Below are 144,179 nucleotides of genomic sequence, written 5' to 3'. Positions count from 1 at the left end.
TGTCCTCAAGTCCATTATCTATGTCTGCATCTTTATTGCTGTCCTGCCCCTAGGTACTTCAAAACCATTTTTTTTTTTTTTTAGATTCCATATATGTGTTAGCATATGGTATTTCTTTTTCTCTTTCTGACTTACTTCACTCTGTATGACTGACTCTAGGTCCATCCACCTCACAACAAATAACTCAATTTCGTTTCTTTTTACGGCTAAGTAATATTCCACTGTATATATGTGCCACATCTTCTTTATCCATTCATTTGTGGATGGACACGTGGGTTGCTTCCATGTCCTGGCTATTGTAAACAGTGCTGCAATGAACACTGTGGTACATGACTCTTTTTGAATTATGGTTTTCTCAGGGTATATGTCCAGTAGTGGGATTGTTGGGTCGTATGGTAGTTCTACTTTTAGTTTTCTAGGGAACCTCTAAACTGTTCTCCATAGTGGCTCTATCAATTTACATTCCCACCAGCAGGGAGAGAGAGTTCCCTTTTCTCCACACCCTCTCCAGCATTCATTGTTTGTAGACTTTTTGATGATGGCCATTCTGACCGGTGTGAGGGGATACCTCATTGTAGTTTTGATTTGCATTTCTCTAATGATTAGTGATGTTGAGCATCCTTTCATGTGTTTGTGGGCAATCTGTATATCTTCTTTGGAGAAATGTCTATTTAGGTCTTCTGCCCATTTCTGAATTGGGTTGTTTGTTTTTTTGATATTGAGCTGCATGAGCTGCTTGTAAATTTTGGAGATTAATCCTTTGTCCGTTGATTCGTTTGTAAATATTTTCTCAATTTTGAGGGTTGCCTTTTTGTCTTGTTTATGGTTTCCTTTGCTGTGCAAAAGCTTTTAAGTTTCATTGGGTCCCATTTGTTTATTTTTGATTTTATTTCCATTCCTCTAGGAGGTGGGTCAAAAAGGATCTAGCTGTGATTTATGTCATAGACTGTTCTGCCTAAGTTTTCCTCTAAGCGTTTTATAGTGTCTGGCCTTACATTTAGGTCTTTAAACCATTTTGGGTTTATTTTTGTGTATGGTGTTAGGAAGTGTTCTAATTTCATTCTTTTACATGTAGCTGTCCAGTTTTCTCAGCACAACTTATTTAAGAGGCTGTCTTTTCTCCATTATCTATTCATGTTTCCTATAGCAAAGATAAGGTGACCATATGTGCCTGGGTTTATCTCTGGGCTATCTATCCTGTTCCATTGATCTATATTTCTGTTTTTGTGCCAGTACCATACTGTCTTGATTACTGTATCTTTGTAGTATAGTCTGAAGTCAGGGAGCCTGATTCCTCCAGCTCCATTTTGCTCTCTCAAGATTGCTTTGGCTATTCAGGGTCTTTTGTGTTTCCATACAAATTGTAAAATGTTTTGTTCTAGTTCTTTGAAAAATGTCATTGCTAGTTTGATAGGGATTGCACTGAATCTGTAGATTGCTTTGGGTAGTACAGTCATTTTCACAATGTTGATTCCAACCCAAGAACATGGTTTAGCTCTCCATCTGTTTGTATCATCTTTAATTTCTTTCATCAGTGTCTTATAGTTTTCTACATACAGGTCTTTTGTCTCCTTAGGTAGGTTTATTCCTAGGTATTTTATTCTTTTTGTTGCAGTGATAAATGGGACTGTTTCCTTAATTTCTTTTAGATTTTTCATCATTAATGTATAGGAATGCAAGAGATTTTTGTGTATTAATTTTGTATTCTGCTACTTTACCAAATTCATTAACACTCGTAGTTTTCTGGTTGCATCTGTAGGATTCTCTCTGTATAGTATCATGTCATCTGCAAACAGTGACAGTTTTACTTCTTCTTTTCCAATTTGGATTCCTTTGTTTCTTTTTCGTTTCTGATTGCTCTGGCTAAAACTTCCAAAACTATGTTGAATTATAGTGGTGAGGGTGGGCAACCTTGTCTTGTTTCTGATCTTAATGGAAATTGTTTCAGCTTTTCAACATTGAGAACAATGTTGGCTGTGGGTTTGTCACATATGGCCTTTATTATGTTGAGGTAGGTTCCCCCATGCCTACTTTGTGGAGGGTTTTTATCATAAATGGGTGTAGAATTTGTCGAAAGCTTTTTCTGCATCCATTGAGATGATCATATGGTTTTTATCCTTCAGTTTGTTAATATGGCTGATCACATTGATTGATTTACATATATTGAAGAATCCTTGCATTCCTGGGATAAACCCCACTTGATCATGGTGTATGATCCTTTTAATGTGCTGTTGGTTTCTGTTTGCTAGTATTTTGTTGAGGATTTTTGCATCTATGTTCATCTGTGATATGGGCCTGTAGTTTTCTTTTTTTGTGACATCCTTGTCTGGTTTTGGTATCAGGGTGAGGGTGGCATCATAGAATGAGTTTGGGAGTGTTCCTTCCTCTGCTACATTTTGGAAGAATTTGAGAAGGATAGGTGTTAGCTCTTCTCTAAATGTTTGATAGAATTAGCCTGTGAAGCCCTTTGGTCTTGGGCTTTTGTTTGTTGGAAGATTTTTAATCACAGTCTCAATTTGAGTGCTTGTGTTTGGTCTGTTTATATTTTCTATTCCTTCCTGGTTCAGTCTCAGAAGGTTGTGCTTTTCTAAGAATTTGTCCATTTCTTTTAGGTTGTCCATTTTATTGGCATAGAGTTGCTTGTAGTAGTCTCTTATGATGCTTTCTATTTATGCAGCATCAGTTGTTACTTCTCCTTTTTCATTTCCAATTCTATTGATTTGAGTCTTCTCCCTGTTTTTCCTGATGAGTCTGGCTAATGGTTTATCAATTTTCTTTATCTTCTCAAAGAACCACCTTTTAGTTTTATTGATCTTTGCTATCATTTCCTTCATTTCTTTTTCATTTATTTCTGATCTGATCTTTATGATTTCTTTCCTTCTACTAAATTTGGGAGTTTTTTTGTTCTTCTTTCTCTAATTGCTTTAAGTGGAAGTTTAGGTTGCCTATTTGAGATTCCTCTTGTTTATTGAGGTAGGAGTGTATTGCTATAAACTTCCCTCTTAGAACTGCTTTTGCTACATCCCATAGGTTTTGGGTTGTCATGTTTTCATTGTCATTTGTTTCTAGGTATTTTTTGATTTCCTCTCTGATTTCTTTGGTGATCTCTTGGTTATTTAGTTGCATACTGTTTAGCCCCTTTGTTTTTGTATTTTTTACAGTTTTTCTCCTGTAATTGACATCTAGTCTCATAGCATTGTGGTTGGAAAAGATACTTGGTTGGATTTCAATTTTAAATTTACCAAGGCTTGATTTGTGACCCAAGATATGATCTATCCTGGAGAATGTTCCTTGAGCACTTAAGAAGAAAGTGTTTTCTGTTGTTTCGGGATGGGATGTCCTATAAACGTCTATTAAGTCCATTTGTTTAATGTGTCATTTAAAGCTTGTGTTTTTTATTCATTTTCATTTTGGTTGATCTGTCCATTGGTGAAAGTGGGGTGTTAAAGTCCCCTACTATTATTGTGTTACTGTTGATTTCCCCCTTTATGGCTGTGAGCATTTGCCTTGTATATTGAGGTGCTCTTATGTTGGGTGCATAAATATTTACAATTGTTATATCTTCTTCTTGGATTGATCCCTTGATCATTATGTAGTGTCCTTCTTTGTCTCTTGTAATTGTCTTTATTTTAACATCTACTTTTTCTGATATGAGAAATGCTACTCTAGCTTTCTTTTGATTTCCATTTGCATGGAATATCTTTTTCCATCCCTTTACTTTCAGTCTGTATGTGTCCCTAGGTCTGACATTGGTCTTTTGTAGACAGCATATATATGGGTCTTGTTTTGGTATTCAGCCATTCTATTTCTTTTGGTTGGAGCATAATCCATTTACATTTAAGATAATTATCAATATGTATGTTTCTATTACCATTTTCTTAATTGTTTTGGGTTTGTTATTGTAGGTCTTTTCCTTCTCTTGTGTTTCCTGCCTAGGGGAGTTCCTAAAGCATTTGTTGTAGAGCTGGTTTGGTGGTGCTGAATTGTCTTAGCTTTTGCTTGTCTGTAAAGGATTTAATTTCTCCGTTGAATCTGAATGAGATCCTTGCTGGCTAGAGTAATCTTGTTTGTAGATTTTTATCTTTCATCACTTTGTATGTCGTGCCACTCCCTCTGGCTTGCAGAGTTTCTGCTGAAAGATCAGCTGTTAACCTTATGGGGATTCCCTTGTATGCTATTTGTTGCTTTTCCCTTGCTGCTTTTAATATTTTTTCTTTGTATTTAATTTTTTATAGTTTGATTAATATGTGTCTTGGTGTGTTTTTCCTTGGATTTATCCTGTATGGGAACTTTTGCACTTCCTGGATTTGATTATTTCCTTTCTCATGTTAAGGAAGTTTTCAACTATAATTTCTTCAAATATTTTCTCAGTCCCTTTCTTTTTCTCTTCTTCTTCTGGGACCCCTATAATTTGAATGTTGGTGTGTTTAATGTCCCAGAGGTCTCTAAGACTGTCCTCAATTCTTCTCATTCTTTTTTCTTTAAGCTGCTCTGCGGTAATTATTTCCCCTATTTTATCTTCCATGTCACTTATCTGTTCTTCTGCTTCAGTTATTCTGTTATTTATTCCTTCTAGAGAATTTAAAATTTCATTTATGTTGTTGTTCGTCATTGTTTCTTTGCTCTTCAGTTCTAGTTCCTTGTTAAATGTTTCTTGTATCTTCTCCATTCTATTTCCAAGATTTTGGATCATCTTTACTATCATTACTCTGAATTCTTTTTCAGGTAGACTGCCTATTTCCTCTTCATTTGTTTGGTCTGGTGGGTTTCTATCTTGCTCCTTCATCTGCTGTGTGTTTCTCTGTCTTCTCATTTTGCTTAATTTACTGTGTTTGGGGTCTCCTTCTCACAGGCTGCAGGTTCGTAGTTCCTGTTGTTTTTGGTGTCTGCCCACAGTGGGTAAGGTTGGTTCAGTGGGTTGTGTAGGCTTCCTGGTGGAGGGGACTGGTGCCTGTGTTCTGGTGGATGAGGCTGGATCTTGTCTTTCTAGTGGGCAGGACCATGTCTGGTGGTGTGTTTTGGGGTGTCTGTGGACTTATGATTTTAGGCAGCCTCTCTGCTAATGGGTGGTATTGTGTTCCTGTCTTGCTAGTTGTTTGGCATGGGATGTCCAGCACTGGAGCTTGCTGGTCATTGAGTGAAGCTGGGTCTTAGTGTTGAGATGGAGATCTCTGGGAGACCTCTCACCGATTGATATTATGTGGGGCCATGAGGTCTCTGGTGGTCCAATGTCCCGAACCTGGCTCTCCCACCTCAGAGGCTCAGGCCTCACACCCGGCTGGAGAACCAAGACTCTGTCAGCCACACAGCTGTGGCTGCGGAGAAAGGAAGAGGTGGAGGAGCAATGGTAAAACTGGAGGCTATCTCAGTTGGTAGCTGAGACCATTGAAACAATGGGTGAAACTCAGCAACTCAGGGCAGGAATGCAATACCTACATGGTCCAGTGAAAGGTTTTAAAGCCCAGTCATAGACTGGAGTTCATTCAGGTTCTGCCTGGAGAGACTTGAGCTGGGAGAATCTGAAGGAGAGCTGGTGGGAGCAGGAGGAGCCACAGTCACAGTTGAGGCTTGACTCCAATGAAGTAAAAACAGTGCGAACCACCTTTCTCCTGAGCCCTGCACCTACTTTTTTTTGTTCCCCAAACCTTTTATCTTTCTGAGCAAAGAACTGTTCCAGGTGTCTGTCACAATCTTCCAGGGAATTGAATTTTTTTCCATTAAGAGAATTTTGTAAAGACCACAATAAATGCAAATCTCAAGGTGCAACGTATGGTGAATACGGCAGATGAATCAGAACTTCCCAGGCAAGCTGTAATGGTTTTTGCCTGGTCATCAAAAAAACATGCGGTCTTGTGTTATCCTGATGGAAGATTATGCGTTTTCTGTTGACTAATTTCAGACACTTTCTGTCAAGTGCTGCTTTCAGTTGGTCTAATTGGCAGCAGTATTTGTTGGAATTAATTGTTTGGTTTTCTGGAAGGAGTTCATGATAGAGGGAGGACTCCCTTCCAATCCCATCATTTACACAACATCACCCTCTTTGGATGAAGACCCACCTTTTGGTGTGGTTGGTGGTGGTTCATTTCCATTTTGCTTGCTCCAAGATCTCTTCCATTCCACATTATTGTACAGTATCCACTTTTCACTGCCCATCACAATTTGTTTTAAAAATGGAACGTTTTCATTACGTTTTAGTAGAGAATCGCATGCAGAGATATGGTCAAGAAGGTTCTCTTCGTTTAACTTATGTGGAACCCAAACATCAAAGGAATTCACATAACCAAGCTGGTGCAAACGATTTTCAACGCTTGATTTGGATATTTTAAGTATGTCAGCTATCTCCCGTGTGACATAACGTTGATTGTTCTCAATTAATATCTCGATTAGATTGCTATCAACATCAACTGGTCTATCTGACCGTGAAGCATTGTCCAGCGAGAAATATCCAGCAGGAAATTTCGCAAAACACTTTTGGGATGTTTGATCAGTCACAGCACCTTCTCCATACAATGCATAAATCTTTTCTGGCGTTTCAGTTGTGTTTTTACCTTTCTCAAAATAATAAAGCGTAATATGCTGAAAATGTTGCTTTTTTCTCCATCTTCAATATTAAAATGGCTACACAAAAATTCACCAATTTTGATGTTTTTTAAAGTGCATGCTGATATGACAGCTGTCACAATACAATCTAACGATATTGTTTCAAATGTAGTTAAAGACAACTAAGCGCTGCTAGAGTGATATTACGGAAAAACCGAATACTTTGGCCAACCCAATACATGAATAAGTGTGAAATAGACTGGAATGTAAATAGTAATTAGACAAATATTTTTCATGATCCTTAAAATTCCTCCTCACATGGAAGATATAAAATGATGATGGGGTTAGAAGAGGATGATAAAGAGATTTATGTAGGGAGAACTACTACTCTGCAGTATCTCACTGAATTTTCTTCTTGTGGGCACAGCAGGATGTTACTTTCTTACCTAATGATTCTCAACTAAAGGGTAATTTTACTCGCCATGGAGACATTTTGGGTTGTCACAACTGAGGGTGTGCTCCTGGAAGCTAGTGGGTAAAAACCAGGGATGCTTCTAAGCATCCTATAATGCACAGGACAGCCTCCAACAACGAAGAGTTATCCAGCCAAAATATCAGTAAGTCTGAGGTTAAGAAACCACAATTCCACTTGGGACCCCTTGGAAAGCTTTGGAATATAATTCATGTAGTTGGGAAATACAAAGGACTGGTGCCAGATCCACGCCTAAGAAAGCTAAAATAGACAGAGGTTAGACATGTGTCTTCAGATTCCCAATGCCTAAGAAAGTTGCTTCAAAACACCATCTATAATAATTATGCCTTTTCTACATAAAGAGAACATCCAAGTGCCTGTGAAAGTTCCCTAGGTGAGCCAGTTAATAGATGGCAAAGACAGAGAGGGAGTCAGAAGGAGGAGGCATCCCCTATGCTCCACCTTTCCTAACACAGGACTATAGGATTCAGTTTAAATAAAGCTTGAACTGGTGCTGAACATTCTAATTACTGAACTAAAACCATGCCCTCTATCACAATATATGAGTAAAGCTGGGTATTTATCATATACTATATCATATATGTAACTAGTTTCCTATTCATTATTGGTGGATATTTAAGTGGCTTCCAATTCTTGCTATTGTAAAAAAATGGTGTTATGAACACCAATATATACCTTCTTTCCTCCCTTTTCTCTTCCTCCCTTCCTTCCTTCCTCCCTTCTTTCCTGCCTCCCTCCCTCCTTCCTTCCTTCCTTTCTCTTTCCCTCCCACCCTCCCTCCTTCACTTCATTCTTGCTTTTAGAAATTAAAAATGAACAAGATTCAGAAAAAAAAGGAAAAGCATTAAAGGTATACCACTATCTTATTTTAAATAAAGAGTCTTTCTTTTTTAACAGTTTTCATTTCATATCAGAAATCATGAAAGTCCACCTTTTCCCTCTTCTGTCTGATTTCTTTCCATGAGATGAGATTGCGGAAAGAGCTATCATTAGATATATCTTTTACCCACTCAATTAACAACAATAATAGTGATAAATAATTAGCATGATCACTTATTAAACAGCAATTTTATACTAGGTCATAGACCATTAACACTATATTTGTGGATTTTAATACTGAAAACATTCCAAGAAGGGTGATATTACTATTCCTATTTTCAATGCAAACAATTAATAACCAATCTATAATAGGAATAGAAAAGAATTTTATTCAACCCTAACAGAACTGTAGTCCAGGAGTGCAGTCTCCACCAAGGAAGAAAGTGCTCTGGGGAAGCATGGTTTTCAGCACAGTTTTATATCTTGTCAAAACAGAACAAAGATCAAACATGACAGAGGTACATTCCTTCAAGGTTTCAAAAGAGACAGATTAGCACACACACAGTGAGTCCGAATGACCTTGGTGTTTGGGAAGGGAACCTTTTCTTCAAAGGAGTACTAGCATCAGCACCATGGGTGGGGGGCATTTATCCCTATCTTCAAATTAGACATTCTAAACAATCTGGTACATGCATTCTTTTCTTTAATGATTAGAGCAGATGTACAATGCATGTTTGACAGGCCATGAAACAGGTTGTTCTAGTTCACATAAAGTACAAGCCAAATTATGTATATAAGCCAGAATGGCTTCCCACATCCTAATATATGAAAATTTCTTCTATCACTATTTTACATAAAAAATAATTGAGGGCCAGAGAAGTGATAGACTTTCTTGTCCAAGGTCTCACTACTAGTATGTTATGGTATCACTATGTGCCTTATTCCATATGACTTCTTATGTTTAGCTATTTTATTTCCTTTAGTGGATTCTGAGATAGACTCATTTCAATACAAGCTCAATTCCTAATAATAGTTATATTTCTATAGTGCATTCTCATAATATCCTCAACAACCCTATATGATAGGTAAAAGTTATTTCGCTGAAGAAGTGAAAGTTAAATACAGTCAGCCCTCCTTATCTTCAGATTTTGCATTCACAGCTTGAACCAACCGTGGATTGAAATGAGATCCGCATTTGGTTAAATCTTGGGATGTGAAACCTATGGGCAGCAGGGCAGACTGTAATTCATCCAAGGTCACAAAGCCAATAAATGGCAAAAACAGATTTGATCCTAGACAGTGTGGCTTGATACTTTAAACTATTGTGCTCTAGTGTCTCTCTATAAAGAGAGGTTTGAAATTTAGACACTGTACCTTGTTTCCTTCAATCTTTCATTGCCCCTCTCATATTTCTAAAGATATTTTCTTAAATAATCTTTTAAGGGGAATCAATCTACTTCAGCTAAATTTAATTCCTTCCCTTATGACTTAAACTCATAATTGCAATGATAAGCCCAACTGTGGTTGAACTCATAGATGGCTCAAACACATGAGGATGAGCTAAGGTTAGAAGGAAGAGAATGAAGTGTGGAAGTGCAGCTCATTGTTCCTTAAAAATCAACAGTTCCATTATTTTCTGCAAACTCAGTTAGTGATACAAGTTTTTAAAAGGGAAAAGTATATAATTAGGAAAAACAGGTGGATGAGCCCGAGCAGAATTGTTTTCAACCAAGTAGTCAACAAAATTAAAATCTTAAAAAGTAAGTAATTTTTTTTAGTTTTACAAGGGACTTTTAAAAAAGAGACTAAAGTAACAGTTTGACTTTGGAGGACATTTAATAATTAATCTGCCAAATAACTCAATGAGATGTTCTAAAAAGATGGCAGTCTAAAACACATGTGTCTGATGCCTTCTATCATTTTAAATCTGATTTCTTTTTCTGAGCACTGGTGGGCAGGTCAGAAGACAAAGTCTAAGTCTTTGTGGATTTTAACAATATGTCCCAGGCAAGAAGGATAGAGCTTGTGTAGTACTTCCTCCAGTTGAGTCTGATGATAACTAGAAGACAGATTCCGATTGAAGGCAAACTGTCCTTCAAGACCCGTGCACAAAGAAAAGGCAGAATGTATTAAATTCATTTTGCTTCAGAGGAACTTTGGTGAAGGTACACGGGTAGAATGAATTTTTCCTATTGCCATGAAGAATCCTGGGAGCAGAGGGCTTCCTCTTGGTGTTTCATAAGAGAGGAGATATACTGGCAATCGTATATTGAGAGCTCAAAGGGCTACAAACCGTTGCCTATACCACAGCCTGTGGAATTGTTTCTCATGAGATCTTAGCAGCCCTGCCTGCAATACAGGCAATACAGAGTCTATGCAATACAGAGTCATAGGTTGGCAAAGGACTCAAAATGCCCTTAGGAGAATCTAGGAACCAGAGAGCGAAAACAAGCAGATTATCTAGAACGGCAAGGTTCTAGAGAAAGAAAACTATCAGAGGAGATGCATCTCAACCTAAATAAGACAAAATGTACAGAAAATATATAAAAGAAAAAAAAAAAAGAAAGAAAGAGAAAAAGAGAGACTTGGGACTTATTCATGAAGTTTTTTGCTGAAATTAAGATTCATGATCAGTGTTTAAAAATTTGAGTCTTCTCAAAAATTTTGGTGGACTAGATGTCCAGAGAAATCTTTCTGAAAAGAACAATTTAAAATGCTATATTAAGTGATTTAAAAAACATTATTTCAGGTCACTGCAGAGATGACAGGAAAGTTAGGAAACTTTCATAAGTCAGAAATATTTTTTTTTTAAAGCACAAATTCAACATATATAAGACATGAAGCTGCCTTTTGCATTACAGACACATTAAAAACAGACAAGGAATATAAAATAATTGTGCAGTTATTTAAAGAAATAAATAATTGCATTGAAATTCTGGGAAAAAATAAAAATCCTTCAAATGAAACTAAAAACCACTTCTGGAAATAAAAAATAAAATAAGTGCAATTATAAACTTAATACAGTAGTCTCCCTTTATCCATGGTTTCAGTTATCTTTGTTTAACCAAGGTCCAAAAAATATTAAATGGAAAATTCCAGAGATAATTCTTAAGTTTTAAATTCCACTCCATTCTGAGTAGTGTGATTAAATCTCAAACTGTTCCTCTCCATCCCACCCGGGACATGAATCCTCCCATTGTCCAGCATATTCATTCTGTATATGCTACCCGCCCATTAGTACAGGAAAAAAGTATATATAGCGTTTAGCACTATCCTTGGTTTCAGGCATCCACTTGGCATCTTGGAAATCAGGGTAATATGTTCCAAGTTTTCCGTCAGAGAACTATCAGTATGACAAGTATGGTTTGGAAGAAAGATTTATAAATATAAATGTCAGAGTGTGATAGTACGATCGACAGATAACAGAAAAAAATAAAAGAACAACAAACAAAATCTTGATAGGCTAAATTCAGATTAAACATCCCTGAAAAGAAAGCACTTGTTTGAAAGATAAAGTTGAAGAAATTATCCTAGAGAAATAAAGAAATGGAAAATAGGAAATTGAAACACAAGGAGGACAGAATAACCTTAAAAACAAAACAAAAAATATAAAACGGTATTCTAGAGAGCCATACAGTAAATGGTGAGAGGCAATATTTTAAGACATTTTTTCTGAGAATTAACCAGAAATGACAAAAGACACAAATCCTCAAAGGCAAGACGTTCAACAAATCCCATCTTTGATGAATAAAAAGAATCTTTTACAAAATCATAATGAAAATGTGGACCATCAAAATAAAACCCATAAAATTTACAATAAAGTAAATGTTATTTAGTAATAAATCTATCAAAAATATTTGGAAGACCTGTATGGCAAAGTATATAAACATTATTGAGAGATAGTTTGAAAAGTTTTAAATAAGTAGAGATACATATAATATTTATTATATTATTAATTTTATTATCTTGAAAGGCCGATATTACACAAATTGATTTATATTTCATGGGATTTCAGTGAAAATCCAAACTGGTCTTTTTTAGTGGAATTGACAAACTAATACTAAAATTTATATGGAAAAAAAATCAAGGTTGGTCCACACTATCATTAAGAAGTGTGGGGACTTGTTCTATTAGATACCACAGTTTACTGAAGCTAAGTTAAAATATTATTACATGATATTGGAATTGGACTAGACAAATAGAACAGAATGATTAAGTCCAAGAATAGATGAATGTGGACATCTGAGATGAGACCAATGTTTCCCTGAATATCAGTGGCATTGGCAGATTTTTAATAAATGCTCCAGGGACTTTTGCTTATTCCTATGGAATGAAAATGAAATTGGATACCTGAATAACATCATGCAAAAAATCAAATACATTGCTATCAAAAACCCACCAGCCACTGCCGGTGGGAATGTGGAGAAAGGGCATTTACATATATTGCTTTGGGAATGTGAAATGTTGTCATTTTTTAATGAAAATATTCTGATAGTATAAGTTTTAAAATGCACATTCCCTATAACACAGCAGTCTCACCCTTAGACACTAGCTTAGTGTGCTTAGACACTAGCACCTAAGAAAATTTGAAAAAGTTGCTTATTGCAACACTTTTATAGTGAAAAAACTGAATGTAAATCAATAGTCAAATTTTGGAATAAATCATATTACCAAAGAATTTTATTAGCGTTTATGAAGATTTAGTTAAAACTATCCCCACTGACCCAGAGGGATGCCTGTTACATTTGTTAAATGAGAAAAGCAAAATAAGTTCAAGTATAAGAATTGTGCTCTCATGTCTGCAAAAACAAATTACAAATTCTAAAAATGTAAAAATATGTTTGAAATTTAAAATAATGAAATTAAAATATAGAAAAATACCAACAGATTCTTTAATATTGGCCACTGAAGATGGGGAATGTGTAAATGTGTAAATGTGTAAATGCCCCAGTCCGGGAAGATCCCACATGCCGTGGATCGGCTAGGCCCGTGAGCCATGGTTGCTGAGCCTGTGCGTCCAGAGCCAGAAACAGACTAAAATTTTGAGATTTAAAATATTTAATTATATGCATTAATGAGATTTTGGCCCCAAATTCCAGTTTTGCCATGCAAATAGTAAATGAGAGAATAAGATTATCACTTGATTAAGGTCCTAATAGGAGGTTGTAAACTGTGTTTCTCTTATCAAAAAGTTCTACATCTTAAGAGGGTAAATTGGTTTTATCTGGACAAGTTTCCAAAAGTAACAGTCACTGCTCTAAAATAATAAGAAAAGAGGGAAGACAGATGAGTTGGAAACAATTTAGTGGAGAAGTCTGGATTATGTTCCTGCAGGTTAAAAGATTTCTATTGCTTATTTATGTATATCACCATAGGTGTACCTAAGAGAATTACATATCTCAGTTAATCATTTTAAAAAATAATAAGCATTCAACTGATGAAATGAGTTGCAATCAATTTATTTTGCTTAATATTCTAAGGGCTTAATTTAATTTCAAGCTTATGATCTTGTGGGAGTAAAGCCTAGGAATTTTATATATTTCAAAGCACTCTTACATCAAGACTTCTTCCCCTTTCAACTGAAAATCCCCACTGCATTATAAATCAGTTTTACTCAAGAAGCTTGATAATCCCATCAGCATATCAGGCAAATATTACGTAAAATTTTAAATTATGTGGTGTTCCTTCTTCATTGGGAGAATTTTTTAGGATTGATTTTTAAATGTATTTTCACTTTATTGTGTTTCATGGGTGACTTAATTTTTGTGATTGCTGCTTTAAATCTGCCAGTTTAATGTTGTGAATATCATAACAGTGTTGTCTTTTGCAAGGAGGTTTGCAAGGAGTTTAGTTAGTTTCTTTTGGGAATCATCTATTCTGTCGCACTTTGGCTTAATGTAAAAAATATATTTTTGCTATATATGTCTGGAATATGCCTAAAGAAGGATAATATACTTACTGATAGTGCTGTATGGTAACTATGGTTCTTGTCGCTAAGAGCTTCTCCTTTTTGATAACACAGTTCCTTGCATCATTCTTGAACATGAGTTGTTAATGTAGGTGCTTGACATAGGGTTCTTCTTATAAGAATGAAAAAAAATCACTCACATTTGTGTCTGTAACAACCTTTGAATACTAGCCTATACATTTTTTTCTCTTCCTATTACTCTATAATGATGGGAGAAAAAACATGTTCTTTTGGCTTTGGAGAGAAATTAGCCTTTATTTTGAAAAGTTATAGTGTTCTAGATTTTTTGCTCCAAAGATGGGCAAAGAGGTGTTCTAGCAGCTGTGGCAATTTAGCTCAAATGGATCATTTATATAGCAAACATATGTACCATAAGCTATAAAGAAGGCAGCTTATGAACCCATTAAATGGTGAAATTCTACTTCATTGTTTGCTAAAACTTTAGAGACAGTAATTCTTTGAATTAAGCTTTGAAGGATAAATCGATATTTCCAGGTTAAGGGAGGGGGCCCAGTATAATTTATTATAGCCATAATGGTAATGCCACATCATCAAGACAACAATTACTAGGTTTGATACCTTATTCAAGACAAAACTTATGTTTTGCCAATCATTTCTATGATAGAATGTAAGGAAAATTTCGTCTTGGACAGATTTTCATTTTTTAATTTTCTATGCTAATCTATGGCCTCAGTTATGTTAGGAAATAGATATCTAGTGCCCTTCTTAAAGACATAACTCCTTAGTATAAAAAGCTAGGTATAAGAAAAGAATATCAGTAGATTTACATATTATCCTAGGAACTTTCTGAAAAGAAATGGATTAAAGCCCCAATCCTTTCAAAGTGACTCAAACCTCACTGATAGCTTGAGATGTTCCCAGCTGTATTTTAAAGCAGAAAGAGTCACTATTGATCCCAAACGGAAAATTATTATAAAGGAAGGGGTCTAGGCTACTGACTCTGGCTCAACACCGAATTTGAATATTAGAAGAATGCTAGTACTGGCACAGTTGTGTCCCAGGCGAGAAGCTCCCTCTAACCTCAAACACACTGGCCTAGTGATCTTATCTTGGTCACAGTAGCTGGAAATGAAGTGTATATCAAAAGAATTCTAAAACTTGGGAACCCAGGCATGATGCACCAATGAAAACTATGCAGGCATGTGCACACCACAGAAGTGACCTGGAACACATCCTGCTATGTGTGAATAACACAAGAAGGAGTTACAATAAGAAATCAAGGGTCCTTTTGGTAAAAAAGACCTCCTGATATTCTTTCTTTCCCTCGCTCTCTCTCAACATTTATAATTATGACTAGCCCCTGAGGTCTGAGTAAGGAAGCCCTGAGGATTCATGTACTATGCTAAGATGAAAGGGAGTAATAGTTGAGTCACAAAAAAGGAAATCTTGGAACACCTATTAATAAGTTCATGAAGTGTCTGAGTAAATAGGTTTTAAAATAAGAAATAAAATAGTCTGTGTACTAAAGACTGATTAAGAATACTCTAAATTTAAGGGTTTTTTAAAAGCAAACAAAAAAGATATTTTTGGAAAAATATTAACACCCCAAAATAATACATATGTTAAAGCTACTTAAAAGATTAAGTTGTAAATATTTAAGAAACGGGTTTATATATATACGCCTTTTCCCCACAGAGTCATATAAATATAGTTTTACTGTATTCCACTGTAATAAAAATTCTGAAGTGCTATAAGATTGAAACTTTCTTTAGCAAGGCCCATGTGTCATTTTCAGAGGGAAAGAAATTGATCCAACTTCCTGATAGAGTAGTAGTTAGTCTAGGTGCAAGCCACAATCTCTTCATTTTATACATTTATTTTCATAATGTACTTCATATTATAGTCTTCCTATTAATGTCTTATCAAAAATCAGACGTTACTCTATATGTGTGACTGGTGTTTCAACCAAATGAGTTGTAGTATTATTAGGGAAAGTTGAAAATATGGACCATGTGTTCTAAAATGTAAATAAAATAACTCATCTGTTTTTTAAAATGTAAAGGGAAAAGCAAATGTCTTTCAGAAAGGATGACAAATATGGGGCTCCATGCTCCCACTTGCTCTTCTTGAACAATGGCAGCCACTGTCAATTGACCACATTATCTTTCCTGATTAGCCTCAGATTTATTTTGAAGTCAGTGTACCAGGCAGCCATTACGCATAAATCAGAGTTGGAATTCTAGATAAAAATAACCACCTACACCTAGATTAGGGAGATGACAGAGACTGTGCATGGGTTATTTAACAATGTTTTTCTGATTATAAACATATTACATGTTGCAGTAGCATTAAAAAACACAAGCTTAAAAACTGATGTTAAAAATAACAGGTAAGTGAAACATCCAGATTTAAGAGCTATTAATACTTTAGCATTAGCTAAGCATTCACATTTTAAAAATATTCTGTGTGTGTAAGATATGTACATGTTCTATAAAATTGAGACAATCCTGTTTGACCCATCCTCATTTTCCTTTTTCCAGTTTACACTAAAAGCAGTTTTCCAAATATTTCTCACCAAATATTCTTCAAAATCATCAACTTTTATGGTGAAATACTTTTCCATTGCATAGATACAATATTCTTGAATTCCACCACTCTCTTTCTCTTGGACATTCATGATGTTTTCAACTTTTCCCTTAAGAAAAATGACAAGCTCCTTACAAATAAATATGTTTTTCTTTAGCAAAATTTGGCGGCGATGATTAAGACAGAGCATTATTACACTTTGGTAAATTTGCTCTGGCAAAGGTTCTGATAGACGTTTCATAATGTGGTGAGGTAATGATGCAGACCCAGGGAGTTTTAAAAAAAAGTATGACTAATCTAAGCTAGCGAACAGCACAGTGTGAACAGATTACATCTGTGACAACTAGGACTGGAAACCTCAGATCTGGCTTTCCTTCACCAGAAAAGCCAGTATGCAAACAGGGCTCTACATCTTTTCAAACTCAGATTTGTCAGGGTGGAGTCCCAAGCACACAGCGTAAAATCTATGTTAGGGCATGAATCTACGGCACCAATTATACCTTAGAAATATTTATTCCTGGGACTTCCCTGGTGGCACAGTGGTTAAGAATCTGCCTGCCAATGCAAGGGACATGGGTTCGAGCCCTGATCTGGGAAAATCCCACATGCCGTGGAGTAACTAAGCCCATGCACCACAACTACTGAGCCTGCGCTCTAGAGCCCATGAGCCACAACTACTGAGCTCGCGTGCCACAACTACTGAAGCCTACGTGCCTAGAGCCTGTGCTCCACAAGAGAAGCCACTGCAATGAGAAGCCCGCGCACCGCAACGAAGAGTAGCCCCTGCTCACTGCAACTAGAGAAACCTGTGCAAAGCAACGAAGACCCAACACAGCCAAAAATAAATAAATAATTAAATTCATTAAAAAGAAATTTATTCCTTTCATTATGAAAAAAGTATAAGTTCTCTGTAATGTTTGTAAATTCTGCATTTTTTTCTTGTCCTCTCTCTCCCCTCTGTTCCATTCTCTAGAATCATTTATATACAAGAAGAAAGAAAGAAGAGTAGAAGAAAGTATTGATTTGCTTTGGGCTAGAGACTAGAGAAAATACAATGTGATTTAAAAAAACAGATTATAAAGATCAAAACAGAACACAGTACAATTTCTGAGTGTAAGAATGGGAACAGTTTTAGAAATGATTTTATGAGAACTGAAAAGACCTCATAAAATTGTTGGCCAAAATATGATGTTAATTCTTGAAATAACATTTCAAATAGATTATCTAATCATGGATACCCTAAATATTTGGGAAGTTAAATTTATTCATATATTTCTGATAATTTGGTAGAGCAGAAGTCTTCCCCATGAATTGTCTGGTGTCCTTCCATATACACAAAAATGTAAGTTGGAAGAGTTTATAACTGGGAGACTCTAGGGATATGCATTTCCTCTAGTAAAGAATTTTGTGTTTTCATCTTCCTTTGATCAGGACAATGTTTCATGATTTGGAAGTAGATGTTATTGAATGCCTTATGGAGTTATGGGAACGAAGTTTAACCAGTAAGAGTGAAAACCTATGATTAGTAGGTTAACAAAATGATGCTCTTTTGTATCATGCCATACCTCATGAGTGCTGACTTAACAATGTTTTGATTTTAAGCCACTGAAGCATATTCATCAACATATAGAAAATTCTGAATATCTCCATTAATCACTTGGTTGCATAATTAAAGTATAGCACACTAAACACATCTTCTAATGTGTTTAAATTCAATATTATTCCCAAAATAGGATTTTCAAACCAAAATTATAAACTGTAATTGTATAAAAATATTATCACATGTTTAAGATTTAATTATAGTCTCAAAATGATTTTCAAATGGAGAGCAAGAACCCAGGGTGACACACACAGCAATCCATTAATACACAGGAAGAAAATGGTAGAGATTCTTTTTATAATTATTTTCTAAGTCATCTGTATTAGTTTGCTCAGGCTGCCATAATAAAATACCATAAATGAGTGGCTTACACAACAGAAATGTATTTATCATAATTCTGGAAGCTGGGGAAGTCCAAGATCAAAGTGTCAGCCAATTTAGTTCCTGGTGAGAGCTCGCTTCCTGGCTTGTAGACAGCTGCCTACTTGCTATGTCCACACATACCAACACATGGCAGAGAGAAAGAGAGAGAGAGAGAGAGAGAGAGAAAAGGCTCTCTGGTTTCTATTCTTATAAGGACACTAATCCATTCTTACGACCTGACTTACCCTTAATTACTTCCTTAGAGGCCCATCTCCAAATGCAGCCACATTGGGAGTTAGGGCTTCAATATACGGAATTGGGGAAACACAAACTTTCAGTCCATAACAGTATTTCTTTTGTATTGTATTTTATGGCATGTTCTATGACGTTTATAATATACTAACACGATAGTATACACACAAACATATATACACACATAAATTTACAAACACACACACACATGTATGCATAGATATACGGTATGTCTCATTAAACAAGAAAGTAATAGAGGCCTGCACACAAGCAGCAAAGTTTGGAGACTGCTAATCTAGGGCATATTTTAATTCTAGTGGTGAGAAACTTACTGTTTCTCTAGATAGCATAGTCCATTTTTAGATAACTATGTTGGAAGTTTTCTAGTATTTTCAGTTAAAATATATTCCCCACTAATTCTTATTCATTGGTTTCACTTCTACTACTTTACATCAAATAAAACAAACCTATCCCTCCTTTCATGTCAGAGCCAGTTATTTGTATGCAGTTATTAAATTTAATTCAATGCATTTAAATATCAATTGAGTATCTCTTATAACACTGAATGCTGGGTATAAAATCCCCACCCCTAGGGATTTTCTAGTGTACTTCTGGAGATAGTCAATAACAAGGATTATTTTATTGTAGTAGGGTCAGATCAAGGAAAAGGATGTAACTCTGTGAGGTGATGGATATTAACTAAATTTATTGTGGTAATCATTTTGCAATATATACATATATCAAATTCTTCTGTTGCACACCTTAAAGTAATACAATGTTATATGAAAATAAAAGTTTTTGTAAAATAAGCCCTCTAAATGCTTCAGGGCAAGAAGGAGAACCTTCCAGAGAGAGAGCAAAGCTGAGGTCTTGAAGGTCCAAAGTGAAAGAGAACAAGGCATGTGTTGGGAAGTGTTCAGCAATTCAATAAACCTCAAGCAGATCAGGTGGTTAATGTGGAAATCTAACATGGAATTAGAACAAGAAAGTCCCTGTCGGTAATGGTAAAAGTTGGGATTTTATATGCAGGATAATAAATAAGTTAAAGGAATTTAAGTCAGAGAGTGATATACCTAGTGCTTTAAGAAGTTCTTTCCAGTTGTACAGTGGGAAAAATGATTGGATATTCATAGGCCAAAAGAGAGGTAAGAATCTATGGTACTCAAAATGTCTACCTAGGCTAGAATAGAATTGATAGTGGCATGGCATTGCAAGAACTGTCAATTCCATCTCTAGACCTTTGTGTGTGTGTGTTGGGGAGGGTGGAATATCGGCACAGTTATTTACTTTTAAGATCTTAAGACGAAGTAGTGAAAGTTCATTGATAAGGTTGAAGATGTGGAAATATTCACTTGTTCGTATTCCAAAAGACACAATGAATGCCTTGGAGAAATAAAATCAAGAAACAGGAGTCCAGAAGAGTATAAGGATAAAGAATGAGTGAATCTATGGAGGAAACTGATAATTAGAAGGACTAACATTTTGCAAGGTAACCAAGTTATAGAGGGATACATAAGCCACGTTGGTAAAACTTGGCCTCAAAATCTCCATCCCCTGGTGGGTGCAGCAATGCAGAACTTTCTAGAAGGAGTCAGTGATGGCCCAAACTGATTATTCTTCTGTCCTGTCCCAGTTGACCAATCTAGCTGTATGTTACAAACAGCAGCAATGTCAAGCAATTTCACTGTGTCAGGCTCCTCTAGGCTAAAAAGCTCCAATTCCTAACTCTTCTTTGTAGTATCTGACTTTATATCCCTTCACTAACTTGATTAATCTTCAGAAAAGAGATTGTAGTTTGCCTATGACCACAGAGCAGCTTATTAAATTTAATTTTTAATTTGTACCATCTCTGTTCCAAAAAATGGCTGAAATAGGTGATATTAAAATATGTTGGTGGGAAAAATGAGACAACAGGACAAAAAGAGTAGATAAAATATAGGTCAATAGAGAGGTTAAAAATGTAAAATATATGCTGTAAGGTCCTGCATAAGTGCAAGACAAATTTGGCTCTACTATTTTCTACAATATATGGTGTGTGTGTGTGTGTACATGTGCGTGTGTGTGTATCTGGTCTTGATTTATATTGGGTTGGCCAAAAAGTTCATTCGGGTTTTTCCGTAACATCTTACAATAAAAAGAGAATACTCATAGAGCCATAACAGCAGTATTTTTTTGTGACCCTATTAGAGAGTTATATGAGAATGTTTAAAGGCTTTAATACCATGGCCTTTTGTGATGAATCTATCATCTGTGATTTCTGTTCACAGAAAGTTTGCTGAAAGGCAGCCCAAGAGAATGATATATTATGGTTGTCAAAGATCACAGTAATCACTCCAAAATCCATCTCTGAGCACCTAAACTTGTGAAGTTTATGGAGATTCAAGGGCCCCCTAGCTCTTGAATGTTCTTCTCATACTAAGTTACATTTGTTAAATGACACTACTGACCCCGCACCCTCACCAAGTCAATTACTCTAGATTAAAAGAGTTCTGACATTGCATATGGAATAGATAATCTCACAGGTGCTGTGATCTGAAGTCAGCAGTCCTGGCTGACTTCAGCCAGGGCACCTGAACTGCTAAAGTAAGAAGCGATCTCAGGCAGCTCAGATCTTTTAATGCACCTAGATTAGAGCCATAATGAGCCAAACTTATATGCTTATCCTACATACTACAAAGATACATATGGGAACTATATTCAATATACTGTGATAAACCACAATGGAAAAGAATGTGAAAAAGAACTTATATGTATGTATAACTGAATCACTTTGCTGCTCAGCAGAAATAACACAACATTGTAAATCAACTATACTTGAATAAAAAAAGATACATAAAACATTGTAGGTGACTCACCAAGACACATAGAAGACATTTAATTGATGCCTCCTTACTCACCTTGGTATGTACTTTCTTAAGGAATGTACTTCTACAGGAATGTACTTGGTTTGTACTTCCTAAAAGAATCTCCAATTTATAGGATAAAGGCAAAAAAAAAGTTTCTGAAAAACAGTGTTTGTGGAAAAAAACTCTGAAAAGGAAGTATTTTGCATTTAGACTTTGGGAACAAGCATCATTGTCAGTCATCAGAAAAATAATTTCATTATTTAGTTGTTTTAAAAATTTGCCACCTCTACCTCTCTTTCTTTGGACTCTTCCTGGCTTAATTCTCCAGTTTCCCCACTTTCTACTTATCCCCATCAGTTCAGCCCTTTATCATTCTTTCCTGACCTATACAAGAAAGGTATGTTTAGTCATTAATACTGAGTATAAATTAGTTATTATGGAATGCCTCTCAGGATAATGGTAACTTCAGATGATGATAATTTAAATTATATGGTTGATAGAGATATTTTACAACTGAGAGATATTATAGAAGAAAAAAATATAAAATTTTACTACTGATAGTAAGATTTATTAAGAGTTACTCTGTGAGGTTCTTAAATATTTTCCAAATATTAACTCATTTAAAATTCACAGCAGCCCTATGAAGTCAGTCCTATTACTGTCATCATAATATACATGAGGAAATTATCATATACAGAAATTAAATAATTTTTCCCATCTAGGTTTTAAATAATTTTCTTCTATGTAGGCCCAAGTTCTTCCTCTAGCATTTAAACTTAGTATACCTTAAAAAATGGCACGTTTAAAAAACGTATGCTATACTGTCTGTATGAAAAAGCACAAAGGGAAAAAAAATATAGTAATACTAGAAAGTAATTATTTTCAAATTATAAATATTTATCAGCAAATTTAAATCATCTTTGTAACAAGGTAATCCTTAAGCAAATATATATGTACATAAAGTAAATTTATGTATACAGACATGTTCATTGTAGATGATTTAGAGAATGTACAAATGTTTAAAACAAAAAATTTTTCAAATTACTAGCAATTTCAACAACCATAGAAATCCAACATTTTGGTGAATTCCTTTCCAATCATTTATACATGCACATATAAGTATTTTCTTTTACTTATTATGTCAAATATGACATTCTGATAATATCAATTCCATTTACCATTCATATTTTGCCATTATACATTACACATGGCCCAAACTTTCCAAAAGCTATTTCTCCATAAGATCTGTTCAAGTAAGTAAGAATGCTTTCTCCACAGTGTATTATAATTAACGCATATAGATATAATGACCCATAGATACTTCTGTTTTCTTTACCACTGCCTTAAAGGAGATCTTTGCTGATTCCTCTCCCCAACAAATAGCCAAGTTTAAGAAACGGATATTGTCTCTTATCTTTGAATTCCGCTTAGCACCAAAGAACAATGCCTTCTATGCTGTAGGCCCTCAGACAATGCAGGTTGAATTAAACTCAGAATACAGTGAAGACTGAAGAGCAGATCGTAAGTCCTTCAAATTTTAACATTTAACCAATCCACAATTTTAAGAGTTTGAAACAGCTATGATGGCAAAATGAATTTAGAACCAACTACGACAGTACATTTTTTTTATATTGCCAGGTTTAGTCAGTGGAGTCTCGCTGGGAATATTAACATCATCTGCCAGTCTTCTGCATTTGTTATTATGTATGTCCATTGATATTTATGGAGTATTCTTGGGTGAACTACTTAAGCTTATGAGAATAAAATCCATTTTTATTGCTTTTATGCCTCACTGAAAGAAATATACTTGTATTATTTTTAAGTATATAATAACAATGGGTTTATGGGATATTGGAGCACATCATTATCTATTTTCTACGTCTCTAGGTTCTAAAAGGGTATCCCCCTTGTATCCTCTGAATTTGCAGAACAAGTTAGTTGATTTAATTTGTGAACATTTTAAAAATCAAGAATGCCCTGCCTTCTACCTCTGTTACCTGAGGGAGCATTTCACGCTATTGTTTCTCCACATATCCATTAAAAAAATAAATTCTTTAAGTGGTGTATATTAAACATTACTAATGGTGGCAGGGCACTCCTGGGACCTAGTATATAGGAGTGTAAGGTAATAACCTGAACCAGTTCATCACTGGTATGTAACATACTTCTCCCTCCAGTAAAATCAGCCTGAGGAAATGAGCAGTGAGATTTATGTATAATTTTTTTTTTCTATTTCCAGGTAGTTTATCTCATAGATTACTTTTAAGCTGTTAGAAAGGAAACAGTAGCAAAGCTCTTCAATATAGACCCAGAAAACACATTTATGCTTTTATAAAGTGTTTTTTAAAGTAATTCTTAGAAACTATTTTCAATGTAAATTTAGGTTAAACATTAAAAATTGTAAGAACTATAATTTTAATCATTTATTATTGTTAACCACAGTTTTAAGTTTTATTTTTGTGAGAAAATGTTTGATATTTAATATAAAATTTAGTTTAATTTAATAATTTAATATAGAAGATATTTTTATTAGAGTTCTGTTACTCTATGAAATAAGTATTAAAGTATATTTTGGTATAAACCTCTCCTACATGTTTGCAAGTGTCATTTGAAATATTTTTTAAACTGTAAGAAATTTCACCTTTATCAAATAAAGAATAGGAACAATTATTTGGATGCCATAGGTTTGTCTATTAGGTAATCTTAAAACTAGTCTTTCTAAAGGTTACATATTTAACTGGAGAAAGATACTAGAGAATTTTATTTTTTTTTTGGCTGTGTCGGGTCTTAGTTGCGGAACACGGGATCTTCATTGTGGCATGCAGGATCTTTCATTGAGGGGCGGGGTCTTCGTTGCGGCACGCAGGCTTCCCTCTAGTTGTGGTGTGCAGGTTTTCTCTTTCTAGTTGTGGTGTGCAGGCTCCAGAGCACGTGGGCTCTGAAGTTGTGGCCCGTGGGCTCCAGAGTGCATGGGCTCTGAAGTTGTGGAGCACAGGCTGCACAGTGCATGGGCTCTGTAGTTTGCGGCACGTGGACTCTCCAGCTGAGGTGCATGGGCTCAGTAGCTGTGGTGCACGGGCTTAGTTGCCCCGCAGCATGTGGGATCTTTGTTCACTGACCAGGGATGGAACCTGCATCCCTTGCACTGGAAGATGGATTCTTTACTGCTGGACTACTGGGGAAGTCCTGAGAATTTTACCTTTTGACTTTGAGAAAAAATTTTGGCCTCTCTATAACAAAGGAATAATAGTAAATCAATAAAAGAGTGGGCTAGATTTCGTTATCTCTCTCCTAGGCCTAAAACGTATGATTATAAATCTGTGAATCAGAGAAACACTGTAGAAATTTCAATACATTTATTTTTAATATTCTGTCCATTTCTAAAGATTAAACTTTAAATGATTGTTGGCCATTTCTAAAAGATTGTCAAATGTTTTTTCTCTAACTAGTGTAGCTAATGCAAAAGCAATAAAATACTACCAGTATACAGCCTGCATTTATAAATCACACATTTGCCCATCTAACTAAAAGATACCCCTGGTCTCCTTCAGCCACAGGGTTCCTGAATAGCTGAATGTAATTTACAAAGAAAAAGACAAAAGCCTTTTAAATTTTACCTCATGATCTAGAGCTGGTGATGAGAGAAATAAAGAGGTTCCACAACTCTTAAGAAGCTATAAACCATTGTGCCCACTTTAACATTTATCAATTTTTAACCACTGCTACAAGGCTTCCAGCAATCAATTACTCCCTCACTCAATGAGGGACTCAAAGCTATACCAGATAAACCAGAAATCAATTTTACTGCCTTATGGCTTATTTCTAAATGTGTTTCTTTTCACCACATCCAAAATAAACAAGGTTAGAATTTTACTCGTTCTGTGACAATTATTTTTAAAACACACACAAAAAGGAAACACTTTTAAATGAGAGGAAAGGATACTTTTAGATTCATACAGCCTCATTCCATTTTTCTTTTCTCAAATTAATAGAGAAAGTTGAGGAGGGAAAGAATTTTTCTTTTCTGCTTTGCATGAAACTGGTTTGTAATTGATGGAAACCTTATTTATTTCAGTTAAGCCACTATGTGTAAATACTGCCTTAAGCATTTTGAAAATACAGCTATTATACATGTGGTCTCTGGGTTAACCAAAGTAAGAGTATAAAATGTTATTTCTATACATATTATATTTACCTAAGGGTAATTAATTTGCTTTTCAAGAGAATGTTTCTTTCAAAAAGTTATAAGTTGAACTTCAATGTATGAACATTTTAAAGTATATAATTAGGAAGTTGAATGATTCCAGGAAAAATTTAGACCCTGAAAAAGAGAATCTATGGAGGTAGGTGGAAAAAGTGTTAACCTAACTAACTTTGGAAATGAGTGAAAAATTCGTAAGAGTAAAGACAAAATAAACTGAATATAAGCACTGTACTCTAGTTAATAAAATTGCTTCCCACTTGGGTTAACAATTCTGATACCACTATAAATGTATACTGAATTGAACGATTTCTTAAATAAATAGTGGATGCTAGAAGCCAGGTTTCTCACTGTTAGAGCTGGAGGTGACAGAAAGCAAGGCAGAAGGCTAGAATGATCTTTTGGTAATGGATAACCAAAAGTAACTTTGGAGACATCAGTGTAAGTTCATGTTTACCCTAATATGGATACAAATGGTTACATAGAGAATGTATATGTATGTGTGTATTTATGCATGTGTATTTATAAGGGTTATTATATATACATATATTTCTTTGTTAACTGAGAGGGCCTAAAGAAACAATACTTCAGTAGATATGGACATATATAGCACCCATTGTTTGATTTCTAATATCATTCTACAATGCAAAGATCTAAGGCTCCTTGGAAAAATGTCTGGTTCTAGTGCTAGGGCAGGAAATACACAAGATGAACACTAAGCATCTTGTAGTGTCAAGAAAGTAAGAAACTACTCAAAAAGAATAAAACTCACACTGATGGTATATGTCAAAGGAGCACAGAGGTCAATGAGAGAGCTCCCAATGGCAGAAGCTGGAACAATTTGAGCAACAAAATAGAGTAGTATTGGATTTATCCATGAGTTTACACTGACATAAATAAATGACTGCATAAAATAAATGTTGGAGAATAGACAAGTTTCCCACACAGAGTTCCAAATGATTTATGTATATACTTTGCTCTCTAGAAGGGGGAGCATAACTCCCCATTCCTGAGGTGTGGGCTGTGCATAGCGGTGACTTCCTTCTATAGAGTTTGGTATTGGAAGGGGAAAGTTAAAGGATGACTTTACAGGGCACAGCAGTAAACTATGTGATACTAGCAATTACCTCTGTGAAGATCATTTGGCTCTGACATTTGAAAAGCTTATCCAAAGAGGAATCTTTCTGGGAATTCCTTTCTTTTCTACTTTCTGGTTTCACAGCTTCTGCTCATGTTATAACCTCCTTAATAAAAGGGTATGAAGGATTTATTTTCCAGTTAATGTGTAATGGGAAAAGCAATGAATCAGAGTCAGTCAAGGCTCTGTCTTGTCCTAGATAGGTGATTTAGAATAAAGTCTTGCCTTCCTCCACAAATGAAAAAAAATGTTCCAAGTTTTATTCTTTTAACCTGACTGCTTTATCTATTTGGTGTAAAAAATTTTTGATACATGTTAGTGACAAAATATGAATTATGATTATATAATATCTCATTATTATTGTTATATGATAGAGTGACTTCACTATTTATGGGTTTGATAGGACAGTACTTAGTGTCATAAATTAATGTATAGAATGTCTTTAATTTACTAGAATTAAAATTGATATAATTATTGATGCTCATTTGCAATAATTTTGACACCATACTTGTTGAATAAATCGAAACTTTCTTCCAGGTCATAAATGATTTATCCATCCCTAATGTTCATAAACAGATGCTTATTTTTACAAATATAATAAGGCTTAATAAGAAAAAGAATACACGTAAGTACAATTTCACACATAAAATTGAGGAGACATTGACATTAATGTCATTGCTTAGTAAGATTATTTAACACAATATTTATTAAATAACAATAAAAAATGTAACATACTGGAGATTTTATAAATTAAGTAAAAGATTAGCAGATAGATTTAAGTTATACTATGGAAAACTTATTTTATTTCTTGAAAGGAAATAAGAAAAAATTTTATATTACAGATGAAAAAAACTATCCAAAGCAGCACTAGTAATCCAAAGCTATATCAAAAGCCTTTAATATCCAATTATTACTTTAATTTATTGTATAACTTTTTATATTAATATTTTGAGTGACACAGCTGTCAATATAGTCTAAGCATTGAAGAATTGTAATGATAAAAACGTATCCACCCTTCAAAGTATTTTTTTCATTAAAACGAGTCTAAAGTATATATGACAGTATTATAAAAGGAATAAAAAACGGGCAATTGGCAATAGGCAATTGCTGCAAACAGTAATATGATGTGTCTGAACAGAACTTGTACATAAAGCACGCCAATCTTCATAATCCTCATTTGTCACTGAAAGACATATCCATTGGTTACAATTATGTTGTCACTCAGTAGTTACAAATGAGAGCTCTTTGGATATTTTGGAATATACATATATATTTATGAATCAACAAGTTTATTTAGTGTCCTGAGGCTGGTGTTTGTTCACTTACACTTCTAATTAAAAATGCCCCCCTGAGATATGCATAAGCAATGCATATAAACTATAATAAGACACTGGCACTTAGTTTTAGTAAATTTACCTAAATTGAATAAGTAAATGAGGTGCTACTGGTTTCGTAAGCATTAAACTATTATTATGTCTTGACTAGATCATAAGAGTCATATAGACTTTCATTTAAGAAGTGGCTTAAATATTAAGTGTTCTACAGGGTTCCAATATCCACCTTTTCTTTGCTTACTCTGAACACACTCTCCAGGACTATTCTATCTCCATGGCATTTAGTACTCCCAAATATTTATGTTTAGTATTTATATCTATCAAATATTTAGACGTTTCTGACTTTCTGGATAAATCACCTTGTTTCTTCACTCAAAGCACATTAAAATCAATTTGGACAAAATAAATTGTTCACTTCCTTACACCAACAGAACCTCACTTATTCTTTAATTATTATTGAAACTTAGGTGTCTTGGAGAAGTGAATCATTCCAGGTTTGGGCTGGGGAAAATATAATTTGAGCATCTGGAACATACGGCTGTGCCAGAAAACTAAAAAGTGTTCAAATGCTGATGGGAACTTTTCACAAGAAGACTGGAGGGTTCTGCTTTTAGTTACCAACAGGCAGCTTGGTGCTTATAGTGTTTTTGCAGAAAAATACTTTAAAAAATTATTCACATAGAAAAACATTAGTTTAAAACTTGTGGCCAGCTGAGGAAACAATAAGATCCAAAGAAGCTAAGGAGGAGAGGGCCTCAAAACTTGAGATGATTTCTGCATTTACTTTTACCTTGGGGGTGTTTGCTGATTCTGGGCAGAAGCAATCATCTGAAAATTCTTACTTAATTCCAGTGAGAGAGGTCCATAACTAGAGGAACCAAAATAACATTTGTCATAGACTTGGAGATTATCAAGAATTGACCCACCTCCTAGAGAAATGGAAATAAAAACAAAAATAAACAAATAGGACCTAATGAAACTTAAAAGCTTTTGCACAGCAAAGGAAACCATAAATAAGATGAAAAGACAACCCTCAGAATGGGAGAAAATATTTGCAAATGAAGCAACTGACAAAGGATTAATCTCCAAAACATACAAGCAACTCATAGAGCTCAATATCAATAAAACAAACAACCCAATCCAAAAATGGGCAGAAGACCTAAACAGACATTTCTCCAAAGAAGATATACAGACTGCCAACAAACACATGAAAGAATGCTCAACATCATTAATCATTAGAGAAATGCAAATCAAAACTACAATGAGATATCATCTCACACCAGTCAGAATGGCCATCATCAAAAAATCTAGAAACAATAAATGCTGGAGAGGGTGTGGAGAAAAGGGAACCCTCCTGCACTGTTGGTGGGAATATAAATTGATACAGCCACTATGGAGAACAGTATGGAGGTTCCTTAAAAAACTAAAAATAGAACTACCATACAACCCAGCAATCCCACTACTGGGCATATACCCTGAGAAAATAATTCAAAAAGAGTCATGTACTAAAATGTTCACTGCAGCTCTATTTACAATAGCCAGGACATGGAGACAACCTAAGTGTCCATCAACAGATGAATGGATAAAGAGATGTGGCACATATATACAATGGAATATTACTCAGCCATAAAAAGGAACAAAACTGAGTTATTTGTAGTGAGGTGGATGGACCTAGAGACTGTCATACAGAGTGAAGTAAGTCAGAAAAAGAAAAACAGATACCGTATGCTAACACATATATGTGGAATCTAAAAAAAAAAAAAAGAAAGAAAATGGTCAGAAGAACCTAGGGGCAAGACGGGAATAAAGATGCAGACCTACTAGAGAATGGACTTGAGGATATGGGGAGGGGGAAGGGTAAGCTGGGACAAAGTGAGAGAATGTCATGGACATATATACACTACCAAACGTAAAACAGATAGCTAGTGGGAAGCAGCCGCATAGCACAGGGAGATCAGCTCCATGCTTTGTGCCCACCTAGAGGGGTGGGATAGGGAGGGTGGGAGGGAGGGAGATGCAAGAGGGAAGAGATATGGGGACATATGAATATGTATAACTGATTCACTTTGTTATAAAGCAGAAACTGACACACCATTGTAAAGCAATTTACTCTAAAAAAGATATTAAAAAATAAAAGAATTTAGCTGGAAGTTCTTATAGGACAATAGCCAAATTCTGAGTTGGTGCAGAAAAGGAGATGAAAAACATAAGTGAGAAGCCTCTAATGCACAGAGACTGTTTTAAACAATGTCCTGAGTAAAATATTTTAATTGGAATCTGCCAAGAAAATATCATAAAAGATACTAGTTGAAAACCCTGGGGGAGGGGAGAATGAAACAGAGATAGCCCTATCAAGATGGCAATCAACTTCAAACTAGCAACATCCTTGATTAAAGTAGTAGGATCAGACACTGTTCTATCTGACAAGTACAGGAAATGAAGAACTTCAGGAGGAATATAACATCATCAGCAGTCCCTAAAATTTATATGCACAGCATCCACTATTCAATAAAAATCTGAGAGGTCTACCCAAGAAATAAAAATACATTCACAAAAATGATAATTAAGAAAGAAAAGAGAAACTGATCTATAGGCAATTTAGAGATCGGAATTAGTTGACAAGTGGTGTAAAATAATATAATTAATATATCCAGAAAAATACAAAAAGTTGGACAGAATAGAATGATAATAAATGAACAAATTAATCTGGCAAAATCAAATGGACATTCAATAACTGATAAACATATGAAATTTAAAACTCACTATAAAGGGATAAAAAGCATATTATAAACAAGAGAAGACAGGATTATAGGCCAGCATTACTCTGATTCCAAAACTCAGGCAAAGAAATTACAACAAGTAAAGATAATAAAGGACAGAAAATATCCTTTAGGAATATTAAATCCAATCATCTGTAACAGGATAATATATCAAGAAGAAGTAGAATTTCTCTCAAGAATAAAGGTTGGGATAACATTCAAAAATCAATATAACTTTCAATATTAATTGAATGAAAAAAGAAAAAAATCATGTGATACTATCAAGAGATGCACAAAACGTGACAACAAATTTAATATCCATTCCTGTTAAAACTCTCAGCAAATTCGAAATAGAAGGATGCTTCCTAAAATAAAAAACGCATCTAAGAAAAACCTATAGCTTACATCATACTAATAGTGAATGATTAAATGCTTCTTCCCTAAAGTCAGGGAGATAGTTAGGACAACTCACCACTTCCATTCAACACTGTAGTTCTAGCTAGTGTGATAAGGCAAGACAACTAGACAAAGAACCTCAAGATTGAAAACAAAACTATCTCTATTTACAATTGTCAATTGTTCCTATAGAAAATCCTATAAAATATACAAAAAAGCTACTAGAACTAATAAGTGGACTTAGTTAGGTATTAGGGTATAACATTAATATACACAAATCAACTCTGTTTCTAGCAACAAGAAACATTTAAAAAATTAAATTTAAAAACTACTACATGCAGTAGCATTCTTAGATATTAACTATGTAGGGACAAAGCTGTAAAAAGATGGACATGGAAAAGTACAAAATATTGCCATGAGAAATTAAAGAAGACTTAAATACTGAGCTATACCTGCACATGGATCAGAAGACAACAGTATTGTTAAGATGTCAAGAATACTCAAATTGACCAACACAATCTAACCTAAATTTAAACTAAAATTCTCAATATAAATGTAAACTAAAAGCAAAAAACATCCCCATCAGGATGGCTGGGGAAAAAATAAAATAAAATGCAACTGTTGGTGACAATGTACCTTAATTAGAATTCTTAAATTCTGTTGGAAGCACTCTGAAAAATGTTTGTTAGTATCCACTAAAGCAGAAAACACGTATAACATATGGCCCATCATTTCCATTTATAGTTTGTTTTTTTTTTTTTTGCGGTACGCGGGCCTCTCACTGTTGTGGCCTCTCCCGTTGCAGAGCACAGGCTCTGGACGCGCAGGCTCAGCGCCCATGGCTCACGGGCCCAGCCGCTCCGTGGCATGTGGGATCTTCCCGGACCGGGGCACGAACCCGTGTCTCCTGCATCAGCAGGCAGACTCTCAACCACTGCACCACCAGGGAAGCCCCATTTATAGGTTTTTACCGAACAGAAATGCACATATGTCTTTTAATAAAATTTAATAAAATGTTCTTAACAATGCTATTTCTAATACCCCAATGAAAAAATTCACTTGTTCATCAAATAATATAATGGGTAAATAAATTGTTTTCATTTTTATAGATTATAGCAATAAAAATGACTGAACTATACTACTGCATGCAGCATCTCACAAATACAGTGTTGTGATTTAAGCCATACATAAGAGTATATTTTGTATAACTGCATCTATGTAAACTTTAAAAAGAGGTGAAAGCAAATCTACGACATTCAAAGTTAGGAAAATACAAAGATAATTGTAGAGTTTTCCTCCAAATCTATATGGTATTAAACAAAATAAGCATTGTTGAAAAGTAATACAATGTAATATTTTTCCTTAAGTACACTTTGTCTTATTCTCTCAGGACCTCTGTTCTTAGGTCCACTTTACTTAAAAACAGTGTAGGAACAAGGAGTCTAACCAAAGTTAATATCCATAGCAATATATAGGAAAAGAACATGTCAAGAAATTGGAACTTTTTTCATAAATTAAAAGAAACAATCACTACCTTACTTGTATTAATGATGCAAATTTGGGGTAAAGAGTAAAAATTGCAGCTAAAAAGTTTTTATTTGAGATTCATAATTTAATTGAGTAGATTTTTATAATTCATAAGACCTTTCCAGTTGGATATGACAAACAAAAATTTAAAGACTTTCATTCTTTAACAGTGATATTTTCCCTTCCATTTGAATGATCTGGGGAAAAGAGACTGTTTCAAGTGGTAAATAGGCCACCTCTCTATACTACTCCTAGGAAAGTATAAGACACTACTACACATTTCCTATTTGCTTCATGACCATATTTTCAAATAAACATTTGGTTCTTAAAGAAGACCTGCTGTCACAAGAGCTTTGAACAAACATTTACTATAGTTGTGAATGCCGAATGTCTTTTCATGTATTTTTCATTTATGAGAGAGGTAATCCATGGTCTGATGTTTCCTTCTGCATTGAAATTATAGTGTGAAGTGAATTGTCTCCTGTTCTTTTAGCATTTATATTGGACCAATCTCAGCTTAATCATTTGTATGCAATCATTTGCATGTTCCTTTCACTTTTTCTTCCATCTGAAAGGCCAGCAAGTATTACTGTCCTGTCTTGACAGTGGAGGTCACTAAAGTACACTAAGAATATGGAAGCTTGTGAAAGATCAGCAAGAGCCATTAGGTTCAGCAACTCCAACACAGGGAGCATAATTTGCCTGCATACCAACTACATCTTAAGACACTATCTCTTAACACTTTAGTCACCTTCCTTGCTTTTTATTATTCCCAATACTCAATTCAATTCAACTCTGCAAGACCTTGTTGAACATTCACTCAGTGTCAGCAATATCTAACTTATCTGAGAGGTACCATTAGCTCAGTACATGGCACACAGGCTCTCGATTGCTCCATTAATGAATGAGTAAATGAATGAATTCACATGTACATAACTGGATACCTAATCCATTTTCAAAGGGATATGAAATATAGCTGAGGAGGAAAAGAACAAATATAAAAAAACAATGAATACAAGCTCTAAAGCAACTTATCTGTTAGATTATAACCTCCAAGGAAGTAGAGAGTGTGCGTTTTTACTTGCAATTTTTTACTTGCAGTTTTATCTCTAATGTCCAGCACAATACCTGGCACATTTTAAGTCTCCAGTAAGTATTTGTTGAAAGAATAGTTGCTATAAGCAAATAAAGCAAAGTAGTACTTTCTAGCTAAGTACTGCTTAAATTCAAATCACAGAAGTCATCATTAGATTTTTCAGTTAGGAATCACTTATAGAACTATACCTTATATAAAGAACATTTCTAAATTTGTATTACTACTATTCTTACAATATATGTTGGTATAGCCACATAGCTGGTCTCCTTACTTGTGCCCTAGCCCCAAGACTATTTTCAAAACATAAGTCATAGTAATTCTTTAAAAATGTAGGTCAGATTATGGCACTCTGCCCCGAATCTTTCCCTGGCTTCCCATCTCACACAGATCATTAACTTAAAGTACTTACAATGGTTTTGTTTCAAATCTTTCAGTCTCTGACTCCTGCAATTCTCCAACTTTCTTTCCCACATACTTACTTTGCTCCAGTCATTCTTGCCCCCTGCAGTTCTTTTTTTTTTTTTTTTAAGATGCCAAGAAAATTCCTGCTTCAGGGCCTTTGGACTTGTTATTCCCTGGGCCTTATAGTCAAATAATTTCTCCCTCATTTCCTCCTAATTAAGCTCAAATGTCATTATATTAGCAAGACTCTCCTTAGCCACCTTATATTAAATTTGCACATTCCTCCTACTGGGCCACTGCCAATTCCTCTTATCTTATTCTTCTCCACAGCAATGATCACAACTTGAAAATATTTTAACCCACTTATTTACTTATTCTCTCTCTTTCCTGCTAGAAAGCAAGCCCCATGAGGGAAGAGTTTTACCTTTTTTGTTTCAGTATTATATACTTTGTATCTCATATATTCTTGGTATATAGTATGTGCTCAACAAATATGAAAATGAAGGATCAAGAATATATTAGACAATAAAGTAAAAACCAAACTAGTAATAAAAGATGCAGAGATAGACACAGAGTACCATAATTAAAGTAGAAGTATCATGCCAATAACACCAAAAATATAATCGCACAATGAAGAAAACAAGTATGATATACTACCAAATGAGATAGTATTCATTCATAAATAAATATGTTTCAAAATAAGTCCCTTTCCAATGGTGTGGGTTGGGGTGTGATGATGCATCACAAAGCACATAGCCTGTCCTAAAAGCCTACCTCATGTCAAGGCATACATTAAGTCTTTGATACTTAAAAAAACCTTGGTGGCTATATTTTTCTCTAAGCAATAAAGAATGAAGGATGCACCAGAAGAAAAACAGTAATACAAGAATCCATAGAAGAGTTATGTGAGAGAATTTTGAGGATAATATAAGAGAAAGAAAACAAATGAGGCTATACCAAATCAAAATCTTCCATATTAAAATTTTACAAATTATATTGCTTATTATTTCACTACAAGCTCCAAAAACATAAACAGGAGTTCAATAATATGTACTATGTTTAAAACAACCTTTATATATGAAATTCCTTATTTTTATGTCTCCACTGATTTATAACACTTTTTAAAAATCTGTCAAAAGGAGTTTCAAAACTGGCACTGTTAGGGCTTCCCTGGTGGCGCAGTGGTTGAGAGTCTGCCTGCTGATGCAGGGGACACAGGTTCGTGCCCCGGTCCGGGGAAATCCCACATACTGCGAAGTGGCTAGGCCCGTGAGCCGTGGCCGCTGAGCCTGTGCGTCTGGAGCCTGTGCTCTGCAATGGGAGAGGCCACAACAGCGAGAGGCCCATGTACCGCAAAAAAAAAAAAAAAAAAAAACTGGCACTGTTATATATTTGCAACTGGCTTTATTGAGTTTATACTAATTCCACGTCTGCACTGAATTTTTTTCAATTAAAGGTTAGAGATGCTATGATACAGCAAAGAGATAGGATGGATAGTTTAATTAATTTTAACACAATGTCTCTCATTCTACGAATTTCCCTATCCAAAATAACATTCTCTAAACTACTGAGCTTTTCATATAACTTCTAATAATAGCTTTTCCAGATTATTATGTTCTATAACCATACCAGTATATATCTGTAATGGGTTTAGCCTGTCTGGACATTTGGAAAAAAATGAGGCACACAGGACAATTAGCTGTACAAGACTGCAGACATCTAGCACCCTTGGCCCCACTTGCAAATTTGATAACAAAAAGATCCACGAGGTTATACAAAATGCTCCATAATTGTGAATCACTGGTAGAGAATGGACTAAAAACATGAGAATGAAGATAGGTATAAATCTACTGCAATAATACAAACAATAAATATGGAGTCTATGTTATGTAGTGAGTACAAGAAGAGGAAGACGGCATGCAAGTAGCTGAAACTTCTTGGTATTTATCATACACTTGTTTTGCAACGTAGAGACCTGTGTTACCATCCTATTAGAGTGTGAAATTTTTGAAGATGGGTTTTGTCTTATAGGTCCTTGTCCTTCCACAGTACTTGTCTACCGCACTGCTCTTCACATGTCATATATTAAATGTTCTCCTTCCTTTTCTTGTCCTATTTTTCCAGCCTAAGTTCATTCCTCCTTGCCTCATCTAAATAATCACAATTGATTCTCTCATCATGCCCAACTGTCTGTCTTCTTCCCCTATCATTCTCCCTCAAATCAGCACTGTTCAAAATGCCTAAATTCCCCCAATCCTGGTGTCTTTCTCTGTCCTTATCTTCCCTAATCTTCCCTTATCTTCCCTAATCTTAATTTGACACCTTCATATTTTTATTGCTTCATTTTTACACAATTTTTCTCTTCTCATGTTTACTGTGACACTTTACTTTCATACTATTCAAATTGTCAGAAGGATCTAAGAGACACTACTCTCTTTATTTCTTGACGTTCTCTTTTTCATACCTGAATTTTTATGTCTTCCAGATTCTTTTCATGTCTTTTATATCATCACTTCCACTCAGGTCTTCTCATATCCTCCTCTTCCCTTTTTTCCACTCCCTTTCTTTTTCCTTCTCTTCCCTCCTTTTCTTTCCCTTCCCTTCTACCCATTCCCCTTCTTTCCCCTTCCCTCCTCTTCTTTTCTCTCTCTAAATTATTTGTCTAATCTCCTTCAAGTAATAATTCAATACAGATAATTCCCTAATATTTATTACTGTATCTTAACTCCAGTCCTATGGGGCATTTATACCTCCTTAACCATTGACACATACATAACCTAACACGGACTGAACAAATTCTTTGCCTCATAAAACTTCACTGGCCTCCTCCAATTTTCTTAAAAACACCATCATTGCTCTATCATTGTTAAAATGCTCCAAAATAAAGTCATAGTCCCTTTTTCCACTGCCTATAACAAATGGCATTTAAGAATTCTATAGTCTACTTTTAATTCCTCCTTTACTTTCCTAACTTGATTTTATCACCTCTAGCTTGGCATATTATAATAACTTCTGAACTAATTTGCCTGTTTCTAGAGATGCCCAATTCAAAATCATTTTACTTCCAACCACTGAGATATATTAGGAAACCTCTCTACATAGAATTATTCACGGCCTCTCCATTGATAAATGAAAGCCACATTCCTACTGTGATATTTAAGGTGTTTTTGCATGCAATTACTATTTCATTGTAGTTCAATTTATGTGAAATGTTATTCCATTTCCTACATAATCCATCAGGCAGTATTTTAAGGGCAAATCCATCTTATTTACTTCATAGCCCACTGATAAACGTGGTTCAATCAGACTCCTAGAATCTAGTCAGTCTATTTAGTGACCTCTTGCTTCCAAAGAAAATATCCCCCAAGAAGAGCCAACTACTGCTTGAAAAATCATCATCATCATCATCATCTTTAGCCAAGATTCATCAGAAAGAACTAAAAGCATGGGTAAATTAGTAAGGGAGAAAACAAAACAAAACAAAGTTTCCTACTTTTGTCTCTCTACCTTTTCTTAATTGGCTTTCATTTGCAGCAAGATCCACTGTTCCTATTTCCATGCAAATGGCAATAGCAAAATGGTAAGTAGCATCATTGTACTGTTATCTATTCCAATACTTCTTATCTGGGATGATTTTAAAATGTAGGCTCTGATTCAGTAGCTCTGCAGTGGGGACTGGATTCAACATTTTTTTTAAAACTTCCCAGGTGTTGCTAGTATCACTTGGTTTATAAGACACACTTTGTGTAACAAAGATCTATTGGAAGGCAGTGAGGTGGGGAAGGAGGAGACAAGGTATGCTTATGAAGTGAAAGCAGAAAAGAATAAAAATGAAAAGAAAATGGCTTCAATTTTGCTTGGATGCCAGGTAATCTGTTCCAACTGGTTCACAATATGTGAATATAAAATTAATTATGAGAAACATTTCATCGAAAAATGAACCGTATCACTCTGTTTCCACATACTTTGTAGACAATCCACATATATTTATTGCCTCTCTTACTGGAGAAAAAGTCATCTGCAATATCATAGTATTTTTATAACTTTTAATAATTTGCAGTGGTGATCTCTCCACTCTTCATACAGCTCCTGAGATTCTCTTTTTCTCCTTCACATGTATGATGCATATTTTAAAATTTTTGTAATTTCTTTATCTACTTTACCTCTGCATTTATGTCATCTCAAATTGAATAGGACATTATCCAAAAAGAAAAAAACCTGACAACTACAAATATCAAGGTATTATTTACTATTATCTGAGCTAGTGCCCAAAATCTAGTTGCAAGTCCCTCTGGTTAAACAGGTGACAATAAACTAGTAAACAGTGTCTCCAACCACCCCCAACCTCAAACTCAAAACACAACTCTTATGAGCAGCCAGTCTCAAGTCTGAAGTCATAAGAAAACTCTGGTTCTTAACTTCTTCTGTGAGGAACGAAGAAACAACAGGGGTGAGAAGGGCAACTGCTCTCCCTGCTTTAGAAAAGAATTCTAAAGAAAGCGTCATAGTTGTGTGCAGAATCTATTAATGCCCAGTCAGTCTCCTGGAATCAGAAACTTCTCACAGAGGGTGGGGATTGTATAGAAAAGGAGTAGGGAAAGGGCAGTCTTCTGGAATCAAACACCTCACTCCCAAACCCTGGGTCACTACACCAATGAAAATAGAAAAGAAACTAAATAAAAGACACGGAAGGGATTAAGTATATTAAATTAGGCCTATGAAATCAAATTAGTTTATGTCAAGCACGTGGAATGTCTGTTTTCATTATTATATTGCACTGCATTTTAGAAGTTACATATATATTATGTGGTTTGTCAAAAATAATCTAATGATACACAATTTCTTCTGTTTATATATAAAGTCTTTAATTTTTTCACTTGATATAGTTTCACAACTCAGACAAGGAGTTATAACCATAATAAATGAATATGCCACAACACCTGCTCCCATCATAATCACTGCTATGTTGTCATTGTGCAAACAATGGCCCATGGGCATGCTACTTATTAGACTGTCCAGCATTGTAGTGTAAAGCAGACAGAAGCACAGTGGCCACATACAACATCTGTATTTGTATTTGTAGGGAAGTCAATTTCATTGTAAGAAAAGCAATCTATGATGAGGAATAAGACACAAAATACAATTTGGTGTGTAGAATAGACCAGACATATAATTTGGAACTGAATTCATGAAGAGATAGTAGCTTCCGGAGGTCATTTTTGAAGTGGAGTCCAGTACTTGCACAATGGTACTAGGTGTGTACATAGTTTAAAGGTAACAATGGAGCTGAACAAATAGAGTATGCTACAAATAATATACACTTATAAACTGATGGGTCCATATATCATTTAATAAGTTCTTGTAACTAGCATTTTAAAAAGTGGGATTATTTTATACATGATTCCAAAAACCTCAGTTGTTTAGAACATTTAAAATTTTACATATGTCCTATATTGGAAACAGAAAAAGTTGTTTGATGCATACATTATGTTTATTTATCTGTCCAATCAGTATTCCTAGTAATTAAGATCAAAATCTCATGAGTTCTAACAGGATGATCATTCAGCAATCATATAATAAAATCATTTTTAGTATGAAACTGACTTTAGGGGTAAATTAATCTTACGATGTCATTTTAGAGATGAAAAATTTAAAGCCTAAAGACGTAAAGTAATTTCACCCAAAGGCAGGTATTTTTAAGTTAAAACAGTATGACTTCAATATCTAAGAATCAGAGTCCCTTTATTTAACTTATTACTCTACTCTTTCTTATTCAGCAAACTAAAAATGTGCCATAAAATTAAGTCCACTAGCCTCTCATGAGTCATTGTTTCTTTGTGAATATTTTTTATTCACATAAGAGTCTGACCATTATGATGGTGGTTTGGGAATAAATTACTACTGACATTCAAGCTCTTCAGAGTCCATCAGATGAGATTTGTACACACATAGAGTCATAAACCCAGAATCCTTTTATAGACCTGATAAAAGAATAACCGAAGTAGAAAACTGTGTTCAGGAATATATGTCTCTTTGAAACACTCTTCTTATCACTCTCCAAACACCACTAAACCAAACTGGTATTCACTTGAAATGTGACCCCAGTCCCATAAGGCTGGGCTACATGAAGAGCCAATGCCTTCCACTCTTTCTCCTCCAATTATCCCTACTTCTATCTCTAGAGACAGTGTTTCATCTGACCTTGCCTGTTAGACGGTTGAGCAAAGGAGAGCTACTAGATTACCCAGAGGGACAAAATAATCAATTTAAGATTACTGTGCATTCTGTTGGTGGGGATTTAAATTGATACAGCCACTATGGAGAACAGTATGGAGGTTCCTTAAAAAACTAAAAATAGAACTACCATATGATCCAGCTATTCCACTACTGGGTATATACCCTGAGAAAACCATAATTCAAAAAAGAGTCATGTACCACAATGCTCATTGCAGCTCTATTTACAATAGCCAGGACATGGAAGCAACCTAAGTGTCCATAGGCAAATGAATGGATAAAGAAGATGTGGCACATATATACAATGGAATATTACTCAGCCATAAAAAAAATGAAATTGAGTTATTTGTAGTGATGTGGATGGACCTAGAGTCTGTCATACAGAGTGAAGTAAGTCAGAAAGAGAAAAACAAATACTGTATGCTAAAACATATATATGGAATATTAAAAAAAATGGTTCTGAAGAACCTAGGGGCATGACAGGAATAAAGACGTAGACGTAGAGAATGGACTTGAGGACATGGGGAGGGGGAAGGATAAGCTGGGACGAAGTGAGAGAGTGGCATGGACATATATACACTACCAAATGTAAAACAGATAGCTAGTGGGAAACAGCCACATAGCACAGGGAGATCAGCTCGGTGTTTTGTGTCCAACTAGAGAGGTGGGATAGGGAGGGTGGGAGAGAGACACAAGAGGGAGGAGATATGGGGATATATGTATATGTATAGCTGATTCACTTTGTTATACAGCGGAAACTAACACACCACTGAAAAGCAATTATACTCCAATAAAGATGTTAAAAAGAAAAAAAAAGAAAAATCTCTTTTGGGGAAAAATGTTAAAATTTCACAGGTATATTTTAAAAACTTAAAAAAAAAGATTATTGTGCACTATTTAGAAAATGTATTTGTGGGTGTTAGGAGAGCTTTTCTGGGCAAGTTTTGTAGTAGAAATTAGTCCTTAGATAATTCTGTATTCCTTCACATCGATGCCCCTTATATGTAATCAGTGAGGATATTTTTATTTTAATGGCAGTAAAAGAAAACCTACATGTGTATGTATATGTATGTGTGTGTGTGTGTGTGTGTGTATATATATATATATATATATATATATATGCATGAATATGTTTTTTTTAGAAGCTTAACTCTCTTTTAAGGGAATGTGCAATTTTTTTGGACTCCAAACAGGGACCACCTCCTAAGTTTCCTGTTGTATATCCCATTGTACAAAAGATTTGATCATAAACATGTAGTCACACTCACACACACATGCACATGCACATACACACATACACACACTTTTCCATACATGTACACACTGCTCAAGATCAGAAGACAGGAGGAGATCAGTTTTACCCAAATAACCAGGCTGGCTGCCTTCTTAAATTATATCCTGCAAAATAAATTATTTAAGTTCTACTAGCTTTGCTTGTGACAAGACAGAGGCAATGCTGACAAATTTAAATAAGGACCCAACATTGTAACTGTATTAAACATTATGGGTTCACTGAATCATTTTCTCTTTTAAATTCTCTAACCCTTTCCTGATTTCTCTTTCTCCCACCTTTCCTGACCATTGTTTTTGCAGTTGAACAGCCATGCTGTATAACCTGAGGAAAATCGTCCTGCCTATCTAAAGAGAGCCACGAGGTTGATATTACTTTGTGTTAAACACGTGCTTGGACCTTGTCTCTAGCTTTTCAGGCACATAAGTTTAATTTTTCTCAGTGTGTCCAGAGATTTCTAGATTTACTCTAACCATTTATATAAATGAATAATGTAGGAATGAATTCCAAATATTGATTCATCATGAGAATTAATGTTTGCTTGTGTGGGCTGATTATCATTGTCTATAATATAGAAATTCTATGGCGAGATTTAAGGCAATTTGAATTTTGCCTGATGTGCTCTAGAATCTAAAGCAGAAGAATGATATTAATCACTATATAATAGTGCAAATCAGCCATCTTTATGATAGGTATAAACCTCCTAAATGGGCTAGTCATTCACATAAGCTGATTGAAGTAGGTACCCGTTTCATATGGAAGGTGCTAAAAATTTCTTTCAGTTCATTCTTGTTCTCTTTAAAAATATTCTTTTAACTGATTATAGTTATATTATTAGACTTAAGTTTTCTTAATCTCATTCACAATCTAATCATACCTCCTTGAGAGTCATCCTAGTGTACACTGATTTCATTTCATAACTTTCTCAGGCTCTTCAATCTCACATTTATAAAGCATTCCTTATGTTTCTTATGATGATAAATTATTAACTCTTTCTTAATTACATTTTCAGTGGGTAACCTTGAATTTTAGTTTTAACCTTTATTGCATTGGGAATATCTGTTTCGTTTTTTACCTTGATATGGTAAAGACTAATTTCTAGGTACTGATATGAGGACATGATTTTACCTTTACCCTAGTCCAAGATCCTATTCAACAGAGATCTTGTGGCAGCAAGATAGAGGAACTCTGACATAAGACACCAGAATTTTCTCCACTGATGTCAAGCTAGAGGAATAGAAGTATATCTGTTTTCTCAATAATCACTTTTGTGCTATTATTTGTTAGTAGTTCAAAGCATTTGATCACATTTACCTTTTGGTTGACCCAATTTCTAAAAAATTAACTCTGTATGGTCTGTTGAGATGTTCTTCCTTCTTTTCTTACTTTAGTTCTGTAATTGGACTAGTAGGTATTGAGGGCTTACGATGAACCGACTTTGTGTTAGGCACAGGAAATTGAAACAGGATAAAAAAAAACAATGCTAGCCTATGGATTTCACAGTCTATTGAAGGAGACTGACAAATAGGCAAGCAGTTAGAATACAGTGTGATAAGTGTTATCATAAGAATAATAGCAGGGTCCTAAGGAGAACACAGGAAAAGCTTCTAATCTTGAATAAAGTGCAGCTGCAGTTTCTGGGGTCTCACCAAGCCACCCTCAGTTTCAACAATTCTCTAGAAGGACTCATAGAACTTAGCAAAGTCTTTAAGCTCATAGTTAAACTTTAATACAGCAAAAGGATATAATGAAACATCATCTTACAACTGTTAGAACAGCTGTCTTCACAAAGATAAGAGATAAGTATTGGCAAGGATATAGAGAAAGGGAACCCTTGTGCACTGTTGGTGGGTATGTGAATTGGTATAACCGCATAAGAGTACACTGGATTTCATATAACCATTAGAAAAAGTCAACATATCTCTATGGGTGTTATATCATTAACCGAAAAGCTCAATTACACATATGTGGGATGATGTGAGGTGCAGGACACAAATGGTTTTCAGGGTCCAATCAGAGGAGAAGTCCACCTTCTTGTCCTAAGAACACTTGCTGCTCAAGAATTATGACTTTAATAAATGAGCCAAATCCAATTCCCTATTTAGTCAAGCCCTACTAAGCAGCTCTGAGTCTTTCTCATAGCTTTTTTGTCTCTCTTCAAAAAATCCCTAATGAACATTATATCCTCATGGAGATAGCTACTAGAAATGATTGCTTATGGTGCCTGCAAAGCATAATTCTGGTTTTCCCACTGACAGAGGTGGCATTAACTTTGGTCACCCTGGATTTGAAACAAACACAGTATACAGGTGTGTGGAGAATCACATACTGACTGCACAAAATAGGGAAATTTCATCTCTTCATGCTTTCAGGAAAGAAAGGTCAAAGTGGTCACTTGAGACAGGAGCTTCTCTGATTTTTCTGTGTGATTAAACTTAAAGTGGAGTGTCACTGGGCCAAAGAGCTTAAGGGCAAATGAGAAATTCAGTGTGCCTTGTTATAGAACAGAGCTAAATCCCATCTACAGGAAAGTGGTTTGGGAACTTGCTAATAGAAGAAACTTGGTCAGCTGCAAATATCTCATAAAATACAGAATAAACTCTTTTTAAATTGACAAAGACTGGGCAGTTTTCAATTACTTTTCTGTCTATAAATCACATTTAGGTGAAATAGCAAGACAGAAGGGAAAAAAAAGAAAATGAGAAGCAATTGCATTAATAAGGATCTTAGGGGATCTTATGACCCCATAAAGATACAGATCAGAGCTGATTCTTTGACTTCAAGCTAGCATTTGGTAGGGAGCTTTGTTAATCTGCAGAACAATATTAAAAGGAAGAAAGAAGAGGGAAGAAATGAAGGAAAGGAGAAGAGGAGGGAAGAAGGGAGGACAGGAAAAATGAAAAGGAAGGAAGGGAGGGAGTAAGGGAGAGAGGGAGAAAGATTTTTTTCCTTCAATACCTTCTCTTTCCATTCCTCTGTTGAAACTGTGAATTCTAGATAAATTGAATCACTTGCAGTTTAACAAAAGTTATGATCTTTCTTTCTCTTTGTTCTTTGCCCAAGCCACCCCCTTTGCCTATGACCCTCTTGTCCTTACCCATTCTATGGAATATCTTCTACTCCTCCTTCAGAACCTGCCTCAGATGTATCTCTTCCTGGGGAAATCCTCCCTGATGCACCACAAGATGCATTTATAAATCATTAAATGCAGTAATCAAAAACAAACCTTTAGCATAGCATGCATTTCAATATATTTTATTTACCTTTTTCTTTTATGTCTTATTCATTTGGCTGGGTAGGGGTATTATCATATATGCTATTAGCACCTAGCAGAATACCTGTAGTCTAGTACATAATAGGTGATCAGTGATGATTTAATGATAAACCTCATAATTATTCTCCTCATGATCATAACCACCACCATCTGAGAGAAATGGCAAAGAATATATGCCTATATATATTGTTATTAGAACAAACCTATTTCTAATAACAGCAAAACAATGTATCCAAAATATGAAGATAGATCCATAAAATCAGGTTCATTCAAACATGATTAAGTAGTACATTAATTTAAATAAAAAGAAATATAACTGAAACCATGACCCACATTATTTTTCAGTAGTAATCAGACACACTAGATGGCAAAATGTAGGAGGCATTGCATTCCTTCTAAGTGAAGCAAACTTTCAGACGAATCAAATGCCCCCAGCCCCTTTTCTCAAATCTAGATCTTCTCAAAAATACAATTCTTCCCCAACTGGGGAACTCTACTACCCGCTGCCCAACCCAAATTCACACTCTGACCCTCAATCCTCCTCTGTTTTCCTACCAAGGACTTGCCAATATAAAACTACCACCCCATACTAAATATATTGGATAGAAAATGATTTTAAAATGAGAAGCTTTATGCTTAAAGAACATCAAAAGATTTTCTCAAAGTACCATATGCCTCCTCAAATTTGAAAAGCAGCCCTCCTGAAATGTGACAAAGTTACATACTTGGACACATATTACAATACAAGGAGGAAGGAGAAGCTAACTTGCATTTTTTTTTTTTTTTTTACCTACCACATGCCACACATTAAGTGAAAAAATCTAGGTAAATTCTCAGGATTATTTGGTTAGGAGGGTATTATACATCCCATTTAGAGGTAAAAATTTAGACCCAGGATTCTGGAATAAAATGCTAGTATTCACACACAGACTAGTGGAATAGTATAATTTATTTCCTCAGTTGTAAATAATGATAGAAGATTAGGTAGGGCAACAACTCTGGTCATTCCATTCTTAAAAAATAAATGCCTCAAGATATTACTACATTTTTCGGGGCAGACAAGCATGTTTTAAATAATGGATATTTAAGAGGGAAGTTCTGCACTAAGGTGGAAAGCAAACATGTCATGAGAGTTCCAAACAACATCTCTGCTTTGAAACATAGCCATGTTATGTTGAACAAATAAACACAGCAGTGTGTTTTGGTTCTCTGAAGTAGATGTGGATGCTATTTCTATTCTTGGATGTAAAATAATAATATCATTGAGTGTTTAGGAGTCACCTTTTTAAAATTTAAACTTGAAAATCTAGAATAATCCAAACATACAGTCCATTGTCACTTTTCATCATGTGGCCCAGTAACTACTCTAATACTTGAGAATCTAATTCCTGACACTGGAGAGTATATCCCAGTTTTTAATAGGATTTCAGTGGGATAAGAACATGAGAGCGTAATTAAAGCTTTAGCATATAAAGTCCCACAAGTCCTTCCTTAATGTTACCAAAGGCTGATCACATCATCTACAAATTAATTCCCAAGTTATAATCACTGGTTTTTGTGCCTAATTAAGAGTTATAAGAATAGATGTCCAAAAATGGCCTTGGAGTTGTATCTGGCTTGTGATTTTTGAACCTTATTGCTAGATAAAGGCTGCAAAACCATCTGTTTCTTACAGCAACTATACACAGCCTCTTAAATATCCAAAGCAGATTTTTTTTCATATCAATTCTGAAATTTCCTTTCCAGAAACTCTAACCCTCCCTCAGTAAGTTTGACAATTTTATTCTAAGCTATGTGTCTATATCTACATATTTCCCCTAACCCTGTATTTCTAGATCACTTCCATGTTATTGGTATACTTCTATATTCCTATCCTTATATCAAATATTAGTACTGCATAATTTAAGAGCTTGGTGATTCTTCACAGTTACCACAGTTAAATTTCTCAGTTAAATTTATACCCATTTGTTTTTTTCTACTTCTGAATGGGCTATTTAGAATTAAATGCTGCATAAAACCCTGAACTTGGGAGTATACTTTTGGAGGATCTAAATCATAGCAATATAGCACTCTGTTCAGTTAATCAGTGCACCATGTCTGTGTCTCTATGGAGATGGATTGAGCTGGGTGTCCACTCAGCCACAGACTGTTGAGTATCATTTGACTACAGCACTACTAATGTGTCTTTATCTAAGGTATGTACTGTCCATGTATGGGATCTTTTCATCGTTATCTAATCCAGGTTTCATCACTCTCTTTTTTCAAATTCCCTTCAGTGCTTGACTTATGTTCTTCTCATAGAAATAGTGGTAATGTAGTGGTTTCAAACCCGTGTATGTTTAAATGACTTTTACCTACACATTGCTTAACACCTTCAATCAAAGTTTGTCTTTGCTTAAATAGCTGTATCAACCTACACTCTCCCAACCTTACAATCTAACTCATATCCATTATTCAAGGCTAAGCTCCAATACCTCCTCAGTCTTTTACAACATAACTCAAAGTTCTTTCACTTTATTCTGAAATTCCAAATAGTCTTTGTATTCTCCTTGCATTGGAAATTGTTTTTTACGATATATGTATTTTCTAATTATAGTGCAATATTTAATACAAACTTAGGTAATAATCTCCACAGTTATTTTGATAACTTCAACATAACAGTCACTGAAACAATTTCAGCTTTCACCTGCATGAAGGTTTTCTCCTCCAATACATCTCCACCACTTAACTGTACAATTTTAGAAACTTCCGTTTTCAGAAGATATAAAGCAGTGATTTGTTGTTAGTAAAATCAGTACATTTTCTTTTTCTGACAGTCAAGCATTAATTCAAAAGTAGTGAGATGTTTGGCACACTAGGTAGTTTCTCTTATTCTAAGTTCTACAGGTAGAAGATGAACTAAAATAGGACAAAAACATTTTTTGAAGGAGCAGGTGAGCAAAATCTTCTGCCAGCAAATTTGAGCTTGAGACAATGAAGGTAACAAATCCAAGTGTGTGTGGTACACAAAAATTGAACTAAAGTGTCCCCTAAATCAGTGTTTCCATCCCCTTAATTATTTCAATCCAATTTAACCAATACTGAATAAGTGTCTACCATGTTAATTGAACTGCTTTAGACATTCTGAAGATATAGAATTCACTGTATATGAGTCCAACTTTCAGCCTTCCTCTATGACAAGCTTGGGAGATAAGGTTTAGATAAGTATAAATCAAAAATGTATTACAGAATGTGCTCTGGTAAGACTACAATTAAATGGTTCTTATATCCCAAGTGTTTTTGTTTTTTTTTTGTGTGTGTGTTTTTAATGTATCCCACAAGAAAGTTTTAAATTCCAACCAGATAAAAGCTTTAGGAAAGAGAGTAGTATTTATACTGAGCTTCAGAGAATGAGTAAAATATTAACAGACATGAACAGGGTAAAGGTCTTCTGAGTCAGATGGAAACTCTTGCCACTCTATTTCTAGAAAAACCACTTCTATCGTTCGTGGTCATTGTTGTCAAATGGTTCTAAAAGCTTTCTAACCTTTGTCAGATATATCACTCATCACTAACATTAATGACACAGAAACTGACTCCTGCTCTACAGTATTAACAAGACCATCATCTGTACAGTCTTTCTTGGGAGGCTAAAAGAAGAAATCAAAAGTAAAATACCACAACTCAATCTGCTCTCTCATCCCACATGTCCTCTGTAGCTGACCAATGACTTCTAACGCTAGGGAGTATTTGACATGAAGTTCTATATTGAGAACTAGGAGATTAAATTGAAAATATAACATGTTCTGAAGAGTAAAGACACGCGTTCCTTATTGTGAAATAATATAATTAGTAAAGATGCTTAAATATCAACATAGGGAAAATAATTGGAGATATTCCTAAAGTATGTGTAAGTAGAGAAATCACATTAATAGTCAACATTTATCCTGCCAAAGGACATACCATTTTTGACTAAATGTTATAATTAGGATAGTTCTTTGCTATTAATGCTATCATGAATATACAATTTTGTGCTGGAAAAGGATTCTGAATTGATTTAGTCCCATCGTCTCATTTTAGAGTGGTTGAACAACTTTCACTACATTAGAGAGAACCTGTCAATGGAAGACTAGTTACTAGAACTCAGGGATTTTATCTTCTACATTGGTATCCTTTCTAATACCCCTAAGCAACTTGTATTTCATCACTTTCCATCTCCAGCAAGCACTGAAAGAAAAGTTTCTAAAAATCAACTGAGTTTTCCCAACAGTAGTCCTTTGTTTAAATCCATGAGTAATTAGACATTTATTTCTTCTGTCATCCTTTCTGTGGCAAAAACTAACAGAGGTATTGGCCAAATACTATCACCATTAGTCTCAGAAAAAGATTGTTTACTCCAAAATCAATAAAAATTTCTAGGACAACATCTTGTGCCCAGAGATCTCTCAGAAAGTGGTATTTGCAAACCATAATTGGCAGATTTGGCTTCATGTGCAAATGTTTGGTTCATTATTTTTTGGTATGTAAATTTAAAAAATGTATTCCTTAAAAAATTGTTAGAATTCATCTTTTTAAGAAAAAAGGAGTAAATAGAAAGCTCATATATATAGTTTAATATGTGCCCAGTACTATTAATACTTTGACATTGGTATATATTAATTGTAGTATTAGAAAACTCATGTTTGCTTATAACTAAACCTGTGTGAGAACTTACAAAAGGCTTCTTACCCCAAATAAGACAACAGAGGAGTTGGCTTAAGGGCAAGATAGACTCCTATTTGTAGTTTTTTTTTAGACATATCTCTAGCACTTTGAAAAATGTGCATTGTCAAAAGGGAGCTAAAATCTAAGATAGTGACAGAGGCCAGATGAAAAGAAAAAGAGAAGCAGAAAAGCAGACTATGGAAGGCATGTAGCATAGCAGTTAACCATATGGACCCTGTGGTCAAACTACATGGATTCAAATCCCAGCTCTACTATATGTGGACTTTTTGACCATGGACATAGTATTACCTTACCTTTCTGTGACTCTGTTCATATATGGAGTCTGGGAACAAACATGTGGATACTTAAGGAGGGACAGGGTGGAGTTTGCAGAGGCCTGGAAGCAAAGTTTAGGGCCCCAAACTCATTTTTAGCATTTTAGTCGTTTCAAGAGCAGGAGATTGAAGAAAGTAGAATGTTTGTATTAAAGGAAAAACACTGAGGTCCTGAGCTAGTTATCAGTGGAGGAACAAGTTAAAGACAGAGGTACTTAATTTGGAGAAAAACACTAGGGTTTAGAAAAAAGCCCTAACTTCCTCAGCTGCTGAAGTAAAAGCAGGAATAGTAGAAATAATGATGAGTAGTGCTGAATTAGCTGTACTACAAGGTAGATTTCAGAAAACAGTCTCCTGAAGACAAATTTGATCCCAAGACCTTGGGCATACAAAGTTATAGGTCTTAATTATGAAACTACAGGTGGGAAGTAAGTGACTCTCATTCTGTGGATCTTGGAAACCACAGCACAGAACACAAGGACATAGATATGCATGTGCTTGTTAAATACCCTGTAAAGAACAGAGTCATCTTTATTTCCGAATATTTCAAATTTTAGTTCTAGAAGTCTACTCATAATTGTAGTTAGAAGAGCTAAATATCAAAATGTAGCAACATTCTGGCACTGGCCTCTGAAAAACAGCCAGATAGCCATTAAAAATGCTTTTTAGTTTATACACAAAATTCCTAAAAATCATATTTTTATATAACAGTACATTGAATTAACTGAAACATCTAACTAGGGTTCAACAGAAAGTATACAAATTCAGATTGTTCAACTAGTATTTTAGTGTTATTTCATTAATTATAAAAATATTAAAAATTATAAAACAGAATTTAAATGGACATTATATAACCCTCCTCCCTAGAGCTTTTAATCTGATTGATTAGTTGATGTCTTCCCACTTTTTAAAATGCAAATACTACTAATAAAAATAACGATATTTAAATGTAAATAAGAAAAAGCAAATGTCAAGCTTCATAATTTGTGTTAGAAAGTAATTATTGCTTTCCTAATAAAAATGTAAATTGGACCTATCGATTTTTATATTTTGCTGAGATTATCTAATACTAGAATGAAAGGTACATTTTCAAATATAGTCAATTTAAAATCATATAAAGAAAAATTTGAGATCATTTGGATGCATGATATCTAAATAATTCTGTGTCACTTAAACAGGATTCCAAGAAGTAATGATCCATATTTCACTTTGATACCGTGCTTGGGTAAATGAGAGAGTTTGACTAACATGACAAAGCAACAGTAACAACAACAAAAAAAAACTAAAACAATATCATTTATTAAACATTCCCTATCTGATAGGCCCTGTTCTAATATACATCTATCAAAGAAATTCTAAAATTATTCCCATTTTAGAGAGGGGAAATTGAGGTATGTTTCTTTTCAGTAAAATCTCCAGTGTCACACAACACGTAATATTATAGCCAAGATTTGTCCCTACATGGTCTGGGTCCAGAGCCCAAACTTAACCATTTAATAACATCCAGTACTCCAAAATGCCATTCTATGGGCATAATGAACACAAACATCTACATGTTTAGCCCTAACTTTTGCAAACCCTCTCATATTATGAGAATCATAATATCAAATGGCTCTCTTAAAGTCCTAATTTTATTTTGGAGGTAATTCACTAATGAATAGGGTCATCTGTAATAGCATAAAATACATATATTCTTTTATTATTTTTTTATTCCCCTATCTTAATATTTTTCCATGGTATAGACTCAATTATTTTTCAACCTGAACTAAGTTGGGTATCGTTTAACCATTATTCTTTAGAATACAATAAGTCAAACTCAATAAGAAATTAAGCATACATAGTGTGTTGAATGGATGTTTGTGTTAACTGTATAGCAAAATGAAGACTTAGACTAATAAATGGAATTTGTGTAGTACAGTTAACATGCAGAAGTCAATTCAAAAAAAGCACTAGTATGCTATTATGACTTCAGTCGAAAGTAAAAAAAAAAGAAAATAGGAAATATTTGAGTTTAAATATGGCTATTGAATTGGCTTTTGAAAGAAACCTCTACATGCAGTTTGCTATCTTTGATTCAAATCTAGAATAATGTAAAGAGAAGTGCCTTATAAACAGTGCCTAAAATTGAAGTCCCATGATGCCTGCTGTAATTATACAAAATTATTGTATTTAGTTTTAAATAGTACTATTCTTAGTGCTATGCAACATGAACAAATGTATTGGAAGCTCTTTCTTTAAAAAGGTCACTTTGTGAGTTGGTCTAATGAGCCAAGTTTCTCTGGTCAATAAGAAAAGCACCCCCAAAATGAGCTCGATCAATTAATTCCACAGAAAATAAGTAGGACATTTCACATTCATCCATATTTAGCCTACTCTACCTTTTAGCACCAGACTCTATTGTTGAGCGCTTTGGGGAAAACATAATTGCTAGGAACTCTGTGTAAAAGTAGGGGGAAATGTAAAATGAAATTGTTTCATAGTTAAATTTTCTTTTTCTTGAAGGTAGATACATTTTCCCAACAATCTAGGAAAGGAAAAACAAAATTCAGGGGTAGTGATAGTGAAAATATCAAAGCATTCTGGGAAAATTAACCTATTCCCTTTTATGGTCTCTTTGATGACCACGTTTTTAATATAGTATAAGGCTGCAACCTGGAATTCTTATAACCACCTAACTTTTGGGTTCAAGTGTAACAAATATAAAGGAAGAAAAATAAAGACACCCTAACAGAATCTCAATCTGAATTTCTCTCTATTATGTACTGCAAAGTTCTTTCAAAAACTTCTGAACTCCTGGAGTTCTCAAAGGTGACTATCTAAATCAGAATTATAAACAAATAGAATCTATGGGGGGTGCTGATGTAACAGCATTTAGAAGAGGGTCATATTGTTTATTTTTCCCTGCTCCCTGGTTTGAGTGAAATTACTTGTCCATCCAGTGGACTTGATACTTACAGGCAGTAATATAATATTATAAAAATGACAACTCTGAAATAAACAGCCAGAGTTATCATGAGTCCCTAGCCAGAGCCTACACTCCTCACTGCAGATGACAAGACAAAGTTCTAGACAAGGGCCAAGAGAGTGAGCCAGGTTTTGGGGGGGCATGAAACTTATACAATTTGGGGTGGTCATTAAATAAAAATACAAATTATAAATACAAAATTAGGAACACTTAGACATGTTTATTTTGAATGATGAAAATATCAAAATAATTACGAAATATATTGTTATTAGAACCCATTGTGAAGTTCCTCCCTGAGTGTTGAACAGTCCTGTGTGAGTGAGGAGCACAAAAGTTGTTTCATTATTTCCCAGAAAATCTGTCCACTCTTTAAGAAGAGAGAGTTATTTCATCTACATTGTAGAGAAGATGCTAAAACTATACCCTGATGTCACAATTTTGATTTATATCTTGTCAAAACTGAAAAATTCCCTCTGGTTTGAAAAATAAATTTTATTGTAGAGAAAACTAACAGAGAGAGATGAGAGTTTAAGGAATAGGTCAGGGTAACTTCTTAATGACTTAAATACAACTAAATGTCAAATTTCAAGAGTTTCACTAGTCTTCACTTTTCATGAAAGACTAAAATACTTCACATTACTTATTTTCAAAATGACTTTTTTTTCCGTAGGTGTATTTCTTATTGAAAGGTTACACACAGCTCTGTTCTCCTAACGTCTCTGCATAATGCATATATCAAACAGCTGTACTTGATGCATATTTATAAGAGAACTTCTTTTTTGCATTCTCTGATCTCAGGAGACATCACAAAAAGAAGCATCTAAATCTTTGAAATGCGTTGGTTTCATGGCGCATACTGTTAGGACGAGACTTGTGAGTGGAGTCTGTGTTTTCTTTACAGTTTCATCAGCTAATAATTTTTGTAATGCTAAGTCAACATTCTGCTGAAGGTTTCAAAGAAAAATATCATGTGACGAAGTTGCAAGCAAGTAGATACACCAGAAGTGAATTATGAAGTCATTCTCTATCAATCATCAGAAATAAAAAATTGTTAATAAAATACATTACAGTAAAATTATGTGTATGATGATAGTTAGAATAGAAAACCTACCAGGAAACAATTTGAGAACAATTACAAACAAATATGTTAACCAGTAAAAAATGATATAATATTACTTGGCAGAATAGGTACTCAAGGAACAAATTTTAGACAGAGAGAAATGCTTCAAAAAAGATAAATATTATGTTCCAATTAAATCCAAAGCTTAAATTCATGTGTCTGGTATTCTAAATGCTAGTCAGGTTTGGGCTATCTGTATTTTCTTAACCAACTCATTTTATACAATACCTGAGTTATTTGATTATTTCTTTTTCCCTTTTTACTAGGTCTAAACCCAAATCACGAAACATTTAAAATTAAAAAAAAAAAAATTTTACTATATAATTTAATAAGAAGTACAGTTCTAGTGCTGGTTCCCAATATTTATGGCAAAAACTATTGCAGTTCAAAGTGGAAACAAACCAGAAGGGCTTCAGTCATAATTTACCCAGATTTTACTTTTAATGAACAGTTTGGACTTCCTGGGTGGTCAAAGCTATTACCAAACTATTCCATTTAATCAGCAGAGAACTTGGTGAGATCTCATAAAAATCTTCAGCCCTGTTTTTCAGGAACTGTAAATAATGCATTTACTGAGTTAATAAATAATAGCCTAAAGTGAAAGAATGCAAGGAAGAAGTTGTTGCAAATGAGAAAAGATTTCCAACATCAACTGTAAATTAGATAATTAATCATACAATCATAGAATCAAAAAGCTGGAAGGGATTATATTAGAAGAGGCATTTTTATTTATTTATTTTTATTTTTTGCGGTATGCGGGCCTCTCACTGTTGTGGCCTCTCCTGCTACAGAGCACAGCCGCCACGGCTCACCGGCCTAGCTGCTCCGCGGCATGTGGGATCTTCCCAGACCGAGGCACGAACCCGTGTCCCCTGCATCAGCAGGTGGACTCTCAACCACTGCGCCACCATGGAAGCCCACATTTTTATTTTTGAACTGAGTTTTCCCAAAAGGAAATTTTAAAATTTCTCTTACCAAATCTTTGAAATCACAGTTTTTGCTTTTCCTCCAAGATGGAGAAAAACGTAAAATCCCAGGGGTCACTATAAGCAAGGTTTCCCTCAGGGAGTAAGAAAGACTGAATTACTCATTAGTTTTTATTAAAATAATCCTTCATGAATTCTTTATACAGCATTTTGTTTGATATTCAGAGAATAGACAAAGAAACAGAATTTACATTTTCTGCCCTTGAGGAGCTTAAGGTCTCAAGAGATTATAGTCAGCAAAGCAAAGAAAAAAGAACAAACAAACAAAAAATAAAACCCTGACTAATTACTTATTAAACTATACATTAAAATTGAGTGTCTTTGTTCTGAGGCAATACTGAGTGCCTGGAGACAATGGACTGAGGTGAAATACATAAAGGACTTCCTGAAAAATTCCGTTTTCATTTGAAATGATGGCCACATTGATTCAGTATGCAGAATAATACTATATCAAGGATAGTTTCCCATTTAATTTCCTGTATCACATTTTATTTCATAACTTTTTAGCATTAATGAGTTTCGCTTTTCTGGAATCCCCAATTATACTATCCAATCACTGGAAAGATATCAACTCTTTTAATTTTTCTAAATGATGCCACCCATGAATAATGCTGAGCACTACTTAAGAAATTTATAACTGCACATTGATTGATCAATTAAATAATTTTTCTGCAAAAAGAAAATTTAATTTTAATTAAAAGCTAAGTTTCAAGGAAATGACATTTCATGCAAGAACCATAAAAAAATTATAAATTCTATAAAATATCTCTGAACAGAACAATAAAGTATTATGTAATAGTTTAAGGGTAAAATAGCAAATTAACTGTGATACGAATGAATTCAAGGCTACTCTTAGTAACTGATGATTTGTTCTCATGCACCTTTTCAGGTAGTAGAGGACTTGACCTCAGAAAATACACAAGGCATCTGAATGGAGAGGAGAAAATAGCTACCATGTGGTGATTGAGGCTATGTCCCAAGGCACACATTAGACATACCTTGACTATAGTCATAAATAGCTGGGAAGTATAAGGAGGCTGAGGCTCTCATACCATAGGTGATAGTTTGAATCAGATACACAGTCCAATGTTATATAATTTGTTTTCCATGTCACTATTATTTATAATATAGAGGCTATAGTTGTTCTTTAATTCCCACAATTTGTACACACAGTGAGTGTACATTTATAGCTCAGAACTACTAAGAATCTTTCCAGGAACCAGCCTGGGAATTTAGCTCACAGTCAAAGCAAGCATGAATTACATGAACATGTCATATATCAGCTTAGAAATGGATCTGGGGACAAAAGAGGAAATGGAATAGGTCACAGTAAGTTTAGGTAATGCAAAAATAAGGAAAACATTCTTATATAAGCACATAGTTAATTGTTGGCTTACTTTTATGTCTCTATCTTGAAGCTAGTGGCTCCTCAAGAGAGATGCATGTTCTTTAGTGGGTTCTCAACATGATTTATTATTGTGCTAAGTGAACATTTTTGAATTTCTAATTCTATTGATTTTTATATTAAAAAGGAAATATTAGTGTTACTAATATTTTATATATGGATTCCCCCCCCCCTCAGTGCTTTAGTCAGTACATGTATCAAATATCACAAAACTTAAAATAAATGAGGTATATCAGCAGGGCATAGTCAAAGTTCCACATGCAGAAATTTTCACAGTGAAGCCATCACAGCTTCACTGGCTTTCAACATATTGTGATTTATAACAGTTTATATTTGCCAGTATAAACTGATTTAGGTATTATTTCATCCTGTTTTAATTTATCTAGCTTCCACTAAAAGGAACAGTGGCTTTAAAAGATACAAATAAATGTCAGATTAAAGATAGTACTAATAACAGTAACAAAAGCAAGAAGTAAAAAGTTGGCAAAGGCTACACTACTACCACAATTACAAATGGTGGTAGCCATATTATGAGTAGAAACAAAATAATGTAATCTCTATTTTCTAAAATTAACAGAGAATTTCAGATAAGAGTACATTATATCTTGAGATATGAACTAAATATTATGCAACCAATATGATTCTCAGTCCACATATAAGCTAAGCATCAAAACATGAACTCTATACTCATTTTCGTTATAATTAAAATCATGTAGCACACAATACAGGCTTGGTGAACAAAAATTTAGAGCCATCTCTGAAAGTTTCTTTTTTAATAATGAAAGACAAAAAGCTACATGTCATTGATAAGTACTTTAATTCCCGTTCTATATAATGGATGAAACAATAAAGAGAAAATAATATGTACCAATTAAAATAAATTTATTATTTAAAGTAACATTAAAATCATTGCTGGAGGATGGATCAAGATGGCGGAGTAAGAGGATGTGGAGCTCAGTTACTCCCAGAAACACATCAATAATACATCTACATGTGGAACAATTCTCACTGAAAACTAACTGGAAACTGGCAACCAACACCTGTACAACCAAGGCTATAAGAAAGATACACATGTAATTTGGATAGGACTGGAAGAAAAGCGATTGGGTTGGGACCTGTGACCCTGGGAGGAGGCTCAGAAATAAAGGGAGAATACACAGGTGGAGACTCGTCCTGGGGAGTGATTGGTGAGAGCCACAGATTGGGTCCTATGTGGGGGAGATAAGCCCCATTGTCTGGCTGGAGGACAGCTAGGACTAACAAGAGCGCTGTGGGAAGCCTGGACTCCACTCGTGAGGAGTGAGCATGCACTGGCTTGCCTCTGAGGCAGGACGGAGAGAGGTCTGCTCTAGCAGCTGCCAGTTTCCAGCAACCACCTCAACACCCTAGCCTGAGCGGAGCTAGCACTCAGGCCTTGTTCACACCATGTCACAGCAAAGCACTGGATCTGGGGAGGCCACTGCCGGTGAGAAGACTCAGATGCAGTATGTAAAGGCAACCCAATTCTGAGTTGGAGCCTGGGTGGCGAGACTGCAGCCACTGTTGGCATTTACTTGAGATGCACATCAGAGGTTAGTCCAGATCTCTGACCACCGCCACTCAACCACAGCTCACCCCCAACACATGCTGAGAGTCCACCTGGGCCCCGCCTGCTCTGTGGTGTGGTGGAAGCCAGGGGCAGTGACTGGCTATGAAGGACAAAGGGGACTTACCCCTGAGGCAGTGTCTGAGCAGAGCAAGAGGAATAATTGTGGGGTGCCTATACAGGCAGTGCATCAGAGACGGCTAGACTTCTGTCTGTGGCTGATGAGAGCCAAGAACTCTCCTGGGCCACACCTGCTTCAGCATGCCCCCTCTCTGGAGCAAGGGTCCTGGTGTGTGGAGAGGGAAAAACACACACTAGAAGGGAACAGAGCCAGCTCCGGTCTGACCCTCAGGGCTTCTACTCCAGCAACTTGGTATCAATCCCTGCCCTTAATAGGGCAGTGATGGCCACTGGGCAGAGGGGAAGTTGCTCCTCATACCAGGCTCCAGCCCTACCCCCTATCAAGGTGGCAGCTGTCAGCATACCCGGAGAAAAGACATGACTTGTGTCCACATCAAATCCAGTTCTCCCACCAAAGGCATTGGGTAAACACAGTCTGTATAGGGAAGCTTCCACATGAGAACACCATTAGAGATTACAATAGGAAACTGTTATACCTAAATTCACAGAGGCAGAGAAAGTTAAGCAAAATGAAAAGGCAGAGGAACTATTCTTAACTGAAACAGCAAGAAGGAAAAAACCTAAAAAAACTGAAATAGAAATAACCAATTTATGAAATAAAGAATTCAAAACATTGGTAATAAAAATGTTAAGTGGATTAGGGAAAAGAACAGATGCACAAAGACTTGGCCTGTGAGCTGAGGTGTTCGGTGCAGACAACTGGCACTAGGAACTCAGGTCTCAAGTGCTGGGAGGAGGCCTCTGCCCACGGCACCCTGTGAGCAAATGAAACTGACTAAGCACAAAGGAAAAGAGAAGAATAAAAAAAAAAAAGAATGGAATCTGAAAGTTAACATTTATTCCAGAGTTTAAAAATATTGGAACCTGTGGCCCTTTAAAAAGTCCACTGGAGAGGTCAAGATGGCAGAGGAGTAGGAGGATGTGGAGTTCATCTATCTCCACAAATGCATCAAGAATACATCAATACTTGGAACAATTCTCATAGAGCAATGGCTGAACACTAGCAGAGGACCTCGGACACCTAAAAGGATAAGAAAGACCTCTGTGTAACCGGGATATAGAAGATGAGAGGAAGCAGGACTGGCCCGGTGCACAGGGGTGGGGGGAGTTGAAGGAGAGGAGAGGTTCCCGCATCCAGGGAAGCCCCATCAACGCCAGGGAGATCAGTTGGGACAGAAGGGGAGCTTCGGGGGCTAAAGGAGGAGAGTGCAGCAACTGGTCTGTGGCAGGCAGGACAGAGTGAGACCTACACAGATGGTCTGTGTCACAGCCCTGTGCACCCCAGCCTGATGTGTGTCCCCAGTGTGCACAGGGGGTGGGTGCTGGAATCTGGGGTTTGGAGAGAAAACCCGGGCAGAGGACTGCTGCTGGCTGAGAGGAGATGGCCTGAGGGGACAGAAGTGAGGAAGTCTGCAACTGGAAATGCTTGTGGAGGAAACCCAGATGCCACAGAAACAAAGCATCATTGTTAAGTGATGTGCACAGGGTCGAGCCTCCATCACAGCCTCTCTTTCCACAGACCAGCCCCTGCCTTGCTGGGCACTGCTAGGGGCCCAGGCCAGAGTCTGCTTTCTCGTACCTGGGACCTCTGGCTCCCTCGTGCAAGTTGTCGCAGCCACAGTGGCTCTCTAGCACCCATGGCTGCCGTCTCCCCCACACGCCCATCACTGCTGCTGTTCCCATGACCCCAGCCACTGCACTGCCTCCATGCCCCCTCCTCTCCAGGACAGACTCATGTACTCCAGGGCAGCCTCAGGAGCACACCCCTGTGGGTGGCCCACAAGCAGAGGTGGGGCTGAAACCACAGCTGAACCCCAGGGGCCATGCAACTAAGGAAGAAAAACTGAAATCTGTCCTCACAGCTGCATAAAATGCCAATTGACACCCCCGAGACCAGCTTTGTAAACTCAGCGCCTAATGAACATCTGAATGGACAATGAATGTTCCTACAGCTAAGACGGGCCTAGCTTTAGAAGCTGTAGACTTTGTGGGAACATACATGAGTGGATTAGGCCAGGCTAGAGTCCAAGCTCCCCAAGTAGCACCCATAAAGGATCCAGATCCATGATTACTGGAATCCTGGGACCTGACTTCAGTGACCTGGTGAAAACAACGTCTGAGAGACACCAGGGCCAATTGCCAGCATATGCAGAGTTAAGGTGGGGTTGAGAGCCATGCCAACATCAGTGTAATCTGAGAGCTCGCAAAAAGGGTGAAAGGTGACACAACAGAGCACACCCACAGGTGAACAGCTCCAGAGGAGGAATACTCAATTGTTTCACTCTCAGTGGGAGTGCTCCAATCCTGCCTATCGCACACCACAGATCAAACACAGACCTGGGGGCCTCTACTCCAACAACTAGGGAGCAGACCCCACCCCTGACGGGGCAGTGACAACCACAGAGCAAAGGGGAGGCCCTGTTCAATATCCAGGGCAGGCTCTGGTGATGACAACACCAGTCAAACCCCTTATAAAGGGATAATGGCACAAGCCTCTGGACCAAACTCACCCATCGGGGGCAGAAACCAAAAGCAAGAGGAACTACGATCTTGCAGCCCGCAGAAAGGAAACCACAAGCACAGTAAGTTAGACAAAATGAGTTGAAAAAGAAATATATTGCAGATGAAGGAGCAAGGTAAAGATCAGTAAGAACAGCTAAATGAAGAGGAGATAGGCAATCTACCTGAGAAAGAATTCAGAGTAATAATAGTAAAGATGTCCAAGATCTTGGAAAAAGGATGGAGGCAGGGATTAAGAAGATACAAGAAATGTTTAACAAAGACCTAGAAGAACTAAAGAACAAACAAACAGAGATGAACAATACAATAACTGAAATGAAAAATACACTAGAAGGAATCAATAGCAGAATAACTAACACAGAAGAACGGATAAGTGAGCTGGAAGACAGAAAGGTGGAAATCACTACCACAGAACAGAATAAAGAGAAAAGAATGAAAAAAAAATAAGGACAGCCTCAGAGACATCTTGGACAATACTAAATGCACCAACATTAGAATTATAGTGGTCTCAGAAGAAGTAGAAAAAGAGAAAGGGCCTGAGAAAATATGTGAAGAGATTACAGTCTAAAACTTGTCTAACATGGGAAAGGAAATAGTCACCCAAATCCAGGGAGCACAGAAAGTCCCATACAGGATAAACCCAAGGAGGAACACACAGAGACACACAGTATTCAAATTAACAAAAATTAAATATAAAGAAAATATATTAAAAGCAACAAGGGAAAAGCAACAAATAACAGAAGGGAATCTGCATAAGGTTATCAGCTGACTTTTAAGCAGAAACTCTACAGGGCAGAAGAGAGTGGCATAATATATTTAGAGGGATGAAAGGGAAAAACCTACAACCAAGAATATTCTACCCATCAAGGCTCTCGTTCAGATTCGACGGAGAAACCAAAAGCTTTACGGATAAGCAAAATTTAAGAGAATTCACCACCAGCAAACCAGCTTTACAACAAATGCTAAAGGAACTTCTCTAGGTGGGAAAGAGGCCAGCAACTTAAAACAGCCTTGTATATATACAGACTGCTAAATCAAAAACTCATAGGAACAGCAAACCAAAAAACTACAATAGATACACAAACAAAAAAGAAAAAGCAACCCAAACACAATACTAAAGATGGTCATAAAACCAGAAGAGAAGAGAACAATAGAGGAAGGAAGAAAAAAGACCTTCAAGAACAAACCCCAAACAATTAAGAAAATGGCAGTAGGAACATATACACTGATAATTACCTTAAACATAAATGGAATAAATGCACCACCAAAAAGACAAAGACTGGCTGAATGGATACAAAAACAAGACCCATATATATGCTGTCTACAAGAGACCCACTTCAGACCTAGGGACACATACAGGCAGAAAGTGAGGGGATGGAAAATATATTCCATGCAAATGGAAATCAAAAGAAAGCTGGAGTAGCAATACGCATACCAGACAAAACAGACTTTGAAACAAAGACAAGATCTTCCTTGTTACAAGAGACAAGGAAGGTCACTACACAATGATCAAGGGATCAATTCAAAAAGAAGATATAACAATTGTAAATATATATGCACCCAACATAGGAGCACCTGAATATATAAGGTAAAGGCTGACAGCCATAAAAGGGGAAATCTATAGTAACATATTAATAGTAGGAGACTTTAACACCCAACTTATACTAATGGACAGATCATCCAGACAGAAAATTAATAAGGAAACACAAGCCTTAAATGACACATTAGACCAGATAGACTTAATTGATATCTATAGGACATTCCATCCAAAAGCAGCAGAATACACTTCTGAAGTGCACATGGAACATTCTCAAGGATAGATTACACCTTGGGCCACAAATCAAGCCTCAGTAAATTTAAGAAAACTGAAATCATATCAAGCATCTTCTCTGACCACAATGCTGTGAAGATTAGAAATCAATTACAGGAAAAAAAATGTAAAATACACAGACACATGGAGACTAAAAAATATGTTAATAAACAACCAATGGATCACTGAAGAAATCAAAGAGGAAATGAAAAAAAAAAAATCTAGAGCCAAATGACAATGAAAATACGACAATACAAAACCTATGTGACGTGGCAAAAGCAGTTCTAAGAAGGAAGTTTCTAGCAATACATTCCTAACTCAGGAAACAAGAAAAATCTCAAATAAAAAACCTAATCTTACACCTAAAGCAACTGGAGAAATAAGAACAAATAAAACTTAAAGTTTGGAGAAGGAATGAAATCATAAAAATCAGAGCAGAAATATATGAAATAGAGAAAAAGAAAACAATAGCAAAGATTACTGAAACTAAAATCTGGTTCTATGAAAAGATTAACAAAATTGATAAACCTTTAGCTAGACTCATCAAGAAAAAAAGGGAGAGGACTCAAATCAGTAAAATTGGAAATAAAAAAGGAGAAGATACAACTGATACCACAGAAAGACAAAGGATCATAAGAGACTACTACAAGCAACTCTATGCCAATAAAATGGACAACCTAGAAAAAATGGACAAATCCTTAAAAAAGTACAAGCTTCCAAGACTGAACGAGGAGGAAATATAAAATATGAACAGGTCAAACACAAGTAATGAAACTGAGTGTTATTATAAATCTTCCAAAAAACAAAAGTCGATGACTAGATGGCTTCACAGGTGAATAATATTAAACATTTAAAGAACACCTATAGTTCTTAAACTATTCCAAAAATTGCAGAGGAAGGAACACTCCCAAGCTCATTCTACCATCACCCTGATACCAAAACCAGACAAAGATATCACAAAAGAAAACTACAGGCCAATGTTGTTGATGAACACAGATGCAAAAATCCTCAACAATATATTAGCAAACCAAATCCAACAACACCGTGATCAAGTGGGGTTTATCCCAGCGATGCAAGGATTCTTCAACATACATAAATCAATCAATGTGATACACCACATTAACAAACTGAAGGATAAAAACCATATGATCATCTCAATAGACGCAGAAAAAGCTTTTGACAAAATTCAACACCCATTTATGATAAAAACTCTACAGAAAGTGAGCATAGAGGGAACATACCTCAACATAATAAAGGCCATATACAATAAACCCACAGCAAACATCATTCTCAATGGTAAAAAGCTGAAAGCATTTCCTCCTGTAAATAAGGAACAAGACAAGGATGCCCACTCTCTTCACTTTTATTCAACATAGTTTTCGAAGTTCTAACTACAGCAATCAGAGAAGAAAAAGAAATAAAACCAATCCAAATTGGAAAAGAAGTAAAACTGTCACTGTTTGCAGATGACATGATACTATATACAGAAAATCCTAAAGATACTACCAGAAGAGTACTAGAGCTCATCAATGAAGCTGGTAAAGTTGCAGGATACAAAATTAATACACAGAAATCTCTTGCGTTCCTATACACTAACAACAAAAGATCAGAAAGAGAAAAAAGGAAACAATCCCATTTACCATCACATCAAAAAGAATAAAATACCTAGGAATAAACTCACCTAAGGAAGCAAAAGACCTGTACTCAGAAAACTATAAGATACTAACGAAAGAAATCAAAGATGATGCAAACAGATGGAGCAAAATACCATGTTCTTAGATTGAAAGAATGAATATTGTTGAAATGACTATACTACCCAAAGTAATCTAAACAGTCAATGCAGTCCCTATCAAATTACCAATAGCATTTTTCATAGAATTATGAAACAAAAAAATTTTTACAATTCGTATGGAAGCACAAAAGACCCCGAGTAGCAGAGGCAATTTTGAGAAAGAAAAGCAGAGCTGGAGGAATCAGGCTCCCTGACTTCAGACTATACTACAAAGTTACAGTCATCCAAACAATATGGTACTGGCACAAAAACAGAAATATAGATAAATGGAACAGGATAGAAAGCCCAGAGATAAACCCATGCACCTATGGTAACCTATTCTATGACAAAGGAGTCAAGAGTATACAATGGAGAAAAGACAATGTCTTCAATAGGTGATGCTGGAAAAACTGGACAGCTACATATAAAAGAATGAAATTAGAACATTCTCTAACACCATACACAAAAATATACTCAAAATGGATTAAAGACCAAAATGTAAGACTGGAAACTATAAGACTCTTCAAGGAAAACGTAGGCAGAACACTCTTGGACATAAACTGCAGCAAAATCTTTTTTGATCCACCTCAGAGAGTAATAAAAATAAAAATAAACAAATGGAACCTAATTAAACTTAAAAGTTTTTGCACGGCAAAAGGAAACCATCAACAGAACAAAAAGAAACCCCACAGAATGGGAGAAAATATTTGCAAACAAAGTGACCAAAAAGGGATTTATCTCTAAAATATACAAACAGCTCATGCAGCTGAATATCAAAAAAAAAAAACAAAAAAAAAACCAACCAGTCAAAACATGGGCGGACGATCTATATAGACATTTCTCCAAAAAGATATACAGATGTCTAAAAAGCACATAAAAAGATGCTCAACAACACTAATTACCAGAGAAATGCAAATCAAAACTATAATGAGGTATCACCTCATACTGCTCATCATCAAAAAGTCTATAAACAATAAATGCTGGAGAGGGCATGGAGAAAAGGGAACCCTCCTACACTGTTGGTGGGACTGTAAATTGGTACAACCATTATGGAGGACAGTATGGAGGTTCCTTAAAAAACCAAAAATAGAACTACCATGTGACCCAGAAATCCCACTCCTGGGCATATATCTGGAGAAAACCATAATTCGAAAAGGTACATGCACCCCAATGTTCACTGCAGCACTATTTACAATATCCAAGACATGGAAGCAACCTAAATATCCATCAACAGAGGAATGGATAAAGAAGTTGTGGTATATATATACAATGGGATATTACTCAGCCATAAAAATAATGAAATAATGCCATTTGCAGCAACATGGATGGACCTAGATATTTTCATACTAAGTGAAGTAAATCAGACAGAGAATGACAAATATCACTCATATGTAGAATCTAATTTAAAAAGATGATATAAATGAACTTATTTACAAAACAGAAACAGACTCAGATTTTAAAAACAAACTTATAGTTATTAAAGGGGCAAGGGGTGGGGGATAATAGGAGCTTGGGATTAACATAAATACACTATTATATATGAAATAGTTAACCAACAAGGACCTATTGTATAATGCAGGGAACTCTACTGAATATTCTGCAATAACCTGTATGGGAAAAGAATCTGAAAAAGAATGAATCTATGTATATGTACAACTTAATCACTGTGCTGTACACCAGAAACTAACACAACATTGTAAATCAACTATACTCCAATAAAATTAGAAGAAGAAGAAGAGATGGACTTTGAGAAATAAAGGAAAAAGTGAGTTCTAAAACAAATAAGCAAAAATTGGGGCGAGGATTATTTTTTGAATGCAGAAAAAAAGAATATTTTTTTCCATGATTGTTTGCTAAAAGTCAATTGTATATCATCTGGGGCTTTTGGATTCATTTTTCTTAATGATTATTTTCAGTTTTCCATGTCCCTTTGTGTCAAATTTATATACTTTTATAATGGTATTGTCTATAGCATTTAAGTATTCAAAATTACTAAGCAAAAATATTAGCTTATACTTTAAAAAGTATCCTGCATGAAGTATTTTCCCCTTTTTAATTATGTAAGTATACAAGTCTATATTTTCTTTTTTCTCTTTATCAGCCTCTTCCAATAGTTTGATTCTCAAATAACTTTTGTACTGATAGTGATTTCTAAGTCTTTTATACTTCCCATATCCTTATGCAGTATTTTCTTTCTCATCTATATCATTGTGAGAAATACATTTTTGAATCTCCCTCGCGACTTTGGATTTTCATTTTTCCTTACCGTTCTCTTGAATTTTATTTCACAAATCTTGATGCTACTTCCTTATGCATAAGGTCACGATTATTATATATTTATGATACACTGTCTTATTATCATTGAGATACAGCAATCTTTGCTTTACTGTTTTAATTTTACATTCTAATCTTCTAATATTAATAATGTTACCTTAACTTTAATTTTATTTGATTAGTTTTTATACTCTCATTTCAACCTTTGCATCATTATATTTTAGGTATATCCCTTGCAAGAAACAAACAGGTTGATGATCCTGTCTGTTGATGAGAGAATTTAATGAATTTAAATTTATTGGCTTCTCTGACATGCTTAGAATTAGTTATACAACCTTATTTGGTACCCTCTACTTAATATAATTTTCCTTAACTTTGTTATACTTTCTATCTTAACCATGTTGGATTTATTAAGTTTTCTTTATTTCAATTTATCCTCTATTAGTTTAGATACTGAGGATTTTATTCCTACTCTTTAGTAAATATTCATTTATGTGCACTTTATGACTCACAAAATATTCTTTGTGTTCCTCTGCATTCCCAGCTTGCTTGTTGTTAGATCAGAGCCATTTGAGAGCAATAGCTGATGGACAGTGAGAAGTGATTAGTTTCATTCCAAGATGAGGCAATTAAAAGCCAGTGTACCTCTCTTTTCCTACTGCAATTATCTTGTAGGACATATGTTCCAGAAGCATAGATTCAAGAGGGAGGAGAGCTGCCTGACTTTCATTAGACTTTGCATAAGTTAGAAATATATTCTCATTATTAAGCCACAAAGTTATTAAACAAATAACTTTATATTTTGCCAGCAAAATCTAAATGTTAATCATCATATCTGTCCTTTTTCCTAGCACTAAAGGAAACTTGGAGTTTCCCCTAGAAGTGCCCTCACATATTCCATGTTTTTATGATTACTTGTCAGCATTTTATTTCCAACATATATTATTATATATTATTTTAATATTTAATACCTAATACTTATATAAATACTTCCATATGTTTTAAAATCTTTGTTGCTCATCATTACTGCCTTTGTATCAGTCCTACCTGCCGGCCTTATTTTCCTTCTTGCTAACTAAAACTTTTAGCAGTTCCTTCAGCATTATTTACTGAAGTTCAAACTGAAGTCGTGTATTTTAAAACACCTTTGTTGAATTGAACAAGTTAATATGTGCAAAATATTTATACAATTTTTAGAATTAGATCTGTTTTTTCATCTTTTCTGTGTGTTTCCCATATGCCCTGAGCTGTAGAGGTTTATGTGTATAGAACAGGTTTTGAGTTTCCTTGGCCAGGGTCCCATAGAATTCATTGGATTGAGATAACTTTTGAATTGATTTCCAGCTCATCCTACCTTATTACTTTGGTATTAATTATTCTTGAACAAGTAGATACACAGACTGAAGATATATAACACACACATTGCTTCACTGGTATTTCCAGGCTCATTTAGTCTGTTAACATTTTTTTTTTCATTTTTTTCCAAGTTCCCAGAGAGATGACAACAAACTTATCAATGAGTCAAATAAGAAGCTTTAAGAGGTTCCAGTATCTTTTGGCTGAAGATGAATCTGCTAGTGGTTTGTTTGGTCCTTGGTCAGTTTTATTCTTATTACTTACTGTATATCTCTGAGGACCTGGAAAGAGTAAAGTTTAGGCCATCAAAGCTAGCTCTGAGCCAGCAAAATGACCCTGTTTTCTTTCTTCTACTTAGTTTGGGCTAAAAGAAAACTGGATTCTATTCTCCCTGAGTGATATAACTTTACAAGAGATTCTTTGGCTTAAGGATACAAGGTTCCTGTTTCTGTGCTTGCTCTGAATCTTTACCTTCTCTACTCCTAGATGAAAAGTGAGTACACGATACCTTTTGTATAGGATCCTATACACATTTTCCTCCCAACTTATGCAAAAATGGTTATATAAAAAGATGAATGGATAATCTGCTTTATTAGAAGACACTTGTCACATATATAACTATGCTTGTGAGTGTAGATGTAAAGCACTGGGTGTAACAACGATAGTTTATGTTCTTCTAGTACCAAAGCTTTAATAAAGAATTCTCATTAATCAATTCTATATTTACTATTAAGTTTTTCATTTTATACAGTCTTTCCCTAACTCCTTCATCAGATCCAGTGATAATATGAGCAACTGATACAAAATTAGAAGTCATAGCTCATAAGAAGTAAAAATTTGCTACTGGCTAATTTTCTTTTACACCAACTCTGTAAGTCTCACAGTTTCACCCATCACTTTATTTCTTCTTTATGTGTCCTTTCATATTTCCCACATACCTTTGCTTGCATTCCTCTTTTACTTTCTTTTTCAGGCAAAAATACAACACATACTCCAAAAAATAACCTCATGGAAAAGGCTGACAAAATCACTATCAGAATTCCATATTACTGCAAAAGTTCAATAGTTTTGTTACTTCCTCTGCTGGAGGTAGTTTGAAATATGTAGACAGAAATTTTAGTTTGCAATGAACAGCATGTCGTTGTGAGAAGTGAAAAGCAGAATAATTCTGGTTTTATCATTAATCAGTATTTATAATATTTTGACATGTAACATTTACCTACCTTTGAATGATGTAGAGTATTTTGATTACATTTCACTTCTTGTATACTTTATTTTGTCTTTTCTGGAGTTGACGATTACCTTTTTTCCCCGTTTTCTTAGCTTTCTATATACCTCCTAGAAAGTATAAATCTCCTTTCCATATATTTAGACCTATCAGGTAATATATCAGTTTCATTGTTTTCTTAGAGGTAGTCATCTCATGCCTTTGTTCTGATCTAATCTGGACGTTATGCTCTCTAGGGTTTTAGCTACAGCTATATTCCTGAAATCTTCTAACACACTTCTCCTAGGGATTATTCTTTATCACTTTGTGATGTTGGAACTCATTTGTCTTCTTCCTCTCCCTCCTTATCCTTTTTCTAGTATAGCATATCTTCCAAGAATTTTAAAAAACAATGAATGGGACAATTTTTTGGAGAAGGTCTCAATGTTTCTTTCTTCTAACTTTATAACTGAAAGATAACTGTAATGGGAACAGATTTCTAGTTGAAAAATATGAAGGTATTATTCCATTTTGTCCAGTTTCCAGTATTATTTATTGCTAAGAAATTTGATACTGTTCAAATTTCTCAACATTTGCATGTGGTATGATTTTTTTCTGTGTAAGCTTTAAGAATCTTCTCTGTGTGTCCAGGCTTCTTCTATTTGATGGTGATGTATGTACATGATTTGAGTGTTCTCCACTGTGATGAATATTTATGGGTTATTTCTATCTACAAACTCAAATGTTTTTTTTTTTCCTTTTTACCACTTTATGATTACAAAATGTCTCTTTTATCTTTAACACTAATCATTGTCTTGAAATTCATTTCATCTGACATAAATATAGCGATCTTAGTTTTCTTACGATTATTGTTTGCCTAGTATAAGTTTTCCCATCCCAGCCTTTAACTTCTCTCAGTTTTTGTACTTAAAGTGATTTTTCTTGTAGATAACACTTGTTGGGTTTATCTAGTTTGGCAATCTCTGCCTTTTACTTTGAGTATTAAGAAACTTATTTTTAACGTACTTGTTGACGTAGTTGGGTTTAAATATGATAGTTTGCTATTGTAGTACTCTATTTGTCCCAATTGATCTCTACTACCCTCTTTTGGATTTATCGAGTATTTTTTTAAATTTCCTTATATCTCTTCTTTTGGCTATTGACTACAGCTCTTTCTTTAATTAACTTATTTTCATAGTGGTTGTTCTAGAGTTCACAATATCCATCTTTAATCACAATCTATAAATTATATACCACTTTATATCTGTATAAATCTTTCTATTTTGAACATTTTAAAATTAATTCTTTGCTGAGTAACCTCTCTGTTTCCTCAGTTTTTTCTTTATTATTATTATTCAGATGGTGGAGTTCCTGGGCCCATATTTCAGGTTTCCTATGATTGCTCTTACTTTTCAAGTGGTCTGTGTGTATGCATTTTAATTAGAAGCTTTTCTCATCTTTATCTTTCAACATTTTCCTTTTATATTTTGTTTTATGCTAGCTTACTTTTAATTTCAAAGACCTTTCTTTGTTTTTCTTATATAAATATGCTTAGTTATGTATGCATATATTTTTAATGGTATTTATACAGTGTGTTTATTTTATTGCATTCTGTTTTCTGAATTGTCTGTTTCGTCTAAGAATTTTAGTTCTATGTTGTATTTTCTGTCATTCAGGTTAGGAAACATGGTCAAATGATAGACTATAGAAAATAGGAAAAAATATGCATGTATCACTGGTGTTGGTTATTTTGTTAATTAGTTTAATTAATTTAGTTAATTTAGTTAATTAGCCTTCTTTGTGTGAGCTGACTGCCTCATTATGACTTTTCCCATAAGTTGGTTTTAGTAGCATTTTCAAAGCTAATGTTCTCACACTAATGTCCTTTCTTCACTGTATTTCATGCTTCTGATGTCTGAGCCTTTAGGGGCTCCATGATACATACAGGCCTGCTTATGTGCTTCTCCCACTGCTGGTATCATTTTTCATTTTCTCTCACTGCTCAGTCTGTTACTATTTAGTTATATGATTTAAAAATTCCAAAACTGTTTTGCTGGCATCTCTTTTTTGTTATGTTTATCCTTAAATATTATCTTTTTTTATAGTTGTGATAAAATTATATTTAAAGAACTTATTTTTTTTGCCATTTAAGAAATCAGCTTTCACATCCAGTCTTATGTTTAATCAGTAATTTAATAAGTTTGTGCTAATTGTCTAGTAGGTATTTGACCTTCTGGACCCTGTCCTCAAGGTACTTATAGTTCATTTAGAATGACACAGCTAATGCTTATAAAAATGCAGAGCAGTACACTATATATTAATGGGGTAAAGAATATAATGGAAATTCAGCAAAGGAGGAAATATATGCGGACTGAATATTTAGAGGAGAGAAGAAAATGTTAGATCGTGTACTGATACGAAATGGAACACATTTGGTCTCTGCTAGACTGAAGAAGAACACATCAAAAACAATGACAAAGAACATTTCTAGAATGCTTATTCATATGCAGTAAATATACTAAAATTAGTATAGACTACTCATCTAATCCTCCAAACAAACAAATGGACTAGTTACAGTTATTTTCTCCACTTTTATAAATGAAGAAACTGTGGCTTGGAGAAGGATTTGACTTGCCTAATGTCAGAAAGCTAATCAATAGTTGAACCAGGATTCAAGTGCCAAAGCCTGACTTTAAAATCTATGCTCTTAAACAGCAGGCTAAACTGATATTTGTATAAATACAGCTTAAACTTAACAGTGTATTTGAATTCAATGTAAGTATTTTCAGAGACTTTTTAGAAAGTCAAATATAATCTTAATTGTGATAGACAATAACAAGGAAATGTAGACTGGTTTATGATATATCCTAATTAAAGAAGACAGTTAACTTCTTTTATTAAAAATTATTCTATTGAAACTGGGGGTAAAGCTGCAGCTTTAAGCTCAAGGTAAATAAGTCAACAAAGCAGTGAGCTGACATGGGCTGCAGGAACTTACAACTCTTGGTTAATGTAATCAATAAGTTTTGAAATAAAAATGTCATAGAACATTACTGATATGCCCTCCCAAAAACAATCTCAGTAAGAACCCAACAAATGTAAACAAACAAAACAGAACACACACAATTAGACATAAATCCGTAGACAACTTCTACTTCCATTAAGATTTTTCCCTAAATATACATGCATTAAGATTCTATAAGACACAACTTGTTACATTGTGCCCCCTTTGAAATACAGCAGCTTAACATATTAGAAGCTTGATGTAACAAAGCTAGTCAATCAGGCATGTAACGATGACTGCTTACACTAATTAGTAATAAATGGCTTCCATAGTGCTAAGTATTCTTCACTTATATTTACAAAATACAAATTTCAAACACATTTATTAGGTACAGCTCTCCACTGTTTCTGCATGTCCATTTATTGAATTTTAGCATAAAAATTTTAAAGTGGATAACAAACTTTCAGTGATTAAAGAGGGGAAGTTTGGTGTGGTGGAAAGAAGAGCACTGGAATCAGAAATTTCTGCCCTTGAGTAATGATGAAATTGTCTAAAATAAATTAAGTAATTAAAAAAAAAATGTCAGAAAGCAAGTCCATTCAAGGACCAAATGAGAAAAAGTAGTGTTCCACATAAATGTCTGCTCCTGGGCCCCTTAAAAGAATGGCAAATGGTGAAGTGTATCTCCTGCCCATTCAAGGTGATTTCTAATTTTTTGCATTAAGTTTAACTGGAAAGGCAGTAATTTCTGGCATTTTGCATATGTGCTTTAAATATTATTGTTGTTGTTATTGTTATTATTATGACTATATGGTTATATATTTAGTTCATTCAATTTATTAAAAAAAAAATACATTTGGCCAAACAGATCCCCTGGTCAAATGACCAGCCAAATGAGTTTACTTTCCATCAGAAAGAAGTCTGACTTCATTGCATTTTATTTATTACAGTTGCTATCATTTCAAAATAACTGTGTTGATACAAGCCCCATGGCATCTCACTTTTGAATTAAAATTCCAAGATAAATAGATAGATGATGGACAGGGTCAGGCAGACAGATATAACACACGGAGCTCTGTAGTAAGCTTGATACTAATTATCCAGTTTTGTGCTTTTCTTTTTTTTTTTTTTTTTTTTGGTAAGGTCATGTTGTTTCGCTACCAATATACCCCCCCTCAGGAGCTATGCATTTTTGGATTATCCTTTTGGTTGGAGCTCAAGAATATGGATGGGACTAGATAGGATTCTGGAAAGCTGATGAATTTGCCTTTTCTTAGTAATCTGGATCAAAGGCAATTGTGCAAAGTGTGTGAATGGGAAAGAAGCTTCAGAAACTTCAGTAGATCTGAACTTCAGAACTGCAGAACTCTCAATCTGATCAATTTTAGACATAAGTACATCAGGAAGATGAAGATGTATACAATTCTGTTAAAATGATCTGTGCCATGTACTTTCTGGAAAGTCTTTGTATCCCTCAGGAATAAGCACACCTGGGGTTGAAGACATCTGTTATAAAGCATGGTTCATTCTTCATCCTAACAAAATTACTCTGCCTGTTGACAAGGTCAGGAATTATAAAGTGAAGATAATAAAAGAGTTTATTCAAGAAGATCTTACTGCATCAATGTAGTCCCTTTAGTCTATCATGTCAGGAAAAGGAGATGTGGCATTTGTCTAAGGTGACATGATTCAGCTGAATTTGATTAACTACTTGAAGGGATCTGTCAGCATCTCTGTGAAACTAATCTGAAATATTCCATTTCCTTAAATGTGTTTAATTGGGTTGGGGCCTCAAGGCATATTTTTATCAGACTTCTAATGCTTCATAGCTAATGCCCTGTCCTGATGTTTCAAAAATCTGTCTTTCTCCTATTATTTGATGTCTTTTATGTCTCAAAAACAGCAACTCAGAAGTCATGAGCACACATAAAACTAGCAGCCAAAAATCACACCAACATTTCATTAATTTAAGTCTATATTGATTTAAATTATTATGGAAAGATTTAAATTCAGAGTTGTGTGTATGTGGAAAGAGAGAAAGAGACTTTAATTTTCTTAAAAGATAAAAGTAAGATTCAGCAAGCCATCTTATTGATTTATGCCTCCAGAGATATTACAGGGATTTTTTGATCCCTGATCTATTTACCCTGGTGTTTATTCCCTTACTTTCCACTTTTCTCTCTCTTTTTCATAGACTGATATACAAAAACAAAGAAGCATTATCATATAACCATAAAACATATGCAGAAAGCATTTCAGAAATATTAATTTATACTTTAAATAATAATAAAAAATTCAAACAGAATATTTTTTCAAACTGGAGATGTGCAGAATAAGCCTACCTGGGTCTTAGAATCCATCATATAATCATATAAGTTGCATTAAGCAATAAAAAGTAGACACTTATTACAACAAAAATATATCTAACAGTCAATGCAAGTGGAGATTTATATGCCATGGAAACTTGAAAAGGTACAAAGATACAGAATATGAATTCACAGCTGAAATACTAGCACATGATTTTCAAGGTTTTATGATGAAATGGAAGCAGAAGCTACCTACAAAGGTATGTATGGAAGTAATGCAGAACAAAGGGATTATACAAACCACATGCAAATGTGTAGTAGTGTGCCATAGGACCTCAGTCTTAAAAGTACATTGATAATGATGGTGAATCTCCTAATTGTTTTATAGTGACCAGGAAGTCATATTCATGCCTTACTCAGGTAAAGGAATCTATTCTATCCATTCAGAAAGAGAAGAAAAATGCTTGGAGCTCTAGAAAGGCATCCCTTTTCAATTTGTTACTTCAGAACCATACTTATGTTACACTGCAACATTCACACATCCTCAGTTATGTCAAGGCCTGAGTGTACGGCCAAGGATATCACAGGTAGCTTGCTATTGTGATCCTTTTTCCTGGAGTAGTCCTTTGTTCTACTGATTTCCTTTCTTAAGAAGGCAAAACTATACAGTTAAAATATCCACAGAATTCTCTTTACCTATACAGAACTTCACTGCAAGAAGTAGAAGGTAGTCTTTATAGGTTGCACACCTGGTTACTTTCCTGGCCTATTACTGACTGAGCCTTTGTAGGTAGTGACATTTCTGGATGTATGGCATTGAAGAGGAGAGCTCCCCACCACTCTTCTATCATTTAACAGTTGATTTCAGACCTGATTGTCTGAGGATCAGGACACTTTTCCCAGGCCACAAGGTGTGCTTCATTGGGGGCACTTCTAAAATGAGTAAGCGATCTTACTTTATCACAATTTTAATAAAGATATTCATTCCATCTTCACCCCTGCTTGTAAGAGAGCCTTTACATCCTTCACAGTTTTATTTGGGAAAAGATACTGATCTCTATTTTGGAGGGTGAAAGAGGGTTGGAAAGTAGATCTTCTTTTCAACTTTATGCCCTTGGGAATATTAATAGCTTTTTTCCAGGCTAAAAAGTGCAACTGATTGTAAGATTAATTTCTCATAGTACATGACACTATGTAACACAAACTCAACATTTCTTGCTTTCTAGGACTAATATCTTGACGTGTAGAACACAATCCAGATAGATAGATAGAAAAATAGAGGTAGAAAGAAAGATAGCAGATATTTCATACACATATATATATATATACACATACACACATAAAAATACACTGAGTGGATAATGGCAAATATAGTAGAACTTTTAAACTTTTAATTAAAAAAATATAATGTAATTACCATGACATTAGCACTACAGAAAACATTAAGGAGTTTTATTCCTGACAGTTGCCTTGTGATTATACTAAAATAGCAATTCAGTGCATTTATTTATTGGAGTAAGTAATTAAAGTAACCAAAACATTTTGAAAATATCAATTGTTCTGTAAATGCTAATATTTTCATAGAAGAAACATATGGATGTTTAGAAGAATGATGAAATTGACAAATATGAAATTGCATTTCCTTACTGCTTGGATGAGACTCACCCTCATTATGGAGAGCAATCTGTATTACTCAGAGTCCACAGATTTAAATGTAAATCTCACCCCAAAACACCTTCACAGAAACATGCAGAGTAATATTTGATTAACTATATGAGCACCATGGCCCAGACAAGCTGTCACATAAAATTAACCATTACAGCGTATTATCCAGGGACTTGTAATATTAACAGTTTAAATGTTTTCCCTTTAACTTTTTACCTTGTTACCTAAGTTTTTGGTTTTGTTTTTAAACATCTTTATTGGAGTATAATTGTTTTACAATGTTATGTTAGTTTCTGCTTTACATAAGTTTTTTAAAGAAAGATTTTATATCACTAAAATTAAATGGCAACTCAATGTCACCTGCTATGAATAAAATAAAACTAAAAATAATATAATGTAAATAAAATAATGTTTTCTGTACTCTGCTAAAAGTTCTGAAACTCAAGTCTTCCCCTAGTATATTAAAAAAAAATGAGAGAAGTTGGAAAATTTTAGAGAGGTACTAAAGGCATTCTGGCACCAAGGTAAGACTTCCTCATTGATTAAATCAATTTATTTTTTCACTAAACTTAAAAAGTAATTAACCAAAGTACTCCAGATAATGGTGGAGAGAGGAGGTACAATGATTACACTTTGCATAAAACAAGTATAAAACGACAATATTTCCAGTAACAACCATTTAGAGTCACCGGAAATCAGCCAATGTTGGATCAAAATATTGAGAAGCATTTGTTCTTTACAAACTGCTGAAGTGTTACGAAATGCAGGCTGAATCTATGGCTTTCTTACCTGGAATTTTTCCTACCACCTTTCTGCCCTCTTCCCTGTTTGGTCACTGGAAACCATATCTTTACTCGTTTGGGGTTTGGGCCAATTAGCAGCTTTACCATTACAGGTGCAGACTTGATTTAAGGTGGGAACAGGAGATTTGCCCAGGTCTCTGCCAACTAAAATCAGCAGGCTTAGTTTTAAAGATGTGGAAAACCCATAGATATGGTAGTCTAAGACTGAGGTCCCAGTCCTGAAAGGGCAGTAGACAAGGCAGGAATTTAATGGTGATATTCTGGAAGTGACAGATCCATAGAAGAACTGAAAGAAGCTACAAACCCATATGCCTGGCTGATGGATAAACTATACATGCATTGGGGGTGGGGAGAGGTTGACCTAAAGAATCAAGAAAAATCTAAAATCTATGGGATATTGAAAATTTCCTTGGAATTTAAATGCATTTCTCTACACATACAGGGCTAGCTCAGTAGAAGGCAGAGCCTTGTGGACTTAGGGTGTCTAAACACAAACTCCCACACAAACTGTGTATTACACGACCGCTGACATACACACACACAGGGAAAATACCCTAAGAAGCCAGGCAAAAACGATACAATGTGTTTTTAACTGCATAGTACAGACAAGTCACTGAAAACAACAACAATAAGCCTCAGGATAATAAAATAAAGCCCCAAATTACTACATTAACTACAGTAGTCAATTAACTAAAATAAGCACGAAAATAAACAGAAAAGTGTGACAAAACAGTAGCAACATAGCAAAATGGTAGCCAATAAAAACGAACTCTGAGTGAGCCCAAATATTTAATTTAGCAGGTAATAATTTTAAAGCTGCTATAATAAAAATGTTCAAAATAAAACAGGATCATATTTTCAAAGAACTAAAGGTAAATGTGCTAACAATGAGAAACAAATACAATTTTTCAAGAGAGAAATGGATATTATAGCAAAGAAACAAAAGGGAAAGTTGCAATGAGAAGCCAATAATTTAAATGAAAATATACCAGGTAGTCTCTTGAACAGATTTGAGATAGCAAGAAAAAGAAACCACAAATAATAAAACAAGTAGACAGAAAATTAGTAAAGATACAGAAGACTTGAACAAGTTCATTTGAGCAGCATTAAAAAGTGAAATATTTTGTAATAAATGTAACAAAAGTGGTACAAGTCCTGTAAAATGAAACTTAACAAAACACTGCTAAAGAAATTAAAGGCTTAAATGGATAGAGTGATATACCATGTCCATGGGCTGGAAGACTTACTATTTTTAAGATGGCAGATCATCCCAAACTTATCTACAGGTCAACGTAATCCCTATCAAAGCCCCAGTGGGTTTTTGGGATGGACCAGCTGACTCTAAATTTACATGTGAAAAAAAGACTCAGAAGTGCTACTATTTTTTACTCTTGCTTCAAAAATAACTTTAGATTTACAAAAGAGTTGCAAAGACTGTACACAGAGTTCTCATAGTCCCATCCCCCTACTTCTCCTAAAGTTAGCAAATTGCATAACAATGTTACTTCTATCAAATTTCAGAAATTAACCTTGGTAAAATATAATTACCTAAAGTATACACTTGACTCATATTTCTCCAATTTTTCTACTGATGTTTTTTGTCTGTAGCCTTATAGTGTCTAGAGAATTTCCCACTGCCTTTCCCCCCCACTGCCTTCAATAAGAATATGTCATTAATTTTAATTCAGTTAGATTTATTATTCACTGTCTACTTTCTACCCTTGGTTCCTACCACATCCTTATTTAAGATGAATAAATCTTCATATAGTAAAATTCACTTTTTGCACCATACAGTTTTATAGGTTTTGAAAAATGCATGGTATAATACATCCACCACCACAGAACCACACAGAATTGTTGCTTCACCATAAAAATTCCTATGTGCAACCTCTTTATAGTCTATCTCTCCTCCCTCCTCAAACACCTTGGAAAGCACAGATCTTTTTTTCTGTTCCAAAAAATTAGTCTTTTCCAAAATATTATATAAATGCCATCACAAAATATGTAGCTTTTTGAACCTGATTTCTTTCCCTTAGTAAAATTCATGAGACTCATTCTTTTTGTGTAAATCAATAGTTCATTCCAGTGTATGGATTTACCATAAAATTTTTATCCATTCACCTGTTAAAGGACATATGGCATGTTTCTAAATTTTAGAGTTTATGAATAAAGCTGATTCAAATATCTATACAGGTTATTGTATGAGCATAAAATTTCAATGCACTTGGGTAATAATTAATACATCAATGCTGGATTGTATTTTAAAAGTATGTTTAACCTTACGATAAACCACCAAATTGTTTTTCCAGAGTTGCTGTATCATTTTCACAAGCAGTGGAAATGTGTTCTTTGTTCAGCAACCTTGACAACACTTGATATTGTCATTTTATATTTCTTAGCCATTTTAGCAGTTGTTTAAAACTTTCTCAGTATGATTTTAATACACGTCCTTAATGATATGATTTTGAGTGACTTTTCATATGCTTATTTGACATATATATATATCATCTTTGAGAAAGTGTCTGTTCAAATTTTATGTCCATTTTCTAATTGGGTTTTTTGGTTGAATTTTGAGAGTTCTTTTTATATTCTGGATAAAAGTTAGTATCAGATACATAATATAAGAATATTTTTCCCAGACTTTGGCTTGCCTTTTCATTACCTTAAAATTTCACAGAGCAAGAAGTTTTAAGTGTGATAAATTCCAATTCACCAATTAAATTTGTTACTTTTTATATGTCATGCTTTTGATGTCATATATAAAAACTCATAAAATTCAAGGTCATGAGATTTTCTACTATTTTCTAGAAATTGTGTAATTTTCCATCTTATATTTAAATCTACAATCCATTTTGAGTCAATTTTTGTATGAAGTGAGAGGTATGTGTCAAGATTCATTTTTTATTTTAATGTGGAGGTACAATAGCTACAGCACCATTTATTGAAAAGATAATTCATCAACTGAATTGGAGTGTAACTGAAAAAAGCCAGTTGACTATATCTGTGGGGACCTATCACTGGGTTCTCTATTCTATTCTAATGATCAATCTCTCTTTCCTTGACCAATTGGGTACGATCTTGATTAGTGCAGCTTTATAGTAAGGCTTGAAATAAATTAGTATGAGTCTTCCAAACTTGTCTTACTTTTTTTTTTTTTTTTTTTTGCAGTATGTGGGCCTCTCACTGTTGTGGCCTCTCCCGTTGCGGAGCACAGGCTCCGGACGCGCAGGCTCAGCGGCCATGGCTCACGGGCCCAGCCGCTCTGCGGCATGTGGGATCTTCCCGGACCAGGCCACGAACCCGTGTCCCATGCATCGGCAGGCGGACTCTCAACCGCTGTGCCACCAGGGAAGCACTGTCTTACTTTTTGAGAAATAAATAAATAAATACAGAATCCGAGTCTACCTTCAAATAATATGTTTTTTCATCTGTAATATAGGTATCTATAACAGTATAGTTCCAATTCCTCCCTTCCATCCCTTTTATTCTTATATATTTTACACATACATGTACTATAACACAACATATTTTTGCTTTAGTTACTAAGTTATCTTTTAGGGCAAATAAAAATAAGAAAAATAGATTTTATTTACCTTCATTGTTTCTGTTTGCAACACTACTCTTTCCTATAGGTAGATTGAAAAATATTTCTTACCTATATCACATTCCTCTGCCTGAAAATCTTTAGAATATCTTATAGCATAAGATATGCTGGCAATAAATTCTAATTCTTGTTTCTCTGAGAAAGTCTTCACTTCTCCTACTTTATTTGATGTGCATTTTTGCTGGGTATGTAATTCTGGGTTGACAGTTATTTTTCCTTTCTTTTTTTAAATCAGCACTTTAAAAATATCAATCCATTGTCTTCTTAATTGCATGGTTTCTTATGAGAAGACTGCTATAAAATCTTACCCTTGGTTCCTTTGTAGGTAATGTGTCTTTCTACTCTTTAAGATTTTCTCTTTGTTTTTATTTTCAGTAATTTGAATATGATATGAATAACAAATGAGTTTTTCTATGTTGATTTGTTCTGCTTTGTTTTGTTATTTATCTTGCGTGGTGTTCTGTAAGCTACTTATTATCTATGGTTTGGTGTCTATTGCTAATTTTGGAAATTTCTTAACCATTAATTTTTTACACATTTCTTTTCCCCATTCTTTTTTGTTTTATTCCTTCTAAGATGACAATTATGTGTCTATTAGATTATTTGATATTATTCCACAAGTGTTAATACTCTGCTCTATGATTTTCTTTTTGTTTCAGTTTGGATAATTTCTATTGATTTATCTTGGAATTCACTGATTCTTTCCTTGATGGTGTTGAATCTAACTGATAAGTCCATCTCAGGCATTCATTCTCACTTTTCTTTGTTTTTCCCCAGCATTTCCATTTGGTTTTCTTATTATTTCTATTTCTATGCTGAAATTACCTATCTGATCATGACACGTGTTTTCTACATTTTTATTAGAGCCATTAACATACTAAGCATAATTATTTTAAATTTCCTGTATGTTAGCTCCAACATCTGTGATACATCTGAATTTAGTTCTGATATCTTTGCCTCTTCAGACTGTGATTTTCTTGCCTTTTCGTAATGCCTTGTAATTTTTGTTTGAAAGCTGGACATAAACATAGGCACTGAGATATATATATTTATAGTTATAGTTAAAAAATATATACTTACACTTTGGCATGTGCATGCCTTTCTTTCCAAAGAGACAAAAATAATGGGGCTGTGTGTTAATAAAGTTAGGAGTTGGGGATTAAAGTTTCCTGTTACTATGGTTTCTTTCCATATACCACAGGCTTCATATCCCTTTACTGACTGGGTTTATGGTGTGGGCTAATTTGCCAGAGGGCTTTCCTCAGTATCTGGTTTCCTGGGAGAATCAGTCTCTTGCACCACTCTCAACTGTAATCCATTGTTGTTTTGATTTTTATCTTCATAGCCTGGAGGTGAGTGGAGTGGGAAGATGACATTCTCTGATGTTCTAATTCATCCTAAATCTTAGGCAGGCTCTGTTTCCCTTTGCCTCAGGGCTTCGGTCTTCATAAGTACTCCTTCCCTTCCTCTAGCTATCACAGCAAGCCTCTCATGCTTCCCTACCCATATCATGGGGGTAATACTAACCCATCTCTCTGCCTGCTCCCCTCCTCAGCTTCAACAGATTTCCAACATTGCCAATACAGTTTTTGTTGTTCTTCCTTATGCAGATTAAGGTCATTTCACTATAATAGAGATGGCAGAGATGGCTACAGCATCTCTCCCTAAGAGACACACAAGTGGCTATTGCCTGTCTCCTCCTGCCAGCACCACAAGAAAAGTTTTCTCAGGATTATATCCAATCTTGTGAGTAGCTTCAGAAAATCCTGGAGGAAAATTTCAAAGAAGAGTGTGACCCTGCCTATATCTATACCTCTATGGACTTCACATTCTTGTGCTTACCCATACTCACATCTTAGCAATTCATTAAAATGTATTAGCTGTATCTTTTTTTTTTTTTTTGCAGTACGAGGGCCTCTCACTGTTGTGGCCTCTCCCGTTGCGGAGCACAGGCTCCGGAAGCGCAGGCTCAGCGGCCATGGCTCACGGGCCTAGCTGCTCCACGGCATGTGGGATCTTCCCAGACCGGGGCACAAACCCGTGTCCCCTGCATCGGCAGGCGGACTCTTAACCACTGCACCACCAGCGAAGCCCTAGCTATATCTTCTTATTGGCATATATGGCATCCTGCGGTGTCTGTCCCAGGTAAGCAAATGCTTAGATTGTGTTTCTCCTTGCAGACATCTGTTTTTCCCAAGATTTTAGGTTACTTGATTGTCCTGGGAACTCTTTTCACTGATGGGTTCAAGAAAAGTTATTAATTTCATTGACTTGCAATTCGTATACCTAAATCTTAGTTGTAAAATTTGGAGTAACACTTCTGGTATTCTGTATCTCTGAACTAAAACTACTGTTTGTTAAAAACAACAAAATTAGTTTTAGATTGGTATCCAGTTGCCTCTACATTTGCTTTTCATTTCCACAGCTAAAACTAGCTATGCAAATAAAAAATATTAGAGGATTGATTCAGATTTTACAAATACTGTCTAATATGCTAGAAATACTAAAAAAAAAAAACTATTTTCAAAAATATATATTTAAATTAAACAATCAAATAAATTGATTTTACCAAAACTTTGGTCTTTCACATTTAAATTATGCTAACGTTTTCTAAATGGCTGATTAATATTGTTCCTCTGCATGTGAAACTAACTGGGGTTGAGGGTTGGGGTGTGAGGAAGAGAAGACTGGAAGAAGAATGATAAATGGTGTACTTGAGTATGAGAAAAAAGACACCAAAAAGAGATAACTACAGTTATCAAAATAGTGATGTTTGATCTTAAAGTGACCTTTTCAAATTGTATTCTGCTTAAGTATTTCCCCAACACTGACCAAAAAACCCCTCACTTTTATCCATAGTAAAGATATACATCTGCTGTCTCCAAAGTGAACATAAATCCAGTAAGAATTATTGCCAACTTTCTTTTCTCACCTATTCCTGCAAAATACTTTTTCACCATAGTAATAATAATAATAATAATAATAATAATAATACAAATGCATTCTTGCTAACATATAACTTCCTCCCAACAAAATCAGTTCATTTCAGGAAGGGAAATACAGATTAATACAGAGGAGTTTTGAGTAATACACCCCCTCCAAATTAGCATATAAAAGAAAGCAATAGACAAATGAATGGTCATAAATATGTGTAAAATATTTTAAAATTTAGTGTAACTGGAGGTTGAATGCTTGTGTGTGGCTGGAGATGAAGCTGAGAATGTGAGCCATACCAGATATTTTACAAAGGCTTTGTAAGCCAGGCTAAATAATTCACTCTTCTGTAATAGGCAAAAAAGAGCTAGAAAACAGCTTGAATTGTCAGGACATAATTATATCTTTAGAAAGGCAACACTGGAGGTGACATAAAGACCTAGACTAAGGGGCAGACCCACAATTAGAGGGCTGTCACAGTGTTATTGGCAAGAGGGGATAAGAGCCAAAAGTAGGAATCATCAGTGTGTATGAGTAAGTAGAACCAGATTCAGAAGGTAATTTTTAGATATGACTAATAAGATTTGGTTCCTGATTAAACATAGAAGGGAGAGCTTTGAAATAATGTGGATGATGAAACCTAAAATTAACTAATATCAAAAAAGGATGAAGTTTGAAGAACAGAGTTTTTGAACTTTAAGTCAATTTATTTCTAGTTACACTGGCAGCTCTTATAAATCATCATCTTACTTTATTTTCAGGGACATTTCTTTGACTTTATCTTGCAAATCTCTTTCATTTTGTTGTTGCTATTGTTGTTGTGTATGCTATATCTCATTTACTTTTAAAAGCTATTTATAATACATTGATTGAAACTTTCCCATAACATTTTATGCTTGCTTATGTCTATACAAACTTTCTTATCTTCCTGTGGATAATAAATGTGGTAATCTGAAACTTCTTCTGCACCTAAGAGTATATCTTTTTCTCCGGGAATTCTTTTTCACTCTTTGTTTGTTTTATTTTTTTCTTATTCAAATCGGATCATTTTCTCAAAAGTCTGCTGATTCTCAGTTGTATCTTTATATTTAAGAGTCAAATATTCAATTGTGATTAGATTTCCTGGTTCATACCACTTTGGATAACTCACTGGCTTCACTATTAAGGGATAAAACAGACAGTGGTCACTTTTTTTAGGGTCTACAAAATATCAGTATTTGGAGATATTTTCTCTGATTTAGTTCTCTTTATTCAGTTTCTCTGAACAAGAATTCTTCAAGCATGAGCCTGAAGGCACATTTCCTGAATGTAGAAGCTCTCAGACAAGTCAGAAGGGGCTGTGGCTCACATTATCTAGATTTTTACTTGGTCTTTCTTCATAGTCATGCAGTTCCACTCCCTTCTTTTTTTTTTTTTTTTTTTTGCGGTACACGGGCCTCTCACTGTTGGCCATGGCTCACGGGTCTAGCCACTCCACGGCATGTGGGATCTTCCCGGACTGGGTCACAAACCCGTGTCCCCTGCATCGGCAGGCAGACTCTCAACCACTGTGCCACCAGGGAAGCCCTCCACTACCTTCTTGATATACTTGATAACCCAAAATTCTGCGATTCATTAAGGATCTTGAGGACAAGTCAACTCACTTCTTACCATTAGTTCCATTAGCAAAGGCTTTAAATTGGAGGCTACTATTTTCTGACAAATCATTTATCCTTTCTCCTCCAGTTACTTTCAGTTTTTTCAAACATTTTCTTGTTAATTTATCAACTTAATACTGTCTACTCCTTTGTTATCAATATCCTTGTGGGTCTTTATATTTCCTATTTATTTTATATAATTTGAATGGAATCTAGGGAGGGAGAAAATATAAATATACGTGGTTGAATTGTGTTCACTTATTCCAAATATGCTATTTAATTTTTAAAATTTATTTATTTTCCAATTAAGACCTCAATTCAGCCTTTAACAACTGGAGATTAGAGCATCTACCCTACCTATTTCAGAGGGCATCATATAATTCTGACAATTAAAAAAATATACAAATACGAAGGTATTATTAGATACTCAAGTTAGTATTATCATGAAAATAACCTATAAGCAAACCCTTCATTTTTCAGCAGATGTGATTTAAACTGCATTCTTAATTTGTGAAAAAAAGTATAAATCATATCACCATGAGATGTTTAAGGGTTTTCACAGAAGATGTGTGGCCTACATAGTACCCACAGAAAGTTTTCCAGTGGAGATATATTACTCTGAATATCCCCACAGCTTATGCAGAAATTTCCCCCGAGTTTTGTGCATAGCAAGGATAAAAACAAAGGGTATCTATGATTTCATTACTTGACTGTCACTATCCAATTCTGTAGCTTTCCTTTCTCTCATAATTCATATTTAGATTTTCAAAAAAAATTAGGATTCTAAATTTGACCAAGGCTTAGTCTAATATATATATATATATATATATATATATATATATATATATATGGAGTGTATACACACACACGTATACATAAATGGGAGATTATATATGTATATTATGTATACATATATATGCATATGTATACATATACATATATGTATACATATATATGCATATGTATGTATATGTATATTATGTATACATATATGTATATACATATATATATTAGGAGTGTATACACACATATACATAAATGGGAGATTATATATGTATATATGTAGATTATATATGTATATATATGTATACATATATATTATGTATACATATATATGTATATTATGTATACATATATATGTATATATATATTAGGAGTGTATACACACACACGTATACATAAATGGGAGATTATATATGTATATTATGTATACATATATATGTATATGTATACATATATACATCTCCTATTTATCTACCTACCTTCCTCTCAATGTGCATTGGAGGAAAGAAAGTAAGGAAACACACTGATATTTAACAGGGTTGACCTCAAATAATGGACTCCTGTATGGGAGTTTATATTTCTGTACTTCATATTTTCTAAGTTTTCAAGTTTCTACTTGAATATAAGAACATATTTTATATTCAGAACATAATTATTTATTTTTAAATTGTACTTCAGCAGATATAGGACTGTCATGTCACAGAGATGAAAAGCTCTAGGTATTGTTGCTTTAGGACATAATTTAACAAATTTTGAAAGACCTGCCCTCATAATTTAATAAATATTGACTTTAATAAATTAACACCTGTTTATAAGATTTTGGTTTCAAGTAGGTAGAAACAACCTTGCAAAGAATTAATCAGTTTTCTCTCAATTCCAGAGTGAGTTGCAAGAAATGCTAAATCATGAGCAGAAGGATAGCTTTTATTCATTCTACCAAGGATATACAGCATATAACATGAGAAAGGTTAGAAATTATTTTTGCTTGCTCAGTTTGGGGGACCCAATATTCCTAAGAATAGGTAACAGTGAATAATGGGGGAAAAGACTTCTGCTTTCTTTAATGTTTTAACATAATTTATTCAAATTTATTATAGGGACTGGAGAAAAAGAAATGTGTACAAGCATAAGTAAAATAAAGAAAATGTCATTATTTTACCCAAGTGTCTCTTAATCCTTATAATTAATCTGTGGAAATCATCTATTTCTTCATATGTGAATGGTCATTTAGTACTAGACTTATTTTCAAGCATTTTGTATATATAAAGTCACCACATCAAGGTCAGGCACAGTGATTCTATGAATCAAACTGAGCAACCAGTGGTGACTACTTAATTTACATAATTGAAAATGAAAACTACTTATGTTTTTCCTACTTTGAAATCCATGAAATTGAAGACAATAGACAGAAAAATAAACTAACATCTCCAGATTTAAAACCAGAATAATGACAAATCCACAATACTTTGGTACTGTGTTACTTTATGTATTACTGTGAGGCAAGATTCCTATTAAATAAGTTAATACATTTAAAGCATTAGAACTATACCTATTTCGTGGAAATCTTTCAATAAAAATGACCTATTTCCACTAGCTGTTAACACTTTGGCACTATTAATTTATTTTTTGATTTGTCAAATGTGTTAGCATTTTCTTCATTGTATCCTGAAAGCTAAAAACAATTATATATCCCTAACTCTACCATGGTAAAAGACAGTTAGATGGTGTGTAATAAAGAATTTGGTTGAACTTTGTTCCAGGTTCCTGGGAGGTAACATCTAAACCTTTGGAATTTTCCAAGTGATAGGAGTGCCTTTGTTACTTATGGTGGGCTCCTAAGACCACACCTGATAATTTATACTAATGAGGTGAATCAGAAAGGGACCCATTTACCATGAATGACTAACCATGTGATTAGAGGGTTGGGAATATGAGTCCCATAATATTAGCCTATAGAGAGGGAAGGGAGACTGAAGATTAATCCAAACCACATGGCTTCTTTGGAGAAATGTCTATTTAGATCTTCTGTCTATTTTTTTATTGGGTTGTTTGTTTTTTTGATATTGAGCTGTATGAGCTGTTAGTATATTTTGGAAATTAATCTCTTGTCAGTCGCATCACTTTCAAATATTTTCTCCCATTCTGTAGATTGTATGTTTGGTTTGTTCATGCTTTCCTTTGCTGTGCAAAAGCTTTTAAATTTAATTAGGTCCCATTTGTTTATTTTTGCTTTTGTTTCCATTACTCAAGGAGACAGATCCAAAAATATGCTGCTTTGATTTATGTTAAAGAGGATTCAGCCTGTTTTCCTCAAAGAGTTTTATAGTATCTGTTCTTATACTTAGGTCTTCAATCCATTTTGAGTTTATTTTTGTATATGGTGCTACAGAACGTTCTAATTTCATACTTTTACATGTAGCTGTCCTGTTTTCCCAGCCCCACTTATTGAAAGTACTGTCTTTTCTCCATTGTATATTCTTGCCTTCTTTGTTGTAGATTAACTGACCATAAATGCATGGGTTTATTTCTGGACTTTCACATTCCATTGATCTATAGGTTTCTTTTGTGCCAGTACCATACTGTTTTGATGACTGTAGCTTTGTAATATAGTCTGAAGTCAGGGAGCATGATTCCTCCAGCTCCATTTTTCTTTCTCTAGATTGCTTTGGCTATTCAGGGTCTTTTCTGTTACCATACAAATTAAAAATTTTTTTATTCTACTTCTGTGAAAAACACCACTGGCTATTTGATAGGGATTACACTAAATCTATAGATTGCCTTGGGTAGTATGGTCATTTTAAAAATATTTTTTCTTTCAATCCACCAACATAATGTTTCTTCCCATCTGTTTGCATTGTCTTCAGTTTCTTTCATCATCATCTTATATTTTTTGGAGTACAGGTCCTTTGCCTTTACGTTTATTCCTAAAGATGCTCAACATTGCTAATTATTAGATAAATGCAAATCAAAACTACAATGACACATCACCTAACACTGGTCAGAATTGCCATCATCATAAAGCCTACAAATAATAAATGCTGGAGAGGGTGTGTAGAAAAAGGAATCCTCCTACACTATTGGTGGGAATGTAAATTGGTGCAGCAACTATGGAGAACAGTATGGAGGTTCATTAAGAAACTAAAAATAGAACTACCATATGATGCAGCAATCCCACTCTTGGGAATATATCTGGAGAAAACTCTAATTCGAAAAGATACATGCACCCCAAGGTTCATAGAAGCAGTATTTACAATAGCCAAGACATGAAAGCAACCTAAGTGTCCAATGATGAATGAAAAACTAAACAAGATGTGGTACATATATAAAATGGAATACTATTCAGCCATAAAAAATAATGAAATAATGCCATTTGCAACAATATGGATGGACCTAGAGATCATCATACTAAGTGAAGTAAGTCAGACAGAGAAATACAAATATATGATATTGCTTATATATGGAATCTTAAAAAATGATACAAATGTATTTACAAAACAGAACCACACTCACAGACACAGAAAACAAACTTATAGTTACCAAAGAGGAACCGTGGGGAGGGATAAATTAGGAGTTTGGGATTAAAATATACACACTACTATATATAAAACAGATAACCAACAAAGACCTACTCTATTGCACAGGGAACTGTACTCAATGTCTTGTCTTTCCACCTACAGTGGAAAAGAATATATATATATATATATATATATATATATATATATATATATATACACACACACACACACACACACACATATTCTTTTACTTTGTGTGTGTGTGTGTGTGTGTATATATATATATATCTCTAAATCACTGTACACAACATTGTAAATCAACTATTTTTCAATAAAAATTAAACAAACAAACAAAACATATGGCCAATGATTCCATCAATTCCATCAGTAAAGTCTTCAGACTTTACTGAAGTCTCAGTAAAATCTCTGGACATGGAGATTTGGGTGAGACGTTTTGGTTGAAAATAATCTGCATATTGTCACACATCTACATGCTAAAAGGGTAATACATCCCTGAGAACAGTGCAGGCTTCACTTTTGGGACCTTCCTATACCTCTTCATTTGTATCCCTTTGTTATAATAAAACTGTAATTATAAGTATAGTACTTGACTAAATTTTCTGAGTCATTCTAGTGAATTATCAAATCTGAGGGGGTAAAAGTAACCCCTAAATTTGTATCCAGCTAGTGAGAGGTGAAGGTGGCTTGGGGACCTCCAAACCGGTGGCTGATGTCTGGAGTAAGGGCAGTCTCATAGAGGATTATTCCCTCAACCTGTGAAGTTTGGCCTACCTCTTTGTAATTAACATCAGAAGTCACTGCAGATGGAGATTCCATAAGTGTTTGGAGAAACCAGGAAATGCAACATCTCTCAAATTCTCCTTTTTGCCAATTTAGGCTTCAGTTTATCCATTGGTATTAGAGGAATGTCTACTTTCTTTCTTTCTTTAATAACTGCCTAATCTCATTTACTAATGGCTACAATCTTTATTCTAGAGAAGAGCTAAAATAGAAAATGTTGTCTATATGCTTCTAAGGTGTCCCAGATAAGGATTTCCTTAGATATTCAGCCTCAAAATGACTCTAAAATTAGTCTGTTTTTAATCTAATAACTTTTTTCAATCACAAGTCAGTATTAAGAGAAAACAAAAATGAAGGAAAGGTAGAGGTGACATGTTGAAAACAAAACAGGAGAAAGGAAGAAAAATAAATAAATGATATAAATATTTGTGCATGACTCGTAAATTATCTCTGCAAATGACTCCAAAAGTAAGCTTCAAAACTGTTTGAGACAATGCAGCAGCATTTGAAAAAAATTTCATTGCTTTCTAATGATTCTATTTTGCATAGTATTTATTTTGATATTTAAATTCAAATGTGAGTAAGCTCATTCTCAATGTTCCATTATCAAACATGATTTCAGTCTTTAAAAATCATCAGTAGATGAAAGATGCAGAAGCTGGGTGGTGGTTACAAGTTACTGTAATAAGATGAAAAATTCAGCCTTGAATATATTTCATAAAATGAACCTAGGATCAAATCCAGGCTATTTTCAATTATCTTTGGCCATCATTAAAGCCAAACTCTGAGATACTGTTAACTTTTACATCAACAATGTAGAATTTAAATAGAAAAAAATTATGGTATAAAAAGTATTGGTTGCATGTTAATGAAAGAATAATGATTTCTGTGTGTGTATGTTGAAATGTAGCTCAAATAACAGAAAGATGTTCTAAACGAAATTAATAATTTCATCTTTGATGCCAAAGCCATATAGACAAATTGGCCTTGAATATTAGGCAGCAAAATGGAATTGCCTAAGTCTATTTTTCAAAAGATCATCTTAACATTTCTCAAAGTTATCTACTCAAAGGAGCTCACGTATTTCCAGGTGTTTATGCAAACCATCATGTAATGTATTAAAATATTAATAGAGCAAAAATTTGGAAGTGTATGGTATCATTCCATCATTTAATAAAACTTCAAATGTATTTTAAGTGACTGTTGAGTTTTTTTTTTATCAATTTCTAGATATACTTGTAAGTTTCATTATTAGTTTGTGTGGGCTGTACAACAATATTGGATACCTTATACCACAGACTGATAGCTTAAACAACAGAAATTAATTTTCTTATAGAAATTAATTTTCTGCCCTCAAGTTCTGGAGGGCAGAAGTCCCAGAATCAGGTGCCATTTGGTTGCTTTCTGGTGAGTGCTCTCTTCCTAGCTTATGGAGAGCCACCTTATTGTTGAGTCCTTACACGGCCTTTCCTCTGTTGTGTGCCAGTGGAGAAAGAAAATGATAGGGTGTCTCTTCCTCTTCTTATTAGAAGACCAATCTCATCAGATTTGGGACCCGTACTTATGCCTTCATTTAACCTTAATTACTGTCTCAAAGGCTTTATCTACAAATACCATCACACTGGGGGGTTACAGCTTTGACAAATGAATTCTGGGGAACAAAATACAGCACATAACAACACTACACAATTAAGTGATTTACTGTTTACTAATCATAGGACTTGATTAAGAATGTTTTAAATCAGAAGTAGAACTGAGTAAGTCGTTTGCATGTAGATAAATTTTGGAACAAACAGTATTCAACAGTCATTTTGAAACTTGAAAGAGTACAAAATAAATGTTAATTTTCTGTAGTATAGTCTGAAGTCAGGGAGCATGATTCTTCCAGCTCTGTTCTTTCTCAAGATTGTTTTGGTCATTCAGGGTATTTTGTGTTTCCATACAAATTTTAAAATTATTTGTTCTAGTTCTGTGAAAAATTATATTGGTATTTTGATAGGGATTGCACTGAATCTGTAGATTGCCTTGGGTAGTTTGGCCATTTTAATGATATTATTTATTCCAATCCAAGAACATGGTCTATCTATCTGTTTGTGTCATCTTCTATTTCTTTCATCAGCATCTTACATTTTCAGAGTACAGATCTTTTACCTCCTTAGGCAGGTTTATTCCTAGGTATTTTATTCTTTTGATGCAATGGTAAATGGGATTGTTTCCTTAATTTCTCTTTCTGATAGTTTGTTGTTAGTATACAGAAATGCAACAGATTTCTGTATATTAATTTTGTACCCTGCAACTTCACTGAATTCATTGATGAGCTCTATTAGTTTTCTTGTGATGTCTTCAGGATTTCCTATGTATAGTACCCTGTCATCTGCAAACAGTGACAGTTATACTTCTTCTTTTCCCACTCGGATTCCCTTTATTTCTTTTTCTTCTCTGTTTGTTGTGGCCAGGACTTCCAAAATTATGCTGAAAAAAGGTGGCAAGAGTGGACAGCCTTGCCTTGTTCTTGATCCTGGAGGAAATGCTTTCAGCTTTTCACCACTGGGCATGAAGTTAGCTGTGGGTTTGTCATATATGGCCTTTATCATGTTGAGGTATGTTCCCTGTATGACTACTTTCAGGAGAATTTTTGATCATAAATGGATGTTGAACATTATCAAAAGCTTTTACTGCATCTGTTGAGATGCTCATATGGGTTTTATTCTTCAATTTGTTAATGTGGTGTATCATATTGACTTCAGACTTTACTACAAAGCTATAGTCATCAAAACAACATGGTACTGGCACAAAAACAGACAAATAGATCAATGGAACAGGATAGAAGCCCAGAAATAATGCACTTATGGTCACCTAATCTATGACAAAGGAGGCAAGAATATACAATGGAGAAAAATCAGTCCCTTCAATAACTGGTGCTTGGGAAACTGGAGAGCTACATGCAAAAGAATGAAAATAAAACATTCTCTAACACTATATACAAAAATAAACTCAAAATGGATTAAAGACCTAAATGTAAGACTGGATACTATAAAACTCTTAGAGGAAAACATAGGCAGAATGTTCTTTGACACAAATGCACCAGTATTCTTTTGGGTCCGTCTCTTAAAGCAAAGGAAACAAAAACAAAAATAAACAAATGGGACCTAATTAAACTTAAAAGCTCTGCACAGCAAAGGAAACCATGGAAAAAATGAAAATACAATACTGAATGGGAGAAAATATTTGCAAATGATATGACAGATGAGGTATTAATATCCAACACATATAAACAACTCACACAACTCAACATCAAAAAAAAAAAGATTAAAAATGTGCAGAAGTTAATAGACATTTTTCCAAAGAGGAAATGCAAATGGCCAACAGGCACATGAAAAGACGCTCAACATCACTAATCATCAGGGAAATACAAATCAAATCACAGTAAGTTATCATCTCACACCTATCAGAATAGCTATCATCAAAAAGAAAACAAAGAAAGAATGTTGGTGAGGATGTGGAGAAAAGGGAACCCTCATACACTGTTGGTGGGAATGTAAATTGCTGCAGCCACTGTGGAAAACAATATGCAGGTTTATCAAAAAACTAAAAACAGAACTACCATATGATCCAGCAATTCTAATCCTGGGTATATATCTGAAAAAAATGAAAACACTAATTGGAAAGGATACATGCATCCCAATGTTCACAGCAGCATTATTTACAATTGCCAAGGTAGGTAAGTAACGTAAGTGTCCATCAACAGATGAACAGATAAAGAAGCTGTGGTATATACATACAGTGGATTACTACTCAGCCATAAAAAGAATAAAATGTTGCCATTTGCAGCAACATGGATAAACTTGGAGGGCATTATGCTAAATGAAATAAGCCAGACAGAAAAACAAATACTATATGATATCACTCATATGTGGAATCTAAAAACTACAACAAACTAGTGAATAAAACAAAAAAGCAGCAGACTCACAGATATAGAGAACAAACTGTTGGTACCAGTGGGAAGAGGAAAGGAAAGATAGGCAATATAGGGGTAGGGGAAAAAAAGGGTTATTATGGGATTATATGAAATCAGGTGTTTAAAACATTTGAAAATTGTAAAGCACTATAGAATTTAAAGAATCTTTCATTCAATAACAAAATAAATGTTAATTTTTAAGAATAATCTGAAGATTTGGGTTTCTATTACACTCACATCCCTATGTGAAATGGGTTATGAACATTACTTCCATTTCCAACAGTGAATAAATTATGCTCATCCATAATATTTATATAATTTAACTAAAATCACAAGGCAGATAGAAGTAAAACCAGAATCCCAGCTACCTAACTTATAACTGTTAATAAGAACAATCGGCAATTGTGCCCCAAATTTTCAACAAGGTAGGGTTGTAGAATTAAATGGAATTCAACTTAATTGGAACAGTTGGAAGAAAGAAAGATGGTGAGTAACTGATCTTATTAATAAGTGTTAATGATACTGGGAGAATACTATTATCCCCATAAGTAACAGTTCACCCCTCCCAATTAGAAGATTGTAAGAGACTTTTCAACAGCCTCTTTTCTCAGATTCATAACACGGGAAGAAGTGAACATCTTGGCTGGGAGCATAAAAAGTAGGAGTGGGATAATACATAGCCTTAATTGTTTTTAAATAATGCATCAATAAATAAATCTGATTGGTCCCAAAGCAGAAGTCAGTATTGAATAAGAAGAACTATATAGAGCAAAATAAGGTGCCAGAGGAGAAGCTGTCCTTGACTTTATATCACTAAGCAAGTAACTGTAACTGCTTAAGTCCACATATGTTAATGAATGACTAAAAATAATTTGCATTTTGCATAATAAAATTTCAAATCCAGGGACAGAGTGCTTTGGATTTCAATCTTCCTCAGGAGAGGCCATTATACTAACTTAGAAATCAAACATTTCCATGAAAATCCTCTGCAGAAAACAACATGATGATTGGATTACCATTTATTTTCAGCACAGCCTAGAAACTGAACAGATGGCAAACTTATCACCACTGTGAGTCTGATAGCTGCACTGACTTTCAGTAATTTAAGACAAAGGATAATACAGTTTAATGGAGGTTTATCACATAGAAGAGTTTCTGTACAACACATGTATGGTGTGTGTATTTTGCAGAAAATCAAGAAATATGACCACAAAAGTCAATGTTCCATCATTTGGAAATTCTTACAAGATGTACAAATGTTTGGAGCACCAGCAACATGTTTGGCCCAGCCAAGTGGCAGATTAGGCTTTGGGGCCTTCTACTTCTATTTCTTTGCACCAAAGCCCACACTTGGATAAAGTAGGTATGGCTTTGGATTTTTCACCTAGGACACTTTAAACCCTTTAAATCACCAACTTCAAGTATTAAGGAGTTATCTCCAAACATTCATACCCTGGTGTCTATAATCTATACTGCGCAGTTCTCAGACTTTCAATATCACTATCTTGGTAAAGCTAACTGCTGGTCTTACAATCTATGTTACTGACATAATCATCATGCCTTGGGAGTAATCAAAATGCTAATTGTAACATTAGGACTCTGATGCTCCTGAAATGTAGTCATTTTATATATAGCTGGTTGTTGTAGACAGGGTATTTAGTAATTAATGTTTTTCATTGTTTCCGAGTGGTAAAAATTATTAGAATTTTAACTCCTGATTATAGCATACTTTTTCTTTAGATATTTTTAAGGCTAAAATAAAGTTCCTAAATCTATTTTTGTGGAAAAAACTTTGGATTAAGTTATTTTATAGACACTCTTTATATATTTTGAAGTAGTTTTTGCACAGTGATGCCCAATATAATGTCTCCTAATGAGCTTCTTTTAATGTATCACATAAATGTAGAGAACTCCTGTTAACACATCTATTATTAACTGTATGATGTCCGTGCACTGAAACATTAGTAGCGTTCCAACATAAGCTCAGTAATTATTCACTCCTTAGTCTCTTTGTTTCAGCTACTTGTGTACTGTTGTATAAACCCATTTTGCCACCTCACTGATCAACCTACAAGGACCATAATTCCCAGAAAATTGTATTGTTTGCAGATGAAAATAAATTACAAAAAAGGAGTATATTTGGGTGAATCATAGAAAGTACAAGATATTATAATCATCTCATCTTTTCTTTACTTCTTCCTTCTATGTCTTGCTCTTTCTACTTATTGGCTCCAGGGTTTTTTTCTGACTACGAAATTTCTTTTCTTTATTTATTTTTATCTTTTTTTTCCTTCCACAGCCTACAACAAGTAATGATTCAATGTATACTCACAAACTCCTTTTTTCCTCTCATTAAAATTCTAATTTATATTAGGCAGCCCAGCTGGATTCAAATAAATAGACTTCTGTATAAAACCACCTTTGTTGAACCACTAGCTCTACTACTTAGTACCAACTTGTTCTCAATCTAGTTAAAATTTCTTTGCCTCAGCTTCCTCAACTTTAAAATGAAAGGGTCTGTTATAATTAATGACTAAAATAATATCTATAAAGTGATTAATATAGGTTTCCACATACAGTAAGCACTGAGTAAAATTAGCTATTTTATTGTACTTTCAATATGAAGATAACCTCTACCTTATAGGTCTGTGATGATTTTGTGAAACAGCATTTGTATAGAATGTAGCACTCAATATATATTCTAGCAATGATGACAATACTTCATTCTCTTAAAAAAGTGTCACAGAGTTTTTGCACATATATGTCAAACTGTCTTCTTAACAATTTAATAAGATAGCTCTTAATTTGTATTCTGAGAGCTTGAAAGTCAAAAAGAAAACATGCTCTTAGCTCTACTATACTATTGAAAGATGTTCCTGAGACTTTAGAATGATGCTAAGAAACATTAGACTACAGACTTTAATGAAATTATAAACATAGACTTGGTTGACATGGCAATGCAGTCAGGAATAAAAGTGAGTCAGTTTCCACCTTGGGTAGCACTGTGTTTCAAGACATCTCTAACTGGCTTAACCAGACTCTATCTGTAGTAATCCTTTAAAAATATATACTCTTTATTTCCCTACTCTTTATCACTTTTATATATAGGGTAACCGTGTAATATTTCTGTGAAAAATCAAGCCCACTATCAACAATATTATTGGAAACATGTAAACATCTAAATGAGTCTAGTCTCCTCAATTTGTAGTTAAGAAAATGAGACTTAAAGAGATTTTTAAAAAAATCTTGACTAAAAGAAGATATAGAGAAACTATCCAGAAACAACAACTGTAATTAATTTAGTGTTTGTGCTGTCAGGGTTTCTCCCATTCCTTACATACACAGGAGGATGGGCTTAACTGGGCTTTCAATATATGTTTGTCTTTTCTCAGTACTGAAAGTCTTTTAAAAGATAATTTTGTTCCCTTATAGCAGGTGTGTCATCCTAAGAATTACTGATATTTTGGGTAGGATAATTCTGTGCTGTGTTTAGGAGGCAGTAGGGGCTGTCTTGTGTGTTGTAAGATATTGAGAAGCATCCCTGGTCTCTCTACCAATAGTTGCCAGGCACATTTCCCAAAACCAGTTGTGATAACCAAAACTGTCTCCAGATATCTGGTTCCCTGGAGATCAAAATAACCCAATAGGGAACCACTTATTTATGGATTAGTTTTAAGCAGTCCACAACTTAGCCATACTGCTTTATTCCATGTCCCACCTTATTTCAAGATGATCTTCTCTCCATTTTAAGCTCAAGCTGAGTTTTAACAAAATTTTAGTAATACTTTCCTCAAACTTCCCTATATTCAAAGTTATTTTTAAAATGTTCCACCTCTAATATGAACAAGATAATAATGAGCAAGAAAATCACATTTATTTGTTAAAATGATTAAAATAAGAGTATATACAGTGACTGATGCCCCACAAGGTTTACTAAATAATATAGGATTTTAATAAAAATATCAACAGGTTTGGTGGTCTTGGTCACACTGCTATAGTGTTGGAGGTAATGGGGGGAGTAAGAGATATCCCTTATAGTTTTCTGGCAATTACACTTGGTCTTGGCAGTGGCCAGAACTTAATGATTCAGCAGGTACTAGACAAACCCTATAACAAGAAGGCAAGATGTATTTGTCATGGTACAGACAGGATAACAGATACCACTCCAAAGATTTCAAGAGAAAGGTGTTTAATATAGGTAATTGGTAACAAAGTATTGGAGGGACTTTGATAGACCTTTTCAACATTTGATAAAACCAGGGCTTCTGGGTTAATCAATTATTTGGTTAGACTAGTATGTCCCATGTCAGTGAGCCCAAGGCTACAGTTACTTTGCTCTGAAATGAAGTATTTGCCCAGAAGAAAAGATTTGTAAAGTATATAATTCATTGAATTTATTTTATGACATTTCACAAGTCCTTGGATGGTGGTGCTGTCAGAAGTGTCTGTGGCAGAAAAAGGCAAATCCATATCAAGAATTAGTGTCTATACCAGTAAGAACAAATTGCCACCCCCTGCAGGATCCAAGGAGCCTGATATAATAAGCTGCCTTCAAATGCTTGACTGGTTCCTACTGAGACTGTTGACATATTGGCGGTGGCTCATTATTGTTTTTTGCAGTTGGTAGGGTGGATACTCAGCAGTGGCAAGAAACAGATTAGCTTAATGAGGGGAAGCCCATGTTGTTTAGCTCAGCATAATCTCTTCATCCTCACTTCCATGGAGACTTTGTAGATGAGCTCATTGAGCAAAAACCTAGGTGTTTAAGAAACAGGCTAACTGATACAAACAGGGTAGGTCATCTTGTCTACTGCCTTTTGAGACCTCCTCACTAATGGTACTGTGTAAACATGGGTAGAACACAGATATCCTACATTTTATGCCTATTGTGAAAGACCCATCCATGTGTCTCTTCAAACTTCTTTAGCATCTTCTAATCATGTTCTCTTCTTTACATATTTTTGGCCATACAGCCAAACCATGAGCCACTCTCCAAAATTTAATATATACCTATTACCTCTGATCATTTTTTTCATCAAAGCAAAGTGAACAAGACACATTGTTTGAATATCTGCCCACTTGAAGGATTTCCTTTCATCGTCTTTCAGTGTCATCTAAAACCGCTGTGGTAATGAGAAAATAAGATCCTTCCATATTGTGTCAGACTATGGACAACCATGTAAAAACTATGTCCAAGTATCTTCTTCCTCAGTGCTATAGTTATAGGGAATGCAGTGTGAAACCACAGATGTGCATTAAGAGAAATAAATCAACATAGCAAGAATGGATGCCTTAGAACTCTGATCTTCCTGTTCACGCAGTTCACAGTGTCTTCATCATTTGTCCAACTGCAATTTAATATGTGCTTCTTCCACTTGTTTAGGGATTCTGATAATGCACATTTGATTTTTATGCCTTGTCTGATCAGATAACATCAGGTTTGTAGTGTGATACCTGGAATGCATAGTCCTTGATGTTTTGTGGTGAAGCATTCCATCTCTACAAGAACCCAAGAGCAAGTTCTCAAAACATAAATAGTATCTGGGGACATGACTTTCCTAAAATGCCTTAGGGTTGGCACTGTGATTATATTTTGGGGCTCCATAAATCATTCCTGTCTGCTAAAAACTCTTCAATGCCATTGGATTTACTGTATCTCAAGACCTAAGGAACAGAAGAGTTTGTATGTAGCCTGATTCTGTTGCAGAACATTGGTTTGCTTTGATCCTCATTTAAACTGGCATTCCAACAGATAACTTGGAGCATAATACTCAAATGGGTAAACACTGCCTCCTAAACAAAAAAGGAAGAATATGGTACCAAGCGTTGCATGTGTAAGTCTGTGTGTATGTGGAATACATTGTAGTAAAAGATGGATTAACTTTTCTCTCTCTTTTAAGGAAATATTCTGACAAGACTTAGACCATTGGAATATAACAATTCACAGAGAGTAACCTAGAAATTTATAGGATTCTTCTTCAAAAGGACATAGCTTCTTTTCATTAAATGACTTTGGATATGTAACTAGCGCTGTTTGGGAAATGAGATCCAGACCAGATTCAGAGTTTTCCTGATTATACAGCCATGTAATATTTTTTACTAGATGCCCATCTATTTCACTGCTATGATCCCTTAAACATCACCAAAAATCTTCACATATTGACATTTATTTGTTGCTCCAGCCCTACTCTCATTAGAATAACTATGCCCACCTCTTTGCCTCTGCCAGTCCAAGATCCCATTATGCCATTTGAAACTGGGGAGCGGATTTTTTTTTTTTTTTTTTTTTTTGTGGTACGTGGGCCTCTCACTGTTGTGGTCTCTCTCGTTGCGGAGCACAGGCTCCGGACGCACAGGCTCAGTGGCCATGGCTCACAGGCCCAGCTGCTCCGCGGCATGTGGGATCTTCCCAGACCGGGGTACGAACCCGTGTCCCCTGCATCGGCAGGCGGACTCTCAACCACTGCGCCACCAGGGAAGCCCTGGGGAGCGGATTTTAATGGCCACATTTCTTACCTTCAGATATGCAGAGGGCAGTCAACACAATGATACTGGTGTGCATTTTATAACGTTGGATTGAAGGCAGAGAGTCTAGGCACTCTTGGGGTATATTTTTGTGGTGGTGGAGTTAAACATTCTTATATCCCTATAATCATCTATTTAATACCAGAGAGTTTCTGTTATTTTATCCTCAATGAATATAGGACAATTGTGGATCCAGGCTTCTACCAATCAATTGAGCTACTCTAGTAAACACACCAGTATCAACAAATTTAGCCTGATTGAATGTGACACCCTATCTTCCTTGGTCAAGATCAGGGGTCAGCAAACTTCTTCTCAAAGGACACAGTGATAAATATATAAATATATTAGGCTTGATGGCCCTAAGGTTTATGTTATAACCACTCAATTCTGCCATGGTAGCACAAAAGCAGCTGTTGACATATATACATAAATGTGTTTCAATAAATCTTTATTTATAAAAATAGATGGGCCTACATAATTCGGTTTTCTGACCCCTGGTCTAGAACCCTAGAAATTCACTTCCTAATATATGTGCCAGCTTTTTGCTGAAATAAAATAGCAATTAAAAATATTTAAGGGTATGAGTTATCTCTTCCTGGTTCTGACTCTACGTTTATCTCCTTAGACCAAACATAATGGGATATTACCTTAATTTGGAGCCTGGTTCAATGAGAGGTAGTAAAGGCGGCTGGTGGGGCGGGGCGGGGGGGGGAGTAAACTAATGCTAATGTGTATCCCTTTGAAAGGTGAATCTATAGCTGATGTTATTATAGGTTCTTCAAACAAAGGAAGGCCAGTCTCCTCACACAGGGAAGGACCTGTGGAGGCTCAAGGGAAATTGGGGTGTTCAAGCTTCTGTGATTTATTTGTCTTCACACAAGCCCTCGTTACAATTCTCAGGGTCCCATTTCTTTACCATCAATTTCCCAATTTTCAATAAGAGCAATAAGTTCATGAATCAACTTACATTTTAATTTTCCCTCATGCAAAGTCAAATTTGGGGTTTGGATTTTAGGTGCAACATTCTTATTATGAGATAAGATATGCTTGTAGCATAATCATGGAAAGTTAGTGGTTTTCATTCTGTAACTTGTGCTGAAATTTTGAAGCCTGTGCTTGTCCTTTTTCCCCCTAAACTTACATTGCTAGGAATTGCTAGCAAGCCTGTATCTTTTTTCTCACCAAAAAAGTCAATTGTATCAAACATCCAGTGTTTCAAAGTCTTGTCTTAAATTGGCACTCCATCCCAAACAAAAGTAAGTAATGAATTAAATAACTTCAGTTACCGCATACATTTACATTACCCCATTTTCCTCTGGCAATGATGTTATTATCACTTTCAAGCCTAGACAAGTCAGAAAACCCACCCCAGACTGCAACCTTTAAAGATCAATTTCCTGGGACTACTTCCTATAGTAAGTGCAATATCAGAGTCAACTTGAGAAAATAGAAAGATTTATAGATATTCCAAACAGAGAAGGATTTAGTGCAGGGAACTGGCTACAAATATGTCATGAGTGAAGAGAGGGTGGTTCTTGAAGAACATGTGAGAGGAGAAATGAAATTTAGGGACAAGGAGGTCATTCCAACCCTTGGACTAGAACCAACAAATCTGAACTAACTACAGAGTAACTGAAGTTGCATGGCCAGAGCTAAAACTACTGGAGTGGTGCTGAGCAGCAAGTGTTTGAATCCTGAAATGAAACTGCTGCCTAAGGAAAAAAAAATAGATTATTATTATTTTTGTTTTGGACATGTCTTACCTTAATAAATCCCGTAGTTAGACCAGCTGGCAATGGATTTGGGAATGCAGTCTGCAGTCTTCCAGTACCTGTAATACAGAGCAGAGAACAAATAAGTGAAAGAGGGGCTGTAGTCAATGATAAATATCTCACAAATAGGTAGACAGTCAAGCCACAAGGATCATCTAGACGTAAGCATCACATGTATGTTTTAGTGAAAGAGATGCCGTTTCCTGGAAGGTCAACAGGTCAGCATTCAGAAGTTCTGCCTTAGGCAAACAGATAATGATGGTAATGGTGTCTGGGGATGATGCATAATGATAAGCAATGTGTGATAACCTTGCTGTTCCCAACAGAAAATTATCCCGATAAAGAGGACAGAATTTTGGTTTAAATAAAGACCTGGAGAAGCAAAAGAATTTCTATGGGGAGCAAGTCATGAATTCTTTATTTTTAAAATCTGTAATAAAGAAATATCTTTGTCATTCATAAATTTATTGACTTGTGAATAAAGATAAGTATGCAAAAACCCTGTAATCAACTTAGAACTTTGTTTCTAGTACTAAGCTTTGTGACGTGTATGTCTGTGCAGAGGGGAAGACACCTTATAATGTCTTAATTAGATTGCATCTGTTTGAATTAAGCTCCTCATGTACTACTTGTAAGTGAACACAGCTGTCTCTCCCCATGAAGGAACAATCGGTGAGGATACTGCTATTGACTACACCATCAAATTCCCATAAAGAGAAAAAAGTATGGATCAAGAGCATTTCAACACAGTGAAAAGATGATGAGAAAGTTTTAAAAATATAGCAGTAATACTAAATTCCAATCTGTCACATCATCACCTGAGTTGAAGTTTATCTGACAAAATATATCTAAAAAGTTAATTCTAATTTGTTAAGCTCTGCATGAGAGAGTAAAGATCTATGAGATTAAAAATTATACCCAGCTATTTACTCTTTGATACTTGAAAGCACCTCCTTCCTTTAATTTCTCTCTGGCTGCAGCTTCTAACAAGGTTATTCCTATGGGTAGGAAGCTGTTTATGTGATATAAAAGTAAGGCAAGGTTCCCTATATACCAATATGTGGTTCACAATAGAACTTTGTTTATACTAAGTTCTGAGATGTGTGGCAAAATGATAAACTTCTCAGAATTCATCATTATTTGGATTATGTGTCCATATATATAGTTTTTACAGTTATTCTTTAAAACTAACAGGATTCTAGAATGAAAATGTCATGTCATAAAAGTCTTTAAAACATATATTTACTTATATTTACCAGTATTGGTGTGTTTTTAGGTAGGCCAAGATGTCAGGAAATCGGATCAAAATTGTTACAAATTGAGTAATCTGAAAACTACATATAACTTTTGTTCCTTTCATAGCTTGGAATATACCTTAACTTGAAGTTAAAAACAAATAATTTATTTGAAGTTCATTAGAAGTTGGTTAACAGGGGATAAGAAAGGAATAGTGGCCCATACAGATCATACTATAACTTTATCACTAATTCTTCAATATTCTTGGTGTTATTTTTGATGGACATGTGATCAACTGAATGGTCCATTTAAATATGGTGATAAAAAGAGTAGTACACATAATTAGTAATATCTTAGTACAATGATTCTAGCCCTAAGGGGAAAAAAAGATACATGACATAGAAAATAAACAAGATTAAATGAATTTATCTTCTTTTGTGGGCCTCAAAATTGCTCAAATGATATCATTTGTTTTCCAACATCCCTTTGAGATAGCATACAAAAACAACTACATACAAGACACAATACCATTATTTTCCAGAAGATTATAATAAGCCAAGGACTGCAGCAAATCATTACAGAAATAGATAAGAGCTAGTAGTCAAGAGAATTAGTTTCTGCCAGTAAACTTAAATAATTCATTTAATCTTTATGGGTTTAAGTGTTATCGTATGTAAAAGGGGATGGTCATATTTATTTCATCTGCCTCATTAGGTATTCTGAGAATCAAATGATTAGCATAACAGCTAAAAAGCTCTAGAGAAAGTTCAAAGGGTGATGATAAAAGTTAGGATGACATGGTACAGTCAGGACATGACGAAGCTGTCACTAGAGACTGAGTTTTCTATTCAGTGCAGAGAGGATCACAGAAGTTACGAGTCATACCTAGGCAAGCACAATAAGAACACTAGATGGAGAGCCCTTTAAAAATTACCCACTCTCCAAGACTATTAATACGTTTTTTTATTAGTGATGAAATCTGACAAATAAAATTGTAGGTAATTAACTAGTGTCTGTTACTTACTCCAAAGGTAGAGCAGAATGAACTATAATAGCACTGTGTGGATTAATTACCAAGAATATTAAAGAGGTAAGAATGGCTTGGCTCATAGCCTAACAAAAATTCGGTCAAGGAATCAAGGAAAATATTCCCTCACAGCCCACTTAAAACCATTTACTTAAAAGCGAGGAGATAAATATCTGTTTATTATGATTTGGAAGACAGGGGGGAAAAAATGACAAAATAACCTTGATCCCAGAGTAAATAAAAATTCAATTACAATATAAGTTCTTTTTAATGATCTTTTAAAAAGGAGCCATATTTTAGTCTCAAGGGATGCAAATGCTTATGTAGATTTCCATGAAATCACAGTCAGTTGATCTATAAACACAGGTTCCATTTTGAAAAAAGTAAAAAGAGCAATTGCTATATTTTCCATCTTATTTTGGATGGTTGATCATTGGGGAGTTGCTTTGGCATTTCAAAGTATTTATTTAACACTTCCCTAAAATAACTGTCAATTGCCTCTTTTTTGTAACAAGATAGCAATAGTTAGGGATATTCATGATTATAAGAACATATGGTCTGCACATATATGAAACATGATCTATTTAATGACGACCTGTTGCCAACTTTTGATAAGCAATTTACATTAGAGCTTTAATTCAATTCAACAGATAGTTGCTGAGTGGCAAATTTATGCAAAACACTTAGAAAGTTAATGCATAGATACAAAGATGAAAAGACAAATTTCTGCTTTTCAGGGAAGTGAAATGTGTGTCTAGGATTAAGTTTTTTGTTTTGTTTTGTTTTCCCACACTGAGTGGCTTGGGGGATCTTAGTTTCCCGACCAGGGAAGGAACCTGGGCCCGTGGCAGTGAAAGCACTAAGTCTTAAGCACTGGACCACTAGGAAATTCCCAAATATTGTTAGTAAAAATATTCAGTGTACAGGTAAAAAGGTCTTGTGTAACAGTTAAAACTCCTCTAAAGAAGTGGTATTTGTAATTAAATGAATGATAGAAATATTTTAGATTTTATTAGTGAAGACTGCACATGACGTAGACATACAAGCATACACAATATTTTATTTAATTTATTTATTTATTTTTTGCTGTACACGGGCCTCTCACTGTTGTGGCTTTTCCCATTGTGGAGCACAGACTCTGGACGCGCAGGCTCAGCGGCCATGGCTCACGGGCCTAGCCGCTCTGCGGCATGTGGGATCTTCCCAGACCGGGGCACGAACCCATGTCCCCTGCATCGGCAGGCAGACTCTCAACCACTGCGCCACCAGGGAAGCGCCATACACAATATTTTAAAAACAACAAATAATTTTATTTTGTTGCCTATTCTGTTTGGGTAATATGACAGTAAGTTAAAAGAGAGAAAATTTTACTTTTGGAGCCTTAGGTGGAGAAGAGTTTGGAGGAAGAATCTTTAGCTAGGAAGCTTCTACAGTAAATTTTTCCAGAGAATAAAAATCTAAGGCAGGATGCTGGTATTTAGAAATGGGGTCCTGAGAATTCACTGACAATCTGTGAACTAGAAAATATAGAGAGAATGCAAAACTGATGCCAATGTTTTCAGCCTCATGTTATAACAGAAATGGGAAACATGGGGACAGGGTTGAGGTGAAGAAATATTAAGAACATATTGAAGTTCAGCTTCCAGCAAGATAGTCATGTTTTAATAATATTAAATATGTATTTAATAATATTGAATATGTATTGGAATATGTGCTATGTTCAGATACATCTTTGTCTGAAACATTTTGCGTACTGATGCCAAAGCATACTTACTTAGACTCTGAATTTCTGATTTCAGTTTCTTTACTTAAAAAATAGATTCAGTAGATAATCCCAACTACTTCTACATTTTAAAATGTTCTGACTCTGGGTATCAGTGAAACTGGCAGAATAAGGAATTCCAAAAAATCTATCACTCCATAGATAACAAATAAACTGGCAAAAACTGTTGGGATCAACTTTTTTGGAATTCTAGAAACTAAGGAAAATCTTACAACCATAGGAATGCATAATCAAAAAAAACTGGCTGGAAAAAAAAAACTGGCTGATTTTCAGTAAGAATAAAGAGTTCTGTGGTATTTAACCTACACTGGCCCCATCCCTCTTCCCAGCTCAGTGATTGCTTTGAAGATAACAACCACATTTCTGGTACAGGTACCAGTACCTAAAGTTGCAGAATGAACCTCATTTGCAAAGAATTGTGCTTGTGTGTTTTGACCTATATGTTGGCTTCATGGAAGATGTCCAAAGGGCTTGTCTTGGCCTATCTCAGAACACTTCCAATGATGAGGCAGATACTCGGGAGGCATTTGTCTAAAACACTCACAGGCAAATGTGTTAGCCTTTGGAAATGAGCTCTGAAAAGCTCAAACATATCCCTTGGAAACCAGAAATTAATGAGCACATGTATGTATGCACATGTTCAAGAAAGACCTGAAAATGCCCTAAGCTCTTACCTATAGCTCACACTTAGAATTTGTGCAAATAGAAAGTGGAAGTGAATACATAGTTCTAAACTGTCCAACTGTGTGTAGAAGCATGTCCCAGAGCCTGTTTTCAAAGACTTGAAGATATTTTTTGGACGCAGGTACTTAAGGAAATCTATGCCCAACCCCTAACTGAATAACACCAAGCTAAAGGAACAAAGACTTGAGTAGCCACACATAACAAAGAAAACAGACATTACAAAATTAGTTCAATAAAGTTACTAAACAAATCCTGGAGATGAGGGAGAATCTTTTTACCCAATTTTCTTATAGTTTTCAAAATGTCCAGTTTTCAACAAAACTTATGAAAAATGCAAAGAAACAATGAAGCATGATTTATACACAATAGAAGCAATTAATAAAAATTGTTCTGAGGAAGCACAAACATTGTACTTACTAGACTGAGACTTTAAATTAATTGTTTTAAGTATGCTCAAAAGCTGAAGGAAAACATATACAAAGAACCAAAGGAAACAATAAGAAAACTATCTCATCAAATAGAGAAAATCAATAAAGAGGCAGAAGTTACAAAAAGGAACCAAACCAAAATTCTGGAAGTAAAAACTGCAACAAGTAAAATGAAAAAAATAAAATCACCATAGGGTTTTCAGTAGCAGGTTTGAGCAGGCAAAAGAAGGAATAAAACAACCCGAAAGAAAGGTCAATTGATATTTGATCTGATAATAGAAATAAACAAGAATGAAGCAAAATAAACAAAGCTTAAGAATCTTATGGGACACCATCAAGTGTACCAACACAAACATAATGGGAGTCCCAGTAGGTTAGGAGAGAAAGAAAAGAGCAGAAAGAATATATTATAATGGCCAAAAACAACCTATATTTGATCAAAAAAAACATAAATCTACACATTCAAAACTCTCAGTAAGGGGCTTCCCTGGTGGCGCAGTGATTGAGAGTCTGCCTGCCGATGCAGGAGACACGGGTTTGTGCCCTGGTCCGGGAAGATCCCACATGCCGCGGAGCAGCTGGGCCCGTGAGCCGTGGCCGCTGAGCCTGCGCATCTGGAGCCTGTGCTCCGCAGCGGGAGAGGCCACAACAGTGAGAGGCCCGCATACCAAAAAAAAAAAAAAAACTCTCAGTAAGTTCCAAGTAGGATAAACTCAGAGATCCACACCAGATACATTATAATGACACTGCTGAAAAACAAAGACAGAGAATCTTAAAGGTACTAAGAACCAACTTGTCAAATACGAGATTCTCATTAAGAACACCTGCTAACTTCTCATCAGAAACTGTAAGTGCAGAAGGCAGTAGAAGGATACATTCTAAGTGCTCTAAGACAAACAAAACTCTTAGCCAAGAATTCTATATCTGGAAAAACTCTCCTTCAAAACTGAAGCATAAATTAAGACATTTAAATAAAATAAAAGCTATGATAGTTTGTCACTATTAGACCTGCCCTATAAGAAATGTTAGAGGGAGCCATCAAGCTGAAATAAAGGAAATCAGGCAGTAATCTGAATCCACACAAACAAATGAAACCAGTAAAAGTAATTACATAAGTAAATATGAAAGTAAGTATTGATGTACTTTTTGTTTGCAACTCTTTCTTTTTTCCTTATGATTTAAAAGGCAAGTGCATAAATCAGTATTCTAAATCTGTGGATGAACACCCAGTGTTTAATGTTTCTTTCAGAAACAATGTATATCCCCTAATATGATCATATGAGCACCACAGACTTGTTCTGCTTGAGTTTCTTCCTTCACACAGCAAGTCTTAAGTGTCTAAGTCACATATCTCCTCTCAACTTGCATGCCTTGGTTTCTCACTGATTTTATTCTCATAGCATTTAGATCTGATCTTAAATTTTAAAGTCCTTCAGGAGGTAGACACTATTAAAACCAATAGGGGATTATCTGGGTTTATTAGCATCCTATTTTTTTTTTTTTTTTTGGTTCATATATAGAGAAAAAAATGAGCCCTAGAGCAAAATGTATTTTGATCTATAATTTGCATATTATTTCCTATAACAAAATATAAATGCAATAGAACATAGAAAATAATTGGCATCAATAATTCTGATTCTTCTGAAAACAGCTCCAATATTATTCCTGATAATTAATCAAGAAAATGGATAGTACCATAGATTAAGTGACTTAAACAGATATTTAGTTTCTCATAGTTCTGGAGGCTTAAAGCACAAAATCAAAGTTCTGGCCAATTTTGTGTCTTGTGAGAGCTCTCTTCCTGGCTTTCAGATGGCCACCTTCTTGAAATGTCCTTACATGGTCTATCCTGAGTGAATGTGCATGGAAAGAAATAGAGAGAGCAAGCTCTCCAGTGTCTCTTTTTATAAGAACAGTATTCTTATCAGATCACGACCCTACCCTTATGATCTAATTTAACCTCATTTACTTCCTTCGGGGTCTCAACTACAAATATAGTCACACTAGGGGTTAGGGCTTAAACGTGAATGGGCAGGAAGAGAAACATTCAGTCCATAACAAAGTACAAGATTAGAATGCTGATTTTGCTTCATTTTGTTCTACTTAGAAATGGAATGAAATGAGGAAAATAAAAAGTGAGGGCAACTTCTACAAACATCCAAAAATTAAACCTCATAGCTCTGTCTTCATTGATTATGTAGTGGGCTTCTAGTGCATCAGAGATTTAAACCAGTGCAGATTAAAAATAATTCTCTGTATTTTATGTGAGTTTTGTTTTCTAATGAAGAAATATTACTATTTGAATGTCTTTAATTTCTCTATAAATATTACTGAAGTTTCCTTAACACAAGGTCATTTTCCATAAGAAACAAATTTTTTATAACCTCATGATAATTATTTAATACCTAAAGACAAACAGTTTATATAATTTATCACCACAATCATCTGAAATAATTATTATCGTTGTTATTTTATAGTTGATAAAGTTGAGACTTGTAGAATTTAAGTAATATCCACAGGGGACAGGGCTAACAATTAGTTCTGGAGAGATATTAAGCCAAGAAGATTTACTTTAGGAACCTCACTTGGTACATTATTTGATAGCTCAAATCCATAAAATTTAGCTCACTGTATGGAAAGGAGTCATATAAAGTCAATAAAAGTGTTAAATTAATCATAACCATGTTCCAGCCCTAGATATATTATTACTCCTAAGAGTTACTTTATTTTCAACTGCATTTCTTTTAGAAAGCTTATAGTCTGGTTGGTCATACTTTCAATCTGACAATATATTATTTTGTTTTGTTTTTTTCCAGTACGCGGGCCTCTCACTGTTGTGGCCTCTGCCGTTGCAGAGCACAGGCTCCAGACGTGCAGGCTCAGCGGCCATGGCTCACGGGCCCAGCCGCTCCGCGGCATGTGGGATCTTCCCGGACTGGGGCACGAACCCGTGTCCCCTGCATCAGCAGGAGGACTCTCAACCACTGCGCCACCAGGGAAGCCTCTGACAATATATTGTTTTGACTGGAGTTTTAAACCATTTATATGTACATATTTTACTTCTATTGATGTTACAAAGTTTATAAGGCATATTTTTCTTGTTACCATTTAACTATCAAAAATAAGACTTACATACTCATATATATATTCATTTCTGGTGATATGCATTCCTTTCTGTAGTTACAGGTTTCTTTTTGGTATCATTTTCCTCTTGGCTACATTTCTTATAGAGTAGGTGTGCTAGTAGTTAATTCATTCAGCTTTTATATGTTTGAAAATGTATTTTTTTCACCCTTGTTCTTCAAAGTCATTTTTCCTGGTCATAGAACTTTAGGTTGATAGTTTTTGTCTCTGACACTTTAAACAGTCTGTTCACTGTTCTTTCTGATGAAACATCTTTGGTCATTCTTATCGTTAACCCTCTTTCTATAATGTCTCTTTATCGTTCTGCTCTTCAAGATCTCTCTTCATAATTGGTTTTAACAATTTTTATTATGATGTTATCATGATGTAATTTACTTCATCTTTCATATGCCAGAAGTTATTTTAGCTTGTATTGTGAAATTATAACTGTCAACTTATTTGGAACATTTTCAGCCATTATTTCTTCAAATATATTTTCTACCACCACCTTCCTTTGAAGACTCCAGTTACATATACATTGGGTTATTTGAAGTTTTCTATAGCTCACTGATGCTATGTTAACTGTTTTTCTTTTCTTTTGGTGTAGTTTCTTTTCCTATATCTTCAGGTTTACTAGTCTTATCTCCTGTGGTATCTAATTTGCAATTTATTTCCTCTTAGAAATCATTTTTGTTTCATTTTCTAATCACAGAACTTGTGTTTTTGATCTCTAGAAGTTTGATTTAGGTCTTTTAAAATATATCTTCCCTGTCTTTCCTTCACATATTTATGCTTTCCTCTTTATTTGTGAAAATATGAAGTATTACTTAGAAGACCTGTTTAGTGTATTATTCTACTAATTCTGTCATCTGTGTAATACTGGGGTACAGTTCTATTGATTGATTTTTTTCCCCCACATTATGGATTGTATTTACCTGTTTTTGTGAATGTTTAGTAATTGTTTATTGAATACGAAACATTGTGACTTTAAATGTTTAGGTGCTGTTTTCTTTTGTGTGTGTTTCTTTAAATATTTTTGAGTTTTGTTCTGGGAGGATGCTAAATTCCTTGAAAACATATTTTGCCTCCTCCATCTCACCTTTATGTTTGGTTAGGTATGACCAAGGTAGCCTTTAGTCCATGGCTAATCTGTCCCCACAATGAAACAATACCTTACTTAGTACTGAACCCAGTACCTCGTGATTTCAAGTTTACCGCATTTGGTTGTTGAATCGTGAATATTTCCAGTATTGTGGACCCCTATTCATGTTCTGCATTCTCCTTTCTGCTGATTTTTTTTCCCAGACTCAGGTAGTTTCCTCATACACATGTGCCTATCAGTATGCAGCTAAAGACATAGAGGATTCCTATGCAAGTATCTAAAATCAATCAATCTTTCCAGTCACCTTTCTCTCTCTTCCCCCTACCCCACCACTGGCCTTCTCATCTCTGTTACTCTCTCCTGCAAATTCTTGGCCTCCCTGAATACTGAGCTCTTTCTTCTCAATTCAGAAAACATGAAATGCTTTGTTTAGATCCCCTATAGCTGTGCTGCATATTCTGAATCCTGGAAACTCTCTCAAAGCAGTAAGCTGGGATAATTCAAAATTTACCTCCTTTGTTTCCCATCTCCCAGAAATTACTCTCTTATGCTGTCCCCTGCCTACTGTCTGAAAACCATTGTTTCAAGCATGTGGGTTTCTTTTTTGTTTTAGGTCCGAAGGTACATCCAGTGTTGGTCACTCTGTTATGCTCACAAGTGGAAGTCTATGCCATATACTTTGCATATTCTACTTATCATCCTTTCCTTAAATCATTTTCCCCCTTCTCTCCAGGATTCTATTAGATTGAGCAAGATTTTTCCTCCTTTACATACGAAGCATACAGAATTGAGTTAATCATAATTTCAGGTCACAGCAAAACACTATGCTCTAAATTCATGTTTTATCATTATTTTATTTCATTTACCTTTCCCTCTTCCTACCCAATTTCAACTGCCTTTTCTCTCTCTCTCTCTCTCAAAGCCATATTCTCTAATAAAGTCTAATACAGATCCTTATACATGCTTGTATGGATTTTTTGTGTGTGAATGCGTGCATGTAATTTTTGTGTGTGAATGTATGTGTGTGCATAATTTTAATAGTGACATTATCTTAACTTCATTCTGTTCTTTACTTTTTACTCAAATTAATTTTTACGATTTGCTCATTTTGCTGCATTTCACTGTTCTAACTTAATGCACTGTATATTCAGACCATAATTTTTCTACGTGTATTAGATACATTTCCCTAATCATGAACCATGACTTGTCACCAGTTCCCTGTGAAGACAAATAAGACCAAGATTAACAACATATTGATGTTCTTTTTTGATATGTGAAAAATTTTTCACTGGTAAATATGCCAGCAAATGTTATGATAGGATATATATGTATATGATAGGATATACAAAATCAATATCCTTTAGTCAAACCAGATTGCTTTCATTAATGGCTTCTAACACTGGGTTCTTTGCCAGCAGTATCCAGGAATGTTCTTCTCTGTATATCTTTATGCATCCATCCAATAAATGACTCCTAATGGTACAAAGAAATATCTTATTACATAATTTGCCTTTCTTTGATTTCTATCATATCTTATATAATCTTTAAATCTCATTTTTTATTATTGGTTATCCACATGTTTTGACCATATACTATTGCTTTTTTCTTTGTCTTCTGTTGTTCGTGTGCACAAGTTCAGGGGGACCTTTGTTAAACACAAATCTTTAATTTTAATGTAGTTAAACTATCCATATTTATCCTTATGGTTTATTTTGGGGTCTTTTTAAAGAGATCTTTTTTTTGCGTTACATGGGCCTCTCACTGTTGTGGCCTCTCCCGTTGCGGAGTACAGGCTCCGGACGCGCAGGCTCAGCGACCATGGCTCACGGGCCCAGCCGCTCCGCGGCATGTGGGATCTTCCCGGACCGGGGCACGAACCCGTGTCCCCTGCATCGGCAGGCGGACTCTCAACCACTGCGCCACCAGGGAAGCCCTAAAGAGATCTTTAACTATCACTAATTCAAAATATATCCTTTGAAATACCTTACAATCGTACTATGTTGCATCTAGTTATGCATTTATTTTGACTTATCCTTTTGGGGATTCTTTTTGTGACATTATTCTGATAATTCTTCACTGTATTTAATCCAGACATTTGTCAGTAATTTTCTCCTCTCACATTGACTTCTTACATTTTCCGTTGTGATATTATTTCATTCCATCCTCCCAAAACTTCTCATCCTATTTTCCACGTTTTATTTCTCTCTGCTGCAGAGTTAATAACTTTTCCAGTTGTGCCTCCCAACCACTAGTTCCCCATTTAGTTGTCACTAGTTGACCATTATTCTTGCCCATTTTTTCAATTTCATTCATTTAAAAAATAAATTCTCCCATTTTCTTTCATGCAATCCTGTTGTCAGATTATTTCTATTCTTTAATTTATCTCTGAACATTTTAAGCACACATTTTAATGTCTCTAAGGCTGCTTTCCTTTATATTTCTTGAAGAGCATACTATCATACTTTCCTTGAATATCCCTTTCAGATGTGTTCTATGAAAATAAACAGACATAAAAACACACAGGGAAGGCCAATCCAACCCCTCTTCTTTAGGTATATGAATCATATTGTAAAAATATCTGCAAGCTCCTTTTTCAACTTATTACAAATATTAGAATTCTGCCCTCACAATTATACAAATTTACATGCTCACCACTGTTGCATAATACTTATTTCTCTATACCCTTATAGTTGTTTTGTTGGATTCTCCACACCCAATACAATTTTTAAAATACTGCCTATAAAGTAGGAGAAAAGAGTATGCTTTTCCATTAATCAAGGTTTTCTGATATATTTCTATTTACAGTTTCAAGCCTTCCTCCATCTAATTTCAAAGCTGGTAATTAAACTGGAGATAATATTTTATCAACACTCTGATTTTATAGATAAGAAAATTAAAGGCCATAGAGTTCAGTGCTAGAGGAGCGACTCAGCGAATTTCTGATATACCTTTGAAGACCTATAATGTCAAGTATGGTTCTAATTTGACTTTTTAATTTTTCAACCTCTAATTATTTTAGGTTTTCTCTCCAAACCAGAATTGCAAAGATGGAGATAAATCACTCTACATTTTCTCCCTTATTATCTACATAACAACCTGTACAACCACCTTTCAATCAGTGATCTAAGAAATTATCCTGGATTATTTCTGGACTCTTTTACTTCACTATTAGTCCTTTTCTTTTTTTACAACCTCTTGTTTTGAATACACTTCCCTAATCAGTGGCACCTCAGTGTGCCTTAAAGTTATCTCTGCTTTGAGGCCTCTGCTATCCTTCATTCCTACAAAATGCATTAAACAGATAAAAGTGAAGGTATTCCTAAATGAATATTCTTTGATGTGCTATCTCTGGTGGCTCTGTGGGAGAGGAGATAGTACCAAGTACCATTAGTCAGGGTGAGAAACCAAACTGGCTTGATGAAACACTGATTTTAAAAGCTAGTATATCCCACATCCTAATCTGACCAGAACCCCATGATACTATAAGGGTCAACACTTCTGATCACCATGGAGACAGAGAATTCCTGATGGCTAGGTAAGAGCCAGTGCACTTTGTATATTTCAAGGAATCTCAGTTAAGTTAAAATGAGCTTTTGGTTAACCCGAGGAATCTGAAGGAAATATAAAGCCATCCAAAATAAAATTATTTTCTATTAGGAAAGTTCTGTATTTGATGATTAATATAAGGGCAAATACTTGTAGCTTTTTCCATGTGTGGAACATTTTTCCTTGACTGGAAGGAAAACTACTCATGCAAAGAACATTTTCATTGAATTTACGATTCATCCTTTTCCAGGTATTTTGCTAATCAATTATAAATGCTCTCTTGGATAATCCTCAAAAAATACTATGAGGTAAGTGTTATTTATTCCCATTTTGCAGATGGGGAACCACAGTGAGAAAAATATAACTTGTCAAAATTGCATAGCTAGACTTCAGAATGTGATAAAAGAACATATGATAAAATTTTAATGACAGTATCTAAATGGTGGGTACTTGGATGTTTGGTATAACTCTTCTTCAATACTTTCATTAAAAAATGCTGGGGGAAATATTGCATAGCTAATAATTAGAAGTCTGCAAATTTCAATCAGGCCTGACTGTTTCTAAAAATAGCTCCCCTAACCTACCAGTGCTCACTAGTTTTGTAGGGATATTAGTATAAATAACTTCTGTCATATCATGGAAGGAACCTGCAATTTGCAAATAGAAGAGCTAAGTTTAAGTCTCACCTCTCCCCACCTTTTCGCTGATCTTGATTGCTAATAAATAAAGCCAAGCTTACAGTGCTTTTAAGTTTACTGTAATAACATTCATGAACTAGTGTAATAATTATGTTCAAGTACCATAAAAACCAGGTCATAGAACAAAAATGATGGTGAGAGCTTGTTTCTTAGTCCCATTACTAGAGCACTAGACTATCAAAGTAGATAAATAACAATTCTTTTTTCCAGTAGGATACTGGACACTGTAGGTCTTCTTTCTAATGGTGGGAAAAAAAATTGCAATTTAAAAACTCTGGGAAAAAAGGCAAAAGTCTCAATTAAGGAGGTCAGGAAACTAGGGGAAAAGAAGTGATAATTAGGGAACTCAATCTGAGAAAAGAGAAAATTGTACCATCTGGGCTCTGTTTTGGAAAATTGCTTTGTGGACATTGGGAAGGGCCATTCTGAACACTGAACTGGTAGATGCCCCATGAACATCCTTTGTAGTAGGGAAAATGCAAGAATAGACTCAGGCAGGCATAAAGCCTGGGCTCAACTACAATGTGATACACATAAGAAGGTGACTTTGGAAAACTAACATTTATTCAAACTTTCGGCAAACACTCAGGAACATGTCCAGATTAATCTAGTACCTCACACTGGTTGGCAGGTAGTCATAAAGGTAAGATTCCTCAGAAAAATCAGGAGAGGATGAAAATACAGGAAATCTGCTATAAGAATGGCAAAGGTTGCCCTTTGAAAAATTTGATGATTCTTGCCCCAGTCAACCAGCTTTATTGGCAGCAGAAACGTCAAATGAGGAGTCCTGAAGGTTAGAAAAGCTTATCCCTTCATAGGAAGTGCTGTTCTATAACCTCTACATGTAGCTTGATGTTAGAAAGTTGAAATTTTAACCCACATTATTTTTAACCCACTCTACCCTTTAATAGTCTCTACTATAGTTTTCTAGCCAATCCCATTCTTCTTCCTTTGTGATGATGATAGAGACGACTCCCATAAAAAGGTCCCATGCCCACAGCCCACCTCTTAGAATAACTTGTTCCTTAACCATCAGTCTCAAATCTCTGCTCTCAGGCAGAGCTAAGCAGACCAGAAATCAGGGCCAAGACAAAACAAAAATTCCCAGAACAATAAATCTATCTAAAATGGGTGCTCCTTATGATGGTTAATGATCAAATCATTTTATATATCTTAGGAGGTTTGAATATGAAATTAACAGATAAAATAGTTATTGGCAATGAAGGAGATGGAAATAAGTAGGAAGAGCTACAGAGGCAGAGGAAATGAGTAATGACATTAGGAGACTGCTAGAGTTTCTATGCTTTAGTGTCACCAACATTACGTATTTCCATGTGGCCTAGTTATTTAACATCTGAGGTAGTTGCTATAGAGAAGACTTACCTTCTTGTTCCTTGACTCTAGCTAAGCACAGTCTGTGTTTGCTACTCTAAACATGAAGTAGCTATGCAAACACATTCTGTTATGTCACTCCTAGAGAAATATCCTAAATTCCAAAGTGAGGAATTCTCCACATTGAGAGAATTAGGACACCAATGAGAAGTCAGCACAATTTATAACAAGTCAACACAATTTATAACCACTGTATGGGAGAAGCAAATTGTGAGAAGTTTAGAAGAAGCAAAACCAGTTGCAAGAGTGTAGGCACAATAGGTAAGGTAAACAAGGAGAGCAGAGATGTCAGCAGTGTAAACCTCTGCAAAAGGGGAGCCACAGAAGCAGCTGACAGATCCTCCTGAGGCCTCCAGATAGCAAGGCAGATGGTGTGGCAAGTAGAAACCCCAATAGCGCTTGTACTCATCATTCAGGAAAGAACAGTAGCCATCAAGTAGCCAAGAGGAAAGGAAGATGAATGAAGGCCTTGGGATCTCAAAAGCTCCATAGTCTTAAAGATTATTAGGCTTTTCCCCTCAGCCTTAGTCATTCCCTCAAGTTTATATGGCCTTGGTAAAGCATATTATAACTATTACAGAAACAGACACTTTGGGCTTAGAATGAAGTAAAAATATACATTTCCCAAATCAAAATTAAGTTACATAAAGCTAGATACAATGAACACAAGTTGTTTTAATAGATATTTCAAAAAAAGTTTTGCTAAAATATTTTCACTACAATTATCTATATCATTGAATTATGTAACAATTTTCAAACAGAATCCAGAGATATATGCTCATTAATGACAGCTAATAGCTATCTTTATTTGAGTGCAGTCTATGATCTTGGATGATAACAGCTTTACATATATGTTCATTTAATCCCAGTGACAACCAACCCTGTGAGTATACTATTATCCCTCTTCTTAACAGTTAAGTAAAATTTACTACTTAAAAAGGCCATTGTTTGTACCAGTAGAGTCAATGGCACATGTTCTATTACAGAAACTTAAATATATTTTTCTTATAAAAGTGAAAGGCACATAAGAGTCCCTTCAATTATTACTGAGTACTAGAGAATACATTCCAATTTCTGTATTTCACTTCTGACCAAGACAGTCTTAACATTCCCCTTGGCTTGACTAAACTTTAGGCAAGTTTTTTCCTAACTACTGGCCCCTGACCTCTCTTTTCTTAGAGCATTTACTTTAGAAAACTTTCAAATGTAAATTTGGTCTTTGTTCTGTTGAGATGTGAATATTCTCTCAGCTTCTTTCGCAAGGATTTGGGAGCCATCCCTTTGAAATGCAATCTTCAAGTAAGACACTGCCCTTCTCCTAGATACACACCTGTGTGTGTGTGTGTGTGTGTGTGTGTGTGTTGGAGGGGGGAATCTAACTCCAACAAATATCAATTAGCAAGCACAGAAGACAATCACATTGACCAACTTCTGCCCATCCCCTCAACATCCTTCAGTACTTTTGCACTAGCTCAACTCAGTGCTTAAAAGCACTCCAGTTTTTTGTTTCAGAGGAGTTAAGTTTAATCTCTCTTCCTTATTGCAACAGTCTTGGAATGAAGTCTTCCTTGCTTGTTTAACTTGTCTGGTTCAATTTTTCTTTGACACATCACACACAGAACTTAAAATTGAATGAAATCTCAAGATGTCTGCTAAAAATATAATAAACAAGGGTAAAACTGATCTTCCTTTCCTAATTATTCATTTTATTTCCACTAGAATTTGAATTTTGAATATATAATTTAATTCTGTATGATGCATTCAAGTAAGCTTTAAAAAGAAATACTAATATTAAAATTAGTGTTTTTCAGACATTTTATACATCTTTTGTAAAACGAGAAGTGGTGCACTTTCTCAAGATTAGTGCTCTGATTTAAAAGTGTAACCAAGTAAGATCCTATGGGGCCTTCCTTGGGAAAGACCCCTCCCCCAACGTCCTCTGCCTGCCTCTTGTTTGTAGAAAGGCTGTAGTCTCCCAGGCCCCCACCGAGTCACAAAAGCCTGGCTCAAGAATTAATGACTGAAAGGATGTGAACATATAGTGACAAAAATAGCAGTTGGGCCAGGAGAACTGGTAAGAATGTAAACAGTAAATCAGCCATATGGTAGTCACAGAATCTTTAGCTCCTGTATGAAGTACCTAGATAACAGTATCTCACGCACATTTCCTAAGTTGTTTTACAGATGCTAACCCCTCCCCGCAAATCACCATGAACACATAGCCCCAAGACCTACTGGAGCCTGAGGATTGATAATATTAACCCCTGTGACACTGCCCTATTACTTTATCATCAACAAATGAGAAAATTGTGCATGAACTGATCACACACCCTGAGACACCCCTCCCTCACCTTGCCTTTAAAAATGCTTTCCTGAAACCAATCAGGGAGTTCAAGCTTTTTGAGCATTAACAGCCCTGGACTCTTTGTCTGGTGTCTTACAATAAACACTGCACTCTTCTTCACCACAACCCACTGTCAGTAGAGTGGACCCAAGTTTGGTTCTGTAACAAAAGACTCTACACTGTATCACAAAGGTTAAGAGAATTTATTGAGTGTGTTTGGAGGAGAATTTAACCCTTTCAGGGTCTGTTTGATTAGTGTGGGTCAAGATTTACATCATCCATTGTTTTCTTACTTTTTCAGCCATTTCTTCTATTGATGTATTGCAGCTGTATTTGCACAATGCCAAATATGTAGTAAATAAGCAGGAAAGGTCCATGCATAGATTTTTCTAAATGTCTAACTGCTCCATGATACATAAGTAACTACCTTGATTTTAAATTTAATCTCTCAACTCTAATCCAGTTATTTTTCAATGTCTTGACAATTTTATGAGGAAAAGAAAATGATGGCTTGGTTTTTAAAAATACTGAACTAGAGTGGAGAAAAATCACACCACCAAATATAAGAAATATCACACCACCACATATCCAACTGACAGTAAAATGGGGAAAACCTAGTTCCATCTTATAACACGTCTTTTGCTGCACAGAGGCACTTACTTCAGCTGAATATTTTGTCTATTATTGGTACCGTACAATTTGTATATGGTCAATGCTGTGTAACGGCATTCCTGGTGGATTTATCAAAATGAGATGCTATTCTCTTGAGGTTCTTTTAGGGATGATGTCTTAAAATTAAACTTAAGATCAACAAAAATGCCCATATATGCTTGGATTTCTGCAGTCAATGGAAAGCAAATAACATTTTAAGTGATAAGATAAGCATGCATTTGATGTGTGTATTTGGATTAAACTCTGGCTTAGCTTAGTGTGATCTATAAACTTATTTTAAATTTTAGATTATCTAGTTGTCCACATTTCTCAATCAAAACCAAGTAAATTAGCAACTGTTTTGATATATCAGTCAAAAGCCAATGTTTCCTGTATTTGTTTCATGTCTTCTTTTTAATAAAAGATATGTAGTATATTCTATCATGGTACTAATATTGTCTCATCATGTAGTTTGAATTAAAATTGTAATGATACAAAAAGATCTCTCCTGGGGCACTCTTAATTCATATTTTCACAGATGTTCCTACTGCTTGTGAAAGCAGCTTTGGATTTGGTAAGCTTGGCAAAGCTAGAGCTGCTATAATGTGATGATGACTTCAAAATGGCAGTGGAAAGAATGAAAATGGAAAATTAATTATTTTACATTCAGAAACTTTGTTTATAATTGAATCATGTTATTTTCCAGGTAAATGTTGTTGCCTTGGGTTTCCAGGGAATCTGTATCTAATGATTATTACTGTTTCTTAAAAATAACAACTCATTAGGGCTTCCCTGGTGGCGCAGTGGTTGAGAGTCCGCCTGCTGATGCAGGGGATGCGGGTTCGTGCCCCGGTCTGGGAAGATCCCACATGCCGCAGAGCGGCTGGGCCCGTGAGCCATGGCCGCTGAGCCTGTGCGTCCGGAGCCTGTGCTCCGCAATGGGAGAGGCCACAAGAGTGAGAGGCCCGCGTACCGCAAACAAAAACAAAAACAAACACAAAAAACAAAAATAACAACTCATTAAGATGACTATCTTTTGGCAGCCTTACCTTATAAGGCATTTCTTCATGTCATGGAGCAGATTGAAAAAGAAAAGAATGTTTATGGCTTGATTTATTCATGTAAAATGTTAATAAAGTAAAAGAGTCACACTGAAATACCTTGTTTACAAGAGACACTGGAGATGGAATACAACAAATACATATTAAAAGCATTTGGAAAAATAGAATATATTAAAATGTAGCACCATCCAAGCATACAAACAAGTAATAACAGACATGCAAAATAATATAAAGTAGCAAAGCACAAGTAAGAATGAAGAGGTTTAGGTATATTCAGATTTGTGGTAGAAACTGGTAGAAAACTGCTATTAAAAATTTGTGGTAGAAACTGCTATTAAAGACATATTTTTATATTTCAATTTGTTATGACATGATTGAACATTAGATTGGATCCATTTTAACATTTGTTACAGCTTTGTGATCTGTAGCGGTACTTCTACACATAACGATAAGGGAAAAGTAATAACAATGAATATGTTTCAAAAGTAGAGATTACTAATATTTTTCACACTGGTAATGAGATCATCTATAATGCAGAGGGGCACATTTTCAGTCATTAAGTATATTACTTTACAGCTTTGTATCTTTCTGAAATAGAATTTTGGGGTACTTTTATTTGAAAATACTGTCATGCCTTTTGAACTTAAAATACAGCATACTTATTTGCAAACACACACACACACACACACACACACACACACACACACACACACACACACACACCCCTTTTCGAAAATAGCAGTTAATTGTTCCTATCCACAATTGGGGAAAAGTCAGATATAATTCAAAATGTTGTAATTTTAAAACAGCATAACTGCTGGTTCAAAATCCCCATATTATTTTTCCCACTTAAAATACTATCTAATCCTATTGTTTCCTTAATGACTTGGCAAATTCTCTGAGCATGAAATTTATTGACATATATATCATTGAACTTAAGTTCAATATAGTTGTCCATTTAAGACTTTACGTTGCACTAAAAATTCTGTTACTGTAAATTTTTACAAGTCAAAAATTATTAATGAAACCAAAATCATCATGTTGTCTACTGTCAAAATCTCCCTTCCTCATGTTCCATTCATTCCACCTTTATTCCTTTACTTGACTAAATAACAAATACATATCAAAAGCATGAGAAAGAACAGAATGTATAAAAATGCAGTAGCATTTGAGCATACTAGCAAGTAATAATAGACATGCAAATTAATATAAAGTAGCAAAGTGGTAAAGGTTACCAACCATGATCTCCACGTGGATTGGTTTATTTCGCCCTCACTCACCACCCACCCTATAACAATGTAAGTCTCATGAGAGAAGAGGGTTTTTCTATCTAGTTTACAACTATTTACAGAATGCCCCAAACTGCATTTAACACAGTAAGCGATCAATAAATACTTGTTCAATGAATAAAGGTTGAAAAGGAATAAAGAGTTGTTAATAAAAATGCACTTTACTGAAGAATTAAAGAGATCCTTTGTGCAAGTCATACATTTCCAAATTAATTTAGTTATTGACGTATAGATAACCTCTCTTAAGGGCTCCCCATATCTCTAAAGGATGCCAACATCCTTGGTGATTCTCAACCAGCCTCCAGTTTATGCAACCATTTTTGATCCTTAAAATTGCAGGAACCTGCAGCTGTGGCCAAGGCTCCACTGGTAGCTGAATATGTCTTCCACGATGTTCCCTTGAATCCCTCCAGGTGTATACTATAAGCCACTTGTTTGTTTTTTTGCCAGCACATTTGTGAACTTGATCATGTGCAAGCAATTCAATTAACTCAGATATGTACATACATATTACCAACTTAAAAAAAAGCCCTCCTAGATATTATGCTAGGTGAAATATGTCAGACAAAGACAAATACTGTATGATCTCAATCATACGTAGAATCTAAAAGAGCCGAACTTACAGAAAGAGAGTAGAATGGTGGTTTCCAAGGGCTGGGGGATGGGGGAAATGGGGAGTTGTTGGTCAAAGGGTTCAAACTTCTAGAATTAAGTGGAATAAATTCTAGGGATCTAATGCACAGTATAGTGACTATAGTTAAATTATTGAATTATATACTTCAGAGTTGCTAAGAGAGTAGATCTTAAATGCTCTTACCACACACAAATACACAAATGGTAGTGGTAATCATTTCATACTATTTACATATATCAAATCGTCATATCTTATATTTTAAATTTACACAATGTTATATGTCAATTGTATCTCAATAAACTTGGGGAAAAAGCCCTTCTTTTCCAATTTACCCTTCCTTCAAACATTTCCACTGGTTTCCCACTATTTATAGTACTAAATATAAGATCCTTTTGTTAGCAAATGTTCTCAAACTTATCCTTGACAACTAACACAGATAATTCTAAAGGATTAGTGAGCCCTTCATATGAATTTCAAATAAAAAAACACATTTTTATAATTTTAAAAATGACAAAATTAGAAGTAGAAATGATATTGTCTATATATAGGCTGGGTAAACAATTTGGTTAAGAATAAGTGATCAATAAATTTAATCATTATAAGCTACACAATGATCTGTGATTTATTTAGTATGATTAATGTTTGAATTTGGTCAATGTCTTGATACAACCCATTAATTCTTGTGATATGCTGCCCTTTCCTTTCAATCAAAACAAAAAAAAACCAAATTAAATGTATTATGTTAATTCAAAATGCACAAAATGACTTGTTCACTTAGTACTTGATTCCAAGTCCCATATACTGATTTTAAATGATTTACTCATTTTTAATCTGAGCAATTAATATATACATAAGATCGACCTCAACCAAATTCAGCTATAAGTAAAGCAATGAATGGCCAGATTGTGAATGAGAGATATGTTCCCAAGCTGTTAACAAAATTGTTAAGTAAGCAAGTATTATTCTATCAAATATACGAGACGTATGATTTCTCTTAGAGCTAGCTGGAAAATTAAGAAGAATAAGCAATGCAGGAACCATGACCATTTTCACTATCGTAATCCCTCCACTTGGAAGAAAAGAAAACTTAAAACATCAAGTCCAAACCCGCTGCTTTGAAATGTGCCCAGGGACTCAACTTCTGCTCCCCATGTACAGAAATGCAGAAGGAGTTAGATCTAAGCCGACAGCTCACACTGACCAAATGGATTCCAACTGAGAAGAAGAAGAAAATACATTGACAGAACTGTCCATCTATGACTCATGGTTCTGGTGCAGGTGCTTTTAGAAAGAGGAAGTATCAGGTTTTCTTAAGAAACTCTAATAACTGGAGGGTTACTGAAGATGATCGCATTTAACAAGCCTCAGTGAACTTCCCCACACCTATCTCATAGGCAGTATGTAGTATCTGGATTCAGGAATGGATCTCTTTCAGCCAGAGCAACAACTCTATGCTTTATGAAGAACAGAAGGTTTGGTTTGACATGCAATAAAATACTCTACAAACCAAAAAGTGTTAGATAACTATGTAACATCAAAATAATTTATCTGGGGATTCACCTACTATATCAGAAATATTATTTTAGACCTAACCCAACACACCTCTCATTCATGGCTCTTTCATTACAAGTATCTTTGTACTGTTACAGATGCCAGAATGAAAATGGAATTATGAAATTGAACTTGACATTCACCTGAGAATTTAATGTCATCTGACTGCCTGATAAGTTAAAGATAGATGCTGATGGATTTTAGAAGTTCTTTTTTCCATAGAACATGACATGGCTAAAAACAATTATAATAAATCACTATTTTTTTATTTATAAATAACCAATCAAAGAGAAGCACAACATACTCCCCTTGAAGCTGAAAATGTAGTCTTAAAAATGCTTGAAATATTTTAAAGTGTTTTCTCACATTTCCAGTGTTTCAACAGTATTTATTATATCTTATTACGCTTCACAACAATCCTGCGAGGTAGACTATGTAAACATTTTTATTCTCATTTTATAAATGAGGCAATCAGAAATGATACGAATTATTCAAGGTTTACAACTATTTGATAACAGAGCTAGAGTTGGGAATATTGCTATACTTTGGGATTATAGGGAAAAGCCTTTTCACTAGGAAGTTGGAAATCACAAAAGTTGAATTTTAAAATCAAAACATATGACTCCAACAAGAGATACAGTCATCATGCAAAAAATAAATGACATCTGGGTCAGCAAGCCTTAACAGTAAATTAGTGAGACATGATTATATATTCTTTCTGGAAAAAATGTACAAAATAAAGGATTGAGAAATCCTTGCTTATTTTCTCAATATCATCAAGGAGCAAATGTTTTGAATTATAACTAACAGACCTATATTCATATTTATGACTTAATAACGATTGTCACTTAAACGGTTATGATTTAAATTTTAATTTGGGTCTTACAAAAATGTCTTATAGTTATCAAGATAACGGCAAATTGTAGTTTGTCCAACATTTAGGTTTTTTCCATGTCCTCCAGAAGACTTTTCACCTGGTGTGGCCTAACCTGAATCATCTAGTTTGTACATAATTACTATGCTCATTCACTCATGTAATGAGGAATTACTGACTCTAAGTGACAGCAAAAAATGTCCACACTTTGGGATCAAAATGAAAGTAACACGATCCTTATGTTCAAGAAATCACATTTTCACAAAAGATAAATATATGTAAGCAAGTAAATATAACACAATACATGTTCTAACAGACACTACTGGCCATTGTTCACAAAAAGCAGAGAAAATGAGTAAGTATAGGAGTTCAGAAGCTACTTCCCAGAAGAGAGTATCCCTGTCTCTGACCTTAAAAGTGTAAGAAGAGTTTTGCCAGGCAGCTGAACTGGCAGAAAGACACTGTGAGCAAATAAAACACATAAAGACATAAAGATACAGTATTTTTAGGAAAATAAAAATAGTTTAGTGTTACTAGTGCATAGCTTGCAAGCAGAAAGTGGGGAGGCTAGAGGAATAGCTTTGAGAAGAAACAGATTTGGTAACTAAGGAGTTTAAATATCTTCTTTAGGTGAAGGAAGTTGTTTAATTGTAATTTTTAATTAGGAAATTGGCATGATCAGAACTAAATTTTAGAAAACCTATGTTCATAAATAAGGAAACAGAAACTCAAAGTTTAAGTAATTCCTCTGACATCTGGGATTCAAACTTAAATCTAGATAATGCTATAATGCTGCTTCCCAGTTTAAGATATTATAAAATGCTATGTTGAGAGCCTGGACTAAGGATAGCAGAGGTATTAAGGTAGAATTGTTGAGACTTGTCTTTGGGATCAATTAAATATGGGAATGATGCAGAGGGAAAAGTTGAATGTGAACCTGAGGCAATGAATAAATATAAGAGCTTAAACAAGATGAACGATAAAAGTAAATGATCAGAGTGCAGAACATTTTACTTAGATACATTCTGATGATATATGTAGGTAGAGATGCTTAATAGGCATTTAAGTAACTGGAACTTGACATAGTTGTATATGTCTACAATGTTACACATACTAAAATAAACTCAGAAGTCATAAGGCTTGGGAGCAAACAACTTCTGAAAATATTGGATAAACAGAGAAAATAAAGGGGCTGTGGTTAGACCTCTGGTGTATTAGTTTGCTAAAGCTGCTATAAAAAAAGTATCACAAACTAGCTGGCTTAAACCACAGAAATGTATTTCATAGTTTGGGAGACTAGAAAGGTCCAAAATCAAGGTGTCAGCAGGGATGGTTCATACTGAGGGTTGTGAAGGAATGATCTGTTCCAGACCTCTCTCCTTGACTTTTAGATGGCCATCTAATCAGTCTTTCTCTTCACATGATATTTCCTGCATCTGTGTGTCCACGTATCCCCTTTTTATAAGGATATAAGTCACACTGGATTAGGATTTTTGGTAATGATCTCATTTTAATTTGATTACTTCTGTAAAGATCCTATCTCAAGTAAAGTCACATTCTGAGGTACTAGGGTATTTTCAAAATATAAAATTTTGAGGAACATAATTCATTTCATAACACTCTACCCTCTGCCGCCCCATCAATTCCTGTCCTTTTCACATAAATAATTCACCCAATTACAACATCTGGAAAAATCTTAACAAATTCCAGCATCACCTCTGTCCAAAATGCCACCTAACCATCATCTAAATTAGGTATGGGTGAGATATCATTCATCCTGAGGCAAAATATCTTTCTAGTTGTGAACCTGTAAAAGCATAAAATAAGTTACCTGCTTCCAAAATGCAATGATGGACAAGCACAAGGTAAACATTCCCACTTCAAGAGAGAGAAATCAAAAGAAAGGGTAAATTTCAGAAAGCAAGTCTGAAATCTAGCAGAGAAATTCCATTCGATTTTAAGGCGTGAGAACAAACCTCTCTGCCTAGATGGTCCTTGGCTCTTATGGCTGCAGCCTCTGGCAGCCAGCTCTCTCAAACTGAGGAGTTGGTCCTACTCTAAGGAACTGAGGAGAAGACAGTCCTGCTCCCTGGTCTGTGTCCTTTGGGCCTGTGGTGTTAGTGGAAGCCCTAATGATCCTGAACTGCCTTTGGGGTCATTCTTCTCTTTTCTTGAAGGATAGCACATGTTTGGGGCCAGAGTGCTCTACCTATCCACTTCCTGTCTGTAGAATCCCAAAAGTCCAAAAGCCTTTCTATATATATATATATATATATATATATATATATATATATATATATATATATATATATACACACACATATATACATATACTTACATATACACATATACATTTATACATACATACATTTTTATATATACACTTATGTATATATACACATTTGTATATGTATAACATCTCATAATCACATCATAATACATAATAATAATGTGATTTGAAGGCTACTTCGAAATTTGTAGGGTTGCCCTTCAGGCTAGAGATTCTGGCATGACTTTATGTTGCTCTCCTAAGTCTGAAGGCAGTCTGGAGGCAGAATTCGTTCCTCTTTGGGAGATCATGATCTTTTAAGGCCATCAACTGATCGATGAGGCCAATCCACATTACAAAGGGCAATCTGGTTTATCCAAAATATGCTAATTTAAATGTTAACTACATTTTAAAAATACTTTCACAGCAACATCTAGACTGGTGTTTGACCTAGCAGCTGGGCGCTATAGCCTAGCTAGGAGAGCACATAAAATTAACCAACACATATGGGAACAACAAAAGTAAAAGAGTGGGCAGAAAAAAATGATTCAGTAAAAAAGCTAAGAATTAGAATTACGGAGGAAAATGAGAAAGTCCTGTAGTGGAAGCTCAAGGGGTAGAAATATAAGAAGGATGTTTTTTTGGTGAACTGTATCAGAATACACAGAGGAAGCAAATGAATTGTAGATTAGAAAGTGCCCATTTTCTAAAGAAATCATTTGGAAGTTTCATAAAGATAGGCAAAAGATTTAGACAGGAATGTATCAAGGAGAAAATTCTATTTCCTGATGCATGACTAAAGAGATAACCTAAATAAAGCTCCTGCCCAAAACAACTAATAACCCTGGCTAAAATATATTAAAACAAACCATTCTAAAAGCTTTGCTGAGCTAAGGAGAAATTTAAAAATAAACAGTCAGAGGCCTCAAAACAAAGTAAAAGTGGAAAGTCTAAGAGAGAAGCTCACAGTGAGGTCAGCTTTTGCCCCGAGGTTTCTTTCAAACTCTAGTGACAATGAATTTCTCACTGATGATAGTACAACAGACAGTGACAAAGCTGAGTGTATAAAAAGATATTCTATGTAATGCTGGTGTCCCTAAAGGTAAACTAGAAAAAACCAAAACATATAGAAAAGATAATTGCTAATTTTGACTTTTATTCTGGGTAGATGGGAAATTGAAAAATGAAAACAAAAAAGTCTCATTAAACCTGAATGCAAAATCTGAATTTCTGAAGAATCATCACCTGAATTAGGTATATTATATGATCTGAAAATCCTTAGGGTGAAAAAGATGTCTGAAATTTTTATTGCTTTCAGGTATCTGTCAGATTCAGATACAAAATTTTGGGAGGAAAACAAGTTTAACTCAGTCATCAAAGAACTACCACACATAAAATTCCAAGAAATTTGAGACCACAATAAAATATCATGAAATATATAGGAATAGAAGGCAGAATGGACAGGAGCCAGCAATAACTGCAGAAAAAAGAAACAAATCAACAAGAACTTCAGACACTGGAATGATCATAAAATGGAAAATAATTATGTTTAATATGTTTTTTAAAAGAATAAAAATGCAATTTATAAAAAAATAAAATTAGAATATCATAAAAGCAGCCAGAGAGGAAAGGAAGATCCTCTTCAAACACCAATTAGACTGACGTTTGACTTTTTTAATAGCAACAATGGAATCCAGAAGATAGTCGATTAACATCTTTAGTGAGCTGAGAAAATATAACTGTGAATCTTACATTGCATGTCTACTACAAATATCTTTCACGAACAAGGCCAAAATGAAGGTATTTTCAGAGCTTACAAATTTTGTCACCAAAAGAACTTTCCACAGAGATTGCTAATGGGTGTACTTCAGGAACAATAAAACAACTCCACGATTAATATTCAAGATGAGATGGCAAGTACAGAATCTGGTAACTATATGGGTAAATTTAAACTAATAATGACTATTAAAAATAAATCATAAGTATAATGTCAAATTTGTGGGGTTAAAAAGGAAAAAAATCTAAAATACCAGACAAGACTGTAAAAATTGGGTGCAGAGCAATATGAATTAAGGTGTTCCAGTATATTTATATTGTTTGGAAGAAACATATAAAGATAATGATTAACTTTGGACTTTACGAAGTATGGATGTTAAAATTTTTGGAAAAGCAATTGCATGACATAGCATATGTATGTAGTGAAAACACAACAGGGGGACTTCAAAAAAATCCACAAGAATTAGTGATATATAAGAAAACAAAGAAAAACCTCTTTTCAAGAAATGTCATTCTGAAGAGACAAATATATTTAAGTTGTCAGAGGTTTTTTTTAAATGATGGAGAACAATACATTTTGAAATGTAGTAGATAAGATGATTCTACTCACATGACTCATTCAACAGACATTCTATCAATACTCATTGCATCCTAAGCTTGTGTTTAGAATTGCTAGACACCTTACTAGATACCAGAGATACAAATAGTTAGATGACAGTCCTTGTACTCAAGGACTCAAGGACTTACAAAGGGACCATTTCATTATGGACTTGGCTGCTTTATAAAGAGTTTGCACATTATCCTAGCAACACATAGGTATGAGAGAGTTTTAAGCAAGGGGATGACATAATCAAATTTGTACTTTAGAAACTCATTCTAGGTTCAGGACAAAGAACGTGTAGTAGGTTCTCAAGAGTTGGGAAACTCTGTAGCTATCCAAGAAAGAAAAACTGACTGAACAAGGTAGTAGCAGTGGTTATTGGAAAAAAAATGGACAGATGTGAATTTGAATATGTGAATACTTCTCAATAGGAAAACAGCAACTCTCCACTGAGTGGCCACTGGTATCATATAACTAAGTGCCCACCTTTACAGTGGAATTCATCACCATATATATAATTATGAGTTTATATAAGTTGAGAACACTTGAACTCAGAAGATGTGCATGTAAGCTTTAAAATTTAAGTTCAAACAGGATCACCATGACAGTGCTAGTAAATTCCCCAAGGATTTTTATAATGGCATCCTGCCCAATGAAAAATACAACTTATAAAATAATTAAGGAGAGGCTTGTGGGAAATCATGCTCCATGAATAGACAAACATTTTTCTTAAAGTCTTAGTTCACTTTTGATTTTGAACTTTGGAATAATGATGGGAAAAGTTAAAAGTTTCCAGTTTTCAGAGTGTTATAAGTTTCCTGCTTCAGAACTTTTTTTTGAAATGCTTTATCTGAAGCTGCAGTTAATGATGTCCTCAGCTCTGCAAATTAAGCCAATGCTTTTACATCAATGAAAAGAGGCACTGAGAGAGAGATATTCAATGTGCGGATACTGAATCTCAAGGACTGTAAACCGTTTTTTGCCTAAATGTTTCATCTCCAGAGTTTCAGATTTTGAAGGGTCTGTCCGAAATTTAAAAGTACAGATCAAGGGGAAATTGCCTGTGTGACTCAAGAGCCTGGTAACCAAGCTTCCTTGCCTGTCATCATAGAGATTCCTTGAAGCTAGGAAGCCAATCTTTGCTTTTTTGGGAGTGTTAGCCTGGCCAAGAACTACAGTAAAAAGTACACAAGGAAAACTAATATGCACAATTAGTTTACTAATTATGTGTGCATAATTAAAAATTAATCAAGTAAAATAATCAAGAAATAACAGCAAAATATTTGATATTTGTCCAAATTAATGCTAGTTTGTAATGCTAAAAACCATTTGTAGTCACTTCTGTCATTCTTGAAAGAAACTAGGAAACCAGAGCTGTGAGTTTAAGGAAATTAAATTCCACTATTCATGTTCATTTAAATACTTCCAAAAAATCCTTCTCTTTCCTTTGTTCCTTAAAATTATAATTTGAGAAGAGGCAAATTATATTTTCCTCATCAGTTTATCTGCTAATTCATTGTTGGTGCTCCTAAGTCTGATTTTTTCTTAGCTGGCCAGATAAACACTTTCAGCTCTTTAGAGGGTTTCATGGATAGGCTTTTACAAATTATCATTGAACAAAATGGAAGAAGTGATGGCATCCTGATTAACTGTAAAATCTTCCTCAAATTGAAATTTGACAGAGTGGCTAATATTCTAATTTGGAAGGAAGACAAAGTCGGGACTGTCAATCAAATAATGATCCCCTGTCACTCACCCTCGCCTCCCTGCCAAACGCTTCTTAAAAGCACCCTTAAGCCTGTACAGGAATACTGCTTTCAATTTGCAGAGACAGCCCGCTCTGTCTCTCGGAGAGTGTTATCTTTGCTTCCATAAACTTTTCTTTCGGCTTGTTTCACTTCGCTGAAACTGCCCGCTCTCAGAAACAGCCTGCTCTCTCTTTGTCTCTTTCCCTCTCTGAGAGTGTACCTATGCTTAAATAAACTTTGCTTTGTGCTTAAGCTTAACGTGGTAGTTTGCAATGCTTCGCTTACTACCGCAGACCAAGATGGATGGTCCAGGTCTTCTGGTGACCTCCTCGGTTGAAGCTATTTTGTTACAACACACGTCCACCCAGTGACATTGCAAAGGCTATACATTTATAACGTGTCACGTATAAAATATAAGAATTTGATAGATAATAACCCATTTTCTTCCCTTACTCCACTTACTAATGGTAATTAGGGAAAATATTTCTCTGTTTTACTTTGCTTATCAAGAAATCCCATTTTATAAAATCTCACAATCCCCAAATCCATTATTTGCTGATTAGATTTTAAAATCTGAGATTTTAAGTGCTTCTTGTTGTCCCTTTTCAACATATCTGAGGCTAGTTTTTAAATGTTTCAATCATGCTTTATGCCCATACTTTATATTACTAAGCCCTTAGAATGTGCGAAGATTCTACTAAGCACTATGAAAACCCAAAACCAATTAATGGATACTGCAGTGAAGAAGTTCACAGGAATTCATATGAGGGTGTATAATTGGGCTAGGGTTGTGTTACTTCCAGCTGGAAATGGGGGAAAAAAAGACAATAATGGACTTCTGAGGAGGTAGCGATTGAGCTCTTGATTTGCAGATAAAGCAGAAAAATAAAATGGAAAATCAAGTAGGATGAAGACAAAGTGACAACAGGAGAGGGCCAGGCAAAGGAATGGGAACATGAGTAAAGACAGTATCAGAGTAGATAGTTCGTAGGAGGAACACAGACTTTGGTTTAGGGGAAGAGTAAGAAATGTGATTGGTAAGCAGTTTTGTCATCATTTTGGATAATGATAAATGCTACGCTGGGAAGTTTGAACTTACCCTAGAGTCATGGAACAGCTCTGGAAGGTTTTCAAACAGGGAAGTTGACAGGATCAAATTGTGTTAGAAAAAGATCAAATTAGCATCAATCTTGGAAGGATAAGGAGTTGGACAAGGAAACAAAGTATTACCTTTAATGAAAGTAATTCTAAAATTTCTACATGTGACAAGCAGGAAAAGGTTTAATTTCAACAAATGCTGTCCTCTTTCACAGACTCTGGAGACACATGGCTCCCTGATGTTGGCAATACCTTGAAATATTTAACAATGTTTAACTGTAGTGATGAATTATTTTATAGTCCTTATAGCATGTCAATCCAACTTTTCATTTGAGTTGGCAGTGACAAGCCAGTTCACACAAGGGAAGAGAAGTAGACGATGAACATTTTTCACATTTACTACAGTTGTTAAGCACTTTGATTGCCTGCTATAAGGGAACATGTCTTGGAAGAAAAATCTGCATCCTAAACTAATATTGAAGATATGTTTAGCATCTCACTTGCCTCCAACTTACTTAGAAAATCAGTATAAATAAAAGTGAACTCAGCTATATATTTTTAGAAAAAATTCAATTTTATCACCATAGTAAGCAACCTAAAATAATGCAGCAGTAGAGGAAAGAAATTTCAAGTGAAAAGAGCAATGGATTCATTAAATATTTCATTCATTTATCGAGTGCTTACTGAATAATTACAAACAAAAGTATTTCAACTTATGAAAAGCCCACAGAAAGAAAAATACTATGTTGTAAAACAATCAGGGAATCTATTCGCTATAGCAGGTTAAAGAAAATTTTCATGAATGAGAGACATTTACTTGAGGTCATAATGGTGAGTAGAGTTTGCCTGATGAAAAGACAGGGAAGACTAGTGTCTTGTCCTGTTGTTGCCCCATGTCAGCAACATCACCCTACTTATAGAAGGGAGTAATAATTTTTTGCCCACACACTCACATGGCAGTTGATAGGGCTGAATGAAAAAAATTATTAAAAATATATATTACCTGTCTCTGTTCTGCCATTAATTTGTTACGTGACCAAGGAAAAGTTACCCAATATGTCCAAACTTTAAATTGAGTGAACTAGATTCAAAATAATCTTTATAATTTTTGTTCTCACCTTGAAAAAGTTTTATGATTATATGGTGGCTTAAAGGGGTTCATCATTTATTTCTACTCTATTTGAAAAATGGATTTTTCTAAGTCAACTGTCACAAGCTTAAGGAGAGGGAATATTGTAGTACCTTATTTTTTTTTCCAAATAAAATACAAAATTTTTAAGTTTTAGAAAACTAAAATATCCATCTCATCAAGTTAGTCCAAAACATTTTAAAATTTCAAGATGGCTTATCTTGAAATATACCTACATTCTGAGAACAGACAATTGCCTTATTGTCTTATAGTTTTCAGAAAATCATAGAAATTGAACATCAATCATACTAGTTATATATAGATAAGTATTAAATGACACTAAGCTCTTACTTGTCAATGTCATTATTTTCTTTAGAGCCAAAATTTTCATATCTATAAAATGAGATATTTGAATGAATGACCTCAAACACCCCTTTCAGTTATATGATTCCATTACCTATAAAATACTTTACAAATAACATGTTTTAAATCACGTGTGACCTCTACTATAAGTTGCTTTTATAAACTAGTGGTGGGCATGATTAAAAAATTGACCCACTCACACATGTTAACCATTATTTGGTAGGTAAACTTTGTTTTATTTTGTTACTTGGGGACCCAGACAACAGAGGGTGCACAATCTGAGACTGCATCATGTAGAAGGTACAACTACCACGTTCACTGTGGCGAGTTAAGAGTCCTCATGGTGTTCTCACTCTGCTCTTCTATGGTTCTGCCTAGAAGGGAACCATGTCACCTCTACTCAGAGCACACTGACAATAAGTCCAATGGTCCTGCCTAACAGCAGGCTGGGAAGATAAAAAGAGACTTAGAACATGAGCACCAGCCATGCCTCCCATACAGAACCATGCAGTCTTAGAAGAGAGAAGCTGTGTTATGTAAAGTGCAGCACTTTAAGGGAGCAGGGTGACCCCACAGAGATGAAGTGACTTCATCAATCACATAGCTAGGTAGAGGCAAACCTGGAACAGATAGTTCTTAATGACCTAGCTTTTATTTTATTTAAAAATCTTAAAGGTTTTATTTTAATGATTGATTTTTTTTTTTTTTAAATACCAACAGTGAAAATGAACAATTGTAGACACTGTGTGTCTATCCAATTCCATGCTTTGGAGTATGGAACTTTCAGCCTAGAAACTTCTCAGATGCGTTTTAATTCTAATCCTCTGTGGCTATAGCATTTAATGTCTAGGTGACTGCCCAAAGCCAGGCAAATAGCTGAGGCCAGCACAATCTGGATAAGATGGGCTAGGATTTAATTTCATTACCTCCTTTTATATATTACAGAGAGAGCAGAGTTATCTTTTTAACACAGGCTTATTACTCATTTTCAATGGTAAATGCCTAAGTTCACTACAGATACTTAAGCGCTAGTCAGGTGGCAGTGCCTGCAATTTCCCCTGAATGTCATCGTAGTAAAAGAACTATTGCACCTTCTAACCCTGCCACTCCACTGTGCTCTCCAAAGGGTTATCTATAAATACTTCTAGCTACAGAGGCAGTCTCTTCTTTCATGCTCCCTCTTTATCTCTTTTTTTTTTTCCTTTTCTGAACAGATATGAGAAAGAAAAAAAAAAAAAAAGGCATTAACCACACTTGAGATCCTGTCTTTTTTTTGTATGTGAATCTTGTCCTAACACATGTCTCCTCCTGAAACTCTAGTATTTTTTAAATTCCACATGCATGGCCACTTTTTGAACTGTCCAAAAATTTTAGGCAGGAATGTTCAAAAGGTTTGATCTCTAAAGTTCTGTCTAGCTTTATCAGATTTTGACATTTGTCTGTTTATGGTTTCAGTCACTCATATAATTAATGATTATTCTTTTGCTCTGTTCTTAGCTACCCTGTCTAAACCTTTCCCCATGGACCCTCTGCCTTATGGCTACAATGTTCGACTCATGGGCTCATGCTGTCCTCTATTTAGCCAAAATATTTTACCACTACCCTTCTTAAAAGTAAGGAGCTAGTGGCCCAGTTCACAATCCATTCGGAGGCTTTTCCTATCCCATCTTTCATTCCATTTGGGTTACTAACTGGCTTTTCTAATACACCAACTTGCATTAAGCTTGTTATACCCATGGCTGAAGTTACAATGATGCATTGTTGCCAAACAGCTTTTCATTTTAGCAAAGACCTCATTCTTAATCCATAGAGGTGAATATTAGACATTTCTCACACTTCAACCTGTCAGTGAGGGAAACGCTTTTTGCCTGAATTAGCTTTTGGTTTCTCTTCAATGATTCCCCATTGTGGTTACCTGCTCTGTACAAATCTTGTCCCTCTTGGCTGCCCTGTGAAAGGAGGTCTGTGGTGCCATGTTATATTCTGACCACAGTGACTGTCTGCAGTTCACAGGATAAGGGCCTGGCCTATATAATGGTGGGCTCTCCCTTGAAGAGGAGAGACAACACTTTCTATTTCATCTATGGAAGAGGGATGTCTTGGAAGAGGAAACAAAAATTTAAAATGATTCAATACATCAAACAGATCAAAAAGGAATTTCTCAGCTGTCTTTGTAAATTATGGCCTTACATTTGCATTTTGAGAAGTTGAACTCTCCTAGGGATTATTTAGAAATGAACTTATGAAGGCTTTTACCATGTTTCCATGATCAGCTGCTAGATATTGAGAGATCTTTAAGGCCAGTTCAAGATGAAGATGAGAGACCTACATTTTACAAGCTGGATGATCCAATTATGTACTATAGCTCAGTGTTTTCTCGTCTGTTAGCTCTGAGTATTTAATAAGGTTTTGTTTAAATGATCTATTCTAAAAATTATCAGTTATAGATTGTTTGGGAAAAATATTCAGGTGACCACTTAGGGAGGAGCATTAAAAGGAAAAAATATCCCACTAAGACCTGTGTAGTAGCAAAAGCATTAATAAAAATAGAATAAAATATTCTGGTCATTCTTCTAAGTTCTATGCCTTTTCATTCTATCAACACCATTAATTGATAGTGCTATTCATAAGCCCATTAGTAGATGAGAAAACTTGGGGCACAGAAAAGTTAAGCAATTTATTCACGGTCACATAGATCATAAGCAGTAGAGGCCAGAGCCTCAGAGGAAGTAAACCTTTGGGAATGCTAGACTCAAAAATCTTTTGCATAAGATGATTCTCTCTCCTTCTCCTTTGCCTACATTGGGTATTCTCAGTTTGATTTTATTAAGGAAAACAGTGGGCTCCAACATATCCAAGCATCGTAACTTACTGAGCTTGGTTTTGTGGCTCCATCATTGCTCCCTTATGCCAGTATAATACTCTCCTTATCTCCTCTCAGTGATCACATAATTAGAATAAATTATAGAGCTATCACAATCAATTTTGGAATCTGCTTAGTTACATAAGTGTTATTTCCATGAATGCCTTAGTTTTTTGACATTGTATTTCTTCTCAAATATCTCACATTGAGGGAAACATTCTTCTGCTTTTACTTATTCATCCAACTAACTGCTTTCACTCTTTTTTTATTTAATATTTTATTTATTTATTTGGTCGCACCAGGTCTTAGTTGCAGCAGGCAGGATCCTCAGTAGTGGCATGCAAACTCTTAGTTGCAGCATGCATGTGGGATCTGGTTCCCTGACCAGGAATCAAACCCCAGGCCCCCTGCATTAGGAGCACAGAGTCTTATACACTACACCACCAGCAAAGTCCCACTGCTTTCACTCTTTTCACGTAAAGGATGCTTTCTCTACAGTAATAAAAGGTATTTGTTTTACCAAGTCAGCCACTTTCAAAGATCAGTCTTTCTCAAGAAAATGATGAGGTGAATTAAGAAATCCTAAAGTTCTCTTGAATATTCCACTTATTCTACTGAAAAGAGCAAAGTTAACAGTGTTGTCTTGAAAAGGATAAGTAGAACATGAATGAATGAGTAGCAATTTATTAGACATTTTGAAGAGCTAATGCATACCTAAAAAGTTCTATAGCTTCCTTTTTCTTCTTTACTTCAAACTAACTCAATAATCTGTTAGCTACCTATCACCCTCCTAGCTTAAATCCTAGAATTATGAATGTTTGCCGACTCTACCCTTTTGAGAAATGGCAGATAATAGAGAAAGTAAGACAGAGAAATAATACAAAAATTGAAAAAGGAACCTCTGGGCACTTTTCTAAGGGTAGTGATAAAGCGAGAAACAAGAACAAGGGCAGCCTATCTTTGCCATTCAGACTGATTTTAACAGGAGTGCTAAAGAGGGTGAAAACAAAAGAAAGGAGAAATGAAAACTGATTACTTTAGTGTTCCCATGCATAATTTCAAAAGAAATCTCCATCTTCAAATGGCATTTAGTATGAGATCAAGTGAATACACAGTAATGCTACAGAGGATATATATCTTGAAAAGCTTTCTTACCTGAAAAAATATTTTGTTGATAATTACTGTCTTTTTAAGACTACCATGTGAGTATTTATTGTTTCTCATTACTTTCCTGAGTTCCCATGATTTGTAGAAAAGGATATACAAGTTAGTTGGGGTAAGAATGGACTTAGTCCCCTACTTTGGTCCATAAAATTGAGTCGTTAATTGAGTGAGTTGAGGATGTCTTTTGATGTTACTTAGCTAATTGTGAGTACTGGCCATACCTTTATTACAGAGTAATCTTGGTTCAGGAATAGATCATGGAATGAGCAACTGGCTGGAATCAATAGGTGGAGGAAAAGACATTGAGTTTTTCAGGAAGAATTAGTTGTTTCATGTTTTGAAAACCCAAGAGAACAGTTAAAGAACTTGGCAATTGTTTTTGTTTTGGGGGAGGGTTCACAGAAAAATTAAAGAAAGGTACAGGGATTTACATATATCTCCTGCCCCCCACAGCAATTGTTCGATTATTATTTTTCAGTAAGTTTAATATCTTTTTCGTTTTTAACAAAAGATCAGGGGCTCTCTTAAGTTCCCTTACATTCTATGACTATATTGCAAGTTCAGGTCAGGTTGTTGGGTATGTGTCACTCACTGATGGGAGTTTTAAGGTGAAAAGTGGTAGACAGTGTTGATGATGTATAGTTCTAACTTCAATATATCCAGAAACAAATGAAATCTGGAGGAATGTTGATCATATAGGTAACAACTTTTTTTGGATTAGCACTGGAAAGGGAGAAACTCAAAGTAGTATGGGTTACTGTTCCCTCCATGGCATCTCATAGATTTTATATGCCCATAACCAACCAATGAAATTTAAAAATAATAAGAAATATATGTCTATAAGTTGTGCTCTGTTGTTTACATCCTACTAAATGTTTTGTTTTAATTTGGCTAATAAGTTATAAGCCTAATAAGTTATACCATATGAACTATGAACTAGATGTTTATGAAATGTGAAAAACAAACTGCTGTAGAAAGCTTTGTATCAGATTCTGTAAAATAAAATGAAATTTAAGACTTTCATTTATGGATAGTAAAGGGTGAGGAGTAAAAAAAATAATACTCACAAATCTCTGTGAGCAAATATAAACAGGGCAAGAAAAAAACTGAAGATCAATAAATAAGAACCCAAATTTTGATTTCAGGGTATGGCATCAGAAGTTACTCATCCACAAAGCCCCATCACCCAATCCCATCTAGCTTATGTTCTTCTTCTTTTTTTTTTACTATCCTCTATCCACAATGGCCTTCAGTTTCCTTCCTCAGGTACTTTGTACTTCCTCTTTTTTCTGTCAAAACCATTTTCTCAATATACTTAACACTACTCACCCCTTCTCACCTCTCAGATGTTAATTTACATAGTACCTCCTCAGGGAATTCCCCTAAATATCATATCCTGATTAGCTTCCCACCTTCTTTTATTTTCATTGTTGTTAGAGCACAACATGAAAGCTATACTCAAAAAATTTAAGTGTTCAGTCTGCTATTGTTGACTACTGGTACAACATAGTATAACAGATCCCTAGAGTTAATTTATCTTGCTTAACTGAAACTTTATGCCTGTTAATTAGTAACTTCCCATTTCCCCCTCCCTCCAGTCCCTGGGCAATCACTATTCCACTGTCTGATTTTATGAATTTGACTGTTTTAGATACCTCATGTAAGAGGAATAATGCAGTGTTTGTCTTTCCAGGACTAACTTATTTCGCTTAGCAAAATGCCCTCAAGCCTCATCCATGTTGTACCATGTGTCAGAATTTCCTTCCTTTTAAGGCTGAATTACTTTCCATTGTAGGTATATACCACATTTTCTTTATCCATTCAACTGTTGACATTTAGGTTGTTTTCAAATCTTGGTTATTGTAAATCACACTGCAATGAAAATAAGAAGCTAATATCTCTTCAAGGTCTTGATTTAAATTCTTTTGGATAAATACCTAGATGTGGGATTGCTGGATCAGATGATAGTCCTATTTTTAGTTTTTTTGAGGAGCCTCCATACTGATTTCCATGATGGCTACACCATTTTACTTCCCACCAACAGCATGCAAGGGCTCCGATTTTTCCACATCATTGCCAACACTTGTTGTCTTTTGTTTTTGTTGATACAGCTGTACAGACAGGTATGAGGTGATACTTTATCGTGGTTTTGATTTTAAATGTCCTAATGATTAGTGCATTGAGAATTTTTTCATATACCTGTTGGCCATTTGCATGTCTTCTTTGGAGAAATGTCTGTTCAGGTCCCTGGTCATTGATACTTCCTTTGGAGGATGGTGGCCATGAAGGATTACAGAATTCTGTCTAAGAATTCCATTGAATCTACTGTTTCTGGCTCAGAGACTCAGGAACCTACAGAGCTCTGTTTTTAAGAGGTATCTTATTTCTTATATTGAGAGATGGAGGGTAAGTGAACAAGGTTCCCCTCTGTGTTTCCTATTACTAACATGGCATCCCTATACATGCACTGCTACTTTAAGCTTTTAATTGCCTTTTGTGCTATTTTTGATCCCCTCACACAGGTTAAGGGAGAAATTAGTGGTGAGGGAGTATTAAGAGCTCTAAGTTTTCATCTGTGACTCAAGCCAAACCTGAAACCATTACATCATAACTTGGCTGTAGAGTCAAGTTACAAAATTAGCTGTCATTGTATGACTTGGTTCTTGGTTAACAAGCTATCTTTCCTCTCCAGAGAAGCAGGGATTATGCTAGCAGGATATGTGGATTGAATTTTAGCACCAATTTTTTTCCTTCCTGTTTCCTTTTGAGCAAATTCAGTTTTGATATCAGATATAAGATATATTTTATTCAGTATTTTCTAGTTATTATAAAGTATAGTTCCTGAAATCTGATAATCTGATACCTGTTACTACACTTCAAACAGTGGAAGTGTTTTTGAATATCTTTATTTTTACTGGGAAAGTAAATTCTGATGCTGCTTTGCATCATCCTGACCACCGCAGAAGTCATTCCTTCTCTGATTATCTCAGGATAGGAAGATATATGGGTAAATCAAGCCATATTTAATGCTGCTGATCTTACAGTACACTTGGCAACAGGAAACTAGAAATAGAGTTCACATATACTAATTAAGTCCTACAATCTTGGGGTCAAGTTACCACGGTTATATCTTCTAATACATACTGGTGCTCATTTCCTCCTCCCTACTTCATACAAGTTTTTTCAAGGACTTCCTAAATCTAATAGCTGTATTCCATTATTTTTTCTGCTTTACCTCCCCCCCCCCCAAAAAAAAATGCCAGGGAGAAAGAAACAGAATAGTCACACATTCAACACTCTTATATATCCTCTTTGGTTATTTCTGCCAAATTTAATAACATCTGTCACTAAAGATGGATTTTCTTATCTCTGTGATTTTGGTTAACATATTTGGGAGAAATAAGGTTTGATTGTGATATTGTTCCTAAAGTATTTATTTACCTTTAGTCACCTCTAACATTTGTCACATCTAAGTTGGCTGCATGTTTCTTTCTCTGAATTTTTATCCACATTACTTCATGTTAAGGGTCTTTATTTGACCTATAGCTCCCAATTTCGATAGACTTTTGAAAATGAGACAAACTTTTACATGACAATATTAGTAATCCTTATTTTTGTGGTCAGAATAAGATACAAGGATGCAATGAACAGCACAAGGTATACAGCCAATATTTTATAAAAACTTTATGTGGCAGTCTCTAGGTCCATCCACCTCATTACAAATAAGAAGTCAGAAAGAGAAAAACAAATACCGTATGCTAACACATATATATGGAATCTAACAACAACAAAAAAAAATGGTTCTGAAGAACATAGGGGCAGGACTGGAGTAAAGATGCAAATGTAGAGAATGGACTTGAGGACATGGGGAGGGGGAAGGGTAAGCTGGGACAAGTGAGAGAGTGGCATGGACTTATATATACTACCAAATGTAAAACAGATAGCTAGTGGGAAGCAGCTGCATAGCACAGGGAGATCAGCTCGGTGTTTTGTGACCACACAGAGGTGTGGGATAGGGAGGGTGGGAGGGAGACGCAAGAGGGAGGAGATATGGGGACATATGTATATATATAGCTGATTCACTTTGTTATAAAGCAGAAACTAACACACCATTGTAAAGCAATTATACTCAAATAAAGATGTTAAAAAAAAACTTTATGTGGAATATAATTTATAAAAATATCAAATCAGTATGTTGTACACCGTAAACTAATATTGTAAATCAACTATATTTCAATAAAAAATTATTTCAAAAACTTAAAAGAGGGGGGCTTAATTTAAATTTAGAGCGAATCTTTATATCTTCTTTAATAACCATCTTAGAACATACCTTTCCATATTAAACTCTTTCCAAAGGACAAAAACTTGTCTTTTTCCTCGTATGAGGCAATTCTTATTTTAATTGTTTATTAACGTCCTCCCTATAAAGATTCCTCCAAAATAAGAATCTGATTCTTATTTTAAATCTGATTCTTATTTTAAATTTTCATATATGATGACTGATAAAAATCATTTGGATATTACACTGATACATACTCCATATTTTAGCATAAGGACTGGTGATTATCTTGTAATTCAATACATCACACCTTAAATTCTAGGATAAGTTTTTAAAAGCTTAAAACTACCCCACATCTTAATTAGGCAATTTCCAGTTCATTAATCCCAGTACTTTGTCTCTTTTGATCATTACAAGTGATTGACTTATTTTAGCTTATACTTTTTAATGAACTTTTCCACATTTTTTATCCCATGACAACTTGATTTTGAAATTCCTACCATCCTGTTGCAAAAATAAATTACAACTTTATTTGGTCATATTTTTATGTATGTGTTGTTATGTCCAGGTCAACATCTTCTATACCCATCCTGTTGCCAGCTTCTATTTTTAAGAAAAGAGTTAATATACACACTTATTTTGATAATGCAAGGCTCCTTCTTCTGTTTTCCCCTCAGGGGAAAAAAAAAATTAACAAAAAATACAAGGAAGGAGCAAAGACAACTAACTGGACAATTTTTCCTCTCTGACCATCACCAGATCAGTTATTATACATGGTGTTAATAAGCTACTGAACATTCTATAAATCAGGTAGCAGAAGAGAAAGACAATGAAAATATGCTCACAATTAATTGGTGTGCACTGCCTAAGAGACACATCAGACTTATTCATTGCACCTTCTCACACAAAATATTAAATGAC

This window comes from Tursiops truncatus, chromosome 14 (assembly GCF_011762595.2).
Source record: "Tursiops truncatus isolate mTurTru1 chromosome 14, mTurTru1.mat.Y, whole genome shotgun sequence".
Classification (NCBI taxonomy): domain Eukaryota; kingdom Metazoa; phylum Chordata; class Mammalia; order Artiodactyla; family Delphinidae; genus Tursiops; species Tursiops truncatus.
This window is presented reverse-complemented; position numbering follows the sequence as displayed.